Consider the following 144,179-nt stretch of genomic DNA (forward strand, 5'->3'; position numbering starts at 1 on the left):
ACTGCACTGAGGACAGGAAACACTGTCACCACCGATAAATCTACGATAATCGAGAATTTCAATAAGCATTTTTATATGGCTGGCCATGCTTTCCACCTGGCTACCGCTACCCCGGTCAACAGCTCTGCAGAACAATTCCAGGCAGCTGATTGTTCTGAAAGAGCTGCAAAATCTGGATCCCTACAAATCAGCTGGGCTAGACAATCTGGACTCTCTCTTTCTAAAATTACCCGCCAAAATTTTGCAACCCCTATTACTAGCCTGTTCAACCTCTTTCGTATATCCATCTTTCGTATATCCATCCTGCCCTGCCTTTATAAAATCTTCGAAAGCCAAGTTAACAAACAAATCACCGACCATTTCGAATCCCACCGTACCATCTCCACTGTGCAATCTGGTTTCTGAGCTGATCATGGGTGCACCTCAGCCACGCTCAAGGTCCTAAACAATATCAGAACCGGCATTGATAAAAAAACAGTACAGTGCACCCGTCTTCATCGACCTGGCCAAGGCTTTCGACTCTGTCAATCAACGCATTCTTATCGGCAGACTCAATAGCCTTGGTTTCTCAAATGACTGCCTCGCCTGGTTCACCAACTACTTCTCAGATAGAGTTCAGTGTGTAAAATCGGAGGGCCTGTTGTCCGAACCTCTGCCAGTCTCTATGGGAGTGCCACAAGGTTCAATCCTCGGCTGACTCTTTTCTCTGTATACATCAATGATGTCACTCTTGCTGCTGGTGATTCTCTGATCTACCTCTACGCAGACGACACTTCTTTGGACACTGTGTTAACAAACCTCCAGATGAGCTTCAATGCCATATAACACTCCTTCCGTGGCCTCCAACTGCTTTTACATGCTAGTAAAACTAAATGCATGCTCTTCAACCGATTGCTGCCCACACCCGCCCGACTGGCATCACTACTCTGGGTGGTTCTGACTTAGAATATGTGGACAACTACACTCTCCTCAGCAAATTAGATGTAGTCATCCGTTTTATCACCAAAGCCCCATATACTACCCACCACTACAACCTGTATGCTCACGTTGGCTGGCCCTCGCTTCAAGTTCGTCGCCAAACCCACTGGCTCCAGGTCATCTATAAGTCTTTGCTAGGTAAAGCTCCGCCTTATCTCAGCTCACTGGTCACCATATCAACACCCATTCGTAGCACGCGCTCCAGCAGGTATATTTCACTGGTGATCCCCAAAGACAACACCCACTTTGGCTGCCTTTCCTTCCGTTTCTCTGCTGCCAATGATTGGAACAAATTTAAAAAATCACTGAAGCTGGAGACTTATTTCTCCCTCTCTAACTTTAAGCATCAGCTGTCAGAGCAGCTTACCAGTCACTGTACCTGTACACAGCCCATCTGTAAATAGCACACCCAACTACCTCATCCCCATATTGTTATTTTTTTGTCGCTCTTTTGCACCCCAGTATCTCTATTTGCACATTATCAGCACATCTATCACTCCAGTGTCTATGGCCTATTTATTGCCTTACCTCCGTAATCTTACTGCATTTGCACACACTGTACATAGAAGTTTTCTATTGTGTTATTGATTGTACGTTTGTTTATTACATGTGTAACTCTGTGTTGTTTCTGTCGCAATGCTTTGCTTTTTCTTGGCCAGGTCGCAGTTGTAAATGACAACTTGTTCTCAACTGGTGAAATAAGGTGAATAAGGTGAAATAAAAAAAATAAACATAGACCCTCAGGTATGTGATAAAACATGTTGCCTTCAGCTAGGGATTTCCCTGTGTGATTGAGCAAAAGAGGCCCAGCCAAAGTCATTAGTACAACCAAATGTGGTTGGTGATTCTGATGAGTCATTTGTAGTATAATACCCTCTAGACATATTTTAGAGAGTAGAGGAAGTGAGGGGGTGAGGAGGTGAAGTGTGGCAACACTGAGCTGATATGAAATCAGGTAGACAGGTAGAGGTAGACGGGTAGAGGTAGACGGGTAGAGGTAGACGGGTAGAGGTGGACGGGTAGAGGCGGACGTGTAGGGGCGGACTGGTAGAGGCGGGCTGTTAGAGGCGGGCGGGTAGGGGCAGACGGGTAGAGGCGGGCGGGTAGAGGCAGACGGGTAGGGGCAGACGGGTAGAGGCGGGCGGGTAGAGGCAGACAGGTAGAGGCAGACGGGTAGAGGCGGGCGGGTAGAGGCGGGCGGGTAGAGGCAGACAGGTAGAGGCAGACAGGTAGAGGCAGACGGGTAGAGGTGGGCGGGTAGAGGCGGGCGGGTAGAGGCAGACAGGTAGAGGCGGGCGGGTAGAGGCAGACGGGTAGGGGCAGACGGGTACAATCAACCATTTACCTTTACTTACAAATACAGTATATCAATAATTACTTTAAATTCTTTACAAATGTGACTTTTTTCCAGTCAATATCAGCTGAAAATAATAATATAAGAAAAAGGTAATGTTGGCGTCTTTGCTCCTCAATCCTCTGTGGAGGATTCTGAAATGTGGGTTTGTTGTTATGCATCTCGGTTGCTAAGTGATGAAAAGATAACCGGAGGGCAACAGTCAGGTGTTTCTCAATCCCTCCCTCCGTCACTCCCTCCCTCCCTCCGTCACTCAGAAGCTGTCACCTAGGTCCACTCATACAGTACCGGCATATCCCAACATGCCCCTTTGGTCTCGCCCCTTCCCCAGGAAACAAGCCAAATATGGGCATATCAGGGGAGAACAGGTGAAGGGCCAGACAGGTAAGGTAGATTCCTCTCTAACTGCTACTCTCAACTACCATGTGGTTGAGACTGAGGAACTGGAACAGGATCTCTCCAGTTAGATCCTGTATCCAGAGGCAGGTAGCAAAACATGAACACAGCAGCAAGACATAATCACATTGTAATAAAACAGACGACGTGAAAACAGAACAGACATTCACTTTCTTGCCATGGCTGATTCCTACATGACTCCAGACACTGTAGAGGAAAAGGTTTCTGCTAAAGTAATGTCTCCTTGATTTACTACTACGTAATAACGTCTGGTATGGACCAGTGTTACCTAATGCCCTGGTTTACTCCCTGTGGTAGAAAAATAACCCAAAGACACACAGACTGACGGACTGACTTGCACACAGACACGTTCTTCCTGTTTTCCTCCGAGTCTGGTACTTGGTAGTCAACCCTGGTGTATAGGAGGTCACGTCTACAGACTGGTCTACATAACCACCTGTCTGTCTCCTGTCTGTCAGTATCCTCTCATCCACATTACAAATCAAATCAAATTGTATTTGTCACATGCGCGGAATGCAACAGGGGTGTGCTTACACTTACAGTGAAATGCTTACTGCAAGCCCTTTAACCAACAATGCAGTTTTAAGAAAATACAAGAAGAAAAAGTAAGAGAAAAGAATATCAAATGATTAAAGAAAAGCTGTAAATAACAATAGCGGGGCTATATACAGGGGGTACCGGTACAGAGTCAATGTGAGGAGGCTATATACAGGGGGTACCGGTACAGAGTCAATGTGAGGAGGCTATATACAGGGGGTACCGGTACAGAGTCAATGTGAGGAGGCTATATACAGGGGGTACCGGTACAGAGTCAATGTGAGGAGGCTATATACAGGGGGTACCGGTACAGAGTCAATGTGAGGAGGCTATATACAGGGGGTACCGGTACAGAGTCAATGTGAGGAGGCTATATACAGGGGGTACCGGTACAGAGTCAATGTGTGGAGGCTATATACAGGGGGTACCGGTACAGAGTCAATGTGAGGAGGCTATATACAGGGGGTATCGGTACAGAGTCAATGTGAGGAGGCTATATACAGGGGGTACCGGTACAGAGTCAATGTGAGGAGGCTATATACAGGGGGTACCGGTACAGAGTCAATGTGAGGAGGCTATATACAGGGGGTACCGGTACAGAGTCAATGTGAGGAGGCTATATACAGGGGGTACCGGTACAGAGTCAATGTGAGGAGGCTATATACAGGGGGTACCGGTACAGAGTCAATGTGAGGAGGAATATATAGGGGGTACCGGTACAGAGTCAATGTGAGGAGGCTATATACAGGGGGTACCGGTACAGAGTCAATGTGGAGGCTATATACAGGGGTACCGGTACAGAGTCAATGCAAATAGTCTGGGTAGCCATATGATTAGCTGTTCAGGAGTCTTATGGCTTGGGGGTAGAAGCTATTTAGAAGCCTCTTGGCCCTAGACTTCGCGCTCCGGTACCGCTTGCCGTGCGGTAGCAGAGTGAACAGTCTATGACTAGGGTGGCTGGAGTCTTTGACAATTTTTAGGGCCTTCCTCTGACACCGCCTGGTACAGGAAGCTTGGCCAGTGATGTACTCTGCCGTAGGTGATGTACTCTGCCGTACACACTACCCTCTGTAGTGCCTTGCGGTCAGATGCCGAGCAGTAGCCATACTAGGCAGTGATGCAATCCGTCAGGATGCTCTCGATGGTGCAGCTGTAAAACGTTTTGAGGATCTGAGGACCCATGCCAAATCTTTTTAGTCTCCTGAGGGGGAATAGGTTTTGTCGTGCCCTCTTCACGACTGTCTTGGTGTGCTTGGACCATGTTAGTTTGTTGGTGATGTGGACGCCAAGGAACTTGAAGCTCTCAACCTGCTCCACTACAGCCCTGTCGATGAGAATGGGGGCGTGCTCGGTCCTCCTTTTCCTGTAGTCCACAATCATCTCTTATGCCTTGATCACGTTGAGGGAGAGGTTGTTGTCCTTGCACCACATGGTCAGGTCTCTAACCTCCTCTCTGTAGGCTATCTCATCGTTGTCGGTGATCAGGCCTACCACTGTTGTGTCATCAGCAAATGTCATGATGGTGTTGGAGTCGTGCCTGTCCGTGCAGAGGGAGGTGTTTGTCCCAGTGTCCTTAGCTTAGTGATGAGCTTTGAGGGCACTATGGTGTTTAACACTGAGCTGTAGTCAATTAATAGCATTCTCACATAGGTGTTTCTTTTGTCCAGGTGTGAAAGGGCAGTGTGGAGTGCAATAGAGATTGCATCATCTGTGGATCTGTTGTTGTGGTATGCAAATTGGAGTGGGTCTAGTGTTTCTGGGATAATGGTGTTGATGTGAGACATGATCAGCCTTTCAAAGCACTTTATGGCTATAGACGTGCTACGGGTCGGTGCTACGGGTCGGTAGTAATTTAGGCATGTTACCTTAGCGTTCTTGGGCACAGGCACTATGGTGGTCTGCTTAAAACATGTAGGTATTACAGACTGTGTCAGGGAGATGTTGAAAATGTCAGTGAAGAGACTTGCCAGCTGGTCAGCGCAGGCTCTGAGTACACGTCCTGGTAATCCATCTGGCCCTGTGGCCTTGTGAATGTTAACATGTTTAAAGGTCTTACTCACATCGGCCGCGGAGAACGTGATCACACAGTCGTCCGGAACAGCTGATGCTCTCATGCATGTTTCAGTGTTACCTGTCTCGAAGCGAGCACAGATGTTATTTAGCTCGTCTGGCAGGCTCGTGTCACTGGGCAGCTCTCGGCTGTGCTTCCCTTCATAGTCTGTAAAGGTTTGCAAGCCCTGCCACATCCGACGAGCATTGGAGCAGGTGTAGTATGATTCGATCTTTGTCCTGTATTGATGCTTTGCCCGTTTGATGGTTCATCAGAGGGCATAGCGGGATTTCTTATAAGCTTCCAGGTTAGAGTCCAACACCTTGAAAGCGACAGCTCTACCCCTTAGCTCAGTGTGAATGTTGTCTGTTATCCATTGCTTCTGGTTGGGGTATGTATGTACAGTTACTGTGAGGACAACGTCTTAGATGCACTTATTGATAAAGCCAGTGACTGATGTGGTGTACTCCTCAATGCCATCGGAAGAATCCCGGAACATATTCCAGTCTGTGATAGCAAAACAGTCCTGTGGTTTAGCATCTGACCACTCTTTTTATAGACCGAGTCACTGGTGCTTCTTGCTTTAATTTTTGCTTGTAAACAGGAATTAGGAGGATAGAATTATGGTCAGATTTGCCAAATGGAGGGCGAGGGAGAGTTTTGTACACGTCTCTGTGTGTGGAGTAGAGGTGATCTAGAATTTATTTCCCTCTGCTTGCACATTGGGGTGGCAGGGTAGCCTAGTGGTTAGAGCGCTGGACTCCTAACCGGAAGGTTGCAAGTTCAAATCCCTGAGCTGTCGTTCTGCCCCTGAACAGGCTGTTAACCTGCTGTTTCCAGGCCGTCATTGAAAATAACAATTTGTTCTTAACTGACTTAGATAAATAAAGGTAAAATAAATATTTTCCAGCGATTCAGCGTTACCTCACAGGACGTAAGGCATGGGCAGATTAACCTTCACCAGCGAATAACGGGGGCCTGGTGGGTGTCTGTATTATATCCCTCCCGTCCGACTCATTGAAGAAGAGCTCTTCGTCCAGTTTGAGGTGAGAAATCGCAGTTCTGATGTCCAGAAACTATTTTTCTTCATAAGAGAATGTAGCATTATGTACAGCATTATGTACAAAACAAGCAACGAACAACGCAAAAAAACAGAGAAAATAGCGTGGTTGAGCCGATAAGACCCCTCCGGCACCATCACCGTGTGTGAATCTTCTCTTCCGGCGCCATCACCGTGTGTGAACCTTCTCCTCCGGCACCATCACCGTGTGTGAACCTTCTCCGCCCGCGCCATCACCGTGTGTGAACCTTCTCCTCCGGCACCATCACCGTGTGTGAACCTTCTCCTCCGGCGCCATCACCGTGTGTGAACCTTCTCCTCCGGCACCATCACCGTGTGTGAACCTTCTCCTCCGGCACCATCACCGTGTGTGAACCTTCTCCTCCGGCGCCATCACCGTGTGTGAACCTTCTCCTCCGGCACCATCACCGTGTGTGAACCTTCTCCTCCGGCGCCATCACCGTGTGTGAACCTTCTCCTCCGGCGCCATCACCGTGTGTGAACCTTCTCCTCCGGCGCCATCACCGTGTGTGAACCTTCTCCTCCGGCGCCATCACCGTGTGTGAACCTTCTCCTCCGGCGCCATCACCATGTGTAAACATGACCATCAATGTACAGAACATGACCACCCATCCCTGTCTGTCTCCTGTCTGTCAGTATCCTCTCATCCACATTACAACAATCACACACACTGGAAAATACAGTCCAGCATATTGCTCACATTTGACTCCAAATAACTTCATTGTTTTTTCCTCTATGGTTTTATCGTGCCCTATCAGATGGGCCAGCCCATTCCACCCACACAGGGGGGATCCCCTCTCTGCTGTTTTCCTGCTGTCATTTAGACAATACAGGGTGGGCTTTTCCATCAGCCCGTCACCCACGTTGGCCCACACCAGACACAGGGTCAGGATGTCAAACAGGGCTAGCTTTTTCCCACAGCTAAGTCACCTTCTAAAAGAATCGGACAATATCACAGCATTAGACAATAACAATCTGTATTAAAATCACCTCTGTCTGTCCTGATGTCCCTGGTGTACCTCCAGAGACACGGGCTGACAGGGCATATCTCTGTCTGTCCTGATGTCCCTGGGGTACCTCCAGAGACACGGGCTGACAGGGCATATCTCTGTCTGTCCTGATGTCCCCGGGGTACCTCCAGAGACACGGGCTGACAGGGCATATCTCTTTCTGTCCTGATGTCCCTGGGGTACCTCCAGAGACACGGGCTGACAGGGCATATCTCTGTCTGTCCTGATGTCCCCGGGGTACCTCCAGAGACACGGGCTGACAGGGCATATCTCTGTCTGTCCTGATGTCCCTGGGGTACCTCCAGAGACACGGGCTGACAGGGTGTGTCTCTGTCTGTGTTGACTGACTGAGGGAGCTCCTGTCTGGGTCTGATGTTGAGCAATGTCCTGGATGTTCAACACTACCACCACAGTCAGCCAGTCAGTGTGTTAGTGAGGTGTGTCTAGTGGTTTATTACGCATGTGTGTGTATTCAAGGCGCGTGTGTGTGTTTGTGTATTCAAGGCGTGTGTGTGTGTGTGTCTTGCAGCATTTCTAATCCTACCCACTTCCGAACATACTACGGTAAACTTTCACCCAGTCTGTCTAACAGAGTCTTAGAACTGTGCATCGTTTTCTTTCTCAAAATAGCCTACAGACTCCTACAATACCTAATATTCCTACAGACACCAACAATACATAATATTCCTACAGACTCCTACAATACCTAATATTCCTACAGACACCAACAATACATAATATTCCTACAGACACCTACAATACATAATATTCCTACAGACTCCTACAATACCTAATATTCCTACAGACACCAACAATACATAATATTCCTACAGACACCTACAATACATAATATTCCTACAGACTCCTACAATACATAATATTCCTACAGACTCCTACAATACATAATATTCCTACAGACACCTACAATGCTATGTGTGTCTGGGTCCCTATATCTCCCATGCGAGAGGGAATGACCTTTAACTATCCACGCCAACCAGTCACCATGACTACAAGAAAAGTATTTGATCGTGACACAACTCCATCCAGGGAACCAAAGTAAAATCATCATCTTTTAATCACCGGAAGATCTGAGTCTGACACATTCCATTTACATCCTAGTCAGACCAGACCAACACACATCTGGAGAAGGTCTTCCACCAGACCAGACCAACACACATCTGGAGAAGGTCTTTCACGAGACCAGACCAACACACATCTGGAGAAGGTCTTTCACGAGACCAGACCAACACACATCTGGAGAAGGTCTTCCACCAGACCAGACCAACACACACCTGGAGAAGGTCTTCCACCAGACCAGACCAACACACATCTGGAGAAGGTCTTCCACCAGACCAGACCAACACACATCTGGAGAAGGTCTTCCACCAGACCAGACCAACACACATCTGGAGAAGGTCTTTCACGAGACCAGACCAACACACATCTGGAGAAGGTCTTTCATCAGGTGTCTTTACCACTAATGCATGTGTGTGTGTGTGTGTGTGTCTTACCCTCTGCGTGTATCTGTCAGGTGTTCACACACACACACACACACACACACACACACACACACACACACACACACACACACACACACACACACACACACACACACACACACATATAATATGTAATACAAATGCAACTGTTGGCTATAATATGTCTGTAACAGCAGTTTTACTATGTGTCATTACTACACTGAGTCAACTGAAGAAGAAAAAAAGAATCAAAACATGATAACTGAGAACATATTTACTGCATGAGTAGGACTGTGTTTTGTCACAAAAGGCTGACACCAAGGCAAATCTCAATAGCATTTATTTGACTTCTGTCATCCTCTCTCTTCGCCTCCTTGTCAAAACCCATTGGGTGAGAAAGTCAGTCCCCTCTGACCTTGTCCTGCAATGGGTTTTGAGAAGGAGGTGAGGAGAGAGGACACAAAGAGTTAAGAAAATGCTATTTGTACTGAACAAAATTGTAAACGCAACATGCAACAATTTCAAAGATTTTACTGAGTTACTGTTCATATAAGGAAATCAGTCAATTGAAATAAATGAATTAGGCCCTAATCTATGGATTTCACATGACTGGGCAGGGGTGCAGCCACTGGGTAGCCAGAAGGAGTTTTCCCCACAATCGAGCTTTATTAAATTCTCTAAAATTAAGTTGGAGGCAGTTTATGGTACAGAAATTAACATGAAATGATCTGGGAACAGCTCTGGTGGACATTCCTGCAGTCAGCATGCCGATGACATGCACTCATTAAACTTGAGACATTGTGTGATGTTACAAAACTGCACATTTGAAAGTGGCCTTTTATTGTCCACAAGGTGCACCTGTGTAATGATCATGCTATTTAATCAGCTTCTTGATATGCCACACCTGTCCCATTGATAGATTACACCTGGCAAAGGAGAAGTGCTCCCTAACAGGGATGTAAACAAATTTGTGTACAAAATATGAGAGAAATGAGCTTTTAGTGCATATGGAACATTTCTGGGATTTTTTATTTCATCTTATGAAACATGGGAGCAACACTTTACATGTTGCGTTTATATTTTTGTTCCCTGTAGATTCTCCCCGAGATAGACTACTTCAGAAGCTATCCTGTGCTGCAGTTTATGTTGCCCCCAAGTGGGCGAAATTGGGAAGCACAAAATAAGTCCCGATCAGCATACTAATATTGTGTTTGTTCTGGGAGAATCTAGAGGGCAGGTACATAAAGCTGATGATTTAGTCAGATCACAGAAGATCCACCTCAATGCGTGATTGAAATGTAAAGGCAATGTTCCCGCTTTCGCAGAATTGCATTTATGTAGCGCTATAACATATATCTGCTATGGTCCAAATTGAATCTAGTCCTATCAGATGGAGCCTGGTATTCAGGGAAAAGGGTAACACAGGAGCCTGGTATTCAGGGAAAAGGGTAACACAGGACCCTGGTATTCAGGGAAAAGGGTAACACAGGAGCCTGGTATTCAGGGAAAATGTCACGAATCCCGTTTCCTGAGTCTGATATTTGCCAGTGTTCTGTCCTGGAGTGTTTTTCCGGCGTCCTGGAACGCACCCTGTCTGGTTGCCGGGCAATGTAGCCAGTTGGGAGTTCTGATTACCCGCACCTGTATCCCATCAGCTATCTGCACACCTGGTCCTGATCATCTCTCCTCTTCATAAGCCCGGACCTGACAACCATTCCCTGCCGGATCGTTAGCCATGAACAGTATGTTGTGCCATAGTATCAGCCACAAGTTGGATAGAATTTGTTTTGTTGTTTTGTACGTCTTGCTTGCCTTAAACTTACCTCCGTTTGTTCTGTCTTCAGTTACTCACCCGGATCATTTACCCCATTCCCGCCTGGTCGTCGGAGGATTCCGCTTCCCCATTGGATCCACCTATTTACTCCCATCAACTCACCACCGCTGCCCGCTACGCCACCTGGATATATCTACCCATTCACATTCACTTGTAAATAAATACTCACCTTCTTCCTACTCTCCTTGTCCTGGTCTGCTTCTGGGTTCAATTTTGAAGAAACGTGACAGAAAAGGGTAACACAGGAGCCTGGTATTCAGGGAAAAGGGTAACACAGGAGCCTGGTATTCAGGGCTGATGCAACATTCCCAGAGGAGAATGAAAACAGCTACAGTATGATGTCATCTCTGTACAGTAGTATTCTGTCATCCTCTTAATAACTTCTTCCGTGGCTGCATTCCCTCTCCTCACCACTAGATGGCAGTCTGAGCACAGACAGATGGACCGCAGGTCATGTTTGACCTCATCCTGAGAGGTGTGTGTGTGTTCATGAATACCAATTTATTTAGATTTTTTTTACTTTTTACCCCTTTTTTCTCCCCAGTTGGTAGTTACAGTCTTGTCCCATCGCTGCAACTCCCCTACGGACTCGGGAGAGGCGAAGGTCAAGAGTGTCCTCCGAAACACGACCCCACCAAGCCTCACTGCTTCTTGACACACTGCTCACTTAACCCGGTAGCCCGCCACACCAATGTGCATGCGCCCGGCCAGCCAAAAGGAGGCACTAGAGCACGATGGGACAAGGACGTACCTGCCGGCCAACCCTCCCCTAACCCGGACAATTGTGCGCTGCCTCATGGGTCTCTCGATAGCGGCCGGTTGCAACACATCCTGGGATCGAACCCGGATCTGTAGTGATGCAGTGTCTTAGACTGCGGCGCCACTCAGGAGGCATAGTTTATGAGTACCTTTGAGTAGGTGGATTATTAAAAAAAGTCCCTCCCGAAGCTTATTGGTGCAGTAGGGCCAGGAGTTCCTCTTGATCAAGTCACATGGCCATTAGGGATTAGAGTTTCAAATCAAATCATCAAATCAAATCAAATTTTATTTGTCACATACACATGGTTAGCAGATGTTAATGCGAGTGTAGCGAAATGCTTGTGCTTCTAGTTCCGACAATGCAGTAATAACCAACAAGTAATCTAACTAACAATTCAAAAAAAAAAACTACTGTCTTATACACAGTGTAAGGGGATAAAGAATATGTACATAAAGATATATGAATGAGTGATGGTACAGAGCGGCATAGGCAAGACACAGTAGATGGTATCGAGTACAGTATATACATATGAGATGAGTATGTAAACAAAGTGGCATAGTTAAAGTGGCTAGTGATACATGTATTACATAAGGATGCAGTAGATGATATAGAGTACAGTATATACGTATACATATGAGATTAATAATGTAGGGTATGTAAACATTATATTAGGTAGCATTGTTTAAAGTGGCTAGTGATATATTTTACATCATTTCCCATCAATTCTCATTATTAAAATACATTTGGGCACGTTCCTCTGTCCAGGCTTTGCTGATTCATGATCTTACAAAGCCAGGAGAGGTATTTTACATCATTATCTTCTAGCAATCTTGAGGTCAACAGCTGTCATGATGTAGCACGCCACCATTGGTTGATGCATGCAGCGTCTTAGCAGGGGAAGGCGACACTTATTTTGGTCAGGCCACATGGTCTGGAAAAACTCCATCTGTCAGGTGTTGGATTGAAGTATCAGTATCTATTCAGAAGTATCAAGACAGAACAGACCAGTGCATTCTACAGTAGTTTTATTACATTCAATATCTTACACATTTTTATTAGTGTCATTGCAGCTTCTTTGTGAACAAAACCTATTCATTCATTAATAAACAGAGAAAAACATCACATCCATGAGATCTTCCCAAATAGCAGTTTCAAGTCTTTAGGAGATATTGGTTTTAATACAAGGTGAATTTATTTAAATATTAGACGTATGCATTGAAACATGTATCTAAACGTAATGTAAATGCAAACAGTAAGTGTTTGTTTAGATAGAATGGATAAGGCACACCTGATGGCTTTTAGGTAACCAGTAGAACATTTAGATTTTTTTGTTTTTGTCGAAGAAAAATATCATTAGAAATCCCAGAAATATCCTCACGGACCTTCAAACACAATAATAGTTTTTTTCTCTTACCAAATCAATGCATAAAAAGCGAACATAATCAGGCAACCAGGCAAATAAAAAGCAGCGAAGAACATAAACAACAAAACATTTCAAAAACAACAAACAACCACAACTAAAGAATCATTCACTCCAGTCCAGTTGCCAGGGAAACAAAGCTAACATCAAGGCCTGAGGCTTACATTAGAGCACCTCATATACACCCTGGCATGGCTGTATTCTGAGACCCTACAGGCACCAGGAAGACAACTATTTCAGGCCCTCTTCCCCCCCGCGTTGGGCAGACTGGAGGCTTGTTTGTGGTAGCAGTCCGGGGGGCTAGTGTTCATGCCTGTAGGGACGTAGTACATGCTATCCAGGTAGCTCTGGTCCAGAGGTGCATGACTCTGGGGCTCCGGCTTGGACCCCTGGCTCCCGGGGCTCCCGTAGCAGACCTGAGCGCCATTCTGGTGCATCGTCCCTGGGACTGGAGCCTCTGGGTGGCGGGGTGGCTGGGGCTGGGACTGGGGATGAGGTGCAGGAGGAGGGGGGCCATAGGGGAGGTACTGGGGGGCTGGGGCATATATATTGGGGTTGTGGATGGAGGAGTAGGCGGCCGCTGAGGCAGTGGAGTAGGGGGCGGCCAAGGGAGGGTAAAGGCCTGAGTGAGACATGGTACTCTGAGGGATGAGCACCTCCACGTACTGGCCAGTCTCTGGATCAAACAGCATCTTCCTCAGTGGCTGCACAGGCACCTCAATATAGAAATACTTCCCCGTGTCAGGATCCATGAGGACCCTGCGAGGGGTTTGCCCGTACCCCAGACCACCTGTACTGTCTGGGTAGTCAGACCCAGACAGACTCCCATAATCAGATCCATAGGATGGCCCTAGGCTCTGTGAGCTGCATAAGTACTGAGGGTCCATAGGGGGCAGGTTGGGAGAGTGGCTGTGGTCACTGTAGGGGCCCCCGGAGACAGATGGCTGGCCCTGGGGGGAGCGGTGGAGAGTGGGGGCCCGGCGGGGTTCCATGTGTTGGGGGTGCTGGAGAGGGCGGTCAGCCAGGCAGGGCTGGAGTATGGAGGGGTGGGGTTGGTGGAGGGACTGGTACATGCCTGGAGGGGGCTGGGTGGGGCTGGGGAGGGTGGATGATTTGGGAGAGCTGGGCTGGTAGCCGATTAATCTCAGAGAATGGGGATCCGCTCTGCACTGGTGTAGGCGGAGAGGAGGTTGACCAGGGGAGTGGGAGGGGGAGGGGAAGGGAGGGGTGTGGGGGGAGTGGTGGTGGTGAGGGGGTGTAAGGCCGTGGGAGGGGCAGCCAGAGGTGCAGGAGCAGGGAGGGGGACGGGAGGAGGCAGAGGAGAAGGGAGAGGAGGGGTGGTAGCGGTTCAGCTTCCTCTGGGGCAGGTCAGGTAGGTGGAGGGGGCTGAACCTCTCTCTCTCGTCATAACTAGGGGGGTCATCTGATGCGTAGAAACGCAGGTCATCTGCCCTCTGCGAGTGGTCGCTAGACAAGGATCTGTGTATGGGCTGCTGCGTGTGTATGTGGTGTGTGTTAACGGGAGCCTGTGTGTTTGTGGATACCGTGGCAGGTTGGTTTGTATTGTTGAAGGTAACCGGCATAGTTTGCTCCTGAGGGTATGCTGTTTTTGTTTTTGGATGCTGCAGGTGGTTGGTTATATCCACATCAGCTGACTGGCTTGAGTGTATGGCAGTGGAATTGGTAGGGACTTGGGCAGGATCTGGGGCAGCAGGGGCTTGGTTCGGAGCTGTGGCTGGAGCTGGGGCTGAGACTGTGAGGGTTGTGGGTCTCTGTGTGTAGCTGGGGGCCTCTCCTTGTCCCTGGGTTGAGGCCTCTGGTTGCTTTGGCCTTTCATTGGATGTCTCTGCGTCTACTGTTGTTGATGGTGGTTTGTGAGAGAAACTAGCGATGATTGTTGTTTTGGTAGGTGAAGGCCTGTAGCTAGACACTGTAGAAACGGATAACTTTTTATTGTAGTTAGACGCTGGGGTCGAATCATTCGATAGATGTCTGTGGATAGTCGTAGCTGAAGTTGATGGTTTATCATTGTTCACAGGTCTCTCCTCTTCTGTGTTCTGTTTGAAGGTTGATGTTGCTGCCTCCACTGATTTCTGCTGTGTTTCATTGGACGGTGAATTTGCATCTGTCGGTTTGAACTTTGGTTTCAGTGCCAGTGGCGGACCGTTGGCTATTGAGTGAACCTCTATAGTTTGCGGTCTGGTGTTTGACGTGATGTTCTTCTCTTGTTTATCTTGTTTATGTATTTCTTTGGACAATGACCTCACCTCGATCACTTGTGGTCGGTATCTTCTCATCAGTGCTGGTGAGCCTGGTAGCGAGCCTGGTAACTTAGGTGAGTAGGTTGATTTCTTCACCGTCTCTTTTTCAGCAGTGTCTTCCTGTGTTTTCTTCTGTGAGGGTGGTGGTGATGATGTTGTGTGTTGCTCTATGTCTCTGACCGTGGCTCTGACACTAACCCTCTCCTGATTCGAAGGGGTCCTAACACTGTCTTCCTTTTGAGCAGAGTCTCTTCGAAGCCTGGGAGAATTTGGGGCCGAATGGGTATGAGAGGAAGAGGCTGATGCATTGACGGAAGATGAGGAAAAGGACGAGGCTGAAGTTGACGCATTGACAGAGGTCGAGGAGAAGGATGAGGTTTCTTTCACAGTGCTTGAGGATGATACGGATGAGGCTGCTTTCACATAGGATGAAGAAGAGGACGAGTAAGTTCTCTGTCTGTGTGAGTCACTCGTACCCCCATCTGAGGATCCACGGGTCTGAAGAGGGATCTCTATTTGGTTGATATGTTTCCCTGGGACGCCTCCAACTCCACCCCCACCTTCACCCCCACCTCCACCCCCACCTTCACGCCCACCTCCACCCCCACCTCCACCCCCACCTCCACCCCCACCTTCACGCCCACTTCCACCCCCACCTTCACGCCCACCTCCACCCCCACCTCCACCCCCACCTTCACGCCCACTCCTTGTTATGGCCTCTGACACAGCCTCAGAGACCAAAGACCCAATATCTGCCTGGTAGCCCTTCTCCTTGACCAGTATGGACACAGAGTGGCTGGGGGTAGGGGTCTTGATGGGGACAGTGGAAGGTGGAGTGCCTAGAACTGGGGATGAAGCTGGTGCTGGAGGAGAAGCTGGGGCTGGCGAAGCTTTGGGACCAAGTGAGGGTGAGGAGGCCAGGGTTGGAGCTGGGGCTGGGAATGCTGGAGCTGGACCTGGGGAACAGGCAGGAACTAAGGCTGAGAATGACTTGGGCTTATTAGATCCATCCTGTAACACCAGAGAAGCACAAGACACTCTTCTGTCTTTACTGGGGAGTTTAGGGCTGCTGCCCAGCATAGGTGGCTTGGTATCTCTTCTCACCACTTCAGGTTTGTCACTAGCCTCTGATATACTTCGGTGTCTCCTGGTTACTCTCAGTGACTCTGTTTCACTGGGTTTCACCTTGGTGTTGCCTGGTTCTGTTTTGACAGTGTCCTTTACAGGGGTCTTGTGTTGGTTTGACTCTGTCTCTGTCACAGCTACTTCCTCTGTTGCGCAACTCTTAGGTGCTACATCAGAGAGGTTCCGGGGTCCTTTGGACACCTGCTGTAAAAAATCAGGCTTAGGTTCGCCTCTAGACGTTTCTCTGTCTGTTTTGTTGGACGTTGTTGTTGTTTTGTTTTTGTTTTCTCTCCAGCTGATAGCTTTGAATTCCATCTGCATCGGCTTTTCTTCTTCCTGGAGAGATATTGGGTCAGGTGGTAGCTTTTCTTCTTCCTGGAGAGATATTGGGTGAGGTGGTAGCTTTTCCTCTTCCTGGAGAGATATTGAGTGAGGTGGTAGCTTTTCCTCTTCCTGGAGAGATATTGGGTGAGGTGGTAGCTTTTCTTCTTTCTGGAGAGATATTGGGTGAGGTGGTAGCTTTTCTTCTTCCTGGAGAGATATTGGGTGAGGTGGTAGCTTTTCTTCTTCCTGGAGAGATATTGGGTCAGGTGGTAGTTTTTCCTCTTCCTGGAGAGATATTGGGTGAGGTGGTAGCTTTTCTTCTTTCTTCTCTTCTCTCCTTACTATTATCTCTTCATACCTCCCCTCTTTCCTTTCCACTCTGTCATCTTTCTTCTCTTCCCTCCTTTCCTCCTTCCTTTCTTCTTTTCTCTCCTCCCTCCTTTCCTGTCTCGGTTCCTCTCCCCTCTCCTCACTCCTCTCCTCCTTCTCTGGTGCTGGCATGGCCTTGAACGACAGGTTGTATGTGTTTTTCACCAGCCTTCTCACATCTCTCACTTTGTGCATGGGAGCTTTGGCTTTACTGTTCCTATTGGCATCCATATTCACTGTCTGTTCATTCATCTTGTTCAAGGTATTCACCCCCTTCTCTTCTTCTCTTGTTTCTCTATGTGAAGTCCCTATTCTCCTGTCTTCATCTCTGGTTTCTGTATGTGAAGTCTCCACTGTCCTGTCTTCTTCTGTTGTTTCTCTCTGACAAGTCTTCCCAGGGGAGGCAGTCTCGTGGTTACCCTCAGGTTTAGTTTCTATCTCGGGCAACAGTGAGATGTTGAGAGAAGAGGTTTTCTTTATCTCTGTAACAGGGCTGGGTTTCAGAGTGATCTCTGGTGTTTTGGACATGTAGGTGCTCTTGACGCTCGGATGTTTATGGTTTAAAGAGTCAGAGGGGTATTCCAGCTTTGTGTTTGTCATTCCTGCCTGCGTGCTGCTGGCTCGGGTGGCAGTGAGAACGCTGGTGTTCTGGGCATCTGCTGAGTCACCTGCCTGTCTGTAATCCCTCTCATCCCTCCATTTACTGTCATCCCTCTCATCCCTCCATTTACTGTCATGTGTCTGCTTACCCCCCATATTGGCATTCTTCTCTGTGGGTTTTTTACTCTCAAACGGGAACACCAGTTCAGACCTCATCTCTGGTTTGACCGGGTCAGTTCTCCAAGAGTTTGGGTTTCTGGCAGGAGACTCAGTTCTGTCGCTGTTTCTCTGAGGACAATTAGTAGTAGGGGGCTCAGATCTCATCCAAGGGCTAACATGGTTAGGGCTTCTGTTGCTGTGAGATTCAATTCTCTCGTTGCTTCTCCGAGGAAAGGTAACAGGAGCAAAATGTGCGTTGGGACTCATCTCAGGGGTTGTGCTGGTAGGTTCAGGCCTCTCGTTGCTTCTCTGAGGAAAGGTGACAGGAGCAAAATGTGCGTTGGGACTCATCTCAGGGGTTGTGCTGGTAGGTTCAGGCCTCTTGTTGCTTCGCTGTAGAGAAGTGGAGTCAGTATTAATAGTATGGTTCATTCGTCTAACACTGGATTTCACCCCGAAACTTCCATGTTGTCTGTTTACGTCAGTGTTTGGACTGGTCTCTCTTCTCACAGCCAGGTGCTCAGAATAAAAACTGTTTTGTGAGTTTATGCTGGAACTCAGATTCCGTGTCTCTGGTTTTGTGGGCTCTTTAAGGGTTGACGCCTCACTATCAGGGGGATGAGGGGTTTTGTCCTCAGAGGGGCTGAGGTCACCTCCTTCTCCTTCCTGGTCAGTTTGTTTACCAACATTCTGCATCTTCTTGGAGAGGATGTTGTTGATCAGGCAGGTTGCCATCTTGGTTTTGGTACATGTCTCGTCCAGGGACAAAGACTTCTGGAGCTTGCCATTCCTCTTGGTCTGCTCAGTCCTCTCGGTGGCAGGTTCAGGGCTGGGTTCCGGGCAGTAGGCTTCCTGCAAGGCCGGAGGAGTGCTGTGTTGTCTCTGCAACGTCTCTCTGCTGTGTCTCTTTAGAGAGGTACTGTCCATCGGAACAATAGAAGCCACAGGAGCCACAGGAACCATTACAGGACTAGGAACCATGATAGGACTACCATTGCTGTTCTCACCCATCTTCAGCTCGGCCGTATTCCTTCTCTTCAGCTGGATCTGTCTCTTGGGCACTCCTCTCCTCACCTTCTTGGGCTCCTCTCTCTCCACAGCCACGTCCACACACTCAAAGCTGCCCATCTCATATTTTTTGGATGAGTCCAGGTCGTCATGGGGTAGATAATAAGCCCCAGAGGAGGGCTGCTGCTGCTGGCGTGGGACTGGGAAGTCTTCATTGTCCAGCTGTGGAGCAGACCCTCTGAGGTCAGCATAGGCCAGCCAGGCTGCATTAGCCCCCGCTGGGCTGTCCTGGGTGGAGGGCTGGGAGGCTCCGGTGGAGGAGCGGTGGCTGGAGTTGTACATGTCCAGGTAGTCCACCTGAGGGGACCCAGAGGACAGGCTGCGGAAGGCCACGTCACTGAACCACTTCACCTCGTTGTCCTCCTCATCCAGCTTGCTGCCCATGCTGGAGCTGGAGCCGTTAACTGAGACGCATCCAGGAACGGAGCTCCCGAGCTGGGGTATCGCAGGCTTGTACTTGGGCTGGGGCTGAATCTTCTTGGTGGATCCCGATCCACCTCCTCTGGCTGTCTCTGGCTGGGAGCTTTGTGCAGCTCTGTGCAGTATACCGTGTTGTTGCTGTTGTAGCTGTTGTATCTGCTGTAGTCTGGTGGTGAGCAACCTCTCTGAATAGGAGCAAGCGGCTGGCATTCCCTGTCGACTCTCTCTGCTTGTGGGAGCTGCGTTGCGGCTTGCAGGCCCTTTTCTATTCCTGACACTGAATGACAGGTCAACCTGTTCCCCCTTGTAACTGGCCTCCTCCTGCCTTCCCTCCCCCTTTCCAGGCACCTGCTCCTCCCCCTGTCTCTGCGCTTGCCACTCCCTCTCCATTGCCCTCTCCTTTTCTTCCTCCCTGTGTCTCTGCCTTTTCTCTCTCTCCCTCTCTCTTTCCCTCTCTTCCTCCCTTTGCCACTCCCTCTCTCTTTCACCCTCCTCCTCCCTCTGCCTCTCCATCTTTCTTTCCCTCTCCTCCTTCTCCCTTATCTCCATCTCTCTGTTCCTTTCTCTTTCCCTCTGCGTCTCTCTATCCCTCTCTTGCATCTCCCACAACATCTCCCTCTCCTCCTCCTCATCTCTCTCCCTCTCCTCCTCCTCCTCCTCCTCCTCATCTCTCTCCCTCTCCCTTTCCAGGTGTGATTGGCTGTCATTGGCCCGGGTGTTACTGTCAACAGATGAAAAAGTGGGGCTTCCCCTGGATGTCACAGCCTCTGTGACAGACTCCATCATGTTCTCAGACTCCATTATGACCTCAATGGCCTGGGTCTCAGGGGGTCTGTGATTCCTGTTTCCCCAGTGGCCATGTGGCCTCCCAGGGACCGGGGATAGGATGTGTACTGGAGTGAACCTGGTGAGGGGAGGAGAAGGGGTGTCTTCCTTACCCATAAGATGAGCCATGTCTGCTTCAGTTTGCCTCTCTATGGTTTTATTCCTAGAGTTGGGTGAGGTTTCTCTACATGGGTGCTCAGGTGTAGGAGACTTGTGTGAGGGGTTGCTGCTGTCACTAAGGTCAGGGGTTAGAGATGAGACTAGATGTTTAGGCTCCAGATCTTCCAGTCTCTGGACAGGTGAGTTGCCTGTAACCCCGTGGTCAGGTGAAAGGGAGGGGCTCCTTCCTCTAGAAGAAACAGTGGTATCAGGTGAGATGGGTCTGATTTCAGGTGTGAAGTTTCTGATTTCAGGTGTGATGTTTATGATCTCAGGTGAGTGGGCAGGGAACTTGTAGGGGACTGGGATTTCTCCTAGTACAGGTGAAGAGGTGGTCTCTCTACTCTCTTCAGTAGGTGATGCTTCCCTGAAGTCGTGAGAAAGGTGATTACCCAAGGGGTTTGAGGTGCCGTTAGTAATGAGTCTGTCTGATAGGCCACCAACACGCCTCTCACGTATGCCAGGTGAAGCCCTGCGTTCAGGTGTGTGGCCAGGACTCTTTACTCCAGGTGAAGCCCTGCGTTCAGGTGAGGGGCCAGGACTCTTTACTCCAGGTGAGCCAGGTGAAGCCCTGCGTTCAGGTGAGGGGCCAGGACTCTTTATTCCAGGTGAGCCAGGTGAAGCCCTGCGTTCAGGTGAGGGGCCAGGACTCTTTATTCCAGGTGAGCCAGGTGAAGCCCTGTATTCAGGTGAGGGGCCAGGACTCTTTACTCCAGGTGAGCCAGGTGAAGCCCTGCGTTCAGGTGAGTGGGCAGGATTCTTTACTCCAGGTGAAGCCCTGCATTCAGGTGAGGGGCCAGGATTCTTTACTCCAGGTGAAGCCCTGCATTCAGGTGAGGGACCAGGACTCTTTACTCCAGGTGAGTCGGCTGAAGTGTTTAGCGCAGATGAGGAGCGAGCAGCTTCCACTCCAGTTGAGGGGGCTGTGTACCCGGGCAGAGGTGAAGGGGTTTTATATGTTGGATAAGGTGAGACAGTTTGACTCTTCGGGGGTGAAGGGGTTTTATACTCAGGTGAGAGGTTTTTATATCTGGGTGGCTGTGGTGATGCAGCTATTTCTCTAGTCTCAGGAGGATGTAGGATAGAGCTGTATATCCCTGTAATCTCAGGTGAGGAGTTGGTACCTCTGCTTCCAGGTGAGGAACCTCTACCTATGGAGTCAGGTGAGAGACGGTTCCATCTGTTCTCTTCGGTAGGGGTGGTGCTCTTCCTCTCAGGTGACAGGTGTGTTCTGCCTTGTGGCTCAGCTGAGCGGAGGAGACCATTGATCTCAGGTGTTGACACCAAGACCCTGGCTTCTGGGGAGAGGATGGAGTAGGTGATACCTGAGACCTGAGTGGAGGAGGAGTTGAACCGAGGGTCCAGGGACTTGGCCTTTACCTGTCCAGATACCTCAGGTGTGAGGTCTCTTCTCTCGATCTCAGGTGTGGAGGATGTGATTCTGATCACAGGTGACTGCGCTGAGCTCCTGGGTTTTATAGGGGGGCTGGCATACCTTACTTCAGGTGAGGGGGTTCTTGATAGGGTCCTATCATAGCGTGTTTCAGGTGAGGGGGTTCTTGATGGGGTTCTATAGTACCTTGTTTCAGGTGAGGGGGTTCTTGATAGGGTTCTATAGTACCTTGTTTCAGGTGAGGGGGTTCTTGATAGGGTTCTATAGTACCTTGTTTCAGGTGAGGGGGTTCTTGAGGACGTTTTTGTCCAGGTGTCTGAGGATGAGGAGGAACCTGAGTGGTATGAGCTAGTTGAGGAGGATAGATCTGATTTCAAATCAGGTGTGAGACTCGTTGACCTGAGTAGTTCAGAACTAGATGTGATACTAGCTAAACTGACTTCAGTTGTGACACTGGCTGACCTGAGTTCAGTTGGGACACTGAGCAGACTGAGTTCAGGTGTTACACTGGTTGATCTCAATTCAAGTGTGATTCTGGCTGATCTGAGTTCAGGTGTGGTACTGGTAGACCTGAGCTCAGGTGAGGAGGTGACAGGTGTAGGAGGGGTGTACCTGGGGGCAGGTGTTGAGATGGTGCTCTGGGCTTCCTCTGAGGAGCTCAGGTCTCTCTCTGCAGGGGACAGGTGAGGTATCAGCACAGGTGTACTGATGGAATCCACTAACTCAGGTGTACTGATGGAGTCCACTAACTCAGGTGTACTGATGGAGTCCACTAACTCAGGTGTACTGATGGAGTCCACTAACTCAGGTGTACTGATGGAGTCCTCGAACTCAGGTGTACTGATGGAGTCCTCTAATTCAGGTGTACTGATGGAGTCCACTAACTCAGGTGTACTGATGGAGTCCACTAATTCAGGTGTACTGATGGAGTCCTCTAACTCAGGTGTACTGATGGAGTCCACTAACTCAGGTGTACTGATGGAGTCCACTAATTCAGGTGTACTGATGCAGTCCACTAACTCAAGTGTACTGATGGAGTCCACTAATTCAGGTGTACTGATGGAGTCCACTAATTCAGGTGTACTGATGGAGTCCACTAACTCAGGTGTACTGATGGAGTCCACTAATTCAGGTGTACTGATGGAGTCCACTAATTCAGGTGTACTGATGGAGTCCACTAACTCAGGTGTACTGATGGTGTCCACTAACTCAGGTGTACTGATGGAGTCCACTAACTCAGGTGTACTGATGGTGTCCACTAACTCAGGTGTACTGATGGAGTCCACTAACTCAGGTGTACTGACGGAATCCTTTAACTCAGATGTACTAACAGAGTCCTCTAATTTAGCTGAACTGACAGTGTCCTCTATGTCAGGTGTACTGATGGAGTCCACTAACTCAGGTGTACTGACAGAGTCTTCTAACTTAGGTGTTATGGCTCTAACCCTAGGTTCAAATGACACTATGTAATCAGGTGAAAAAGGGTTGGCAATTAACTCAGGCGAGGGGCTGATGTTCCTTGGTTCAGGTAAGCACTGAGCTACTCTGGTCTCAGGTAAAGACCGATCTGTATCGTCAGGTGAAGAGGCTGTACCTCTGACCCCATGTGAGACAGCTCTGTCTCTGGCCTCAAAGGAATGCACAGGGACCACGGATTCAGATGAAGGGCTGGAGTACCTATTCTGTGGTTTAGGTGACAAGTGGGTTTCTCTACACTGTGGTGAGGGGGCAGGTAAACGCTGGACCACTGATGAAGCTGAACCTCTACCTTCAGGGATAGGTGTTGTGGTGTTACTGTAGCCAGGTGAAGGTGTTGTGGTGTTACTGTAACCAGGTGAAGGTGTTGTGGTGTTACTGTAGCCAGGTGAATGTGTTGTAGTGTTACTGTAGCCAGGTGAAGGTGTTGTTGTGTTACTATAGCCAGGTGAAGATGTTGTATTGTGACTGTAGCCAGGTGAAGGTGTTGTAGTGTTACTGTAGCCAGGTGAAGGTGTTGTGGTGTTACTGTAGCCAGGTGAAGGTGTTGTAGTGTTACTGTAGCCAGGTGAAGGTGTTGTAGTGTTACTGTAGCCAGGTGAAGGTGTTGTAGTGTTACTGTAGCCAGGTGAAGGTGTTGTAGTATTACTGTAGCCAGGTGAAGGTGTTGTGGTGTTACTGTAGCCAGGTGAAGGTGTTGTGGTGTTACTGTAGCCAGGTGAAGGTGTTGTGGTGTTACTGTAGCCAGGTGAAGGTGTTGTGGTGTTACTGTAGCCAGGTGAAGGTGTTGTGGTGTTACTGTAGCCAGGTGAAGGTGTTGTAGTATTACTGTAGCCAGGTGAAGGTGTTGTAGTATTACTGTAGCCAGGTGAAGGTGTTGTAGTATTACTGTAGCCAGGTGAAGGTGTTGTAGTATTACTGTAGCCAGGTGAAGGTGTTGTAGTATTACTGTAGCCAGGTGAAGATGTTGTAGTGTTACTGTAGCCAGGTGAAGGTGGTGTAGTGTTACTGTAGCCAGGTGAAGGTGTTGTAGTATTAAAGGTAAGGCTAGGCACGTCAGGTGAGGAGTCATCTGTCCTCCATCCAGGTGTTGGTGCTGTGTTTCCTTGTTCTAGTGTTGGACTGATGTTCTTAGATGATGCTGAGTTGTTTAGTGCAGTAGCTAATGCTCCTGACTCCCAGCCTTCAGATAAATTATAATTATTCTCCCTCTGCGTTGGAGGACTGAGCTTCTCTGTAGAATCCTCAAATCTCTCTGGTGCTGTGTGGTAAGAACTTGTCGAGTCGTTCAGCTCATCCACCACGCAGGGCAACACTGGGGGCAACTCTGAGTTCTGCCCTGGCTCTGCCGCCTCCCTCCTGGGTGGGGGGATGGGAGGGTGGACGAAGGCCCCTGTAGCTGGGCTACTGGAGAGTGACTCACAGTCGTCCCCAAAGATGTCACAGAGGCAGGTGGTCTCAGAGATGGCTGAGCGTTGGCTGGGGATGTTGGTGATGTCGAAGATCTCCACGTGGTTCGGGGTTCCGTCACGGTGGCGCAGAGAGAAGACGCGAGGAGCGCTGCTGCGGAGGAAGGAGTAGCTGTCCCCCCGTAGGGTCCAGCTGTCCATCTCTACACCACTCAGGACTCACAGGGGACCAGCCAATTTCTCCTGTGGTGTGTGTGTGTGTGTGTGTGTGTGTGTGTATGTTTGTGTGTGTGTATGCAAGGGAAGGGGGGGGGGGGGCAGAGATACACAGTTTTGTTTTGTTTTCAAAGTAGCATTACCAACGTACTCACATACACTAGTAATTATCATACAAGTTACAAGTTATTCTGGTGAATGTGTAATTGAGAGGATACACATACAAACATTCATAGCATAATTTGAACTCATTTTGCCATCTTAATCATTCCATGAGGCCAATGAGGCCCTAATCATTCAAATGTCACACTAACTTACCGGCTAACCAGTAAGTTAACTTAGTCATGTGTCTCAGAGAAACAGGCATGCACACATAGGTGTCTGGTTGAACATATGTATAGATATATGGGTATCTGTATAATTTGAAATAGCCTACACATTTTAAAGTAATAACTAACTTTAGTAGAAAATAGCAATGAATGATTGATTCATCAAAGCGTAATAACATTGTCATTCAGTATTTTTAGCATTAGGACTTAGCAATTAGCATTGTTCAACCATAGAAGTTCATTCAGGCATGTGCTCTGCTAACAGCTAGCATAGATCTCTGTCGCACATGCTTCTTTTACAATAAAATGAAAATGAACTTCTTTCTGCAAGCATGTTGTAAAGTAATCAAGAGATACAGGCAATGAAGAGTAATAATAGGCTACATCCTAAAAAGGTAGCGGTACATAAACATTTTAGCTCTGTTTCATACATACCTTGTATCTAGTTGTATCTAGTTGTATCTAGTCTCCTCATTGCCATGCCTTGTGGCTGCACTCAGCTAGCTCACTCCCTCTCAGTATGTGTGTCACAGAGATACTTCAGAGAAAGCCAGAGGGATCGCTACTGTACCTTTGGCTGGAGATGTCTGGGGTTCTCCCTTCTTCTGTGTAACTCCCCTCATTCATTCCACTGCCTCTATTCCACCGTCTAGTCAGTCCAGTCAGTCCAGCAATACTGCTATATAACTACTGCCTCCACCTTCAACATTATAGAGCTTCTGTTTCTGCTGCTGCAATACTGTGCTCTACCTTAACCCAGTACAGCCCAGTACAGTCTAGTACAGCCCAGTACAGCCCAGTAAAGTATAGCCCAGTACTGCCCAGTAAAGTACAGCCCAGTACAGTGCAGCTCAGCCTGAGCTGGTCTGAGCACAGACACTTCATAGACTCATAGACTCCAGCTGAATTATAAAGAGACACTTATGAAAAGAGCAACAGGAGAGCCACCACTCTCTCTGCCCCTCTCTCTGCCCCTCTCTCAGCCCCCTCTCTCTGCCCCTCTCTCGGCCACTCTCTCCGCCCCTCCCCTCCGAAACAACTCAAGGATAAGGAATTGATGAGTCCAACCTTGATTTCTTAAATTGTTCCCCTCTCTCTAACAGGCTGGGGCTGGGGGTTTTGGTTTGGCAGCAGCTACCCTGTCTGATTCCGGTAGAGGGGAGGGGAGTAATAGTTAGCAGCAGGTGCTGTTCCAGCCAGGATGGATGCCTCTGGAATCTGACAGCTCAGTCACAGGGTCCTGGGTTATATATAGACCCACACTACCAGGAGGAGATGGTAGGGTACGTTTAGCTGCCTGGGGCCCAAAGTGACGGGACAGAGGGGATAGAGAGTAGAGAGGAAATGGAAGAGATGGGAGAGGAATAGAGAAAGGAAAGAGAGGGGAGAAGAAGAGGGAATGGGAAGAGGGGAGAAGAAGAGGGAATGGGAAGAGAGGGGAGAAGAAGAGGGAATGGGAAGAGAGGGGAGAAGAAGAGGGAATGGGAAGAGAGGGGAGAAGAAGAGGGAATGGAAAGAGAGGGGAGAAGAAGAGGGAATGGGAAGAGGGGAGAAGAAGAGGGAATGGGAAGAGGGGAGAAGAAGAGGGAATGGAAAGAGAGGGGAGAAGAAGAGGGAATGGGAAGTGAGGGGAGAAGTAGAGGGAATGGGAAGAGAGGGGAGAAGAAGAGGGAAAGGGAAGAGAGGGGAGAAGAAGAGAGAATGGGAAGAGAGGGGAGAAGAAGAGGGAATGGGAAGAGAGGGGAGAAGAAGAGGGAATGAAAGAGAGGGGAGAAGAAGAGGGAATGGGAAGAGAGGGGAGAAGAAGAGGGAATGGGAAGAGAGGGGAGAAGTAGAGAGAATGGGAAGAGAGGGGAGAAGTAGAGAGAATGGGAAGAGAGGGAAGGAGAAGAGGGAAAGGGAGGGGGGGAAGGAGAAGAGGGAATGGGAAGAGGGGGGAGAAGTAGAGGGAATGGGAAGAGAGGGATGGAGAAGAGAGAATGGGAAGAGAGGGGAGAGGAATGGGAAGAGAGGGAAGAGGAATGGGAAGAGAGGGGAGAAAAATGGGAAGAGAGGGGAGAGGAATGTTTGGCCCTGTCCGGGGGTGTCCTCGGATGGGGCCACAGTGTCTCCTGACCCCTCCTGTCTCAGCCTCCAGTATTTATGCTGCAGTAGTTTGTGTCGGGGGGCTGGGGTCAGTTTGTTATATCTGGAGTACTTCTCCTGTCCTATTCGGTGTCCTGTGTGAATCTAAGTGTGCGTTCTCTAATTCTCTCCTTCTCTCTTTCTTTCTCTCTCTCGGAGGACCTGAGCCCTAGGACCATGCCCCAGGACTACCTGACATGATGACTCCTTGCTGTCCCCAGTCCACCTGGCCATGCTGCTGTTCCAGTTTCAACTGACCTGAGCCCTAGGACCATGCCCCAGGACTACCTGACATGATGACTCCTTGCTGTCCCCAGTCTACCTGGCCATGCTGCTGCTCCAGTTTCAACTTCCACCTGACTGTGCTGCTGCTCTAGTTTCAACTGTTCTGCCTTATTATTATTCGACCATGCTGGTCATTTATGAACATTGAACATCTTGACCATGTTCTGTTATAATCTCCACCCGGCACAGCCAGAAGAGGACTGGCCACCCCACATAGCCTGGTTCCTCTCTAGGTTTCTTCCTAGGTATTGGCCTTTCTAGGGAGTTTTTCCTAGCCACTGTGCTTCTCCACCTGCATTGCTTGCTGTTTGGGGTTTTAGGCTGGGTTTCTGTACAGCACTTTGAGATATCAGCTGATGTACGAAGGGCTATATAAATAAATTTGATTTGATTTGATTTGAATGGGAAGAGAGGGGGGAGGAATGGGAAGAGAGGGGGATACAAAATGGCTACCTGGCCTACTAGACTCTTTGGTGTTTCAGGATGTTGGGAGTGAGTGGTGTGTGTGTGTGTGTGTGTGTGTGTGTGTGTGTGTGTGTGTGTGTGTGTGTGTGTGTGTGTGTGTGTGTGTGTGTGTGTGTGTGTGTGTGTGTGTGTGTGTGTGTGTGTATGTGTGTGTGTGTGTGTGTGTGTGTGTGTGTGTGTGTGCGCGCGCATGTGGGATGTGCGAGAGAGAGGTGAGAGGAAGTTTGTAGCCTCAAATGACTGGTTGGGTGTCAGCCAGCCAGGTCAAGGGTTAAAATTGCAGACCACCCAATGGCCGCTGTGTCACAGGCAGGCATCTTATGCACTGTGTTTGTGTGTTAGTGAGACCGTTTGGTTAACATTAACTACAGTACGTTCACATGGTGTGTTTAGGTTCACATGTTACACTACATGTTCAGCTGTCTGTTGCTGCTTTGCTTGGAAACCCAAGTCAATAACACCCCTCATGAGGTATTTCAGTTTTGAGGTTTAAGTTGTGGCCAGTGAGAGTTTTTACTTGGGAAGGTTCTACTCGTAGCTAGAGAGAATGTATAACAAGGTGTGTGTGAGTGTGTGGTCTGCCTGTTCTGTCATGTTGGGGACAATCAGTGGTCCCTCTGGGACTCACCCAATAAAGCACTGTCCTCTTATTGATTCAGCACAGCCAGTAGAAACTCCTTGATCGCTGGTCTCATTCAAGACAACATAATGACAGTGGGCTTTAGTATGAAAAGGCACCCTAGTCCTTATATAGTGTACTACTTTTGACCAGAGCCTTTTCCAAAGTAGTGCACATATTTTGACCACAGCCTGTTCCATAGTAGTGCACTAATTTTGATCAGAGCCTGTTCCAAAGTACATAGTGACTGAGGGAGCATTATAGCAGTATAGCAGTAACATTATGTCAGGGGGCAGAGAGATCTCATTCCCCTGGACATCTGGGCAGACTCAGTCTCTAACCACAGGCCTATGATCAGTTTACTCTTCATCAGCTATGGACTTAAACATTAGGATGCAAGTGCAACTGATCCTAGATCATCACTTAAGTATAAGCGGCGATGTCATCCTACACCCCTAGCTATCCTCTCCAGCTATAATTTTATTCTGGACCAGCGACCTCAGCAGACAGACAGCCAGGAGACAGCAGTTGGTTTGGTTGCCATGGTTTGTCAGATTCTCCTACAGTAAACTGGCCTACATTATTTTATGACACGTTATAAATACACGTAGATATCACCAGGCAGAAGTTACACATAGTGTTAGAGAACAGTGAACTCCTGTCACTATCCGACACAACATGGGAGGAACAGTGAGCTCCTGTCACTATCAGACACAACATGGGAGGAACAGTGAGCTCCTGTCACTATCCGACACAACATGGGAGGAACAGTGAACCACTGTCACTATCAGACACAACATGGGAGGAACAGTGAACCACTGTCACTATCAGACACAACATGGGAGGAACAGTGAACCACTGTCACTATCAGACACAACATGGGAGGAACAGTGAACCACTGTCACTATCAGACACAACATGGGAGGAACAGTGAACCACTGTCACTATCAGACACAACATGGGAGAAACAGTGAACTCCTGTCACTATCAGACACAACATGGGAGGAACAGTGAACCACTGTCACTATCAGACACAACATGGGAGGAACAGTGAACTCCTGTCACTATCAGACACAACATGGGAGGAACGGTGAACCACTGTCACTATCCGTCACAACATGGGAGGAACAGTGAACCACTGTCACTATCAGACACAACATGGGAGGAACAGTGAGCCACTGTCACTATCAGACACAACATGGGAGGAACAGTGAGCTCCTGTCACTATCAGACACAACATGGGAGGAACAGTGAGCTCCTGTCACTATCAGACACAACATGGGAGGAACAGTGAACCACTGTCACTATGAGACACAACATGGGAGGAACAGTGAACCACTGTCACTATCAGACACAACATGGGAGGAACAGTGAACCACTGTCACTATCAGACACAACATGGGAGGAACAGTGAACCACTGTCACTATCAGACACAACATGGGAGGAACAGTGAACCACTGTCACTATCCGACACAACATGGGAGGAACAGTGAACCACTGTCACTATCAGACACAACATGGGAGGAACAGTGAGCTCCTGTCACTATCAGACACAACATGGGAGGAACAGTGAGCTCCTGTCACTATCAGACACAACATGGGAGGATCAGTGAACCACTGTCACTATCAGACACAACATGGGAGGAACAGTGTACCACTGTCACTATCAGACACAACATGGGAGGGAAATTGTGAGCCAGATAACTGTTTCCCCCTCAGACAGTAAACTCATATGGCTGTGTTTATTTCCTGTGCTCCTATCTTTGGGTTGTGATGCTAAACCAAGGCCAAGTCTCATGAGAGGGTATTTTAGAACCAACCAACCCCTTAGTGTTCATGACAAACAGGACTGAATAGAGGGTATTTAAGGACAAACCAACCCCTTAGTGTTCATGACAAACAGGACTGAATAGAGGGTATTTAAGGACAAACCAACCCCTTAGTGTTCATGACAAACAGGACTGAATAGAGGGTATTTAAGGACAAACCAACCCCTTAGTGTTCATGACAAACAGGACTGAATAGAGGGTATTTTAGAACCAACCAACCCCTTAGTGTTCATGACAAACAGGACTGAATAGAGGGTATTTAAGGACAAACCAACCCCTTAGTGTTCATGACAAACAGGACTGAATAGAAACCAGAAGGGTTACATTTCAAATCTGTCTTTTTTCCAACTGCCCTAATTTGTTGTCCTTTTTGGGGTGTAATTGTGGTTTGTGAATCTGTCACCTAACTTGAAGCAATCCAAGTGTGTGTAAGGATTTATGTGCATGACTGTAATCTAGCCTATTGGGGGTTTCATTGCGCCTTCTAGAAAGATCCCATGCAAAAATCCCTCCAATCGTCTGTTGTGAAGTGTGACTATGCATGTTTAGATCATAAGGAGTGAAAGACGAGATCAATTGGAGTTAATTTGACTTGTACAGATATCCTAATGTAATAATAACATATGCCATTTAGCAGACACTCTTATCCAAAGCCATTTACAGTCAAGCTTGCATCAATGTTTACGTATGGGTGGTTCAGGGAATCGAACTCACTGTAATGGCGTTGCAAGAGCCGTACTCGACCAACTGAGCTGCAGAGAACAACACTTATCTTACTTACTAGTGCTTCTCTAATCGGTGGTACACCCCTTGCTTGTATGACCACCATGCACCTACAGAAAAGTAGCCTCATTATTGTCTTAATCAAAATGACGGATTGCCTCTTATCCGCTCGTCCCCTTATGCCATAGTTTGTACATCTCAATTGTCAGTAGAAACCACATTTGTTTAAGCAAGTCAGCCATATCAGCTATGTTTTTTTTAAAGGCAGTAAATGAGGCTGAATTAACTGTTTCGCTGCCAGAGAAGACTCCGCTGATAGCCAGGTGTAGCAGTGGTAAGATGTTGGCTTTATGTAGGCACCGTTTGTCACTGTTATAGTGCCTTAATGTATTGTTTAGTGTTGTGTAGTGGCTTTGCTGGCATGCATCTACAAACTATTTGGGGAGTTTGCCCCACCAAGATTTACATGCTAAAATCGTCACTGATTAGCTTGATCACAGAATCCCTAGTGCAAGATTTTTCTTTACTTTCATACACTCAGTATGTGGTAATGCAAGTTATTGAAGTAACGGAATTGAGACCTTGAATTTATTGATTACATGAATAATTGAGACATGTCTTTTGAGTGACTTTCAGTGTGTGTGTGTGTGTTTTACATCAATGCCGGTCTGGGGTCATTACCAGATAGTTATATCACAGGTGGGAAATCCCCTGGGCAGCTCCAAGCCACACACCTGTCTTCACCATAGGTCTGCAATCTGGCCATAGATCTCCATGCATAACCGTCCATACAGCACCACCTGGGGTTCGCAATGAAGTTGGAGGCTATTGTGAGACAATTTAATATTGGAATCAAATGCTATCACTTTGAAACCTACATTTGACTTGTTTTATAGGCATACATGAATATGTATCAGAGGATGGAACTCTGAAAATATAGTATCTTTACACTCTGTAAAAACTGAAACATTGAGTCAAGTCTAAGAACCTTACATTCATGGGTAAAGTAACTCCAGTACTTTTATTATGAAAATCCGAGACATGCTACACAGGAAGTTCCGCAGATCGAAGGACGACTGGTGGAGAATAGCTGTCACGACAGGCAAGTGGTGTTTATGTTGACGTTTTATGTTGTTATTTTAATTTATTTTGATATTTTCTGACATGTCGTTGATAGATTTGAGAATTGAAAAAAGTATTTGGTCAATCTGGCTATCTTTCTAACTATACAATCAATTAAAATACACCATTATAGACAAGTCAAACAAACAGCTTCGGTCCATGCTAGGTTTACATTACCGTTAGCTAGCTGTTTGTTTACGTTATGCGACAAACGTAGCAAGCTAACTTACTCACCAACATGTCTCAGTTGCCATTAGGATTTCTCGCTGTATGATAATCGCCATTGTAACCAAGTGGTGTTTGATACGACGTCTTATACAGCTAGATAACCAGCTACGCTAGCTGGCTTGGTACTGTTAATATTGTTGTGGATATAGCTAGCGTAGCTAACTTGCTATTTGCTACCATAGCTGTTATCAGAGATTTGTTGTCAGTTTAGTAAGTAACAAGAACATAGCTGGCTATATTGTTAGTCTTTAGCTAGCTACTTGACTCAAACAAAGTGTCAGCAAACGGTTTGACTAGTTAGCATACCGTTCAAACTCTGTTTTGCAGTCGAATGTCATTGTTTGAGGGCTTGAGGCTATGGACAGGGCCTATTAGCTTCAGCGAGCAAAGCAGTTCCAAAAGTAGCCACTGGTTTACAGTAGGTTTAGCTTCGTACTATAGCTATTTTTATATTTGTCAGATGAAAAATTCAAAAGAGAAGTTTTTATATTTTAGGAAGAGAAGAGGAAAGTTGCTAAGCAATGTTTTTCAAATGTATACAGCAGGAATGCCTAATTTGTCAATGAGACCAAAACATCCAGGCCTAACAACTGTTCTGCACTTGTTGATCTAGAATAGACTGTTCTTTCATATTTTCTGTTGCCTGTCAATGATTATGAATACTGTGCCATTGCACACTTTAGGCTCTAGCAAATCTGATTCAACTAATAAAGGATTTTGTTGACCAGTTTGGCTAAATCAGTTATACCAGTAGTGAAACAAAACTGTAGGGGTTATGGGAGGATTGCAAAATGTTGAGCTATTGTCTGTGACCTTGTTGAGTGGTTCTCAAACCTCTACTCGGGGACCCCTAGTTGTTCTATGTATTTGCTATATTCCAGAGCTAGCACACCTGATTCAACCTGTCAACGAAACATCAAGCCCTTGACTAGGTGATTCAGGTGAGCTGGTTCAGGGCTACAACAATATTGTGAAATGTCTGGTGGTCCCCGGGGAGAGGTTTGAGGACCAGTGATCTAGGCCTAGTTCCATATGTCTTGTCTCTCCCAGGTGGTAGTGAATGCGGTAGAGTCCCAGTCTAGGTATGGAGCAGTGTGCGTGTGTGGAGCGGGAGCTGGAGAAGGTGCTCCATAGGTTCGTCATGTACGGACACCAGTCAGAGGAACGTCTGGACGAACTACTACGCAGCGTCTGTGAGCTACGGGGACAGCTGGTTACATTCGGTACGGCAGAGCCAGCTCCACGCTCTAGTTTAGAAGTAGTGTCCACTCAAGTCATCAAGTCATTTGCAGGTGCATGGTACTAAATGGAAGAATGATAGATCCCTGCACACACTGTTACAGGCCCCATATTTGAGGAATTCGATGCAGGAGTACAACCTAAGCACTTCAACAATATGCAATTGAAGTTATTTAAACAATTTGGCCCTAGAGAAATGAAATATTGTTTTGCTTCGGTTGCGTGCCTTGACTCGCGAGGGTTCCGGCACAGAATTGATTCATAGGTTTCTTTATGTGCATTCAACAGGACTGCTTTTAGCCTTGTTTTATAACCTTTTAATGTTCTGATTTGTTTGAACCTGATTGCTGTCTCCTTCAGAGCAGAGACATCACTTGAGTATCGTTCTAATTCTAGACATTCTGTTACATAGCATTGTTAAAATGTTCCCATGTAATGGGGTCGATAACCATAGAAATTTTTAAGGGATAATCAACGAGGGTCTATGCATTCAAAAGCAGCTCAAACATAGAACATGTAAGAATGAACTATAGCCGTTGAATTCCACCGTGCAAATATACCGTGCGTTGTAGGGAAATAATGCACGCTCTAGAATGCCCTTCGTGCCAATCAGAAACGAGTATTCAACAATGGCATGGTGTAAGTCATTATATTTCTACGGCGCCAACATGGCTGCCATAGAGTTTTGTGTCATGTCAATCACAATGCAGAAACCTCAATGTACCAGCTCTCTAAATATATAGCTCTCCTTCAGGGGTACAAGATGCAGATCTTTCGGTGCTGTCGCAGACCATGGCCCAGTGTTGTAAGAACATTAAAGAAACAGTACAGCTGCTGGCCTCCAGACACAAGGACATCCACGGCAGTGTCTCCAAAGTCGGCAAAGCTATCGACAGGGTAACATTTTCCCAATAAATACTTTATAGAATCTTTACATTTTTAGAAAAGATGAATGATGACACAACTCCCTTGCGGTTTATAAAATGTACCTTAAGCACACAAGGGAGAAATTTCAGCAGATTCTGTGTGTTTTATTTCCGGTTATCCTTTGGTTGTTTCCTGGTTGTGTTTCTGTAGAACTTTGATGCAGAGGTGAGTGCAGTGGTAGCAGAGACCGTGTGGGACTCACCTGAGAGACAGAAGTACCTGAGTGAGACCATTGTGGAACACCTGTACAGACAAGGCATGCTGAGTGTGGCAGAGGACCTATGTCAGGTAAACAGCTGAGATGAAACAAAAGCCTGCACACCCTGTTGGTCCCCAGAACCAGAATTGAAGACATTTGGTGTATTTCATATGCATTAAAACTGCCTGGCTTCTCTGTTGTTTGTGTGTCTCACAGGAGTCTGGAGTAGTGATTGACATGAGCATGAAGCAGCCGTTCTTGGAACTCAACAGGATCCTGGAGGCCTTGAGGATGCAGGACCTCAGACCAGCACTAGAGTATGTCCTGTACCTCCTCTCTGTTATATACTGACCTCAGACCAGCACTAGAGTATGTCCTGTACCTCCTCTCTGTTATATACTGACCTCAGACCAGCACTAGAGTATGTCCTGTACCTCCTCTCTGTTATATACTGACCTCAGACCAGCACTAGAGTATGTCCTGTACCTCCTCTCTGTTATATACTGACCTCAGACCAGCACTAGAGTATGTCCTGTACCTCCTCTCTGTTATATACTGACCTCAGACCAGCACTAGAGTATGTACTGTATCTCCTCTCTGTTATATACTGACCTCAGACCAGCACTAGAGTATGTACTGTACCTCCTCTGTGTGCAGTTGAATGTGAATCAAACCCCTCTTTGATCATTTTCAGCCATTCAGTAACTGATTAACTTTAGAGTAGTGAACACAATTGAGATCTGAAATGCCAGGGTTGAAGGTCAATTAGAATTTCAGTTGACTTCCTGAATTGATTGAATTGGGGTCTATTCACTAGGAACCAAACAGAACCAAACAGAAGGAAACGGGGAGGGACCTACCTGAATTTGTCCAATAGAAATGATTGTTTTCAATTTACAACTGTTTGCTACGGTGTGCACTAATGATTACAATCCAGGTGGGCAGTAACAAACCGGCAGCGCCTTCTGGACCTGAACAGTACCCTGGAGTTCAAGCTGCACCGCCTCTACTTCATCAGCCTGTTAAACGGAGGCATCACCAACCAGCTGGAGGCGCTACAGTACGCCAGGCACTTCCAGCCCTTCGCCTCACAGCACCAGAGAGGTAGGAACACAGACAGCCTGGGCCCTGTTCAGGTCAGAAGGGTGGGACAGATAGAAATTTAGGCAGCAGATATATGATGGTCTGAACGTAGGCACTAACAGTCCTTCACCTCATAGCACCAGAGGTAGGGACAGACATACCCTGGCTGGGGCCTCCTTGTGGTCCTCCCTCCTTCATGACCACTGTCTCCTCTCCCCCAGACACCCTGAATAACACTGTCTCCTCTCCCCCAGACACCCTGAATAACACGGTCTCCTCTCCCCCAGACACCCTGAATAACACGGTCTCCTCTCCCCCAGACACCCTGAATAACACGGTCTCCTCTCCCCCAGACACCCTGAATAACACGGTCTCCTCTCCCCCAGACACCCTGAATAACACGGTCTCCTCTCCCCCAGACACCCTGAATAACACGGTCTCCTCTCCCCCAGACACCCTGAATAACACGGTCTCCTCTCCCCCAGACACCCTGAATAACACGGTCTCCTCTCCCCCAGACACCCTGAATAACACGGTCTCCTCTCCCCCAGACACCCTGAATAACACGGTCTCCTCTCCCCCAGACACCCTGAATAACACGGTCTCCTCTCCCCCAGACACCCTGAATAACACGGTCTCCTCTCCCCCAGACACCCTGAATAACACGGTCTCCTCTCCCCCAGACACCCTGAATAACACGGTCTCCTCTCCCCCAGACACCCTGAATAACACGGTCTCCTCTCCCCCAGACACCCTGAATAACACGGTCTCCTCTCCCCCAGACACCCTGAATAACACGGTCTCCTCTCCCCCAGACACCCTGAATAACACGGTCTCCTCTCCCCCAGACACCCTGAATAACACGGTCTCCTCTCCCCCAGACACCCTGAATAACACGGTCTCCTCTCCCCCAGACACCCTGAATAACACGGTCTCCTCTCCCCCAGACACCCTGAATAACACGGTCTCCTCTCCCCCAGACACCCTGAATAACACGGTCTCCTCTCCCCCAGACACCCTGAATAACACGGTCTCCTCTCCCCCAGACATCCAGATCCTCATGGGTAGTCTGGTGTACCTGCGGCACGGCATAGAGAACTCTCCCTACCGCTCTCTGCTAGAGACCAACCAATGGGCTGACATCTGTAACAGCTTCACCAGGGACGCCTGCGCTCTGCTGGGGCTATCTGTAGAGTCACCTCTCAGTGTCAGGTTAGACACACACACACACACACAGCAGTATAACGCTGATGGTAAGATTCCTTGTCATTGTTTTTCACTGCAGTATGTACAGTTGAAGTCGGAAGTTTACATACATTTAGGTTGGAGTCATTAAAACTTGTTTTTCAACCACTTCACAAATGTCTTGTTAACAAACTATAGTTTTGGCAGGTCGGTTAGGACATCTACTTTGTGCATGTCACAAGTCATTTTTCCAACAATTGTTTACAGACAGATTATTTCACTGTATCACAATTTGAGTGGGTCAGAAGTTTACATACACTAAGATGACTGTGCCTTTAATCAGCGTGGAAAATTCCAGGAAATTATGTCATGGCTTTAGAAGCTTTTGATTAACTGAAAGATGTCAATTAACCTATTGGAGGTGTACCTGTGGATGTATTTTAAGTCCTACCTTCAAACTCAGTGCCTCAGTGCTTGACATCATCGGAAAATCAAAAGAAATCAGCCAAGACCTCAGAAAAAAACCTCCATAAGTCTGGTTCATCCTTGGCAACAATTTCCAAATGCCTGAAGGTACCACGTTCATCTGTACAAACAATAGTATGCAAGTATAAACACCATGGGACCACGCAGCTGTCATACCGCTCAGGAAGGAGACGCGTTCTGTCTCCTAGAGATGAACGTACTTTGGTGCGAAAAGTACAAATCAATCCCAGAACAACAGCAAAGGACCTTGTGAAGATGCTGGAGGAAACCGGTACAAAAGTATCTATATCCACAGTAAAACAAGTCCTATATCGACATAACCTGAAAGGCAACTCAGCAAGGAAGAAGCCACTGCTCCAAAACCGCCATAAAAAAGCCAGATTACAGTTCGCAACTGCACATGGGGACAAAGATTGTACTTTTTGGAGATATGTCCTCTGGTCTGATGAAACAAAAATAGAACTGTTTGGCCATAATGACCATCGTTATGGTTGGAGGAAAAAGGGGGAGGCTTGCAAGCCAAAGAACACCATCCCAACCATGAAGCACGGGGGTTGCAGCATCATGTTGTGGGGGTGTTTTGCTGCAGGAGGGACTGTGCTCTTCACAAAATAGATGTCATCATGAGGTAGGAAAATTAGGTGGATATATTGAAGCCACATCTCAAGACATCAGTCAGGAAGTTATAGCTTGGTCGCAAATGGGTCTTCTAAATGGACAATGACCACAAGCATGTTTCCAAAGTTGTGGCAAAATGGCTTAAGGACAACAAAGTCAAGGTATTGGAGTGGCCATCACAAAACCCTGACCTCAATTCTATAGAAAACCTATGGGCAGAACTGAAAAAGCATGTTCGAGTAAGGAGGCCTACAAACCTGACCCAGTTACACCAGCTCTGTCAGGAGGAATGTGCCAAAATTCACCCAACTTATTGTGGGAAGCTTGTGGAAGGCTACCAGAAACAGTTTGACCCAAGTTAAACAATTTAAAGGCAATGCTACCAAATACTAATTGAGTGTATGTAAACTTCTGACCCACTGGGAATGTGATGAAATAAATAAAAGCTGAAATAAATCATTCTCTCTTTAATTACTCTGACATTTCACATTCTTAAAACAAAGTGGTGATCCTAACTGACCTAAGACAGGGAATTTTTACTAGGATTAAATGTCAGGAATTGTGAAAAACTGAGTTTAAATGTATTTGGCTAAGCTGTATGTAAACCTCTGACTTCAACGATATCTGTGATTTCCATGTGTGTCTCTCTGTGTTGAATGTCAGTTTTGCGTCAGGCTGCATGGCTCTGCCCGTCCTGATGAACATCAAACAGGTGATTGAACAGAGACAGTGTAGTGGAGTCTGGACACACAAGGACGAGCTGCCTGTAAGTCTCCCTCTCTAAGCTCTCTGCTTTTCTCTCATGACTTTCTCTGGGTGACTTTCTCTGGGTGGTGAATCCTCAGAGTATTTATTAGCATTTAAAAGCAAGAATTATAATTCATAACTATTTTTAACTATTCATGAAATAGAAAATATATCAAAAATAACATGTATAATATTACTCTGCTCAAAAAAATTAAGGGAACACTTATACAACACAATCTAACTCCAAGTCAATCACACTTCTGTGAAATCAAACTGTCCACTTAGGAAGCAACACTGATCGACAATACATTTCACATGCTGTTGTGCAAATGGAATAGACAACAGGTGGAAATTATAGGCAATTAGCAAGATTCCCCCAATAAAGGACTGGTTCTGCAGGTGGGGACCACAGACCACTTCCAGTTCCTATGCTTCCTGGCTGATGTTTTGGTCACTTTTGAATGCTGGCGGTGCTTTCACTCTAGTGGTAGCATGAGACGGAGTCTACAACCCACACAAGTGGCCCAGGTAGTGCAGCTCATCCAGGATAGCACATCAATGCGAGCTGTGGCAAGAAGGTTTGCTGTGTCTGTCAGCGTAGTGTCCAGAGCATGGAGGCGCTACCAGGAGACAGGCCAGTACATCAGGAGATGTGGAGGAGGCCGTAGGAGGGCAACAACCCAGCAGCAGCAGGACCGCTACCTCCGCCTTTGTGCAAAGAGGAGCAGGAGGAGCACTGCAAGAGCCCTGCAAAATGACCTCCAGCAGGCCACAAATGTGCATGTGTCTGCTCAAACGGTCAGAAACGGACTCCATGAGGGTGGTATGAGGGCCCGACGTCCACAGGTGGGGGTCGTGCTTACAGCCCAACCCCGTTCAGGACGTTTGGCATTTGCCAGAGAACACCAAGATTGGCAAATTCGCCACTGGCGCCCTGTGCTCTTCACAGATGAAAGCAGGTTCACACTGAGCACATGTGACAGACGTGACAGTCTGGAGACGCCGTGGAGAACGTTCTGCTGCCTGCAACATCCTCCAGCATGACCGGTTTGGCGGTGGGTCAGTCATGGTGTGGGGTGGCATTTCCATGTGCTCTCCAGAGGTAGCCTGACTGCCATTAGGTACCAAGATGAGATCCTCAGACCTCTTGTGAGACCATATGCTGGTGCGATTGGCCCTGGGTTCCTCCTAATGCAAGACAATGCTAGACCTCATGTGGCTGGAGTGTGTCAGCAGTCCCTGCAAGAGGAAGGCATTGATGCTATGGACTGGCCCGTCCATTCCCCAGACCTGAATCCAATTGAGCACATCTGGGACATCATGTCTCGCTCCATCCACCAACGCCACGTTGCTCCGCAGACTGTCCAGGAGTTGGCGGATGCTTTAGTCCAGGTCTGGGAGGAGATCCCTCAGGAGACCATCCGCCACCTCATCAGGAGCATGCCCAGGCGTTGTAGGGAGGTCATACAGGCACGTGAAGGCCACACACACATACTGAGCCTCATTTTGATCAGCCTGTAGTGTGGTTTTCCACTTAAATTTTGAGTGTGACTCCAAATCCAGACCTCCATGGGTTGATAAATTTGATTTCCATTGATCATTTTTGTGTGATTTTGTTGTCAGCACATTCAACTATGTAAAGAAAAAAGTATTTAATAAGAATATTTCATTCATTCAGATCTAGGATGTGATATTTTAGTGTTCCCTTTATTTTTTTGAGCAGTGTATAACCATTTCTAATGGATTATTAATGAAGGTTGTCATAGAAGGGTAACGGAGCGTTCCTGTCTCCCCTCCCTCCAGATTGAGATAGATCTGGGGAAGAAGTGCTGGTACCACTCTGTGTTCGCCTGTCCCATCCTCCGACAGCAGACGTCAGAGAGCAACCCTCCCATGAAGCTCATCTGTGGACACGTCATCTCCAGAGACGCCCTCAACAAACTCACCAACGCTGGAAAGTGAGTCTGATCCAGGTTGACAGACAGACAGGCAGACAAACAGGCACTCAACCATTGACAGTCAGACCTGTGGAACTCTGTGGTTAAACTCTCCTGCCGGTCTGTATATGTCTAACTCTGTCCTCCATCTCCTCAGACTGAAATGTCCCTACTGTCCCATGGAGCAGAACCCGTCAGATGCCAAGCAGATCTTCTTTTGATCCCCCATCCTGTTTCCTGAAACCCCCTGGAAACCCCCAGGCAAAGTGGAGCTCCTTTGAGCTACAGTAGCGACCTGCTACCCCAGGACCCCTGTAAATCCCCCATCCTACCTCCTGAGAGAGGGATCTCAAAAGGATCATTCATTCATTGACACTCATTTGCAGCTGCCCGCAGAACTTATAGGCTAATAGGCTAATTCTTGTTAAGGATGTGATGATGCGTTATCATGGGGTATCAAGTTGAGTTGTAGAGTTTTTGGACGACTGCTCTGTTCCTTGTTTCTTTCCTCTATATATCCATCTGTAGGCTTTCCTCAGAACACAGAATCCTCTATATCCATCTGTAGGCTTTCCTCAGAACACAGAATCCTCTATATATCCATCTGTAGGCTTTCCTCAGAACACAGAATCCTCTATATATCCATCTGTAGGCTTTCCTCTAGAACACAGAATCCTCTATATATCCATCTGTAGGCTTTCCTCAGAACACAGAATCCTCTATATATCCATCTGTAGGCTTTCCTCAGAACACAGAATCCTCTATATATCCATCTGTAGGCTTTCCTCAGAACACAGAATGGTCGGTTGAATGGATGTTAGGTGATGTGACATTATGGTTTTTAGGAAGTTGTCTGATTTCAGGAGAGTATTTAAACTTCTATATTACAGAGGTAAAGCTAAGTGGCCTCTGAGAAAGTATATTCACATATATATTGTATTGAGAGGTTGTGATTGGCTGATAGGTTGAGGTGACCGTGGTTACAGTTTGTGAATGGAACACTGATTGTAAAAAAAGTAAAATCTTGCCTATTGGCTATGATGTAATAAAGGCCCTGATTGGTTGAAAGTCACTATGGGTTACAGTACATGTATGTGTGATGATCAGCAGTTGTGATCATGGAGAGGTCGAGGGTCAAATGGCTGATTGATTTTGCAACTGCCTCCAATAACAATAATTTTCCTGTTTCTCGTTCTGTGTAGGCCGACGTATTTAACAAAAACAAATGATACTACTGTGAAGTCTGCTTTAGTTTTTATTTATCATCGCTAGAATCAAGTCTCCTGTAAAATAGTGAAACCTTATGTAACTTTATACCTTTTTATGAAATATCATTCTGACACAAAATAGCAACATCAGTATTGGATCCATGATCAAATCCTTCTCCTTGGACCAAATGGATAGCTCCCAGTCCATGACATGGTGATGTCATACCAGTCCATGAAATGGTGATGTCATACCAGCCCATGAAATGGTGATGTCATACCAGCCCATGAAATGGTGATGTCATACCAGCCCATGAAATGGTGATGTCAGCAAGGTCTGCACCAGCATATCTTTAACAGCTGACACATGGTAGCAGTCAGCCATTATATCAACTCTGCACTGATCTCCAGTCAGAATGAATGATGGTAACAGGTCTTTATTTGTGCGTACACGTTTATTTTGTGTTTAGTTGATTTGACATTTTATTTCCTGCTTTTGGTTGACAATCATTCACCTCCTTTCCCAGAATACATTATGATCTGTTATGGCTTCTTCTTTGGGTTCTTTTTCTTTTCCAGCAGTCAGAGTTCTTGAGTTCTTGTCTGATAGGTTTGCCTTTTACCTGCTTCTTTAAGGTTCATTGTACATATTTATTCTCTAACATGTTTCATATTATACTTGCATCTTGAAATGGAATAAAAACTTTATACTCCAACTCTGTTTTTATGTTTGTGAAATGTTTCAGAGTTTGGTTGTTTTTCTGTTTGGTTAGCTGCAGAAAGATGTACCGGGTAGTTATTTTTTGGTGACAGCCAATACAAGCTACTATTATTGACTCACATGCTCTACCTGCAGATGCCACCAGATGGCGGCCTTACCATACCAGATGACTCCATACTAAACAACATGCCTCAGCCTGAGATTTTAGTTGCAGAAACATCTCCACCTGGGTTAGCTGTATTCACTTCACGCAAACAACTATCCTCCTGTTGACTTTAACTAGTGTGTGGTATAGTTGTAAGTAATACTGTAAGCTGCCTAACATTGAATGCTTGAAATCCGAGTAGTGTGGGTTGCATGTGTAGAGTCCCTCCTACATACAGAGCAGCAACACAGAATCATGAGTTAATATCGTTCATCAACCCACACTCAGAAGACAATCGCCCTCTCACAGTCACCTATGTGAGTTGTGGAGTTATATTAAGCCCTGGTTTATATAATGTTAGATGGAGGTTGGTGAGTCAGAGGGAGAGATGGTGTTTGGCTTGACCCCCCCCCCCCCCCCCCCCCCCCGGGAACATACACGTCAAGTCTAAAACAGGGCTGTTTGCTAACTGCTCAAACCATGAACCTGGCAACTACACAAGTCAAATATGCTTGAGAGTGGGTGGTAGGAGGGGTCAATAATGGCTGGGATGGAGTGAATGGAAACCAGGTGTTTAATGAGTTGGATGCCATTCCATATATTCCGTTCATGCCATTACTACGAGTCCGTCCTCCCCAATTAAAGTTGCACCAACCTCCTGTGGTACATACACAGATATTTTTCCATCAGGGTTCTAAAAGAACACTGGGTGTTTGTGTGTCCAGCACTCAACTTCACAAAACCACACAGGGCAGCCACTCCCCTTCTCTCCAGCTTACCTTGGCTGGCTCCCATGGAAAGACCTGTTCCTTACAAAGATCCTCCTCTGTTCAGATCTAGGCTGACCTCTGCCCTCTAATGTCCAAACTCAGGGAGGAGGTATGTAAGGGCCAGGTTTGTACAGGGGAGTGACAGGGTGTGTGGTGATAAGGATCCAAGGCCGAGACATTCTAAAGGGGACTTTCCTAGCAGATTCCTCCAATCTGTAGTTCAGAGGGGCCACAAAAACTAATCTCTCAGTTAATAGTCTCCTTCACTACAGATATTGGGAGAATCTCAGTTGCATACTCGTGTCCTCTCCACCTTCTCAAAACTTTGAGAAGAAGGCGAACAGTAGGCAATTGAGAGATTCTCCCATTGTCCAGTCCTGCACACAACAAATAGGTATTTCAAGTCCCAGGAGGATGGGGGAAAGGTAACCGAGTCGGAGATGAATGTAGACAGGTAATAAGAGGGTGTAAAAATGACAGTGTTGACATAACCCAGGATGAGTACTAACAACAAGGGGACTTTTTGGCTTGTAAAATTATGCAGTAATTGCAGTGTAAATTCAACTCAATTCAGTGGAATAAAAAAAATATTATTATACGTGTGTGAATTGTAACATCATTTTGAGTCAAATTGACTCTGAAAATGTGACACTACTTGTAGAGTAACTTTAACACTATGTAGAATGGGACCAAATGTTATCTGAAACAGTGTTGAATTCAACTCTATAGGAGTTAAATGAACACTGTTATTTTGACTGTGTAGTACAAGACTCTAGGGTTTATGTATGTTACCCAGGTTCAGTGTAGTATAGCATAGTACATTATAGTATAGTGTAGTATACCCTACCAGTGAATTACTACAAGGTGTAGATACAGGTTGTGATTTTGTTTTTATTACTTAGGCAACTGCTAACTTAAAAGAAATAGCCCTCAAAGAAACTCTCCCACCACTTGATAAATGTTTATTATAGAAATTCAGAACCAACACATATATATATATATTTAACTCCAGTGGTTTAACACAAGTCACAGTACAGTATTTATTCTTCCCTAAACAAAACGTTGCTGTCGGATGAAAAACTATTTTTGCCATATATATATATCTATCTATGTTCACATGTATTGAAAGCAGTAACTCCCGTCAATGAACTCTGAATATTTAATGAATCTAGGACCAATAAAATGTATTGAAAATAACTTGAGAGAAGTTATGTAATTGTATGTTTGTTAATGGGAAAATATGGCACTTTTCTTCCATTTCCTGAGAAGTATCCGTTTTAGGAGATGAGTTTTTCTCTCCGACAGCAACAATAGATGATCAGTAATTAGTCCAATGGGATTCAGAATAACGGCCAGCGCTGTAATATCAGGCTATTCAGGCTATTTCCTCAAAGAGTACATGCTTCTGCAGCATTAGTATATCTAGCTAACAACTATATACAGATCACAATATAGTGATTTGGGGACAGAAAATAGAATCACATGACAATAAATATAAATTCCATTAAATGTCCTGAATACAGTATTGTTACAGTATCACAGGTTTCTTAAAGGGTCATTTTCCAACAACAAAAACAAGACTAAAATTCCCCTTGTTGTTAATGGCAGAGCAACAGCATCCATGTGTTGGCCTCTGATGGTCTAGTGATGTTATGTTTCTCCTCTGAGCCCAGCTCCCTGGACGCTCCTTGAATGAAGAGAACTTTTAATGTCATTTACATTCGGCCTAATCTACACACTACAGACTTATTATCCAGTGACAATGACCGTACCTCACCTCACTGGGACAAAACCCAAATCCCTTTAGATCCTTTGGACAAGGTTCTAGGTTGCATCTGAAACGGCTCCCTATTTCCTATGTAGTGCACTACTTTTGACAAGAGCCCCATTGGTCAAAAGAAGTGCACTATACAGGGTATAGGGTGCCATTTGGGACGCATACCTACCCTTACTTTCCCCCAGTCAGTGTTTGAACTTCAAGCCCACAGAGGGGCTGTGAGGATCAGAACTATCAAACACACCACTGGTTTGATTATATACACACAGAACAAAATTTGAATAAGTAACATTTACAAATAGGTTTATTATTATTATTATTATTATTATCCTTTGTACATACAAGCAGCCCTCTAAAGTGAGGTTTGGTCAGTGTCGTGCTTGAAGGATTGTAAAGTGTTCTCGACTCTAATACGCTGTCATTGATTGGTGGACTGAAACAGGAAGTTGTAATTTATTGGTCGATTGAAACAGGAAGTAGGAAGTGGAACTTCCAAAAAACAGTACCAGAGAGGGTATCATTGTATTGCTGATTATATATGCACACTATTCAGTCTAGTTCACACAGGTATAGGAGTGCAGTGTTGTTTTGGAATTGGAACTGGGCCCTCCACAAGGAAATAAAGATAAGGGGTGAGGATTTGGTTTGGAATGGGGCCCTCCTGTCCTTTAAAGTCTGTAAGAAGCCTGAGTATTCAACAAGGAGATAGGAAGAGGGGTTGAGTGTTTGGTTTGGAATGGGCCCCCCATCTAGTGTCCACTCAGTCAAATCTCAGACGACTCTATCCTCTCTATCCAGGGAAGACCAGGAGGATTATAGCTGTCTTCCTCTCCTCTTTCTCTCTCTCCTCCTCCTCTTCCTCTCCTCACCTCCTGCACTTCCCTCTCCAGTGACTCGTTACTGTAGTCTCCCATCTCTCGCCCTCCTCCTTCTCCTCCCCTCACATCTTGCAGTTCCCTCTCCAGTGTTCCTCCTCCTCCTCTTCCTCTGAGCAGGTATAGTTCTCTCTCCAGTGTTCCTCCTCCTCCTCTTCCTCTGAGCAGGTATAGTTCTCTCTCCAGTGTTCCTCCGACTCCTTCTCCTCTGAGCAGGTATAGTTCTCTCTCCAGTAGTTGGTTGTGGTGGTACATGTCCAGGTAGCTGGCCTGCAGCTCTCTCTGGTAGCAGATGACTTTCTCCTTCTCTGTCTGCCACGTCTGTCTCTCCTGCTCGAAGGCCGTAGCCTGGGCCTCGCTCTGACAACGCTCTAACAACAGCTCTGCTCGCAGACGCTCCTCTGTAGGACCTGCAGTTAAAGAGAGAAAGGGAAGGAGAGAGAGGAGGAAGATAAAGAGAGGGAGAGAGAGGAGGAAGATAAAAGAGGGAGGGAGAGAGAGGGAAAGAGGAGGAAGAGAAAGAGAGGGAGGGAGAGAGGGAAGATAAAGAGAGGGAGGGAGAGAGAGGGAAAGAGGAGGAAGAGAAAGAGGGAGGGAGAGGGAAGATAAAGAGAGGGAGGGAGAGAGAGGGAAAGAGGAGGAAGAGAAAGAGGGAGGGAGAGGGAAGATAAAGAGAGGGAGAGAGAGAGGGAAGAGAAAGAGAGGGAGGGAGAGAGAGAGGGGAAGAGGAGGAAGAGAAAGAGAGGGGAGCAGAGAGAGAGCGAGAGATAAAGACAATTTTATGATCACCAATTAGCTTATTGGTCAACACAGTAACATTAGTCAACATGACAATCAAACATAATGTAACATAACATATCAAACATAATATAACATTACAATGAAACATAACATAACAAACATAACATAACAAACATAACATATCAAACATAACATATCAAACATAATATAACATTACAATGAAACATAACATAACAAACATAACATAACAAACATAACATAACAAACATAATATAACATATCAAACATAACATAACAAACATAACATAACATATCAAACATAACATAACAAACATAACATAACATAACAAACATAACATATCAAACATAACATAACAAACATAACATAACATAACATATCAAACATAACATTACAATGAAACATAACATATCAAACATAACATAACAAACATAACATATCAAACATAACATATCAAACATAACATAACAAACATAACATAACAAACATAACATAACAAACATAACATAACATATCAAACATAACATAACAAACATAACATATCAAACATAACATATCAAACATAACATAACAAACATAACATAACAAACATAACATAACAAACATAACATAACATATCAAACATAACATATCAAACATAACATACAAACATAACAAACATAACATAACATAACATAACATACAAACATAACATATCAAACATAACATATCAAACATAACATATCAAACATAACATATCAAACATAACATAACAAACATAACATATCAAACATAACATAACATATCAAACATAACATATCAAACATAACATAACAACATAACATAACAAACATAACATAACAAACATAACATAACAAACATAACATAACAAACATAACATATCAAACATAACATAACAAACATAACATAACAAACATAACATAACAAACATAACATAACAAACATAACATAACAAACATAACAATAAATTATCTTTAACAGACAATTTTTATCAAAAGTACTACATTTTAGGTATATGTGGCCCCAGGAATCAAACCCACAACCCTGGTGCAAGCGCCATGCACGACCAACTGAGCTACAGAGGACCATATCTATACCTGACGCCCCTCCTGATCCTCGAGACTCTAGTGTTCTACTCTCCTCTGCTCCACCTTTCTCCAGTCGTCGTGGTTGCGCCCCCTGTAGGGCTGTCTGCAGCGTGTCTATCTGTCCATCACGGCTCTGCAGCTCTCCTCTGGTCTCTCTCAGCTGGGTCTTCAGCTGGAACAGCTCTGACAGCTTGCTGGTCACCTCCGCCTGGGAATCACGCAGCTGTTGCTTCAACAACGAGATCTCACCCGACTTCTGACACACCTGAAAGGTAAGGAGGGAGGGGTGGTGAAAGAGGATGTTAAATAAACCCTGCTCTTCACCAGCATCCCTCAGTCAAATCCTCCTCTCAATTCAATTCAATTCAAGGAGCTTTATTGGCATGGGAAACATGTGTTAACATTGCCAAAGCAAGTGAGGTAGATAATATACAAAAGTGAAATAAACAATAAAAATTAACCTATGCCTGTCCTCCGTCCTCTTAGTTCACGGACCCATCTCTATGTTTTACCTTCACTTACCTACAACTCTCCATCCTTCTACCCCCTCACCTTCCCCACTCCATATTTCTACCCCCTCACCTTCCCCACTCCATCCCCCCACCCCCTCACCTTCCCCACTCCATTCCCCCACCCCCTCACCTTCCCCACTCCATTCCCCCACCCCCTCACCTTCCCCACTCCATCCCCCCACCCCCTCACCTTCCCCACTCCATTCCCCCACCCCCTCACCTTCCCCACTCCATTCCCCCCACCCCCTCACCTTCCCCACTCCATCCCCCCACCCCCTCACCTTCTCCACTTCATCCCCCACCCCCACACCTTCCCCACTCCATCCCCCACCCCCTCACCTGCCACTGAGTCTCCTCCAGAGTAGGGCTGGTTCCCTTCAGACTGCCCTGACCCTCTCTCTGTCTCCCCCCTTCCAGAGCTTCCAGTTCGTCCTGCAGTCTGTTCTTCTCCTGCTGGGCCTTGTGCAGCTGCAGCTGCAGTGCATGCTGGGAATGCTGAGCATGCTGGGAAACCTGACGCAGCTTGGCGGCGTACAGATGCTTCAACTCCTCCAACTCCTTCTCCCACAGATGCTGTTTACCTTCAAACACCTACAGGGAGGGAGGGAAGGGGAGAAGGGGGAGGGTGAGAGATAAAGGGGGGGAGAGAGATAGAGTGAGGGTGAGATAGAGGGGGAGGGTGAGATAGAGAGGGTGGGTGAGAGATAGAGGGGGAGGGTGAGATAGAGTGAGGGTGAGATAGAGGGGGGGGAGAGAAAAAAAGAAAGACAGTTATTGACGCACAACCACATGCCCGCCCACACGCACAACCACATGCCCGCCCACACGCACAACCACATGCCCACCCACACGCACAACCACATGCCCGCCCACACGCACAACCACATGCCCGCCCACACGCACAACCACATGCCCGCCCACACGCACAACCACATGCCCGCCCACACGCACAACCACATGCCCGCCCACACGCACAACCACATGCCCGCCCACACGCACAACCACATGCCCGCCCACACGCACAACCACATGCCCGCCCACACGCACACGCGCATGCACACACACGCATATATGCAAACAAACGCGCACACACACACACACACACACACACACACACACACACACACACACACACACACACACACACACAAGCTGGTCTACTCATAACCTGTGCAATGGCTCCTTCACTCTCATCCAGGTTCCTCCTCATCTGTTTCAGCTCGTGTTCCTTCTCCACCAGCCTCTCCTCCAGATCACGCACCTGGACAGTCAACCAACCAATCAGTCATTCAACTAATGAAATCAACCAACTGATCCATCCATCCATCCAACACTCACCACCTCCTCTACGGAGAACGACAGTTCGTAAGGGGGCGGAGCCTCCCCTCCGTATGGCGCCAGGCGGCTGAGCGTTGCCATGCTACGACACGACATGGCCATCTCCGTCATAGCAACCCCCGACGACCCCGCAACCTTTGATGCTCGGTCCAGAGAGCCAATGGTGTTGATGTGGCTCATGGAGGCACTGAGGGTGGTAACATACATCTTCATCATCATCATTACCATTATCATCGTCATATCTATCCACTGTTTCATCATCACTGATCTACAGAGAAACACACAGACAGAGAGAGAGACACAGAGAGACACAGCGAGAGAGACACAGAGAGAGACACACAGGCACAGAGAGAGACACACAGGCACAGAGAGAGACACACAGACACAGAGAGAGACACAGAGACACAGGCACAGAGAGAGACACACAGACACAGAGACACACAGACACAGAGAGAGACACACAGACACAGAGAGAAACACACAGACACAGAGAGAAACACACAGACACAGAGAGAGACACACAGACACAGAGAGAGACACACAGACACAGAGAGAGACACACAGACACAGAGAGAGACACACAGACACAGAGAGAAACACACAGACACAGAGAGAGACACACAGACACAGAGAGAGACACACAGACACAGAGAGAGACACACAGAGAGACACACAGACACAGAGAGAGACACACAGACACAGAGAGAGACACACAGACACAGAGAGAGACACAGAGACACAGAGAGAGACACACAGACACAGAGAGAAACACACAGACACAGAGAGAGACACACAGACACAGAGAGAGACACACAGACACAGAGAGAGACACACAGACACAGAGAGAGACAGATACACACAAAGAGAGAGACACACACACAGACACACAGAGACACAAAAAGACAGACACAAACACACAGAGAAAGACACACAGACACAGAGAGAGACACACAGACACAAAGAGACACACAGAGAGAGACACAGAGAGAGACACACAGTCACAGAAAGAGACATCCTTGCTGTCCCCAGTCTACCTGGCCATGCTGCTGCTCCAGTTTCAACTTCCACCTGACTGTGCTGCTGCTCTAGTTTCAACTGTTCTGCCTTATTACTATTCGACCATGCTGGTCATTTATGAACATTTGAACATCTTGACCATGTTCTGTTATAATCTCCACCCGGCACAGCCAGAAGAGGACTGGCCACCCCACATAGCCTGGTTCCTCTCTAGGTTTCTTCCTAGGTATTGGCCTTTCTAGGGAGTTTTTCCTAGCCACCGTGCTTCTCCACCTGCATTGCTTGCTGTTTGGGGTTTTAGGCTGGGTTTCTGTACAGCACTTTGAGATATCAGCTGATGTACGAAGGGCTATATAAATAAATTTGATTTGATTTGATTTGACATACACACACAGACACAGAGAGACACAGACACAAAGAGAGACACACAGACACACAGAGAGACACACAGACACAGAGAGAGACACACAGAGACACACAGACACAGAGAGACACAGAGACACAGCGAGAGAGACACAGAGAGACACAGAGAGAGACACACAGAGAGACACATAGAGAGACACACAGAGAGACACATAGAGAGACACACAGACACACAGAGAGACACACAGACACAGAGAGAGACATACAGACACACACACAGACACACAGAGACACACAGACACAGACAGGCACAGAGAGAGAGATACACAGACACAGAGAGAGACACACATAGACACAGAGAGAGCCAAACAGACACAGAGACACACACAGACACAGAGAGAGACACACAGACACAGAGAGAGACACACAGACACAGAGAGAGACACACAAACACAGAGAGAGACACACAGACACACACAGACACAGAGAGAGACACACAGACACACAGAGCGAGAGAGACACAGTCACAGAGAAAGACACACAGACACAGAGCGAGACACATAGACACAGAGAGAGACACACAGACACAGAGAGAGACACACAGAGAGAGACACACAGCCACAGAGAGAGACACAGAGAGAGACACACAGACACAGAGAGAGACACACAGTCACAGAGAGAGACAGACACAGAGAAACAGGAGTTGACCTGATGTGAGCCAGCTGTGGTCTGAAGGGAGGTCTGTATGGAGGAAGACTGTTCATGGAGTTATGACCAGAGTCTGACAGGTTCTCATCCTCCTGACTCAGACCACGCACTGACGCCACCACCTGTATCACAACATTAATACCAACTGTTATCATCATCCTTCCCAGCATCATCATCATCATCACCAGCATCATCATCACTATCATGATTACCAGCATCATCATCACCAGCATCATCATCACTATCATGATTACCAGCATTATCACTATCATCATCACCAGCATCATCATCACCGGTATCATAATCACCATCAATATGAAGTATCATCACCACCATAATAATCCGGGTACATTGGACAGTATTGATAAAGTCCCTTCCTGACGTTTTTAAAGAACACTAGTAACAGACACTGTACATTTTTCAGGACCAGACAGAAATCACCAGACTAAAACGGGCACCTTGGTTCCGCTGGAGGTGGGTCCTCCATGGCGGGAGGGTGAGGAGGAGGAAGAGGAGGTGGAGACAGCTCTAGGTGTGTGCGCGTAGGCCCGGTGGAGCCCGTTGGACAGGCCCTGGTCTGAGTCCTCTATCTTGGCAGGGTAGAGGTTCTGCATGGAACTGAAGTTCTTGGGTGTGACCAGCTTGAAGGCAGACGGCCTGGGAAGAGACTGGAGGGAGAGAGGAAGACTAGAAGAGTTAGTAGGTGAAACTGTCAGGTAAGAGAGAGAGAGATGCAAGGTAGAGTCAGACAGGGAGAGAGGTATAGAGAGACAGACAGGTAGAGAGGTATAGAGAGACAGACAGGTAGAGATGTATAGAGAAACAGACAGGTAGAGAGACAGACAGGTAGAGATGTATAGAGAGACAGACAGGTAGACATGTATAGAGAGACAGACAGGTAGAGAGGTATAGAGAGACAGACAGGTAGAGAGGTATAGAGAGACAGACAGGTAGAGAGGTATAGAGAGACAGACAGGTAGAGATGTATAGAGAGACAGACAGGTATAGATGTATAGAGACACAGACAGGTAGAGAGGTATAGAGAGACAGACAGGTAAAGAGGTATAGAGAGACAGACAGGTAGAGAGGTATAGAGAGACAGACAGGTAGAGATGTATATAGAGAGACAGGTAGAGAGGGGAGATGGTATGCTAGAGGTATAGAGAGACAGACAGGTAGAAAGGTATAGAGAGACAGACAGGGAGAGAGGTATAGAACCAGACAGGTAGAGAGGGGAGATGGTATGCTAGAGGTAGAGAGACAGACAGGCAGAGAGGTTTAGAGAGACAGACAGGTAGAAAGGTATAGAGAGACAGACAGGTAGAAAGGTACAGAGAGACAGGTAGAGAGGGGAGATGGTATGCTAGAGGTATAGAGAGATAGACAGGTAGAGAGGTATAGAGAGACAGACAGGTAAAGAAGTATAGAGAGACAGACAGGTAGAGAGGTTTAGAGAGACAGACAGGTAGAGAGGTTTAGAGAGACAGACAGGTAAAGAGGTTTAGAGAGACAGATAGGTAGAGAGGTATAGAGAGACAGACAGGTAGAGAGGTATAGAGAGAGACGGGTAGAGGGGATATGGCATGCTGGAGGTATAGAGAGACAGACAGGTAGAGAGGGGAGATGGCATGCTGGAGGTATAGAGAGACAGGCAGGTAGAGGGGGGAGATGGCATGCTGGAGGTATAGAGAGACAGACAGGTAGAGGGGAGATGGCATGCTGGAGGTATAGAGAGACAGACAGGTAGAGGGGGGAGATGGCATGCTGGAGGTATAGAGAGAGAGACAGGTAGAGAGGTATAGAGAGACAGACAGGTAGAGGGGGGAGATGGCATGCTGGAGGTATAGAGAGAGACGGGTAGAGGGGATATGGCATGCTGGAGGTAAAGAGAGACAGACAGGTAGAGGGGGGATATGGCATGCTGGAGGTATAGAGAGACAGGCAGGTAGAGGGGGGAGACGGCATGCTGGAGGTAGAGAGACAGACAGGTAGAGTGGTATAGAGAGACAGACAGGTAGAGGGGGGAGATGGCATGCTGGATGTATAGAGAGAGACGGGTAGAGGGGAGATGGCATGCTGGAGGTATAGAGAGAAAGACAGGTAGAGGGGGGAGATGGCATGCTGGAGGTATAGAGAGACAGACAGGTGGAGAGGAGAGATGGCATGCTGGAGGTATAGAGAGACAGACAGGTAGAGAGGGGAGATGGCATGCTGGAGGTAGAGAGACAGACAGGTAGAGAGGTATAGAGAGAGACGGGTAGAGGGGATATGGCATGCTGGAGGTATAGAGAGACAGACAGGTAGAGGGGGGAGATGGCATGCTGGAGGTATAGAGAGACAGACAGGTAGAGAGGGGAGATGGCATGCTGGAGGTAGAGAGACAGACAGGTAGAGAGGGGAGATGGCATGCTGGAGGTATAGAGAGACAGACATGTAGAGGGGGGAGATGGCATGCTGGAGGTAGAGAGACAGACAGGTAGAGAGGTATAGAGAGACAGACAGGTAGAGGGGGGAGATGGCATGCTGGAGGTATAGAGAGAGACGGGTAGAGGGGATATGGCCTGCTGGAGGTATAGAGAGACAGACAGGTAGAGGGGGGAGATGGCATGCTATAGGTATAGAGAGAGAGACAGGTAGAGAGGGGAGATGGCATGCTGGAGGTAGAGAGACAGACAGGTAGAGGGGGGAGATGGCATGCTGGAGGTATAGAGAGACAGACAGGTAGAGGGGGGAGATGGCATGCTGGAGGTATAGAGAGACAGACAGGTAGAGGGGAGATGGCATGCTGGAGGTATAGAGAGACAGACAGGTAGAGGGGGGAGATGGCATGCTGGAGGTAGAGAGACAGACAGGTAGAGAGGTATAGAGAGACAGACAGGTAGAGGGGGGAGATGGCATGCTGGAGGTATAGAGAGACAAACAGGTAGAGGGGGGAGATGGCATGCTGGAGGTATAGAGAGACAGGCAGGTAGATGGGAGATGGCATGCTGGAGGTATAGAGAGACAGACAGGTAGAGGGGAGATGGCATGCTGGAGGTATAGAGAGACAGACAGGTAGAGAGGGGAGATGGCATGCTGGAGGTATAGAGAGACAGGCAGGTAGATGGGAGATGGCATGCTGGAGGTATAGAGAGACAGACAGGTAGAGGGGAGATGGCATGCTGGAGGTATAGAGAGACAGACAGGTAGAGAGGGGAGATGGCATGCTGGAGGTATAGAGAGACAGACAGGTAGAGAGGTATAGAGAGACAGACAGATAGAGGGGGGAGATGGCATGCTGGAGGTATAAAGAGACAGACAGGTAGAGAGGTATAGAGAGACAGACAGGTAGAGGGGGGAGATGGCAGGCTGGAGGTATAACGAGACAGACAGGGAGAGAGGGGAGATGGCATGCTGGAGGTATGGAGAGACAGACAGGTAGAGAGGGAAGATGGCATGCTGGAGCATTAGAGAGACAGACAGGTAGAGAGGTAGAGAGAGACAGACAGGGAGAGAGGGGAGATGGCATGCTGGAGGTATAGAGAGACAGACAGTTAGAGAGAGACAGCTTTTTTTAAGAAGAGTCTAATGTTAAAATGTGTTATTGTTGCTAAAATAATGGATAAAAAAGATAACTGTTCATTCCTATACAGTATGTTGTCCCAGTGATATCACACCTATACAGTATGTTGTCCCAGTGATATCACACCTATACAGTATGTTGTCCCAGTGATATCATACCTATACAGTATGTTGTCCCAGTGATACCATTCCTATACAGTAAGTTGTCCCAGTGATATCACACCTATACAGTATGTTGTCCCAGTGATATCACACCTATACAGTATGTTGTCCCAGTGATATCACACCTATACAGTATGTTGTCCCAGTGATATCATTCCTATACAGTATGTTGTCCCAGTGATATCACACCTATACAGTATGTTGTCCCAGAGATATCACACCTATACAGTATGTTGTCCCAGAGATATCACACCTATACAGTATGTTGTCCCAGTGATATCATACCTATACAGTATGTTGTCCCAGTGATATCATACCTATACAGTATGTTGTCCCAGTGATATCACACCTATACAGTATGTTGTCCCAGTGATATCACACCTATGCAGTATGTTGTCCCAGTGATATCATACCTATACAGTATGTTGTCCCAGTGATATCACACCTATACAGTATGTTGTCCCAGTGATATCATACCTATACAGTATGTTGTCCCAGTGATATCACACCTATACAGTATGTTGTCCCAGTGATATCATACCTATATGTTGTCCCAGAGATATCACACCTATACAGTATGTTGTCCCAGTGATATCATACCTATATGTTGTCCCAGTGATATCATACCTATATGTTGTCCCAGTGATATCATACCTATATGTTGTCCCAGTGATATCATACCTATACAGTATGTTGTCCCAGAGATATCATACCTATATGTTGTCCCAGTGATATCATACCTATATGTTGTCCCAGTGATATCATACCTATACAGTATGTTGTCCCAGGGATATCATCCCTATATGTTGTCCCAGGGATATCATACCTATATGTTGTCCCAGTGATATCATACCTATATGTTGTCCCAGTGATATCATACCTATACAGTATGTTGTCCCAGGGATATCATCCCTATATGTTGTCCCAGGGATATCATACCTATATGTTGTCCCAGTGATATCATACCTATATGTTGTCCCAGTGATATCATACCTATATGTTGTTCCAGGGATATCATACCTATATGTTGTCCCAGTGATATCATAACTATAAAGTATGTTGTCCCAGGGATATCATCTCTATATGTTGTCCCTGGGATATCATACCTATATGTTGTCCCAGGGATATCATACCTATACAGTATGTTGTCCCAGTGATATCATAACTATAAAGTATGTTGTCCCAGGGATATCAACCCTATATGTTGTCCTAGTGATATCATACCTATAAAGTATGTTGTCCCAGGGATATCAACCCTATATGTTGTCCCAGGGATATCATACCTATAAAGTATGTTGTCCCAGGGATATCATCGTCCCAGGGATATCATCCCTATATGTAGTCCCAGGGATATCATACCTATACAGTATGTTGTCCCAGGGATATCAACCCTATATGTTGTCCCAGGGATATCATACCTATAAAGTATGTTGTCCCAGGGATATCATCGTCCCAGGGATATCATCCCTATATGTAGTCCCAGGGATATCATACCTATACAGTATGTTGTCCCAGGGATATCATCGTCCCAGGGATATCATCCCTATATGTAGTCCCAGGGATATCATACCTATACATTATGTTGTCCCAGGGATATCATCCCTATATGTTGTCCCAGGGATATCATACCTATAAAGTATGTTGTCCCAGGGATATCATCGTCCCAGGGATATCATCCCTATATGTAGTCCCAGGGATATCATACCTATACAGTATGTTGTCCCAGGGATATCATCGTCCCAGGGATATCATCCCTATATGTTGTCCCAGGGATATCATACCTATACATTATGTTGTCCCAGGGATATCATCCCTATATGTTGTCCCAGGGATATCATACCTATACATTATGTTGTCCCAGGGATATCAACCCTATATGTTGTCCCAGGGATATCATACCTATAAAGTATGTTGTCCCAGGGATATCATCGTCCCAGGGATATCATCCCTATATGTTGTCCCAGGGATATCATACCTATAAAGTATGTTGTCCCAGGGATATCATCGTCCCAGGGATATCATCCCTATATGTTGTCCCAGGGATATCATACCTATAAAGTATGTTGTCCCAGGGATATCATACCTATATGTTGTCCCAGGGATATCATACCTATAAAGTATGTTGTCCCAGGGATATCATCCCTATATGTTGTCCCAGGGATATCACACCTATATGTTGTCCCAGGGATATCATCCCTATATGTTGTCCCAGGGATATCACACCTATATGTTGTCCCAGGGATATCATACCTATATGTTGTCCCAGGGATATCATACCTATAAAGTATGTTGTCCCAGTGATATCAACCCTATATGTTGTCCCAGGGATATCATACCTATAAAGTATGTTGTCCCAGGGATATCATCGTCCCAGGGATATCATCCCTATATGTAGTCCCAGGGATATCATACCTATACAGTATGTTGTCCCAGGGATATCATCGTCCCAGGGATATCATCCCTATATGTTGTCCCAGGGATATCATACCTATACATTATGTTGTCCCAGGGATATCAACCCTATATGTTGTCCCAGGGATATCATACCTATAAAGTATGTTGTCCCAGGGATATCATCGTCCCAGGGATATCATCCCTATATGTTGTCCCAGGGATATCATCCCTATATGTTGTCCCAGGGATATCATACCTATACATTATGTTGTCCCAGGGATATCATCGTCCCAGGGATATCATCCCTATATGTTGTCCCAGGGATATCATACCTATACATTATGTTGTCCCAGGGATATCAACCCTATATGTTGTCCCAGGGATATCATCCCTATATGTTGTCCCAGGGATATCATCCCTATATGTTGTCCCAGGGATATCATACCTATACATTATGTTGTCCCAGGGATATCATCCCTATATGTTGTCCCAGGGATATCAACCCTATATGTTGTCCCAGGGATATCATCCCTATATGTTGTCCCAGGGATATCATCCCTATATGTTGTCCCAGGGATATCATACCTATACATTATGTTGTCCCAGGGATATCATCCCTATATGTTGTCCCAGGGATATCAACCCTATATGTTGTCCCAGGGATATCATCCCTATATGTTGTCCCAGGGATATCATCCCTATACATTATGTTGTCCCAGGGATATCAACCCTATATGTTGTCCCAGGGATATCATTATTCTTCTTACCTTCTCATATTTCTCTCTAATGGGCAGTGAGTTCTTTGACACGCCCACCTCAGTTCTGTCTTTGTGGTAGATCTTGATGTGTTCCTCCTCATGTCCGTGCTCTCTCTTCATGGACTGCATGCTGGAGAAGATGTCCTTCCTACTGCTGCCTGGGCCGCTACCCCGCTTTGGCCTCTTTCCTGGTGGGGATCATTATAAAGGTTTTCATTCAGGTTTCAAGTCATTTGATAACCAATCAAGTCAATTGATAACCTGTTCTCCTGAGCGATAACAGCTTGTTATGAAAATGATTTATATTTGAGTGTGCAAGAAAGGTTCTTCACTGTACTGAGGCATGTGATATTAAAACTTGAAACAAATGAAAATGATTTTGATTTCATCAAGCTACAACTATATTGTAATAGCCTACTTCCCAAATATAGTCAAAACCTCCTACCAGCTCACTGTGTGTGGCAGTAGCACTACCACCACTATAGAATCACAGGTGATGTTATTACCCAAGAGCATCATTAATGCCTCCTATTTGAAACAGACAACTCTGTACTGCTTTGTCTGCACTTTATGGAATACATAGACTCTCTACTATAAAACCCATCTGGGTGATGAAACACGGCAGCCATCTTTTGCCTATCAGAGTGTTCACTAACCTGGTGATGTTGATAAAACACAGCAGCCATTTTGTGCCTATCAGAGAGTTCACTAACCTTGTGATGTTGATGAAACACAGCAGCCATTTTGTGCCTATCAGAGAGTTCACTAACCTGGTGATGTTGATGAAACACGGCAGCCATTTTAAGAGCATCAGAGAGCTCACTAACCTGGTAATGTTGAGGTAGTTGAGCAACTCTCTCTGGTTGAAACCTTTCTTTAATATCCTGTTGGTCTGCCTGGGTCCCACCTGGGGCACGGCCCGGCTGCCTTTAGCTGGGGACGCGTCTGGGCGCTCCACTAGGCTGCCTACACTACCCATACTGAACCGGTCCAATAGGGCTGTGGACCGGGTAGGGGTCGGGATGGGATCACGGAATGTCTTGCTGGGGTTGCGGGTCAGAGGAAGGGTTTGGACCGATGTTGCCATTGGTTACAGGACAGGGTGGCCCCGCAGGGAACTCTTGAGGTAGAGGAGAGAAGAGGAAGAACGAGGTTGAAAAACAGAGAATGGATATAAACCAACTGTCATCTGATTCAGAACCCTGTAAAATATCATAAACCATTATCACCATGACAACTTCCTATTCACCTTCTAACTGTACTCTGTAATATCTTATCTCTGTAATATCTTATGTCTGTAATATCTTATCTCTTTGACAATAAACCATCTTATCCAAGACCAAGTTGTTTACAGTATGTCTTCAGCTGTCTGTCTGTCTGTCTGTCTGTCTGTCTGTCTGTCTGTCTGTCTGTCTGTCTGTCGGTCCCATTCCCTCTGTCTTCCTCAGTATTTCCCCGTAGCCTTTCCCCTAGTTACCAGTCTGTTGTTGATGTGCATTCCAGTCATACTCCTCCTGTATTTTTCCCTGTCTGGCTTCATATCTCCTCTCTCAGAGCGTGACTTGACATGTGGCTCCTCTGTGATCAGCTGTGTGTGTGTGTCCCGAGGCAGTTTTGTGCAGTCAGTGACCCACCTAAAACCTTTAGAATAAACCCACCTAAGCTGTGATCTAGTCTTAATAAATGAGTCCCATAGTGCAAAGCCACACAGCAACACAACCGTATGGTTCAACCACGCTCAACTACTAGCTTCTCAAAGAACCAAAACACTTTCCTAGTTATTAACACTTCAAAATCCCAAATAATGCATCAACCTCCTGCCAGAGACATCTCATGCATTTTTTTAATTATAAAAATGAGAAGTAAGCTAAAAGAGAAGATCACAGATGTAGAGTGTAGTATGTATGTGTAGTGTGTGGGTAGAGTGTCTGTGTGTGTGTGTGTGAGAGCCTCTTGGGGAAGAGGAGCAGATAACATATGCACCACCAGAAGCCTGTTATGTAACTGTGTGTGTGTGTGTGTGTGTGTGTGTGTGTGTGTGTGTGTGTGTGTGTGTGGACTGAGGGAGGGAGAGAGAGAAGCGAGGACGGAAGGAGGGAGAGAGAGAGAGAGAAGTGTGGACGGAGGGAGGGAGAAAGAAGTGTGAACGGAAGGAGGGAGAGAGAGAGAGAAGCATGAACAGAGGGAGGGAGAAAGGGAGAGAGAAGTGTGAACAGAGGGAGGGAGAGAGAGAGAAGTGTGGACGGAGAGAGGGAGAGAGAGAGAGAGAAGTGTGGACGGAAGGCGGGAGAGAGAGAGAAGTGTGGACGGAGGGAGGGAGAGAGAGAGACGCGTGAACAGAGGGAGGGAGAGAGAGAGAGAAGTGTGGATGGAAGGAGGGAGAGAGAGAGAAGCGTGGACGGAGGGAGGGAGAGAGAGAGAGAGAGAGAGAGAGAGAGAGAGAGAGAGAGAGAGAGAGAGAGAAGTGTGGACGGAAGGAGGGAGAAAGAGAGAGAGAGAAGTGTGAACGGAAGGAGGGAGAGAGAGAGAGAGAGAAGTGTGAACGGAGGGAGGGAGAGAGAGAGAGAGAGAGAAGTGTGGACGGAAGGAGGGAGAGAGAGAGAAGTATGGACGGAAGGAGGGAGGGAGAGAGAGAGAGAAGTGTGGACAGAGGGAGGGAGAAAGAGAGAGAGAGAAGTGTGAACCGAGGGAGGGAGAGAGAGAGAGAGAGAGAAGTGTGGACGGAAGGAGGGAGAGAGAGAGAGAGAAGTGTGGACGGAGGGAGGGAGGGAGAGAGAGAAGTGTGGACGGAGGGAGGGAGAGAGAGAAGTGTGAACAGAGGGAGGGAGAGAGAGAAGTGTGGACGGAGGCAGGGAGAGAGAGAGAGAAGTGTGGATGGAGGGAGGGAGGGAGAGAGAGAGAGAAGTGTGGACGGAGGGAGGGAGAGAGAGAGAGAGAAGTGTGGACGGAGGGAGGGAGAGAGAGAAGTGTGGACGGAGGGAGGGAGAGAGAGAAGTGTGGACGGAGGGAGGGAGAGAGAGAAGTGTGAACAGAGGGAGGGAGAGAGAGAAGTGTGGACAGAGGGAGGGAGAGAGAGGTGTGAACCGAGGGAGAGAGAGAGAGAGAGAGAGAGAGAGAGAGAGAAGCGTGGACGGAAGGAGGGAGAGAGAGAGAAGCATGGATGGAGGGAGGGTGAGAGAGATAGAGAAGCGTGGACAGAGGGAGAGAAGTGTGAACGGAAAGAGAGAGAGAGAGAAGTGTGGACAGAGGGAGAGAAGTGTGAACGGAAAGAGAGAGAGAGAGAAGCGTGGACGGAGGGAGAGAAGTGTGAACGGAAAGAGAGAGAGAGAGAAGCGTGGACGGAGGGAGGGAGAAGCTGTGAGATCTCCTATTGGAAAAGCTACCAGGTTTAGAATGTCAATACCAAAGTAAGTAATGATCCAAGCCCTGTGCTCGTTGATGGAGTGTGTGTGTGTGTGTGTGTGTGTGTGTGTTACTGATGTCTACTGATGCAATAACTTGAGGGGGTAGGTGGTAGGGTAAAAAATCATTTTAGGCCTTGGCCACAAATCTTGTGTGGACTGGATAAATGTTCCGTCCAGTTGTTTTCAGTAATTGGCCTCTACTGGGCAAGCCAGGAGGCAAACACAGATTTACACCCATCGGCTTCCCAAGGCAGGGTCCTTGACACACACAGACACACTCATATTCTCTCTCTCTACAACCTGTAGGCTCGTCTGTGTCTGGCCCGAAAAACCAGCTTGTACTGTAACAGAACAGTCCCCTGTCCTCTACTACCGCTATAACATGTTTCCTTAGAACTAGTGGACTATCATTTTCTCTCACACACACACACACACACACACACACACACACACACACACACACACACACACACACACACACACACACACACACACACACACACACACACACACAAACACAAACACACACACACACAGCTTCTAATTAACTTGGAAGGTTAATTGAAAGCTACAACATTGATTTATGTTCGTAACAAACTGTGTTATTTTCGTTTCAAAGGTGTCAACTTTGGCAAACATGAACAGAACATCAAAGTTCAGTTGGTGGGGAGCTATAGGTAGAAGTAAAAACGGATTATTAGGTTGAGGTTAGGCTATGTTCTCTACCAAACGGTGACGCACTGCAGTCTGTTGTCTCATTTGTTTGTTACTAGAGGAGAAGACGTTTCAAAGCTGAAAGATTGAAATTGAGTCAGCAGCATACCACCCTACTACATACCACTACTGGCTTGCCTCTGAAGCTAAGCAGGGTGGATCCTGGTTGGTCCTGGATGGGAGGCGGGCCAGTAGGAGGCCAATTAGAATTTCTCACATGGAATAGCCTTCATTTCTCAGAACAAGAATAGAATGACTAGTTTCAGAAGAAAGGTCTTTCTGGCAAATGTTGAGCCTGTAATCAAACCCACAAATGCTGATGCTCCAGATACTCAACTAGTCTGAAGAAGGCCAGTTGTATTGCTTCTTTAATTAGACAACAGTTTTCAGCAGTGCTAACATAATTGCAAAATGGTTGTCTAATGATCAATTAGCCTTTTAAAATGATAAACTTGTATTAACTAGCACAATGTGCCATTGGAACACAGGAGTGATGATTGTTGATAATGGGCCTCTGTACGCCTATGTAGATATTCCATAAAACATTAACCGTTTCCAGATACAATAGTCATTTACTACATTAATAATGTCTACACTTTATTTCTGATCAATTTGATGTTATTTTAATGGACATTTGTTTTTGCTTTTCTTTCAAAAACAAGGACATTTCTAAGTGACCACAAACTTTTGAACGGTAGTGTATATATATCCCAAAGCCCCAGGGCAGTGATTGGGGACATTGCCCAGTGTAGGGTGCTGTCTTTCGGATGGTATGTTAAACAGGTTTCCTGACTCTCTGTGGTCACTAAAGATCCCATGGCACTTATTATAAGAGTAGGGGTGTTAACCCTGGTGTCCTGGTTAAATTCCCAATATGGCCTTCATACCATTATGGTCACCTATTCATCCACAGCTAACAATTGGCTCATTCATCCCTGTAACTATTCCTCAAGTCATTGCTGTAAATGAGAAAGTGTTCAGTTAAATAAATGAAACGCATTGAAGAACGTTTCATTGCTGTTGGACGTCCACTATGATATAATAAACACCTGACTGACCCTCCTAAGTGTCTGTCTGTGAAAATAACACCCAGGTTAAACACTTATACATCCACTTGAACTGGGGAAAGTCAACCACTACTAGCCAGGTCACTACTGCTGTCTGAGACAGACTGAAGCAGAGAGAGGAGATCGGACAAATTCCAGAGATGCTTTACACAACACCAGCTCAGACACGTCCATTACCCACGTACACAGACTCAAAGCCTGGCTTATACACAGACTCAAAGCCTGGCTTATACACAGATTCAAAGCCTGGCTTATACACAGATTCAAAGCCTGGCTTATACACAGACTCAACGCCTGGCTTATTCACAGACTCATTATACGCAGACTCAAAGCCTGGCTTATACACAGACTCAATGCCTGGCTTATTCACAGACTCAATGCCTAGCTTATACACAGACTCAACGCCTAGTTTATACACAGACTCAACGCCTGGTTTATACACAGACTCAAAGCCTGGCTTATTCACAGACTCATTATACACAGACTCAAAGCCTGGCTTATACACAGACTCAAAGCCTGGCTTATACACAGACTCAAAGCCTGGCTTATACACAGACTCAACGCCTGGCTTATACACAGACTCAACGCCTGGCTTATACACAGACTCAACGCCTGGTTTATACACAGACTCAAAGCCTGTTCACATTAGTGGGAAAACTGTAGCATAGCCTGCTTTCTGGGTCACATTTAAACCAGCCCCACACACACTGATATGTTTTCCCTCTCACACACGCACAGGCACACGCTGCCAGCCAGCCTGCTGTGAGATGCTGAGGGTCCACAGGGGTTTGACTCAGCAAGGCACTCCTCTTTGCCAGCTGTCACTCACAACCTGAGGAAATTACATACTGGAGCTGTAATTAATGACAGTGGATGTCACATTAGAGGTGTACATGGAAAACTTCAGCTCTATAAAAATGAGATTTTCCTCTTTGTATATTTGGAAGTATAACTGTTTCTATTGTGGTAAAAAGTGATGTCAGAGAACCTTGTTAGGCATCAGAGTAACATACATATCTACTAGAGGTCGACCGATTAATCGGAATGGCTGATTAATTAGGGGCGAGTTCAAGTTTTCATAACAATCGGAAATTGGTATTTTTGGGCGCCGATTTGCGAAAAAAATTAAATAAATTGTACATTTTTTAAAATACCTTTATTTAACGAGGCAAGTCAGTTAAGAACACATTCTTATTTTCAATGAAGGCCAAGGAACAGTGGGTTAACTGCCTTGTTCAGGGGCAGAACGACAGATTTTTACCATGTCAGCTCGGGGGATTAAAATTTACAGTTAACTAGTCCAACGCAATAACGACCTGCCTCTCTCTCGTTGCACTCCCGGAGGAGAGTGCCTGTAAGCCAAGGTAAGTTGCTAGCTAGCATTAAACTTATCTTATAAAAAACAATCAATCATAATCACTAGTTAACTAACTACACATGGTTGATGATATTACTATCAGTGTAGTGTGTCCTACGTTGCATATAATCTGACTGAGCATACAAGCATACAAGTATCTGACTGAGCGGTGGTAGGCAGAAGCAGGTGTGGAAACATACACTTTCGTGCGTTTTGCCAGCAGCTCTTCGTTGTGTGTCAAGCATTGCGCTGTTTATGACTTCAAACCTATCAACTCCCGAGATGTGGCTGGTGTAACCGAAGTGAAATGGCTAGCTAGTTAGCACGCGCTAATAGCGTTTCAAACTTCACTCGCTGTGAGCCTGTGGTTGTTTCCCTTGCTCTGCATGGGTAACGCTGCTTCGAGGGTGGCTGTTGTCGTTGTGTGGCTGGTTCGAGCCCAGGGAGGAGCGAGGAGAGGGACGGAACCTATACTGTTACACTGGCAATACTAAATTGCCTATAAGAACATCCAATAGTCAAAGGTTAATGAAATACAAATGGTATTGAGGGAAATAGTCCTATAATTCCTATAATAACTACAATCTAAAACTTCTTACCTGGGAATATTGAAGACTCATGTTAAAAGGAACTACCAGCTTTCATATGTTCTGAGCAAGGAACTGGAACGTTAGCTTTCTTACACAGCACATATTCCACTTTTACTTTCTTCTCCAACACTTGTTCTCTTCTTGTTTTTGCATTATTTAAACCAAATTGAACATGTTTCATTATTTACTTGAGGCTAAAATGATTTTATTGATGTATTATATTAAGTTAAAATAAGTGTTCATTGAGTATTATTGTAATTGTCATTATTATTATTAACCGGTATCGGCTTTTTTGGTCCTCCAATAATCGGCATCGACGTTGAAAAATCATGATCGGTCAACCTCTAATATCTACCCTGTATCAGAGTAACACACATATCTACTCTGCATCATAGTTAAATACACATCTACCCTGCATCAGAGTAACATACACATCTACCCTGCATCAGAGTAACATACATATCTACCCTGCATCAGAGTAACATACATATCTACCCTTCATCAGAGTAACATACATATCTACCCTGCATCAGAGTAACATACACATCTACCCTGCAGAGTAACATACATATCTACCCTGCATCAGAGTAACATACATATCTACCCTGCATCAGAGTAACATACATATCTACCCTGCATCAGAGTAACATACATATCTACCCTGCATCAGAGTAACATACATATCTACCCTGCATCAGAGTAACATACATATCTACCCTGCATCAGAGTAACACACATATCTACCCTGCATCAGAGTAACATACATATCTACCCTTCATCAGAGTAACATACATATCTACCCTGCATCAGAGTAACACACATATCTACCCTGCATCAGAGTTAGTCCGCTCAGATGTAATATGGCCGACAGATGGTTGAGCAGTGTCTAATGGTGTAATGACTGAGTCTGTATACTGACTGTGTAGTGCTGCAGGGCACAGCAGGAGAGATCAGAACACAGCACTAACCCTCTAATCAGCAGGTTAGTCATTATAGAGTAGATGGGAGACATAGACTGCATCCCAAATGGCACCCTATTCACCAATAGGGCTCTAGTCAAAACTAGTGCACTATATAGGGAATAGGGTGCCATTTGGGACACAAAACAGACATACGTACATACTGTCATAAATCCTTTTTCCATTTACTGAATGTGAAGGATGACATGACAGCCTGGTATGTGTCTGTATCCTACTTGGTCATGTAATAAATTGCCTCTATTGTGTAAAATAGGACCCATCATTCTTAATGTGTAATATTATATTGTCAAAAATATGTAAAATAGAACCCATAATTATTAATGTGTAATATCAGGGTCAGAACAGCCTACTATGTCTTATAGCTGATAATTACAACACAGCAGTCTTTCTATACAGACTCCCCACGGAACTGTCTGCTTCAATATAGCTGAGGCTCAATGGGCCCGATTCTCCAGATACAGGCTCTATTGCAAGGCTTGTTCAAGTCCACACTGGGACTATTCTGCTGGAGAGATGAGGTGGTACTGGAACTATTCTGATGGAGAGATGAGGTGGTACTGAAACTATTCTGATGGAGAGATGAGGTGGTACTGAAACTATTCTGATGGAGAGATGAGGTGGCACTGAAACTATTCTGATGGAGAGATGAGGTGGTACTGGAGAGATGAGGTGGTACTGAAACTATTCTGATGGAGAGATGAGGTGGTACTGGAACTAGTCTGATGGAGAGATGGGGTGGTACTGGAACTATTCTGATGGAGAGATGAGGTGGTACTGGAACTATTCTGATGGAGTGATGAGGTGGTACTGGAACTATTCAGCTGGAGAGATGAGGTGGTACTGGAACTATTCAGCTGGAGAGATGAGGTGGTACTGGAACTATTCTGATGGAGAGATGAGGTGGTACTGAAACTATTCTGATGGAGAGATGGGATGGTACTGGAGAGATGAGGTGGTACTGGAACTATTCTGATGGAGAGATGGGATGGTACTGGAGAGATGAGGTGGTACTGAAACTATTCTGCTGGAGAGATGAGGTGGTACTGGAACTATTCTGATGGAGAGATGAGGTGGTACTGGAGAGATGAGGTGGTACTGGAACTATTCTGCTGGAGAGATGAGGTGGTACTGGAGAGATGAGGTGGTACTGAAACTATTCTGCTGGAGAGATGAGGTGGTACTGGAACTATTCTGATGGAGAGATGAGGTGGTACTGGAGAGATGAGGTGGTACTGGAACTATTCTGCTGGAGAGATGAGGTGGTACTGGAACTATTCTGATGGAGAGATGAGGTGGTACTGAAGAGATGAGGTGGTACTGGATAATTTGGAGAGAACTTACAAGTAAACACAGACTAGACGAGAGGCACACTGCTGCATGGAGACAGAAGCGCACACACACACACACACACACACACACACACACACACACACACACACACACACACACACACACACACACACACACACACACACACACACACACACACACACACACACACACACACACACACACACACACACACACACACACACACACACACACCAGCTATACCCATTTGCTTTGTTAATGTCAACATATGTTTCCCAAGCCAATAAAGAACATTCAATTGATACTCTTTCTCAGACACACTGACACATATTCAAATTATATTGTTGGAATTATTGATGGATCCTTGCAGTGTTTGACCATTGTGGTCCAGGCTGAGCATGATCTCTGTGGAATCCAACTGAATTATTGGATGCCAGAGAACAGTACTAACGAGACAGGGGTTAACCAGGGAGAAGGGCTCCATGACCAGGCTGGAATCATCTATTGATTACTATCTGACGGCGCAAACACACACCGTACGGACACACACACACACACACACACACACACACACACACACACACACACATTGATTGATGGCATTTGACTGATGTTTTACTTAATAATGTTTTACAGAGATACAGAGAAAGAGAGAGAGAGAGAGAGAGAGAGAGAGAGAGAGAGAGAGAGAAAATCCTCCGCATTATCATTAACAGCAGACTCGTACATTTCCTCAATGAAAACAATGTACTGAGCAAATGTCAAATTGGCTTTTTGCACACCCTAATTGACAACCAAACAAACCAAAACAAAGGCTAAATCTTCTCATGCTTTGTTGATTTAAAAAAGCCTTCGACTCAATTTGGCATGAGGTTCTGCTATACAAACTGATGGAAAGTGGTGTTGGGGGTAAAACATACAACATTATAAAATCCATGTACACAAACAACAAGTGTGAGGTTAAAATGGGCAAAAACACACACATTTCATCCCACAGGGCCGTGGGGTGAGACAGCGATGCAGCTTAAGCTCCACCCTCTTCAACATATGGGGCGGCAGGGTAGCCTAGTGGTTAGAGCGTTGGACTAGTAACCGGAAGGTTGCAAGTTCAAACCCTGAGCTGACAAGGTACAAAATCTGTCGTTCTGCCCCTGAACAGGCAGTTAACCCACTGTTCCTAGGCCGTCCTTGAAAATAAGAATTTGTTCTTAACTGACTTGCCTAGTTAAATAAAGGTAAAAAATATATATATATATATATCAACGAATTGGCGCGGGCACTAGAAAAGTCTGCAGCACCCGGCCTCATCCTATAAGAATATGAAGTCAAACATCTACTGTTTGCTGATGATCTGGTGCTTCTGTCCCCAACAAAGGAGGGTCTACAGCAGCACCTAGATATTCTGCACAGATTCTGCCAGACCGGGGCCCTGACAGAAAATCTCAGTATGACCAAAATAATGGTGTTCCAAAAAAGGTCCCGAGAGCACACAAAAAACTATACATACCTTGGCCTAAACATCAGCGCCACAGGTAACTTCCACAAAGCTGTGAACGATCTGAGATACAAGGCAATAAATTCAACATACCGATTAGGATCTGGCTAAAAATACTTGAATCAGTCATAGAGCCCATTGCCCTTTATGGTTGTGAGGTCTGGGGTCCGCTCACCAACCAAGACTTCACAAAATGGGACAAACACCAAATTGAGACTCTGCATGCAGAACAAAGCCATCACATTGAGAGAGATGAACCTGGAGAAGAGTCCCCTAAGCAAGCTGGTCCTGGGGCTCTGTTCACAAACAAACACACCCCACAGAGCCCCAGGACAGCAGCACAATTAGACCCAACCAAATCATGAGAAAACATAAAGATAATTACTTGACACATTGGAAAGAATTAACAAAAAAACAGAGCAAACTAGAATGCTATTTGGCCCTAAACAGAGAGTACACAGCGGCAGAGTACCTGACCACTGTGACTGACCCAAAATTAAGGAAGCTTTGACTATGTACAGACTCAGTGAGCATAGCCATGCTATTGAGAAAGGCCGCCGTAGGCAGACATGGCTCTCAAGAGAAGACAGGCTATGTGCACACTGCCCACAAAATGAGGTGGAAACTGAGCTGCACTTCCTAACCTCCTGTCCAATGTATGACCATATTAGAGACACATATTTCCCTCAGATTACACAGATCCACAAAGAACTGTGTAAGAGAGAGAGGGCGATACAGAGAGAGAGAGAGAGAGAGAGAGAGAGAGAGAGAGAGAGAGAGAGAGAGAGAGAGGGGGATACAGAGAGAGAGAGAGAGAGAGAGAGAGAGAGAGAGAGAGAGAGAGAGAGAGAGAGAGAGAGGGGATACAGAGAGAGAGAGAGAGAGAGGGGGGGGATACAGAGAGAGAGAGAGAGAGAGCGAGAGAGACAGAGAGAGAGGGGGGATACACACACAGAGAGAGAGGGGGGGATACAGAGAGAGAGAGAGAGAGAGATAGAGAGAGAAAGAGAGAGAGAACAGAACTCAGGGGAATCGTCCACTAGTTCTAGGGAAACATTTCTGCTGTCTCATGTCTCAGTTTAGGGGTATTATGCTTCCAACACTCTGACAGCATCATCTGGATATGTATGTAACAAAAGATCAACATTCCCCTTCTGCTACCATTTCTGTCAAGCCGTCTACACATACAGTTTGATGCATACGTTCGATAAGTCCTAAGTATCCACCACACCGAATGCAAAGTAACTGCCTCTGCAACGCTGCAAGGCCTTACATTGGAAATGAATGTAATTCTGGTGTACCAAAATGCAATGACACTGTCAGTGTGTTGGAAACCCTAGAGGACAGGAAACTATTCTGTTACAGTACAAACCGGTTTTAGGGCCAGACTCACAGACGAGCCTACGGGTTGTAGGACCTGTGTACAATGACTAGATTTCTCGTTAACACTACTTTACCACTCAGAAATGTAGGGAATGTGACTTCACCCCTTCACCTATCACACCACACCTATCACACCACACTACACCACACTACACAAACAAGATAGGTCTACCTCTGAACTCCTGGGTGGGTTGAACATGGCTTTACTGAGGTCTGCATATATCGAAATAGTTTACAAACACAATGATATGGTGCTGCTGTTAATGTGACTACAGGACTAACACAATGATATGGTGCTGCTGTTAATGTGACTACAGGACTAACACAATGATATGCTGCTGCTGTTAATGTGACTACAGGACTAACACAATGATATGGTGCTGCTGTTAATGTGACTACAGGACTAACACAATGATATGGTGCTGCTGTTAATGTGACTACAGGACTAACACAATGATATGGTGCTGCTGTTAATGTGACTACAGGACTAACACAATGATATGGTGCTGCTGTTAATGTGACTACAGGACTAACACAATGATATGCTGCAGTTAATGTGACTACAGGACTAACACAATGATATGGTGCTGCTGTTCATGTGACTACAGGACTAACACAATGATATGCTGCTGTTAATGTGACTACAGGACTAACACAATGATATGCTGCTGTTAATGTGACTACAGGACTAACACAATGATATGCTGCTGCTGTTAATGTGACTACAGGACTAACACAATGATATGCTGCTGTTAATGTGACTACAGGACTAACACAATGATATGCTGCTGTTAATGTGACTACAGGACTAACACAATGATATGCTGCTGTTAATGTGACTACAGGACTAACACAATGATATGCAGCTGTTAATGTGACTACAGGACTAACACAATGATATGCTGCTGTTAATGTGACTACAGGACTAACACAATGATATGCTGCTGTTGTTAATGTGACTACAGGACTAACACAATGATATGCTGCTGTTAATGTGACTACAGGACTAACACAATGATATGCTGCTGCTGTTAATGTGACTACAGGACTAACACAATGATATGCTGCTGTTAATGTGATGACAGGACTAACACAATGATATGCTGCTGCTGTTAATGTGACTACAGGACTAACACAATGATATGCCGCTGCTGTTAATGTGACTACAGGACTAACACAATGATATGCCGCTGCTGTTCATGTGACTACAGGACTAACACAATGATATGCTGCTGTTGTTAATGTGACTACAGGACTAACACAATGATATGCTGCTGTTAATGTGACTACAGGACTAACACAATGATATGCTGCTTCTGTTCATGTGACTACAGTACTAACACAATGATATGCTGCTGCTGTTAATGTGACTACAGGACTAAAACAATGATATGCTGCTGCTGTTAATGTGACTACAGGACTAACACAATGATATGCTGCTGCTGTTAATGTGACTACAGGACTAACACAATGATATGGTGCTGCTGTTAATGTGACTACAGGACTAACACAATGATATGGTGCTGCTGTTAATGTGACTACAGGACTAACACAATGATATGGTGCTGCTGTTAATGTGACTACAGGACTAACACAATGATATGCTGCTGTTGTTAATGTGACTACAGGACTAACACAATGATATGCTGCTGTTAATGTGACTACAGGACTAACACAATGATATGCTGCTGTTAATGTGACTACAGGACTAACACAATGATATGGTGCTGCTGTTAATGTGACTACAGGACTAACACAATGATATGGTGCTGCTGTTAATGTGACTACAGGACTAACACAATGATATGGTGCTGCTGTTAATGTGACTACAGGACTAACACAATGATATGGTGCTGCTGTTAATGTGACTACAGGACTAACACAATGATATGCTGCAGTTAATGTGACTACAGGACTAACACAATGATATGGTGCTGCTGTTCATGTGACTACAGGACTAACACAATGATATGCTGCTGTTAATGTGACTACAGGACTAACACAATGATATGCTGCTGTTAATGTGACTACAGGACTAACACAATGATATGCTGCTGCTGTTAATGTGACTACAGGACTAACACAATGATATGCTGCTGTTAATGTGACTACAGGACTAACACAATGATATGCTGCTGTTAATGTGACTACAGGACTAACACAATGATATGCAGCTGTTAATGTGACTACAGGACTAACACAATGATATGCTGCTGTTGTTAATGTGACTACAGGACTAACACAATGATATGCTGCTGTTAATGTGACTACAGGACTAACACAATGATATGCTGCTGCTGTTAATGTGACTACAGGACTAACACAATGATATGCTGCTGTTAATGTGATGACAGGACTAACACAATGATATGCTGCTGCTGTTAATGTGACTACAGGACTAACACAATGATATGCTGCTGCTGTTAATGTGACTACAGGACTAACACAATGATATGCCGCTGCTGTTCATGTGACTACAGGACTAACACAATGATATGCTGCTGTTGTTAATGTGACTACAGGACTAACACAATGATATGCTGCTGTTAATGTGACTACAGGACTAACACAATGATATGCTGCTTCTGTTCATGTGACTACAGTACTAACACAATGATATGCTGCTGCTGTTAATGTGACTACAGGACTAACACAATGATATGGTGCTGCTGTTAATGTGACTACAGGACTAACACAATGATATGGTGCTGCTGTTAATGTGACTACAGGACTAACACAATGATATGGTGCTGCTGTTAATGTGACTACAGGACTAACACAATGATATGGTGCTGCTGTTAATGTGACTACAGGACTAACACAATGATATGGTGCTGCTGTTAATGTGACTACAGGACTAACACAATGATATGCTGCAGTTAATGTGACTACAGGACTAACACAATGATATGGTGCTGCTGTTCATGTGACTACAGGACTAACACAATGATATGCTGCTGTTAATGTGACTACAGGACTAACACAATGATATGCTGCTGTTAATGTGACTACAGGACTAACACAATGATATGCTGCTGCTGTTAATGTGACTACAGGACTAACACAATGATATGCTGCTGTTAATGTGACTACAGGACTAACACAATGATATGCTGCTGTTAATGTGACTACAGGACTAACACAATGATATGCTGCTGTTAATGTGACTACAGGACTAACACAATGATATGCAGCTGTTAATGTGACTACAGGACTAACACAATGATATGCTGCTGTTAATGTGACTACAGGACTAACACAATGATATGCTGCTGTTGTTAATGTGACTACAGGACTAACACAATGATATGCTGCTGTTAATGTGACTACAGGACTAACACAATGATATGCTGCTGCTGTTAATGTGACTACAGGACTAACACAATGATATGCTGCTGTTAATGTGATGACAGGACTAACACAATGATATGCTGCTGCTGTTAATGTGACTACAGGACTAACACAATGATATGCCGCTGCTGTTAATGTGACTACAGGACTAACACAATGATATGCCGCTGCTGTTCATGTGACTACAGGACTAACACAATGATATGCTGCTGTTGTTAATGTGACTACAGGACTAACACAATGATATGCTGCTGTTAATGTGACTACAGGACTAACACAATGATATGCTGCTTCTGTTCATGTGACTACAGTACTAACACAATGATATGCTGCTGCTGTTAATGTGACTACAGGACTAAAACAATGATATGCTGCTGCTGTTAATGTGACTACAGGACTAACACAATGATATGCTGCTGCTGTTAATGTGACTACAGGACTAACACAATGATATGGTGCTGCTGTTAATGTGACTACAGGACTAACACAATGATATGGTGCTGCTGTTAATGTGACTACAGGACTAACACAATGATATGGTGCTGCTGTTAATGTGACTACAGGACTAACACAATGATATGCTGCTGTTGTTAATGTGACTACAGGACTAACACAATGATATGCTGCTGTTAATGTGACTACAGGACTAACACAATGATATGCTGCTGTTAATGTGACTACAGGACTAACACAATGATATGGTGCTGCTGTTAATGTGACTACAGGACTAACACAATGATATGATGCTGCTGTTAATGTGACTACAGGACTAACACAATGATATGGTGCTGCTGTTAATGTGACTACAGGACTAACACAATGATATGGTGCTGCTGTTAATGTGACTACAGGACTAACACAATGATATGCTGCAGTTAATGTGACTACAGGACTAACACAATGATATGGTGCTGCTGTTCATGTGACTACAGGACTAACACAATGATATGCTGCTGTTAATGTGACTACAGGACTAACACAATGATATGCTGCTGTTAATGTGACTACAGGACTAACACAATGATATGCTGCTGCTGTTAATGTGACTACAGGACTAACACAATGATATGCTGCTGTTAATGTGACTACAGGACTAACACAATGATATGCTGCTGTTAATGTGACTACAGGACTAACACAATGATATGCAGCTGTTAATGTGACTACAGGACTAACACAATGATATGCTGCTGTTGTTAATGTGACTACAGGACTAACACAATGATATGCTGCTGTTAATGTGACTACAGGACTAACACAATGATATGCTGCTGCTGTTAATGTGACTACAGGACTAACACAATGATATGCTGCTGTTAATGTGATGACAGGACTAACACAATGATATGCTGCTGCTGTTAATGTGACTACAGGACTAACACAATGATATGCTGCTGCTGTTAATGTGACTACAGGACTAACACAATGATATGCCGCTGCTGTTCATGTGACTACAGGACTAACACAATGATATGCTGCTGTTGTTAATGTGACTACAGGACTAACACAATGATATGCTGCTGCTGTTAATGTGACTACAGGACTAACACAATGATATGGTGCTGCTGTTAATGTGACTACAGGACTAACACAATGATATGGTGCTGCTGTTAATGTGACTACAGGACTAACACAATGATATGGTGCTGCTGTTAATGTGACTACAGGACTAACACAATGATATGCTGCTGTTGTTAATGTGACTACAGGACTAACACAATGATATGCTGCTGTTAATGTGACTACAGGACTAACACAATGATATGCTGCTGTTAATGTGACTACAGGACTAACACAATGATATGGTGCTGCTGTTAATGTGACTACAGGACTAACACAATGATATGGTGCTGCTGTTAATGTGACTACAGGACTAACACAATGATATGGTGCTGCTGTTAATGTGACTACAGGACTAACACAATGATATGCTGCTGTTAATGTGACTACAGGACTAACACAATGATATGCTGCTGTTAATGTGACTACAGGACTAACACAACGATATGCTGCTGTTAATGTGACTACAGGACTAACACAACGATATGCTGCTGTTAATGTGACTACAGGACTAACACAATGATATGCTGCTGTCAATGTGACTACAGGACTAACACAATGATATGCTGCTGCTGTTAATGTGACTACAGGACTAACACAATGATATGGTGCTGCTGTTAATGTGACTACAGGACTAACACAATGATATGCTGCTGCTGTTAATGTGACTACAGGACTAACACAATGATATGGTGCTGCTGTTAATGTGACTACAGGTCTAATCAATAAGAAACTAACAGACATGTTATTTGCCTTCCCATTATTCTGGCCAGTAGGGAGAATGGAGGGGGGGGGGGGGAGTTTGTCCCTTTCAGTTAAAACACACACACACACACACACACACACACACACACACACACACACACAGTGGTTGGTTGTGTGTATCAATGGACAAGGAGAAAGTGTGTGGCGAGTGAGAGGCAGATGGATGGGTCCTGTTAAAAAAAAATGTACGTACACCTCTAGGTTATACAGGGTTCTGTGGCTTTAGGGCTCGGCCTAATCACAGCTAAATAGGACAGATGTGTAGCAGCAACACGCAGGGTGAACTCAACACACACATACACAGCATCTTTGGTTCTCAGGGAAACAGGATGGTGATTGTCCTGGCTAGCAGACATATAATGAGCCATAATTCCCCCAACAGAATCAAGACTGTGAGCAGGAAATCACATCCCAGTCCCAGTAACAGGCTAAGTTAATAAAGGAAGGAACAGAACAGAAAGGACAAACATCTCATTAACTTAGAGAGTGTGAACATGAACCTGAACAGAGAGAGAGACAGACAGATAGATGAGAGAGAGAGAGAAAGAGAGAGAGATTGAATTGAGAGTAGAGAGAGAGAGATTGAATTGAGAGAGGAGAGAGTAGAGAGAGAGAGAGAGAGAGAGAGATTGAATTGAGAGAGGAGGAGAGAGTAGAGAGAAGGGGTGTTGTGTCTGAAAAGGACTCCATTGTTTCCTGCTGCAGGGGAACAGGTTCACATAGGAGTCAGTGTTCTGTGATTACAGCATTAGACACTGATCTGATAGAGTGGAGTGTTTCCCACGTCAACCGGCTACACTAAGGCCCATACCTGAACTAGCAAACCTTAGCCTCTATCACCTCACACTGTCAGAAGTATTAGAGAGAAATGGAGGGGGGGTGAAAGAGAGAGAGAGGAAACATGAGGATCTGTGTTGTAAACATTGATACTGATCTGTGTTGACCTTGCTGTACTGGTCTTGTTGTATGAATCACAGAGAGCAGAGGATGAGACCGGTGGGAACAGAATGGTTGCAGACGCCACAGGAGAGAGAACCGCCTTCCAGATGGTAGACACAGGGCCTGACTTCTAATCTCACTTGTCATCCCGCTTCAGTGAATAAATGGGTGAACAATCACTGGGGGAATTCCTAACGTAACACGAGCCTGCTGACGTAACCCTATAAAACGCCAATGTAGCCCAAATGAACGGAGGACTATTGGCAGGCAACAGCGAGACTTGTGACAGTGTATAAAATACATTAAGATGCACAGTGGTTATACCAACAGAGGCAACAGTGGTTATACCAACAGAGGCAAAAGCAGTTATACCAACAGAGGCAACAGTGGTTATACCAACAGAGGCAACAGTGGTTATACCAACAGAGGCAACAGTGGTTATACCAACAGAGGCAACAGTGGTTATACCAACAGAGGCAACAGTGGTTATACCAACAGAGGCAACAACAGTAACAACAGTAATACCAACAGAGGCAACAGCAGTAACAACAGTAATACCAACAGAGGCAACAGCAGTTATACCAACAGAGGCAACAGTGGTTATACCAACAGAGGCAACAGTGGTTATACCAACAGAGGCAACAACAGTAACAACAGTAATACCAACAGAGGCAACAACAGTAACAACAGTAATACCAACAGAGGCAACAGCAGTAACAACAGTAATACCAACAGAGGCAACAGCAGTTATACCAACAGGGGCAACAGTGGTTATACCAACAGAGGCAACAGTGGTTATACCAACAGAGGCAACAGGGGTTATACCAACAGAGGCAACAGTGGTTATACCAACAGAGGCAACAGTGGTTATACCAACAGAGGCAACAGTGGTTATACCAACAGAGACAACAGTGGTTATACCAACAGAGGCAACAGTGGTTATACCAACAGAGGCAACAGGGTTTATACCAACAGAGGCAACAGTGGTTATACCAACAGAGGCAACAGTGGTTATACCAACAGAGGCAACAGTGGTTATACCAACAGAGGCAACAGTGGTTATACCAACAGAGGCAACAGTGGTTATACCAACAGCGGCAATAGGGTTTATACCAACAGAGGCAACAACAGTAACAACAGTAATACCAACAGAGGCAACAGTGGTTATACCAACAGAAGCAAAAGCAGTTATACCAACAGAGGCAACAGGGGTTATACCAACAGAGGCCATAGGGTTTATACCAACAGAGGCCACAGTGGTTATACCAACAGAGGCAACAGTGGTTATACCAACAGGGGCAACAGCGGTTATACCAACAGGGGCAACAGCAGTTATACCAACAGAGGCAACAGTGCTTATACCAACAGAGGCAACAGTGGTTATACCAACAGAGGCAACTGGGTTTATACCTACAGTGGCCATAGGGTTTATACCAACAGAGGCCATAGGGTTTATACCAACAGAGGCCATAGGGTTTATACCAACAGAGGCCACAGTGGTTATACCAACAGAGGCCACAGTGGTTATACCAACAGAGGCAACAGTGGTTATACCAACAGAGGCAACAGTGGTTATACCAACAGAGGCAACAGTGGTTATACCAACAGAGGCAACAGTGGTTATACCAACAGAGGCAACAGTGCTTATACCAACAGAGGCAACAGTGCTTATACCAACAGAGGCAACAGTGGTTATACCAACAGAGGCAACAGTGGTTATACCAACAGAGGCAACAGTGGTTATACCAACAGAGGCAACAGTGGTTATACCAACAGAGGCAACAGTGGTTATACCAACAGAGGCAACAGTGGTTATACCAACAGAGGCAACAGTGGTTATACCAACAGAGGCAACAGTGGTTATACCAACAGCGGCAATAGGGTTTATACCAACAGAGGCAATAGGGTTTATACCAACAGAGGCAACAGGGGTTATACCAACAGAGGCCATAGGGTTTATACCAACAGAGGCCACAGTGGTTATACCAACAGAGGCAACAGTGGTTATACCAACAGGGGCAACAGTGGTTATACCAAGAGGGGCAACAGTGGTTATACCAACAGGGGCAACAGCGGTTATACCAACAGAGGCAACAGTGGTTATACCAACAGAGGCAACAGTGGTTATACCAACAGAGGCAACAGTGGTTATACCAACAGAGGCAACAGTGGTTATACCAACAGAGGCAACAGTGGTTATACCAACAGAGACAACAGTGGTTATACCAACAGAGGCAACAGGGTTTATACCAACAGAGGCAACAGCGGTTATACCAACAGAGGCAACAGTGGTTATACCAACAGAGGCAACAGTGGTTATACCAACAGAGGCAACAGTGGTTATACCAACAGAGGCAACAGTGGTTATACCAACAGAGGCAACAGTGGTTATAACAACAGAGACAACAGTGGTTATACCAACAGAGGCAACAGGGTTTATACCAACAGAGGCAACAGCGGTTATACCAACAGAGGCAACAGTGGTTATACCAACAGAGGCAACAGTGCTTATACCAACAGAGGCAACAGTGGTTATACCAACAGAGGCAACAGTGGTTATACCAACAGAGGCAACAGTGGTTATACCAACAGAGGCAACAGTGGTTATACCAACAGAGGCAACAGTGGTTATACCAACAGAGGCAACAGTGGTTATACCAACAGAGGCAACAGTGGTTATACCAACAGCGGCAATAGGGTTTATACCAACAGAGGCAATAGGGTTTATACCAACAGAGGCAACAACAGTAACAACAGTAATACCAACAGAGGCAACAGTGGTTATACCAACAGAAGCAAAAGGAGTTATACCAACAGAGGCAACAGGGGTTATACCAACAGAGGCCATAGGGTTTATACCAACAGAGGCCACAGTGGTTATACCAACAGAGGCAACAGTGGTTATACCAACAGGGGCAACAGTGGTTATACCAACAGGGGCAACAGCAGTTATACCAACAGAGGCAACAGTGCTTATACCAACAGAGGCAACAGTGGTTATACCAACAGAGGCAACTGGGTTTATACCTACAGTGGCCATAGGGTTTATACCAACAGAGGCCATAGGGTTTATACCAACAGAGGCCATAGGGTTTATACCAACAGAGGCCACAGTGGTTATACCAACAGAGGCCACAGTGGTTATACCAACAGAGGCAACAGTGGTTATACCAACAGGGGCAACAGTGGTTATACCAACAGGGGCAACAGTGGTTATACCAACAGGGGCAACAGCGGTTATACCAACAGAGGCAACAGTGGTTATACCAACAGAGGCAACAGTGGTTATACCAACAGAGGCAACAGTGGTTATACCAACAGAGGCAACAGTGGTTATACCAACAGAGGCAACAGTGGTTATACCAACAGAGACAACAGTGGTTATACCAACAGAGGCAACAGCGGTTATACCAACAGAGGCAACAGTGGTTATACCAACAGAGGCAACAGTGGTTATACCAACAGAGGCAACAGTGGTTATACCAACAGAGGCAACAGTGGTTATACCAACAGAGACAACAGTGGTTATACCAACAGAGGCAACAGGGTTTATACCAACAGAGGCAACAGCGGTTATACCAACAGAGGCAACAGTGGTTATACCAACAGAGGCAACAGTGCTTATACCAACAGAGGCAACAGTGGTTATACCAAGAGGCAACAGTGGTTATACCAACAGAGGCAACAGTGGTTATACCAACAGAGGCAACAGTGGTTATACCAACAGAGGCAACAGTGGTTATACCAACAGAGGCAACAGTGGTTATACCAACAGAGGCAACAGTGGTTATACCAACAGCGGCAATAGGGTTTATACCAACAGAGGCAATAGGGTTTATACCAACAGAGGCAACAACAGTAACAACAGTAATACCAACAGAGGCAACAGTGGTTATACCAACAGAAGCAAAAGCAGTTATACCAACAGAGGCAACAGGGGTTATACCAACAGAGGCCATAGGGTTTATACCAACAGAGGCCACAGTGGTTATACCAACAGAGGCAACAGTGGTTATACCAACAGGGGCAACAGTGGTTATACCAACAGGGGCAACAGCAGTTATACCAACAGAGGCAACAGTGCTTATACCAACAGAGGCAACAGTGGTTATACCAACAGAGGCAACTGGGTTTATACCTACAGTGGCCATAGGGTTTATACCAACAGAGGCCATAGGGTTTATACCAACAGAGGCCATAGGGTTTATACCAACAGAGGCCACAGTGGTTATACCAACAGAGGCCACAGTGGTTATACCAACAGAGGCAACAGTGGTTATACCAACAGAGGCAACAGTGGTTATACCAACAGAGGCAACAGTGGTTATACCAACAGAGGCAACAGTGGTTATACCAACAGAGGCAACAGTGGTTATACCAACAGAGGCAACAGTGCTTATACCAACAGAGGCAACAGTGGTTATATCAACAGAGGCAACAGTGGTTATACCAACAGAGGCAACAGTGGTTATACCAACAGAGGCAACAGTGGTTATACCAACAGAGGCAACAGTGGTTATACCAACAGAGGCAACAGTGGTTATACCAACAGAGGCAATAGGGTTTATACCAACAGAGGCAATAGGGTTTATACCAACAGAGGCAACAACAGTAACAACAGTAATACCAACAGAGGCAACAGTGGTTATACCAACAGAAGCAAAAGCAGTTATACCAACAGAGGCAACAGGGGTTATACCAACAGAGGCCATAGGGTTTATACCAACAGAGGCCACAGTGGTTATACCAACAGAGGCAACAGTGGTTATACCAACAGGGGCAACAGTGGTTATACCAACAGGGGCAACAGCAGTTATACCAACAGAGGCAACAGTGCTTATACCAACAGAGGCAACAGTGGTTATACCAACAGAGGCAACTGGGTTTATACCTACAGTGGCCATAGGGTTTATACCAACAGAGGCCATAGGGTTTATACCAACAGAGGCCATAGGGTTTATACCAACAGAGGCCACAGTGGTTATACCAACAGAGGCCACAGTGGTTATACCAACAGAGGCAACAGTGGTTATACCAACAGAGGCCACAGTGGTTATACCAACAGAGGCAACAGTGGTTATACCAACAGAGGCAACAGTGGTTATACCAACAGAGGCAACAGGGTTTATACCAACAGAGGCCATAGGGTTTATACCAACAGAGGCAACAGCAGTTATAGCAACAGAGGCAACAGTGGTTATACCAACAGAGGCAACAGGGTTTATACCTACAGAGGCCATAGGGTTTATACCAACAGAGGCAACAGCAGTTATACCAACAGAGGCAACAGGGGTTATACCAACAGAGGCAACAGTGGTTATACCAACAGAGGCAACAGGGTTTATACCAACAGAGGCAACAGGGTTTATACCAACAGAGGCAATAGGGTTTATACCAACAGAGGCAACAGCAGTTATACCAACAGCGGCAATAGGGTTTATACCAACAGAGGCAATAGGGTTTATACCAACAGAGGCAACAGTGGCTATACCAACAGCGGCAATAGGGTTTATACCAACAGAGGCAATAGGGTTTATACCAACAGAGGCAACAACAGTAACAACAGTAATACCAACAGAGGCAACAGTGGTTATACCAACAGAGGCAACAGTGGTTATACCAACAGAGGCAAAAGCAGTTATACCAACAGAGGCAACAGGGGTTATACCAACAGAGGCCATAGGGTTTATACCAACAGAGGCCACAGTGGTTATACCAACAGAGGCAACAGTGGTTATACCAACAGGGGCAACAGCGGTTATACCAACAGGGGCAACAGCAGTTATACCAACAGAGGCAACAGTGCTTATACCAACAGAGGCAACAGTGGTTATACCAACAGAGGCAACTGGGTTTATACCTACAGTGGCCATAGGGTTTATACCAACAGAGGCCATAGGGTTTATACCAACAGAGGCCATAGGGTTTATACCAACAGAGGCCACAGTGGTTATACCAACAGAGGCCACAGTGGTTATACCAACAGAGGCAACAGTGGTTATACCAACAGAGGCAACAGTGGTTATACCAACAGAGGCAACAGTGGTTATACCAACAGAGGCAACAGTGGTTATACCAACAGAGGCAACAGTGGTTATACCAACAGAGGCAACAGTGGTTATACCAACAGAGGCAACAGTGGTTATACCAACAGAGGCAACAGTGGTTATACCAACAGAGGCAACAGTGGTTATACCAACAGAGGCAATAGGGTTTATACCAACAGAGGCAATAGGGTTTATACCAACAGAGGCAACAACAGTAACAACAGTAATACCAACAGAGGCAACAGTGGTTATACCAACAGAAGCAAAAGCAGTTATACCAACAGAGGCAACAGGGGTTATACCAACAGAGGCCATAGGGTTTATACCAACAGAGGCCACAGTGGTTATACCAACAGAGGCAACAGTGGTTATACCAACAGGGGCAACAGTGGTTATACCAACAGGGGCAACAGCAGTTATACCAACAGAGGCAACAGTGCTTATACCAACAGAGGCAACAGTGGTTATACCAACAGAGGCAACTGGGTTTATACCTACAGTGGCCATAGGGTTTATACCAACAGAGGCCATAGGGTTTATACCAACAGAGGCCATAGGGTTTATACCAACAGAGGCCACAGTGGTTATACCAACAGAGGCCACAGTGGTTATACCAACAGAGGCAACAGTGGTTATACCAACAGAGGCCACAGTGGTTATACCAACAGAGGCAACAGTGGTTATACCAACAGAGGCAACAGTGGTTATACCAACAGAGGCAACAGGGTTTATACCAACAGAGGCCATAGGGTTTATACCAACAGAGGCAACAGCAGTTATAGCAACAGAGGCAACAGTGGTTATACCAACAGAGGCAACAGGGTTTATACCTACAGAGGCCATAGGGTTTATACCAACAGAGGCAACAGCAGTTATACCAACAGAGGCAACAGGGGTTATACCAACAGAGGCAACAGTGGTTATACCAACAGAGGCAACAGGGTTTATACCAACAGAGGCAACAGGGTTTATACCAACAGAGGCAATAGGGTTTATACCAACAGAGGCAACAGCAGTTATACCAACAGCGGCAATAGGGTTTATACCAACAGAGGCAATAGGGTTTATACCAACAGAGGCAACAGTGGCTATACCAACAGCGGCAATAGGGTTTATACCAACAGAGGCAATAGGGTTTATACCAACAGAGGCAACAACAGTAACAACAGTAATACCAACAGAGGCAACAGTGGTTATACCAACAGAGGCAACAGTGGTTATACCAACAGAGGCAACAGTGGTTATACCAACAGAGGCAAAAGCAGTTATACCAACAGCGGCAACAGCAGTTATACCAACAGAGGCAACAGCAGTTATACCAACAGAGGCAACAGCAGTTATACCAACAGAGGCAACAGTGCTTATACCAACAGAGGCAACAGGGTTTATACCAACAGAGGCAACAATGGTTATACCAACAGAGGCAACAGCAGTTATACCAACAGAGGCAACAGTGGTTATACCAACAGAGGCAACAGGGTTTATACCTACAGAGGCCATAGGGTTTATACCAACAGAGGCCACAGTGGTTATACCAACAGAGGCAACAGTGGTTATACCAACAGAGGCAACAGTGGTTATACCAACAGAGGCAACAGCAGTTATAGCAACAGAGGCAACAGTGGTTATACCAACAGAGGCAACAGGGTTTATACCTAGAGAGGCCATATGGTTTATACCAAAAGAGGCAACAGCAGTTATACCAACAGAGGCAACAGGGGTTATACCAACAGAGGCAACAGGGGTTATACCAACAGAGGCAACAGCAGTTATACCAACAGAGGCAACAGGGGTTATACCAACAGAGGCAACAGGGTTTATACCAACAGAGGCAACAGGGTTTATACCAACAGAGGCAACAGTGGTTATACCAACAGAGGCAACAGCAGTTATACCAACAGAGGCAACAGGGGTTATACCAACAGAGGCAACAGGGGTTATACCAACAGAGGCAACAGGGTTTATACCAACAGAGGCAACAGGGTTTATACCAACAGAGGCAACAGGGTTTATACCAACAGAGGCAACAGTGGTTATACCAACAGAGGCAACAGCAGTTATACCAACAGGGCAACAGTGGTTATACCAACAGAGGCAACAGGGTTTATACCAACAGAGGGAATTTGCATATGTTCTTTCCTGCTAGTCAGTGAATGAGGATGTTGTTGTGATAAATACAAACTACTGCCTCAGTAATGGCGTCACCCACTCAGCTCGGGATCAAAGATTAAGTGAAAATTGCCCATTCATTTCATTCACAAATGAGCTTCCTGGACTAAAAGTTATTTCCAATGACTCCCCATTACCCTCACAGCTTTAAAAGTCTTGTTTACTAAAGCCACAACATGAAACACAACAACATAAACATGTCTGCAGGATCTTTACTGGTCTCTTCTAAACTCAACTCTGTGATGTGTATTATTAGTTTAACTGTACAGATCCATATTTTCATTTCTAACTTGATTTTTTATTCACTGTCAACTGTACAGTGAAGTGTCTTAAAACACATTGAAATAACACACTATGAACTCTATTCTACTACAACTCGTGCCTGCGACACTACAGTACTGCTTCCATAATGGTACCTTGTCAATCTGACTTTATATAACTAAATAAAAAAATAACATTGTTCACCTGTCAGTGAATTCAGCTGTGACTTCAGTTCTTTCCTCCTGGTCCCACACACAGCCTCTCTCTCTCTTCTCACTGTCTCTCTCTCCCGTAAACACACACACACACAGCCTCTCTCTCTCTTCTCACTGTCTCTCTCTCCCGTAAACACACACACACACACACAGCCTCTCTCTCTCTTCTCACTGTCTCTCTCTCCCGTAAACACACACACACACACAGCCTCTCTCTCTCTTCTCACTGTCTCTCTCTCCCGTAAACACACACACACACACACACACACAGCCTCTCTCTCTCTTCTCACTGTCTCTCTCTCCCGTAAACACACACAGCCTCTCTCTCTCTTCTCACTGTCTCTCTCTCCCGTAAACACACACACACACACAGCCTCTCTCTCTCTTCTCACTGTCTCTCTCTCCCGTAAACACACACACACACACAGCCTCTCTCTCTTCTAACTGTCTCTCTCTCCCGTAAACACACACACACACAGCCTCTCTCTCTCTCTTTCCCTCTGTCTCTCTCTCCTATAAACACACACACAACTTTGCTCTCGCTAATTCCGGCTCTACCACCTGACTTCCTCTCTCTAGTGCTCTGTGATGGGACGGAGGGGCTGACCTATAGGCCAGACACGACTACTAATCCTCTTCTCCTCTTGTCTTCTCCCCTGTCCTCTCGTCTTCTTTAGGGGACAGTAAAGTCAGATCTGTTCTTTGGTACCTTTACATCTCTCTCCTCTTCTCCTCATCTGGGGTGGCAGGGTAACCTAGTGGTTAGAGCGTTGGACTAGTAACCAGAAGGTTGCAAGTTCAAACCCCCGAGCTGACAAGGTACAAATCTGTCGTTCTGCCCCTGAACAGGCAGTTAACCCACTGTTCCTAAGCCGTCATTGAAAATAAGAATTTGTTCTTAACTGACTGTCCCCTCTCTAAACTCCTTTCCAACTCTCCTCTTCCCTCCTCTCATCTCCTTTCCACCTCTCCTCCACTCATCTCATCTCCTTTCCACCTCTGCTCCTCTCATCTCCTTTCCACCGCTCCTCTTCCTTTCCACCTCTCCTCCTCCCTCCACTCATCTCCTTTCCACCTTTCCTCCTCCCTCCACTCCTCTCATTCCCTTTCCACCTCCCCCCCCCTCTCCACTCCTCTCCACCTCTCCTCTTCCCTCCCTCCTCTCTCCTCCTCCCTCCACTCCTCTCATCTCCTTTCGACCTCTCCTCCCTCCACTCTAGAGGTCGACCGATTATGATTTTTCAACGCTGATACCGATACCGATTATTGAAGGACTAAAAAAAGCCGATACTGATTAATCGGCCAATTATTATTATTATTTTTTTTAAATAATGACAATTACAACAATACTGAATGAACACTTATTTCAACTTAATATAATACATCAATAAAATAAATTTAGCCTCAAATGTAACGCACTTCTATGAGTAGTGGGTGCGGAGTCAGGCGCAGGGAACAGAGGGTAAAGGACAATTGTTTTTTATTCCGGCACAGGAAAGCGGTCACGCCAAAACACCAGGCGCATAACAAAGACCGGCCCAAAAACAGGACCCAACCAGTCCGGAGAAAAACAAGAAAATCACACAAACACAAACACGAACAGAGGAAAATAAGCCTGCACAAAAGCAGGCATCACCGGCTTAAATAGCCCAACTAAAACCTAAACAAGAAATAGGTCAAACCAATAAGACAAAACCAACAGAAAAGGGAAAAGGGATCGGTGGCAGCTAGTAGACCGGTGACGACGACCGCCGAGCGCCACCTGAACAGGAAGAGGAGCCACCTTCGATGGGAGTCGTGACATCAAATAAATAATGAAACATGTTCAATTTGGTTTAAATAATGTAAAAAGCAAGTGTTGGAGAAGAAAGTAAAAGTGCAGTATGTGCTATGTAAGAAAGCTAACGTTTAAGTTCCTTGCTCAGAAAATGAGAACATATGAAAGCTGGTGGTTCCTTTTAACATGAGTCTTCAATATTCCCAGGTAATAAGTTTTAGGTTGTAGTTATTATAGGAATTATAGGACTATTTCTCGCTCTACCATTTGTATTTCATATAACTTTGACTATTGAATGTTCTTATAGGCACTTCACTATTGCCAGTGTAACAGTATAACTTCTGTCCCTTTCCTCGCCCCTACCTGGGCTCGAACCAGGAACACATCGACAACAGCTACCCTCGAAGCATCATTACCCATCGCTCCACAACAACTACTCCAAGTCTCAGAGCGAGTGATGTTTGAAACACTATTAGCGCGTACCCCGCTAACTAGCTAGCCATTTCCCATCGGTTACACCAGCCTAATCTTGGCAGTTGATAGGCTTGAAGTCTTAAAACGGCGCAATGCTTGAAGCATTGCGAAGAGCAGCTGGCAAACGCACGAAAGTGCTGTTTGAATGAATGCTTACAAGCCTGCTGCTGCCTACCACCGCTCAGTCAGACTGCTCTATCAAATATCTGTTGCATATACCCTGACTCTGCATGCAATGAACGCAAGAGAAGTGACACAATTTCCCTAGTTAATATTGCCTGGATTTCTTTTAACTAAATATGCAGGTTAAAAATATATACTTCTGTATATTTCTTTGGCTGGATTGGGCTCAGAGCACCGTTCTCAGATTATGCTTTTTCCGCAAAGTTTTTGGGAAATCTGACACAGCGGTTGCATTAAGGAGAAGTCTTTAATTCTGTGAATAACACTTGTATCTTTTATCAATGTTTATTATGAGTATTTCTGCAAAATCACTGGATGTTTTGGAATCAAAACATTACTGCACGTAACGCGCCAATGTAAACTGAGATTTTTGGATATAAATATGCACATTATAGAACAAAACATACATGTTTTGTGTAACATGATGTCCGATGAGTGTCATCTGAGGAAGATCATCAAATGTTAGTGATTCATTTGATCTGTATTTCTGCTTTTTGTGACTCCTATCTTTGGCTGGGAAAATGGCTGTGTTTTTCTGACTTAGCTATTACCTAACATAATCATATGTTGTGCTTTCGCTGTAAAGCATTTTTTAAATCGGACACGATGGGTAGATTCATTTGCTGTATTGGACTTGTTAATGTGTGAAAGTTCCGTATTTCAGAAAAATATTTTTGAATTTTGCGCGCTGCCTTTTCACCGGAATGTTGTCGAGGGGTTCCGCTAGCGGCCTGCCCTAGAAAGGTTAAAGTCTTCTTCTCCAGAACCGCTGGATCGATTGGCACCATATATTCCATGACTCCAGCTCAAACAATATGGCCGCTATGAGCCATTGAGATTGAATTAACGTTTTTTCCTGTTCAACAGCGCCACCATGCGGCCAAACTGAACCATACTTTACAGGTTAGTTAGTATATCCCTGAGCATGTGTGCCAAATGGCATCACTCTGAGTCAAACAGATCAAGCGATATAAACATGTGCCCGTTATAGCGCCACCGTGTGGTCGATATGAATGTGCTTGCATATGTTGAGTCTTGACAGTGTTTGGAGCATGTGTAACAAGTTTTGTTACAATACAAATATCTGTGTCTGATATATATGCCTTTATGAGCCTGACCACACGCATGTGAATGTTTATTGGTCAGTAGTGGCCATGTTGTTTGACATACTAATCTGGAAAATATTGCGTTGTGAAACCTTGGCCCATAGATGTGATATATTAAGTTTTGTGCAGACTGGTCATTCAGTGCCAGAGGATTAGCGATTTAAGTGCGGAATTTACAGGTCCTTAAGCAAATGTATTCCTTGTGAGGAGAGGGACCTAAGTACTGAATTTCATAACTCTATGCTACACGGGGTGAGGGGCCTGAGTTGTTAAAGTTTGTATTTTCAATCGCTTGTGATAGCGTCACAATGTGGCCAGTTGGCATGGTATTGCATGACAGGGTGTGGCCCTTGGCCCTTTACCATCATGCCAGGTTGCATGATGGTAAAGGATTTACCTAGGCCTTACCATGTCATGAGAATGTTCATCTTTTCACCAATATTTGGTGGAACCAGAATAATAATACTAATAATATACGCCAACAAATACAATAGGGTTTCACCCAGCCTTGCTGCTTGAACCCCTAATTACAACGACCTAATATTAGAAACCTCATGAAGCAGTTTTTAAGTAGGGGTGTAATGGGCATTCAAACAACAACAGGTGCCTTGTGCAGCTGCAACTGAGCAGCACCGCAATGATTAACCTGGGTGTGTCTGTGCCCTGTATCAGAGAGTCAAACGAGAGAGAGAAAACAGCTCAACTCAAGTTTGTTTTCCAAGTCACTTCCAAGAAGTGGTACATTCAGTATTAACACCAGTAGGCAGGTCTTTAATCACAGCGACAGACGGGTTTCTCAGCGGGATAAAGGCAGGGCGTCAGAGGAGCACAGCAGTAGAGGATGGCACTCTAGTGAAAGCAGTTTAATCTCCTCACAGTCTCCAAGCAGCACAATACTTTCCCTGGGACTAACACACACACACACGCACACACACACACACACGCACACGCGCACACGTACACGCAAACAAGAACACTATTTAGCGCTAAACAGAGAGTACACAGTGGCAGAATACCTGACCACTGTGACTGCTCAAAAATTAAGGAAATCTTTGACTATGTACAGACTTAGTGAGCATAGCCTTGCTATTGAGAAAGGTCGCCATAGGCAGACCTGGCTCTCAAGAAAAGACAGGCTATGTGCACACTTCCCACAAAATTAGATGGAAACTGTTTATTCCAACAGGTCCCAAACGTGCTCAATGGAATTGAGATCCGGGCTCTTCACTGACCACGGCAATCTGTTTATTTGGTTAATTATTTCACTTGCTTTGGCAATGTTAACATAAGTTTCTCATGCCAATAAAGCCCTTTGAATTGAATTGAAATTGAGAGCGAGACAAAGACAGAGAGAGAGAGAGAGGTTCTCCAATTACATTGAATGAACTACAGGACAAAATACAAACCCTCAAACCCAAAAAGGCCTGTGGTGTTGATGATATCCTCAATGAAATTATAAAGCATACAGACCACGAATTCCAATTGGCTATACTTAAACACTTGAACCTTTTGTGGCTGCAGGGGCAGTATTGAGTAGCTTGGATGAAAAGGTGCCCATTGTAAACGGCCAGCTCCTCAGTCTCAGTTGCTAATATATGCATATTATTATTAGTATTGGATAGAAAACACTCTAAAGTTTCCAAAACTGTCAAAATATTGTCTGTGAGTATAACAGAACTGATATTGCAGGCAAAACCCTGAGGAAAATCAAAGCAGGAAGTGGCTTCTATTTTGAAAACTCCATGTTCCATAGCCTCCCTTTGCTCCATTTAAAGGGATATGAACCAGATTCATTTTCCTATCGCTTCCTCAAGGTGTCCACAGTCTTCAGACATAGTTCCAGGCTTTTATTTTGAAAAAATGAGCCAGAACGATAACATCGCGTCAAGTGGTCACATGAGTTTTGCTCGCGCAACAGAGTTTGGATAGGTATTGCTTTTCCCTCTCCTACTGTGAAAGACATTTGCTGTTGATATATTATCGATTATATATTTTAAAAACAACCTGAGGATTGATTATAAAAAACGTTTGACATGTTTCTGTGGACATTATGGAAACTATTTGGAATTTGTCTGCGTTGTCGTGACCGCTCTTTCCTGTGAATTTCTGAACATAACGCGACAAACAAACGGAGGTATTTTGGATCTAAAATAATCTTTATGGAACAAAAGGAACATTTGTTGTGTAACTGGGAGTCTCGTGAGTGAAAACATCCAAAGATCATCAAAGGTAAACAATTAATTTGATTGATTTTCTGATTTTCGTGACCGAGCTACCTGATGCTAAGTCTACTTAATGTTTTGTCGTGCGATCGATTAATTTATACAAATGCTTGGATTGCTTTCACTGTAAAGCATAATTTCAAAATCTGACATGACAGGTGGATTAACAAAAGGATAAGCTGTATTTTCCTATATTGCACTTGTGATTTCATGAATATAAATATTTATAGTCATATTTATTGTATGTAGCGCTATGCTATTCAGCGGTTGTTGATGACACTTATCTCGATATCGGGATTGCAGCCATAACAAGTTAACATCATCCTTAGCTCTGGCATCTTCCCCAATATTTGGAACCAAGGACTGATCACCCCAATCCACAAAAGTGGAGACTAATTTGACCCAATAACTATTGTGGGATATGCGTCAACAGCAACCTTGGGAAAATCCTCTGCATTAACATTAACAGCAGACTAGTTAATTTCCTCAGTGAAAACAATCTACTGAACAGATGTCAAATTGGCTTTTTACCAAATTACCACGTATTCACCCTGCTTGACACCCTAATTGACAAACAAACAAAACAAAACAAAAGCAAAGTCTTCTCATGCTTTGTTGATTTAAAAAATGATTTTGACTGAATATGGGATGAGGGTCTGCTATACAAAGTGATGAAAAGTGGTGTTGGGGGGTAAACATATGACATTATAAAATCCATGTAAACAAACAACAAGTGTGCGGTAAACTTGGCAAAAAAACACAAATTTCTTACCACAGGGATGTGGGGTGAGACAGGGATGCAGCTTAAAGCCCCACCCTCTTCAACATATATATCAACGAATTGGTGAGGGCACTAGAACAGCAGCACGGCCTCACCATACTAGAATCTGAAGTCAGATGTCTACTGTTTGCTGATTATCTGGCACTACTGTCACCAACCAAGGAGGAGGGCCTACAGCAGCACCTAGACCCTGACAGTAAATCTCAGTAAGACCAAAATAATGGTGTTCCAAAAAAGGCGCAGTTGCTAGGATCACAAATACAAATTCCATCTAGACACCGCTACTCTAAAGCCCACAAAAAAGTATGCATACCTCGGCCTAAACATCAGCGACACAGGTAACTTCCACAAAGCTATGAACGATCTGAGAGACAAGGCATCATCAAAACAAACATAAAAATCGACATACAAATTAGGATCTGGCTAATAATACTTTAATAAGTTATAGAACCCAATGCCATTTATGATTGTGAGGTCTGGGGTCCGCTCACCAACCAAGAAATCACAAAATGGAACAAACACCAAATTGAGACTATGCATGCAGAATTATGTACAATTATCCTCTGGCTACAACGTAAAACACCAAACAATGCATGCAGAGCAGAATTACGCCAATATACTGTCATGACAGGGCCCTCTTTGGATATAGCAAGCACCAACTCTCTCTTCCCCCTACACCCAGGCTCTGTTATCTCAGGTCGTACATTCCTGGAGGAGACTCTCTCCGTCATGCAGTATAGAGAGAGTTAGTTCAGTTCACAGTAGAGAATGAGAACTGAACAATGTCCATGTTTTGGAGAAGTCGTAAACGGTCGGTGGAGAATCTGAGGCTTGTATCTAATTATTGTATAAAATGAACGAGTAAAGATGAAACTATTTGTGAAATTGTGTAATGTGATTTTAAACCGTTAATGTGAGAAAATTGTATTTCTGCTTAAAGTTTCACTAAGTCATTGTGCCGCCCCCATGAGCACAGACATCGATCTGGCATCATGGGACAGCCGCCCCCATGAGCACAGACATTGATCTGGCATCATGGGACAGCCGCCCCCATGAGCACAGACATCGATCTGGCATCATGGGACAGCCGCCCCCATGAGCACAGACATCGATCTGGTATCATGGGACAGCCGCCCCCATGAGCACAGACATCGATCTGGCATCATGGGACAGCCGCCCCCATGAGCACAGACATTGATCTGGCATCATGGGACAGCCGCCCCCATGAGCACAGACATCGATCTGGCATCATGGGACAGCCGCCCCCATGAGCACAGACATCGATCTGGCATCATGGGACAGCCGCCCCATGAGCACAGACATCGATCTGGCATCATGGGACAGCCCTTTTCTGCTGTTCCGAATAAAAAACCCAACTAGAGAAGCCCACTACAGACCATGCATACCTTGATTACCGAGAGGGCTAAGGTTTGAGTAGAGACCATGCGTACCTTCAGTATAAGCTGTTGTAATGGTTGCTAAACTCTGAGACTATCGATACTGACAGAATAAGAGCAAATCTTCGATACCAAGTACTAGTCTGCAGCTAGAATTTATGTCGACTGAATGCGAAGACCGACAACCGCCGAAACATCGATTCTATAAGAACAGAAAACTTTCCAACAGAAAAGGACGATTCCAACAGAGATCACGATGACACACTGAGCGTAAATATATATATTGATTACAATTATTCCCGAATGAGTGAGCATTCATGTGCAAAGGATTACTATTTCAATTATTATAATTATCAACTGTGTAGTGACTTTTGTCTTTCGCGCCCTTCTCAGTCTCGTTGTCTACCAAGTCGCCATACCAGTTTGGCCCACTAGGGCACATCACCTATCATTTCTTTGTAACCATACCTACTATTTGTTTGTTACGCATTTCTGTGGTTATTTAGTTAGTTAGTAAATAAATGATTAAGATTGATGTATGTTTGATTCATAGCAAAGACTGGGTTCGTGCAGGTAACCAACAATTTACGACGCTTGGAATGAGACTAACGTGAGGTAAATAATAATTAATTAATTCGAAGACTGATCAGATATTAAAATATCTGAAAAGTTATATTAGGAAAATTATAACTTTGTAATCTGAAGATTTTACTGAAGACTTCCTAGTTAATTACATTTACATGATTAGTTTAATCACGTAATAATAATTACAGAGGATTGATTTGATAAAATAACAGTCTTCACTTTAATGATGCCAAAGACACGACAACACACTAATTATCAAAATCCAGAAAAGAGCTGTTAGATTGTACAACATTGCAATGTATTGCCCTGGTCACATCCGCAGTCCTCATGCCTCCTATACAACATTGCAATGTATTGCCCCGGTCACATCCGCAGTCCTCATGCCTCCTATACAACATTACAATGTATTGCCCTGCCACATCCGCAGTCCTCATGCCTCCTATACAACATTGCAATGTATTGCCCCGCCCACATCCGCAGTCCTCATGCCTCCTATACAACATTACAATGTATTGCCCTGCCACATCCGCAGTCCTCATGCCTCCTATACAACATTACAATGTATTGCCCCGGTCACATCCGCAGTCCTCATGCCTCCTATACAACATTACAATGTATTGCCCCGGTCACATCTGCAGTCCTCATGCCTCCTATACAACATTACAATGTATTGCCCCGGTCACATCCGCAGTCCTCATGCCTCCTATACAACATTACAATGTATTGCCCCGGTCACATCCGCAGTCCTCATGCCTCCTATACAACATTACAATGTATTGCCCCGGTCACATCCGCAGTCCTCATGCCTCCTATACAACATTACAATGTATTGCCCCGGTCACATCCGCAGTCCTCATGCCTCCTATACAACATTACAATGTATTGCCCCGGTCACATCCGCAGTCCTCATGCCTCCTATACAACATTACAATGTATTGCCCTGCCACATCCGCAGTCCTCATGCCTCCTATACAACATTACAATGTATTGCCCTGCCACATCCGCAGTCCTCATGCCTCCTATACAACATTACAATGTATTGCCCCGGTCACATCCGCAGTCCTCATGCCTCCTATACAACATTGCAATGTATTGCCCCGCCCACATCCGCAGTCCTCATGCCTCCTATACAACATTACAATGTATTGCCCTGCCACATCCGCAGTCCTCATGCCTCCTATACAACATTACAATGTATTGCCCTGCCACATCCGCAGTCCTCATGCCTCCTATACAACATTACAATGTATTGCCCTGGTCACATCCGCAGTCCTCATGCCTCCTATACAACATTGCAATGTATTGCCCTGCCACATCCGCAGTCCTCATGCCTCCTATACAACATTACAATGTATTGCCCCGGTCACATCCGCAGTCCTCATGCCTCCTATACAACATTGCAATGTATTGCCCTGCCACATCCGCAGTCCTCATGCCTCCTATACAACATTGCAATGTATTTCCCTGCCACATCCGCAGTCCTCATGCCTCCTATACAACATTGCAATGTATTTCCCTGCCACATCCGCAGTCCTCATGCCTCCTATACAACATTGCAATGTATTGCCCTGCCACATCCGCAGTCCTCATGCCTCCTATACAACATTGCAATGTATTTCCCTGCCACATCCGCAGTCCTCATGCCTCCTATACAACATTGCAATGTATTGCCCTGTCACATCCGCAGTCCTCATGCCTCCTATACAACATTGCAATGTATTGCCCTGTCACATCCGCAGTCCTCATGCCTCCTTGCAGCATGCCTAAGGCACATTCACGCAGATGAGCAGGGACTTGGGCATCTTTCTTTTGGTGCAGAGTCAGTAGAAAGGCCTCTTTAGTGTCCTACGTTTTCATAACTGTGACTTTAATTGCCTACCGCCTGTAAGCTGTTAGTGTCTTAATGATCATTCCAGAGGTGCATGTTCAATAATAGTTTATGGTTCATTGAACAAGCATGTGACACTGTGTTTAAACACTTTACCATGAAGATCTGTGAAGTTATTTGGATTTGTATGTATTATCTTTGAAAGACAGGGTCCTGAAAAAGGGAAGTTCATTTTTTTGCTGAGTTTATATTTTAAAATACCCTCCTTCCAAATGTATGGCCATATTAGAGACATATTTCGCTCAGATTACACAGACTAACAAAGAACTTGAAAACAAATTCAATTTTGATGAACTCCCATATCTATTGGGTGAAATACCACGAGAAAAAGGAAACCAGTGAGGAACAACACCATTCTAAATACAACTAATATTTATGTTGATTTATTTTCCATTTTCTACTTTAACTATTTGCACATCAATACAACAACACTGTATATATACATAATATGACATTTTAAATGTCTCTATTCCTTTACTGTTTATTTCACTTTATTTTATTGCTTTGGCAATGAAAACATATGTTTCTCATGCCAATAAAGTCCATGGAATTGAATTGAGAGCAGCAGTGTTCTGACAGGGTGGTTAGTGTGTTGATTAACAGGCTGTGTGTACAGACATACACTGTGTACACACACACACACACACACACACACACACACACACACACACACACACACACACACACACACACACACACACACACACACAACAGTCAGCTAGTGGTACTGCTGCTGTGCTGAGAGGAGAGGGACAGCTAGTGGTACTGCTGCTGTGCTGAGAGGAGAGGGACAGCTAGTGGTACTGCTGCTGTGCTGAGAGGAGAGGGACAGCTAGTGGTACTGCTGCTGTGCTGAGAGGAGAGGGACAGCTAGTGGTACTGCTGTTGTGCTGAGAGGAGAGGGACAGCTAGTGGTACTGCTGTTGTGCTGAGAGGAGAGGGACAGCTAGTGGTACTGCTGCTGTGCTGAGAGGAGAGGGACAGCTAGTGGTACTGCTGTTGTGCTGTGCTGAGAGGAGAGGGACAGCTAGTGGTACTGCTGTTGTGCTGAGAGGAGAGGGACAGCTAGTGGTACTGCTGCTGTGCTGAGAGGAGAGGGACAGCTAGTGGTACTGCTGTTGTGCTGAGAGGAGAGGGACAGCTAGTGGTACTGCTGTTGTGCTGAGAGGAGAGGGACAGCTAGTGGTACTGCTGTTGTGCTGAGAGGAGAGGGACAGCTAGTGGTACTGCTGTTGTGCTGAGAGGAGAGGGACAGCTAGTGGTACTGCTGTTGTGCTGAGAGGAGAGGGACAGCTAGTGGTACTGCTGTTGTGCTGAGAGGAGAGGGACAGCTAGTGGTACTGCTGTTGTGCTGAGAGGAGAGGGACAGCTAGTGGTACTGCTGTTGTGCTGAGAGGAGAGGGACAGCTAGTGGTACTGCTGTTGTGCTGAGAGGAGAGGGACAGCTAGTGGTACTGCTGTTGTGCTGAGAGGAGAGGGACAGCTAGTGGTACTGCTGTTGTGCTGAGAGGAGAGGGACAGCTAGTGGTACTGCTGTTGTGCTGAGAGGAGAGGGACAGCTAGTGGTACTGCTGTTGTGCTGAGAGGAGAGGGACAGCTAGTGGTACTGCTGTTGTGCTGAGAGGAGAGGGACAGCTAGTGGTACTGCTGCTGTGCTGAGAGGAGAGGGACAGCTAGTGGTACTGCTGTTGTGCTGAGAGGAGAGGGACAGCTAGTGGTACTGCTGTTGTGCTGAGAGGAGAGGGACAGCTAGTGGTACTGCTGTTGTGCTGAGAGGAGAGGGACAGCTAGTGGTACTGCTGTTGTGCTGAGAGGAGAGGGACAGCTAGTGGTACTGCTGTTGTGCTGAGAGGAGAGGGACAGCTAGTGGTACTGATGCTGTGCTGAGAGGAGAGGAACAGCTAGTGGTACTGCTGCTGTGCTGAGAGGAGAGGGACAGCTAGTGGTATTGATGCTGTGCTGAGAGGAGAGGGACAGCTAGTGGTACTGCTGCTGTGCTGAGAGGAGAGGGACAGCTAGTGGTACTGCTGTTGTGCTGTGCTGAGAGGAGAGGGACAGCTAGTGGTACTGCTGTTGTGCTGAGAGGAGAGGGACAGCTAGTGGTACTGCTGCTGTGCTGAGAGGAGAGGGACAGCTAGTGGTACTGCTGTTGTGCTGAGAGGAGAGGGACAGCTAGTGGTACTGCTGTTGTGCTGAGAGGAGAGGGACAGCTAGTGGTACTGCTGTTGTGCTGAGAGGAGAGGGACAGCTAGTGGTATTGATGCTGTGCTGAGAGGAGAGGGACAGCTAGTGGTACTGCTGTTGTGCTGAGAGGAGAGGGACAGCTAGTGGTACTGCTGCTGTGCTGAGAGGAGAGGGACAGCTAGTGGTATTGATGCTGTGCTGTGCTGAGAGGAGAGGGACAGCTAGTGGTACTGCTGTTGTGCTGAGAGGAGAGGGACAGCTAGTGGTACTGCTGTTGTGCTGAGAGGAGAGGGACAGCTAGTGGTACTGCTGCTGTGCTGAGAGGAGAGGGACAGCTAGTGGTACTGCTGTTGTGCTGAGAGCTTGTAGCGTCATACCCAAGAAGAATCAAGGCTGTAATCGCTGCCAAAGGTGCTTCAACAAAGCACTTAGTCTAGGGTATTGTGTGTAAATTGATGAGGGGGTAAAACTAATACTAAATAATAAAACTAAAGCCTAAATATTAATACTAAAGCCCCTTCCCTCAGCTGTTTATCTTTATGGGGCGGCAGGGTAGCCTAGTGGTTAGAGTGTTGGGCTAGTAACCGGAAGGTTGCAAGTTCAAATCCCCGAGCTGACAAGGTACAAATCTGTCGTTCTGCCCCTGAACAGGAAGTTAACCCACTGTTCCTAGGCCGTCATTGAAAATAAGAATTTGTTCTTAACGGACTTGCCTAGTTAAATAAAGGTAAATAAATAAAAAACAAACAAGTTGTTTTTTTCTGTTCTTTTCTACCCCGAATCCCGGATTGTCCCTTTAATTTCAAGACTAAAGTAACAGTGTATTGAAATTACAAGCTGTGCCTTTAATAAGCTACCTTGCTGGTTAACTTTTTTCCTTCTCATCAAAAGATTTGCAAGAGCAAATAGCTGTCTGAGAGACAGGGAGATATCAACCATGGTCTCTCCTAGCTGTCTCTCCTTAAATCTTCAGGGGAGGCATTTCTGGAGAGAGTGAGGAGTCCAACCAGAGACAGCACGTAGTTCATCACTTGTCACCTGACAGTGTGTGTGTGTGTGTGTGTGTGTGTGTGTTCCATCAATCAGCAGTACTCTCTCAGCCCTCTACTCCCAAAGCTCATTACCTCACCATGACCAGGCTTGTTGTCAGTGAGAACCCCTTCAGCTAGCTATCTATCCAGCCGAGCTACAGGTCAATATATTCAGGTTCTGTCAATCAATAGAAAACATAGCTGTTGTGTGCCTTTTGAGATAGAGAGCGTGCGTGTGCGCGCAAGAGAGAGATAGAGTGCGAAAGAGAGATACAGAGAGCGAGAGAGAGTATTCTGTGAGTGCAGTGTACACATTGTACCCAAACATTAACAGCAGACCACATCACAGTCTGACTCTGAACACTGCAGGGGCACAACAGACCACCTACAGCTGCCAGAGGAGATGGATGGAGCCAAAAACACTAAGGCTGACACACACACACACATACACACACTTCACCAGAGAGTTGTGTTGTTGTAGAGGTCAGGCTCAAATAAACTGCTTTTTTGGACCATCAAAAATACATTAAATGGAACCTATCTGGCAGAAATGCAACGTGTCTACTTTTCTAGCATGATACGCGGACCATTAATATTCTAATGTATAAATGGCCATTTTCCAAGTGCCAATAATGTCAACAGGGCTTCAGGTGATTCGAGTCCACAAAGCTGGAGGGACGTGGGCTGCACTTCGCTTCCTTCATCTATTTGCTCAATAAAACCGGTCGGGAATCCTGTAAAATTGGCAGGTTGACTGAGTACGCCACAAATGAAGTAGGGGATCAGACACATTCCAGGCCCCGGCAGTGAGTTGTGAATATGAGTTAAACAAAGAGAACGGAGTAATCATGTAACTAACTGGTTATAAATTGCAGGTTTAATTTGGCGATATTTTCTGTACACTGGCGATTAGCCTCGGTTGCGATCTATTTCACATTTTATTAACTAGGCTAGATTAATCGGCCCCGTGCATGTTCGACAGGGACGTCGGTATGCGGGTAAAGTTAACTGCAAACACTTCTGAATAGTATGTCAATTAGCCAGTGATCTAACCGGTGTAAAACGTTTTAACGTTTTAAGAAGAACGTAGGTCAAACCTTACGAAAAAAAGATTGCAATCCGAATGCTGCAAATACTGCGTCCAAAATAACAGTTGTGTTTACTTCAGTCATTTTGCAGTGTAACTGCAGTGACAGTGCTGTATAACTGCACTTAAACAAGCTAATTCTGCAATTACTGCGTCCAAAATACCACAGTCGACTGCAGTTACTGCACTTTTACTTCAGTTTCAAAACGGCAATCTTTTTTTGTTAGGGAAAACTAGTAAACATTTGTGGTTGTGGGAGCAGCGTGTATTCTAGCTGCTGCAAGTGCAAGACAAGAAAATACAAATTGGCGCTTACCATATTCTGCATGCAGATTCTTTCTCAGGCAATAGATGTTTCGTGTGGTAGCCAATCAACTGAATAGCTATCAAGTCTGTTGTTTCAAGTTGGCATCTCTCGGGACTTTGCAGAGAAGGCAGATTTTCGCTATGGCCACTGCAGAATGAACCACTGCCGCCTGCTCGTTGTCTCTTTCCCTCTCTGTGATTTGAACTGACTGCGTAGAGGTTAGCGAAGGGGGAGGCATAGAGAGAAGGGAGAGAATCGAACCCGGCCTGTCCTGTGCTGGTGCTACGAGTATAAACTGGAACACTGGCGCCACTTAGTGGCAGAATCAATTCAATTCAAGGGGCTTTATTGGCATGGGAAACATGTGTTAACATTGCCAAAGCAAGTGAGGTAGATAATATACAAAAGTGAAATAAACAATAAAAATTAACAGTAAACATTACACATACAGAAGTTTCAAAACAATAAAGACATTACAAATGTCATATTATATATATACAGTGTTTTAACAATGTACAAATGGTTAAAGGACACAATATAAAATAAATAAGCATAAATATGGGTTGTATTTGCAATGGTGTTTGTTGAATCATTAATTGACAGGCATTTGGGAAAGGATCATCTCTACATACTGTAGCATAGAGCAGGGGTTCCCTAATTCGGTCCCGAATCGCGGCAAAGGTAAGAATCTCTGGATTAAATATCTAATGTTAGCTAAATTTAGTCATTAATAAATTGGCTAAATTTCTTTACATTTACATTTCTGTGAGCTGTCTTGTGTAAGTTTTAAATTGACACAATTCCTGTTAGCAAAGATGTCAGCTAGAGGTGACGTGCAGAAGCTGGCAAGGATTTGTAGTCTTGCATGATGTCTACTTTGATGCTAATTCGCGTTTTCGATTCTGAGAGTAAATAGAGCCAAATATATTGATAAAAGTCACCTTGTCCGAGAGAGTCTACACAAGACACAGCCAGTATTTCTAAAATTCCCGATGGGAAAAATGAATGGTGGAAAAAAACGGTTGGAAGCATTTCCCTGTTTGACCACTAGGGGGTCCACACAATACACAACCTATGGAGATCCTATAGTTCACTATTCTATATGCTTTCTATGTAGTTCTATTACAAAACCTACCAACACACCCAAATAAAGTGGGATAAAGTTCCTAAGATTCTTAACAGTGTTGTTCCCTGGTGTGTGTGTGTGTGTGTGTGTGTGTGTGTGTGTGTGTGTGTGTGTGTGTGTGTGTGTGTGTGTGTGTGTGTGTGTGTGTGTGTGTGTGTGCAGGGCATAGGCTTGGACACTGGGTGGTTCGGAAGACTGGTGACCAGAGGCGAGTAAACAAGGTCAGGAACCCCCCTCCCCTGGTGTTCCTCACTGACACACAAACATACGCACACGCACACACCAGACTAGGCTGGTGGGAGGAACTATAAGAGGACAGGCTCGTTTTAATGAATGGAACAGAGTTAAACATTTGGTTTCCATATGTTTGATGTAGGACCATTCCAGTCCAGTCTTAACAATGAGCCCCTCCTTCTGTAGCTCTTCCCACCAGCCTGCTCTGACACACACACACACACACACACACACACACACACACACACACACACACACACACACACACACACACACACACACACACACACACAGAGTGTAGCTGTGTGTGTTTCATAATGGAGTGTTTCTGGTGAGGGTCAGTTCCAAGTCTGTTCTGAGCAGTCCTACACCCTCATGGTGCTGAACCAAGGCAAGGTCTACAACATTCAGATACGTCACCAAGGCAACATATAACACCTGGACACGTCGCGTGCGTCACAAAATACATTTAGAAATCCACGTTAGTCAATTATTATTCCGTGTTAGCATACACATGCAATTAAACATTGGTCTATCTTTCAGGCACTTTTATCTAAAGGAGATTAGACTTTACAAACAGATCTGGGTGGAGGCTGTAGGGTTTAGTGGCTGTGCAAGGAGAAACCCCACCCACTTGTTGACTTGATGCTTTAACACATCATAAACTAACCAATGGGCCTTTCCATTCTATGCTGCAGCAGTTTCCCAGGAGTGAAGGAGATGATAGACCATACCACACACACACCTCTGCTGCTCATAAACATGGAGAGGACCTGGAGCACAGAGCCAGTGCTGCCTGCTGCACCCTGCACCTCTCTGACCAGAACCAGCAGTGCAGGAGACACAGTGTGTGTGTGTGGTAGGGAGATGCACAATATGACATATGACATAAAGTAGCTTTTATTGTGTAGTATTCAATTCACAGTTGAAGGTTTATTTTTATGTTATAAGGTTAATGTTTGAAGTTGCACATCAAGTTAAATGTAGTGAAGTTGTATACTTTACACTGATCTTGATCTATCATTTTTCAGTTTTGATCATTCAACTCAGAGAATAAAGGTAAAATAAAATAAATGTATGTTTGGACTATTTCCTGTTGAGCCTATCCAGTTTTATAACCCACCCACCCACCCACCCACCCACTAATGCCACTGTTCTCTTCTCTTAATCTTCTCCTTCTTCACATTTCCATTTTCTCCTTCTTCCTCCTCCTTTTCCTCCCACTCCTCTTCTACCTCCCCCTCTTCTTCCTCATCCTCCTCTTCTACCCCCCTTTTTCCTCCTCCTCTTCCTCCCCCTCCTCTTTGACTTCCCCCTCTTCTTCCTCCCCCTCTTCCTACTCCTCATCTACCTCCTCCTCTTTCTCCCCTCCACTTCTACCTCCCCCCCTCATATACCTCCTCCTCTTTCTCCCCCTCCTCTTCTACCTCTTCCTCTACCTCCCCCTCCTCATCTACCTCCTCTTCTACTTGTACCTCCCCCTCTTCTTCCTCCTCCTATTGTTCCTCCTCCTCTTCTTCTTCTACCTCCTCCTCTTCTTCCTCCTCTATATATTATTTTCCTTTACTTCGCCTTGTTCATCCTCTACTCCTCCTCTCCTCCCTCACTCCTCAGCCTGAGGTCCAGGCTTGGGCCAGGTCACCCCCTGGTCCATTCTGTTCAGAGAGGCCATCTTTTCTGGGTGTCTAAAGCACACGATCAGGTCACACTGTCTCAGCTGGGTCCGACCTGAGATACACAACAGAAGAACATTTAATATATCCCTGTTCAAACTAAATCCAATCCAATACAAAAGGAGAGCTCAATGATTTTCTTCTTATAGGAAACAAACAAGAAACCCCATAAGAGAATCAAGAGGGGAAATGTCTACCAGTTCATTATGTATAATAAGATACAGATGATAATCTCTGAGATTAAGATGTCATATTATTGATGTGTCCCAAATGGTACACTATTCCCTATACACTGCCCTACTTTTGATCAGGCTCCATATGTCTCTGGTCAAAACTAGTGCACTATGTAGGGAATAGGGTGCCTTTTTGGGACATAGTCTCACTGTTGTAGTGATGAACGCTTGTTTGCCAACTATCCGTCTCCCTTGGCAGAGACACAGCTTCATGTCTTCACATCAAATCATCTCATAATCAGTCTGCCTGTCATAGCCTAGACACATCTCCCCATATCTAACACATCAACTGGGGACCCATCCTATCCAAAGGCCATCGATAAGCCACATGCCAAATTCTGAGACGTTGAACATCTGAACATCATGGTTGAATTGCACAGCGGTTCGTTGGATAGCGGGTCGAAATTCTACTTTGGACGCGCAGGAGGACGCATTTCAGAGTTAACACAACAGTTTCAAATGTGCTACCACATTTTACTGCGTGCAATCACATTTTACTGGGTGCTATCACATTTTACTGGGTGCTATCACATTTTACTGGGTGCTATCACATTTTACTGGGTGCTATCACATTTTACTGGGTGCTATCACATTTTACTGGGTGCTATCACATTTTACTGGGTGCTACCACATTTTACTGGGTGCTATCACATTTTACTGGGTGCTATCACATTTTACTGGGTGCTATCACATTTTACTGGGTGCTACCACATTTTACTGGGTGCTACCACATTTTACTGGGTGCTACCACATTTTACTGGGTGCTATCACATTTTACTGGGTGCTATCATATTTTACTGGGTGCTATCACATTTTACTGGGTGCTATCACATTTTACTGGGTGCTATCACATTTTACTGGGTGCTACCACATTTTACTGGGTGCTATCACATTTTACTGGGTGCTATCACATTTTACTGGGTGCTATCACATTTTACTGGGTGCTATCACATTTTACTGGGTGCTATCACATTTTACTGGGTGCTATCACATTTTACTGGGTGCTATCACATTTTACTGGGTGCTATCACATTTTACTGGGTGCTATCACATTTTACTGGGTGCTACCACATTTTACTGGGTGCTACCACATTTTACTGGGTGCTATCACATTTTACTGGGTGCTATCACATTTTACTGGGTGCTATCACATTTTACTGGGTGCTATCACATTTTACTGGGTGCTATCACATTTTACTGGGTGCTATCACATTTTACTGGGTGCTATCACATTTTACTGGGTGCTATCACATTTTACTGGGTGCTATCACATTTCTTTCCCCACACGGAGGCGCCAGGTTCTAACAAAGCAACAAAGATACAGCTGAACCCTTTCATGTGACTGAGATGCCAAAAATACACTTTACAAAGTTATGGCAACAACAGACACATTTGAGGGAGAGAAGAAAGACATATTTATAATGTTCCCCATCAACGCGGGCTCTAGAATTCAATAGCAATCTAGCCAACTATTTAGGTTCAGTGAACAGGCATTTGGAAATTGTATAGGCCGATTATCATCAATCATACACGTTTCAAGAAATGTATATTTAATTAGATTTTTTATTTTCTTCACAACACAAAAATGGAATAAAACGCTTACTAAGAGTATGGGTGTATATTCCTTTGGAGAGAGGGAGCCTGAAGAAACTGGTTGACAGACACTCCTGTCAGAATCCTTACCTGGCTAAACAACCAATCAGGAGAAATGGGTGTTGCAAGGGAAACAGATAAAACCTGTGCAACAGTTGACAGTGCTGACAGAGCGAGGGCAAAGAGTAAACAGGTAGAGGTAGATGTGTAAAGAGAGAGAGAGAGAGAGAGACACACACACACACACAAAGAGAGTGTACGACAGATGAGAGCGAAAGAGAGAGAGACCCCGTGGGCACAACTCAGACACTGAAACAATCATCTTCCAAGGACCAGAACAACACAGGTGAGAGAGAGACAAGAGATTCTGACCATGGCGTCGTTCGAACCTCAGGGCCAGTCTCCTCCTTGCTGTGGCCCCCAGTTCCCCAGCTTGGGCCAGGAACCTCCAGAACTCAGCATGTACAGTGACTGCTACTACCCTCCTCCATCGCTCCCCAGCCCCCAGCGCACCTCCGACACCTCCTACGACTACAGCACCTCCTCCCCCAACCCTTACCTGTGGTTCAACGGATCCGGCATCAACGCTCCCCCTTACTTGGCCACCGCCGGGCCTCCAGGTAACCCCGGGCCCCCCTTCGTCCCCCAGCACTATGGAATGCAGAGGCCCTACCTGGGGTCCAGCGGGGCGGGGGTCCCTGGGGGGGAGCTGAGCTGGTTCTCTCTGCCCTCACAGGAAGACCTGATGAAGCTGGTACGCCCGCCCTACTCCTACTCTGCCCTCATCGCCATGGCGATCCACGGTGCCCCGGAGCGGCGGCTGACCCTGAGTCAGATCTACCAGTACGTGGCCGATAACTTCCCCTTCTACAACAAGAGCAAGGCTGGCTGGCAGAACTCGATCAGGCACAACCTGTCACTTAACGACTGCTTTAAGAAGGTCCCCAGAGACGAGGACGATCCTGGTAAGACTAACTACATTATGTGTTTGTTTTACAAAAAGCCCACAAAATAAAATAACCAATCAATCTAAGGTATGACAGTACTTGATGGTTGAATTATTCATTTTGAATCTAACCTTGGCACCCAGAACCAAATCTGTCATGACAGACAAATGTGAATCTGCTGTTAATATTTCGTCATGTCAAAATTCTACTTTAGTTGTGATGTGTCTTTACTTTAAGTAGCCATTGTGACTTGTCTTTAGAGTGTGTAACAGTCTAGTGCTAGAACAGCTTTAGAGTGTGTAACAGTCTAGTGATTGAACAGCTTGTCTTTAGAGTGTGTAACAGTCTAGTGATAGAACAGCTTTAGTGTGTAACAGTCTAGTGATTGAACAGCTTGTCTTTAGAGTGTGTAACAGTCTAGTGACAGAACAGCTTTAGTGTGTAACAGTCTAGTGATTGAACAGCTTGTCTTTAGAGTGTGTAACAGTCTAGTGATTGAACAGCTTGTCTTTAGAGTGTGTAACAGTCTAGTGATTGAACAGCTTGTCTTTAGAGTGTGTAACAGTCTAGTGATTGAACAGCTTGTCTTTAGAGTGTGTAACAGTCTAGTGATTGAACAGCTTGTCTTTAGAGTGTGTAACAGTCTAGTGATTGAACAGCTTGTCTTTAGAGTGTGTAACAGTCTAGTGATTGAACAGCTTGTCTTTAGTGTGTGTAACAGTCTAGTGATTGAACAGCTTTAGTGTGTGTAACAGTCTAGTGATTGAACAGCTTGTCTTTAGTGTGTGTAACAGTCTAGTGATTGAACAGCTTGTCTTTAGAGTGTGTAACAGTCTAGTGATTGAACAGCTTGTCTTTAGAGTGTGTAACAGTCTAGTGATTGAACAGCTTGTCTTTAGTGTGTGTAACAGTCTAGTGATTGAACAGCTTTAGTGTGTAACAGTCTAGTGATTGAACAGCTTTAGTGTGTAACAGTCTAGTGATTGAACAGCTTTAGTGTGTAACAGTCTAGTGATTGAACAGCTTTAGTGTGTAACAGTCTAGTGATTGAACAGCTTGTCTTTAGAGTGTAACAGTCTAGTGATTGAACAGCTTGTCTTTAGTGTGTGTAACAGTCTAGTGATTGAACAGCTTGTCTTTAGAGTGTGTAACAGTCTAGTGATTGAACAGCTTGTCTTTAGAGTGTGTAACAGTCTAGTGATTGAACAGCTTGTCTTTAGAGTGTGTAACAGTCTAGTGATTGAACAGCTTGTCTTTAGAGTGTGTAACAGTCTAGTGATTGAACAGCTTGTCTTTAGTGTGTGTAACAGTCTAGTGATTGAACAGCTTTAGTGTGTAACAGTCTAGTGATTGAACAGCTTGTCTTTAGAGTGTGTAACAGTCTAGTGATTGAACAGCTTGTCTTTAGTGTGTGTAACAGTCTAGTGATTGAACAGCTTGTCTTTAGAGTGTGTAACAGTCTAGTGATTGAACAGCTTGTCTTTAGTGTGTGTAACAGTCTAGTGATTGAACAGCTTGTCTTTAGTGTGTGTAACAGTCTAGTGATTGAACAGCTTTAGTGTGTAACAGTCTAGTGATTGAACAGCTTGTCTTTAGAGTGTAACAGTCTAGTGATAGAACAGCTTGTCTTTAGAGTGTGTAACAGTCTAGTGATAGAACAGCTTGTCTTTAGAGTGTGTAACAGTCTAGTGATAGAACAGCTTGTCTTTAGAGTGTAACAGTCTAGTGATTGAACAGCTTGTCTTTAGTGTGTGTAACAGTCTAGTGATTGAACAGCTTTAGAGTGTAACAGTCTAGTGATTGAACAGCTTTAGAGTGTAACAGTCTAGTGATTGAACAGCTTTAGAGTGTAACAGTCTAGTGATTGAACAGCTTTAGTGTGTAACAGTCTAGTGATTGAACAGCTTTAGAGTGTAACAGTCTAGTGATTGAACAGCTTTAGAGTGTAACAGTCTAGTGATTGAACAGCTTTAGAGTGTAACAGTCTAGTGATTGAACAGCTTTAGAGTGTAACAGTCTAGTGATTGAACAGCTTTAGTGTGTAACAGTCTAGTGATTGAACAGCTTTAGAGTGTAACAGTCTAGTGATTGAACAGCTTTAGAGTGTAACAGTCTAGTGATTGAACAGCTTTAGAGTGTAACAGTCTAGTGATTGAACAGCTTTAGAGTGTAACAGTCTAGTGATTGAACAGCTTGTCTTTAGTGTGTGTAACAGTCTAGTGATTGAACAGCTTTAGAGTGTAACAGTCTAGTGATTGAACAGCTTTAGAGTGTAACAGTCTAGTGATTGAACAGCTTTAGAGTGTAACAGTCTAGTGATTGAACAGCTTTAGAGTGTAACAGTCTAGTGATTGAACAGCTTTAGAGTGTAACAGTCTAGTGATTGAACAGCTTTAGAGTGTAACAGTCTAGTGATTGAACAGCTTTAGTGTGTAACAGTCTAGTGATTGAACAGCTTTAGAGTGTAACAGTCTAGTGATTGAACAGCTTTAGAGTGTAACAGTCTAGTGATTGAACAGCTTTAGAGTGTAACAGTCTAGTGATTGAACAGCTTTAGAGTGTAACAGTCTAGTGATTGAACAGCTTGTCTTTAGTGTGTGTAACAGTCTAGTGATTGAACAGCTTTAGAGTGTAACAGTCTAGTGATTGAACAGCTTTAGAGTGTAACAGTCTAGTGATTGAACAGCTTTAGAGTGTAACAGTCTAGTGATTGAACAGCTTTAGAGTGTAACAGTCTAGTGATTGAACAGCTTTAGAGTGTAACAGTCTAGTGATTGAACAGCTTTAGAGTGTAACAGTCTAGTGATTGAACAGCTTTAGAGTGTAACAGTCTAGTGATTGAACAGCTTTAGAGTGTAACAGTCTAGTGATTGAACAGCTTTAGAGTGTAACAGTCTAGTGATTGAACAGCTTGTCTTTAGAGTGTGTAACAGTCTAGTGATTGAACAGCTTGTCTTTAGAGTGTGTAACAGTCTAGTGATTGAACAGCTTGTCTTTAGAGTGTAACAGTCTAGTGATTGAACAGCTTGTCTTTAGAGTGTGTAACAGTCTAGTGATTGAACAGCTTGTCTTTAGAGTGTAAAAGTCATTTGATAAAATGATAGATTAACTGTGTTTAGTAATGATAGTAGATGATGCAGTCAGTAGTCCATGTGTCAACCCCAAACACATTCTAATCTATCCCTCCCTCTCTTTCCCTCACTCTCTCTCTCTTCCAGGTAAGGGTAACTACTGGACACTAGACCCAAACTGTGAGAAGATGTTTGACAATGGAAACTTCCGTCGTAAGAGGAAGAGGAAGTCTGATTCGCTGTCTGGAGGAGAGGGGGAGTCAGTAGGGCTGGAGTCAGGTGATCCCAATGACCGGGGGAGTCCCCCACCCCCCAGCAACCATGGGATCAACATGTCCCCCACGACAGAGAGAATCTCGTCCCCTTCCTCCTCAGGTACCGCCCCTTGCCTGAGCAGCTTCCTGTCTGAGATGTCTGGAGTGGCATCTGGGGGAGCCAATGTAATCGGAGGAGATTCGCTGAACCATGCCCTGCCCATAACCCTTACCCTGGATGGGACCCAGAGGCCTACACAGCCTGGGGGTTTTGGTAGTTACTGCCCTAGCTCAGGTGCTTCGGAGTGGGCTTCCCAGCTACCGCCTCCTCCTGGCCTCTCCTCCTCGCCCACCCACTCCTCCCTGGGTTACAGCAGCCCCATCCTCAGCCAGTTCAATGGGCATTTCTACCCTGGCTTGGGCTCAGCAAGCATCCTATACCCACGGGAAGGCACAGAGGTCTGAAGAGACTGATAGAGAGGGAGACAAGGATGGGCAGAAGACAACTAGAGGTCTGAAGAGACTGATAGAGGGGGAGACAGGGATGGGCAGAGACTGATAGAGGGGGAGACAGGGATGGGCAGAGACTGATAGAGGGGGAGACAGGGATGGGCAGAAGACAACTAGAGGTCTGAAGAGACTGATAGAGAGGGAGACAAGGATGGGCAGAAGACAACTAGAGGTCTGAAGAGACTGATAGAGGGGGAGACAGGGATGGGCAGAAGACAACTAGAGGTCTGAAGAGACTGATAGAGAGGGAGACAGGGATGGGCAGAAGACAACTAGAGGTCTGAAGAGACTGATAGAGAGGGAGACAGGGATGGACAGAAGACAACTAGAGGTCTGAAGAGACTGATAGAGAGGGAGACAGGGATGGACAGAAGACAACTAGAGGTCTGAAGAGACTGATAGAGAGGGAGACAGGGATGGGCAGAAGACAACTAGAGGTCTGAAGAGACTGATAGAGGGGGAGACAGGGATGGGCAGAAGACAACTAGAGGTCTGAAGAGACTGATAGAGGGGGAGACAGGGATGGACAGAAGACAACTAGAGGTCTGAAGAGACTGATAGAGAGGGAGACAGGGATGAGCAGAGACTGATAGAGGGGGAGACAGGGATGGGCAGAAGACAACTAGAGGTCTGAAGAGACTAAAGAAAGAAGGAGAGTGAGAAAGAGACTTCTACCTGAGACTGAACTGTCTGCACACACACACACACACACACACACACACACACACACACACACACACACACACACTAGTCCGTTAGCGCTGACAGGGCAGGGCTTAGTTGCATGTGACAGCAGGATGAGCAGGGCCTGGTTCCCAAGGAAACAGCAGAGTCAGCCATGACACACAAATCTATGATTGCTGACTGTCATGACATTTTGTATATATTTGTATTTGTATTTAAGGTGTGTATTTTATTGGTTATGTATGTGTTTTTATCTCTGAGTACTTGCGTCTAAAACATTTGTTCAACATGTGCCATTGTTAGAATAGTGATTTTCGATGGATGGCGCAGACCTGGGTTCAGATACATGTGTATTGAGTATTTGTTATTCAAATATTTTGTTCTGTGTATTTAAGTATTTTCAAATAAACAGCTCAAAACAAGTCCTTTTAATTGAGCATTTGAATGGTTATTTGTGAAAAAAACAAATAGTCAACCAAATTGAATCTGAAAGTATTTTCAAATATTTATTTCATATACTCGTATTTGAGTCAGTGTATTTGAGTATTTCCTACTACTTTCTAAGTGTATTTACAAATACATTTCAATATTCAGCTACTTGTTTTTTTTTCTTCAAATAAATTTGATCTGAATACTTGTTTTGAATTGTATTGAAAAGTAATTGAAATACCTTAAATAGCATTTTAACCCAGGTCTGGTATGGCTTTATACCAACATTGCTCTGTTTGCTTTTGATAAGAATAATAAAATACAGAAAAACCTTCTCTGATGTGTCATCGTCTTACTCTTTCTAACTCAGAAATAAAAAACAGAATGGCTGGCTAGTGTTGTAAGGGAGTTATCTGTCTCAACAAATCTTTGTAAAAGATGGTTAACGGCATCAAGCCTCCAGTGAAAATGACCCTCCTAAAACACACAGGTAGGACAGAAACAGCCCTGTCAGTGAAACGATGAACGGCCAACTAGGGAAAGCTGCTTCTCAGGGTAACTTAATCCTACGGTATGATAAGGATATACTGATGGGTAGATGAATAGAGGGCTAACTGAATGTTGTAAAATCGTGAGAATCACCATACCTCACCCCTTTCTCTTCTCTCACACAATAACTCACCCCTCTCTCTGCTCTCACACAATAACTCACCCCTCTCTCTGCTCTCACACAATAACTCACCACCTCTCTCTTCTCTCTGCTCTCACACAATAACTCACCCCCTCTCTCTTCTCTCTGCTCTCACACAATACTCACCCTCTCTCTTCTCTCACACCATACCTCACCCCCTCTCTCTGCCTCTCACACCATACCTCACCCCTCTCTCTGCTCTCACACATACCCAACCCCCTCTCTCTGCCCTCACACCATACCTCACCCTCTCTCTGCTCTCACTACCATACCTCACCCTCTCTCTTCTCTCATCACCATACCTCACACCTCTCTCTTCTCTCACACCATAAACTCACCCCTCACCCAACTCTCTTGCTCTCACACCACACCTCACACCTCTCTCTTCTCTCTGTTCTACACACCATAACCTCACCCCCTCTCTCTGCTCTCACACCATACCTAACCCCTCTCTCTGCTCTCACACCATAACCTCAGCCCTCTCTCTGCTCTCACACCATCCTCACCCCTCTCTCTGCTCTCACACAATACCTCAGCCCTCTCTCTGCTCTCACACCATACATCACCCCTCTCTCTGCTCATCCACACAATACCTCACCACTCTCTCTTCTCTCTGCTCTCACACAATACCTCACCCTCTCTCTTCTCTCTGTTCTCACACCATACCTCACCCCTCTCTCTGCTCTCAAACCATACCTCATCACCTGCCTCTCTCTGCTCTCACAACCATACCCTCACCCCTCTCTCTGCTCTCATACAATACCTCACCCCTCTCTCTTCTCTCTGCTCTCACACATACCTCACCCCTCTCTCTGCTCTCACACCATACCTCACCCTCTCTCTTCTCTCACCACCATACCTCACCCCTCTCTCTGCTCTCACACCATACCTCACCCCATCTCTCTGCTCTCACACCATACCTCACCCTCTCTCTGCTCTCACACAATACCTACACCCCTCTCTCTTATCTCTGCTCTCACACCATACCTCCACCCCTCTCTCTGCTCTCAACCGTACCTCACCCCTCTCTCTTCTCTCACACATACCTCAACCCTCTCTCTGCTCTCACAACATACCTCACCCTTTCTCTTCTCTCACACATACCTCACCCCCTTGCTCTGCTCTCACACTATACCTCACCCTTCTCTCTGCTCTCACACCATACCTCACCCCTCTCTCTGCTCTCACACCATACCTCACCCCTCGCTCTGCTCTCACACCATACCTCACCCCCTCTCTTCTCTCTGCTCTCACACCATACCTCACACCTCGCTCTTCTCTCTGCTCTCACACCATACCTTACCTCCTCTCTCTGCTCTCTGCTCTCACACGATACCTCACCCCTCTCTCTGCTCTCACACCACACCTCACACCTCTCTCTTCTCTCTGCTCTCACACCATACCTCACCCCTCTCTCTGCTCTCTGCTCTCACACCACACCTCACACCTCTCTCTGCTCTCACACCATACCTCACCCCTCTCTCGTTCTCAACACATACCTCACCCCCTCTCTGCTCTCACACAATACCTCACCCCTCTCTCTTCTCTCTGCTCTCACACCATACCTCACCCCCTCTCTCTGCTCTCTGCTCTCACACCATACCTCACCCCTCTCTCTGCTCTCATACCATACCTCACCCCTATCTCTGCTCTCACACAATACCTCACCCCCTCTCTCTCTCTCTCGGCTCTCACACCATACTCACCCCCTCTCTCTGCTCGCACACCATACCACCACCTCTCTCTGCTCCACACCTACCTCACCCCTCTCTCTGCTCTCACACCATACCTCACCCCTCTCTCTGCTCTCACACACATACCGCACCCCTCTCCTCTTCTCTCTGCTCTCACACAATACCTCACCCTCTCTCTTCTCTCTGCTCTCACACCATACCTCACCCCCTCTCTCTGCTCTCACACCATACCTCACCCTCTCCCGGCTCTCACACCATACCTCACCCCTCTCTTGCTCTCACACAATACCTCACCCCTCTCTCTGATCTCTGCTCGTCCCACCATACCTCACCCCCCTCTCTCTGCTCTCACACATGCCTCACCCCTCTCTCTTCTCTCTCTCTCACACCATACCTCACCCCTCTCTCTGCTCTCACACCATACCTCACCCCTCTCTCTGCTCTCACACAATACCTCACCCCTCTCTCTTCTCTCTGCTCTCACACCATACCTCACCCCCTCTCTCTGCTCTCACACCATACCTCACCCCTCTCTCTGCTCTCACACCATACCTCACCCCTCTCTCTGCTCTCACACAATACTCACCCTCACCTCACCCCTCTCTCTGCTCTCACACCATACCTCACCCATCTCTCTGCTCTCACACCATACCTCACCCCTCTCTCTTGCTCTCACACAATACCTCACCCCTCTCTCTTCTTATGCTCACACCATACCTCACCCCTCTCTCTGCTCTCACACAATACCTCACCCCTCTCTCTGCTCTCACACATACCTCACCCCTCTCTCTGCTCTCACACCATACCTCACCCCTCTCTCTGCTCTTCACACAATACCTCACCCCTCTCTCTTCTCTCTGCTCTCACACAATACCTCACCCCTCTCTCTGTCTCTGCTCTCACACCATACCTCACCCTCTCTCTGCTCTCACACCATACCTCACACCTTCTCTATCTCTTCTCACACCATACCTCACCCCCCCTCTCTGCTCATGCTCTCTGCTCTCCACACCATACCTCACCCCTCTCTCTTCTCTCACACACATACCTCACCCTCTCTCTGGCCCTCACACCATACCTCACCCCTCTCTCTGCTCTCACACAATACCTCACCCCTCTCTCTCTCTCTGCTCTCACACCATACCTCACCCTCTCTCTGCTCTCACACATACCTCACCCCCTCTCTCTGCTCTCACACCATACCTCACCCCTCTCTCTGCTCTCACACCATANCACACCATACCTCACCCTCTCTCTGCTCTCACACCATACCTCACCCCTCTCTCTGCTCTCACACCATACCTCACCCCTCTCTCTGCTCTCACACAATACTCACCCTTCTCTTCTCTTCTTCTCTCACACCATACCTCACCCTTCTCTCTGCTCTCACACCATACCTCACCCTCTCTCTGCTCTCACCACCATACCTCACACCTCTCTCTTCTCTCTTCTCCACACCATACCTCACCCCCTCTCTCTCTCTCTGCTCTTGCTCTACACCATACCTCACCCTCTCTCTGCTCTCACACCATACCTCACCCCTCTCTCTGCCCTCACACCATACCTCACCCCTCTCTCTCTTCTCACACAATACCATCACCTCTCTCTCTTCTCTCTACTCTCACACCATACCTCACCCCCTCTCTCTGCTCTCACACCATACCTCACCCTCTCTCTGCTCTCACACCATACCTCACCCTCTCTCTGCTCTCACACCATACCTCACCCCTCTCTCTGCTCTCACACAATACCTCACCCTCTCTCTTCTCTCTGCTCTCACACAATACCTCACCCCTCTCTCTTCTCTCTGTTCTCACACCATACCTCACCCCTCTCTCTGCTCTCACGCCATACCCCACCCCTCTCTCATGCTCTCACACTAACCTCACCCCTCTCTCTGCTCTCACACCATACCTCACCCTCTCTCTTCTCTTGCTCCACCCATACCTCACCCCCTCTCTCTGCTCTCTGCTCTCCTGCTCTCACACCATACCTCACCCCTCTCCCTGCTCTCACACCTACCTCACCCCTCTCTCGCTCTCACACAATACCTCACCCCCTCTCTCTTCTTCTCTCTCTTCCCACCATACCTCACCCCTCTCTCTGCTCTCACACCTGCCTCACCCCTCCTCTTCTCTCCTCTCTCACAACCATACCTCACCCCTCTCTCTGCTCTCACACCATACCTCACCCCTCTCTCTGTCTCACACAATACCTCACCCTCTCTCTTCTCTCTGCTCTCACACCATACCTCACCCCTCTCTCTGCTCTCACACCATACCTCACCCCTCTCTCTGCTCTCACACCATACCTCACCCTCTCTCTGCTCTCACACAATACCTCACCCCTCACCTCACCCCTCTCTCTGCTCTCACACCATACCTCACCCATCTCTCTGCTCTCACACCATACCTCACCCCTCTCTCTGCTCTCATACAATACCTCACCCCTCTCTCTTCTCTATGCTCTCACACCATACCTCACCACCTCTCTCTGCTCTCACACAATACCTCACCCCTCTCTCTGCTCTCACACCATACCTCACCCCTCTCTCTGCTCTCACACCATACCTCACCCCTCTCTCTGCTCTCACACAATACCTCACCCCTCTCTCTTCTCTCTGCTCTCACACAATACCTCACCCCTCTCTCTGCTCTCTGCTCTCACACCATACCTCACCCCTCTCTCTGCTCTCACCATCCTCACACCTCTCTCTTCTCTCTTCTCTCACACCATACCACACCCCTCTCTCTGCTCTCTGCTCTCTCTCTCACACCATACCTCACCCCCCTTCTTCTCTCACACCATACCCTCACCCCCTCTCTCTGCCTCACACCATACCTCACCCCCTCTCTCTGCTCTCACACCATACCTCACCCCTCTCTCTGCTCTCACACATACCTCACCCCTCTCTCTGCTCTCACACAATACCTCACCCCTCTCTCTTCTCTCTATGCTCTCACACATTACCTCACCCCTCTCTCGCTCTCACACAATACCTCACCCTCTTCTCTTTTCTCTGCTCTCACACCATACCTCACCCCCTCTCTCTGCTGTCACACCATACCTCACCCCTCTCTCTGCTCTTTGCTCTCACACCATACCTCACGCCTCTCTCTGCTCTCACACCATACCTCACACCTCTCTCTTCTCTCTGCTCTCACACCATACCTCACCCCCTCTCTCTGCTCTCTGCTCTCTGCTCTTCACACCATAACCTCACCCCCCTCTCTTCTCTCACACCATACCTCACCCCTCTCTCTGCTCTCACACAATACCTCACCCCTCTCTCTTCTCTCTTCTCTCCCACCATACCTCACCCCCTCTCTCTGCTCTCACACCATACCTCACCCCTCTCTCTTCTCTCCTCTCTCACACCATACCTCACCCCCTCTCTCTGCTCTCACACCATACCTCACCCCTCTCTCTGCTCTCACACCATACCTCACCCCTCTCTCTGCTCTCACACCATACCTCACCCCTCTCTCTGCTATCACACAATACCTCACCCCTCTCTCTTCTCACACCATACCTCACCCCTCTCTCTGCTCTCACACCATACCTCACCCCTCTCTCTGCTCTCACACAAATACCTCACCCCTCTCTCTTCTCTCTTCTCTCACACCATACCTCACCCCCTCTCTCTGCTCTCACACCATACCTCACCCTCCTCTCTGCTCTCACACCATACCTCACCCTCTCTCTGCTCTCACACCATACCTCACCCTCTACCTTCTCTCACAACCATACCTCACCCCCTCTCTCTGCTCTAACACCATACCCTCACCCCTCTCTCTCTGCTCTCACCACCATACCTCACCCATCTCTCTGCTTCTCACACCATACCTCACCCCTCTCTCTGCTCTCACACAATACTCACCCCTCTCTCTTCTCTCTGCTCTCACACCATACCTCACCCCCCTCTCTCTGCTCTCACACCATACCTCACCCCTCTCTCTGCTCTCACACCATACCTCACCCCTCTCCTCTGCTCTCACACCATACCTCACCCCTCTCTCTGCTCTCACACAATACCTCACCCCTCTCTCTCTCTCTCTGCTCTCACACAATACCTCACCCCTCTCTCTGCTCTCTGCTCTCACACCATACCTCACCCCTCTCTCTGCTCTCACACCATACCTCACACCTCTCTCTTCTCTCCACTCTCACACCATACCTCACCCCCTCTCTCTGCTCTCTGCTCTCTGCTCTCACACCATACCTCACCCCTCTCTCTGCTCTCACACCATACCTCACCCCTCTCTCTGCCCTCACACCATACCTCACCCCTCTCTCTGCTCTCACACAATACCATCACCTCTCTCTCTTCTCTCTACTCTCACACCATACCTCACCCCCCTCTCTCTGCTCTCACAACCATACCTCACCCCTCTCTCTGCTCTCACACCATACCTCACCCCTCTCTCTGCTCTCACACCATAACCTCACGCCTCTCTCTTGCTCTCACACCATACCTCACACCTCTCTCTTCTCTCTGCTCTCACACCATACCTCACCCCCTCTCTCTGCTCTCTGCTCTCTGCTCTCACACCATACCTCACCCCCCTCTCTTCTCTCACACCATACCTCACCCCTCTCTCTGCTCTCACACATACCTCACCCCTCTCTCTTCTCTCTTCTCTCCCACCATACCTCACCCCCTCTCTCTGCTCTCACACCATACCTCACCCCTCTCTCTTCTCTCCTCTCTCACACCATACCTCACCCCCTCTCTCTGCTCTCACACCATACCTCACCCCTCTCTCTGCTCTCACACCATACCTCACCCCGCTCTCTGCTCTCACACCATACCTCACCCCTCTCTCTGCTCTCACACAATACCTCACCCCTCTCTCTTCTCTCTGCTCTCACACAATACCTCACCCCTCTCTCTTCTCACACCATACCTCACCCCTCTCTCTGCTCTCACACCATACCTCACCCCTCTCTCTGCTCTCACACAATACCTCACCCCTCTCTCTTCTCTCTTCTCTCACACCATACCTCACCCCTTCTCTCTGCTCTCACACCATACCTCACCCCTCTCTCTTCTCTCACACCATACCTCACCCCTTCTCTCTGCTCTCACACCATACCTCACCCCTCTCTCTGCTCTCACACAATACCTCACCCCTCTCTCTTCTCTCTGCTCTCACACCATACCTCACCCCCTCTCTCTGCTCTCACACCATACCTCACCCCTCTCTCTGCTCTCACACCATACCTCACCCCTCTCTCTGCTCTCACACCATACCTCACCCCTCTCTCTGCTCTCACACAATACCTCACCCCCTCTCTCTTCTCTCTGCTCTCACACAATACCTCACCCCTCTCTCTGCTCTCTTGCTCTCACACCATACCTCACCCCCTCTCTCTGCTCTCACACCATAACTCACACCTCTCTCTTCTCTCTTCTCTCACACCATACCTCACCCCCTCTCTCTGCTCTCTGCTCTCTGCTCTCACACCATACCTCACCCCTCTCTCTGCTCTCACACCATACCTCACCCCTCTCTCTGCCCTCACACCATACCTCACCCCTCTCTCTGCTCTCACACAATACCATCACCTCTCTCTCTTCTCTCTACTCTCACACCATACCTCACCCCCTCTCTCTGCTCTCACACCATACCTCACCCCTCTCTCTGCTCTCACACCATACCTCACCCCTCTCTCTGCTCTCACACCATACCTCACCCCTCTCTCTGCTCTCACACAATACCTCACCCCTCTCTCTTCTCTCTGCTCTCACACAATACCTCACCCCTCTCTCTTCTCTCTGTTCTCACACCATACCTCACCCCTCTCTCTGCTCTCACGCCATACCCCACCCCTCTCTCTGCTCTCACACTATACCTCACCCTCTCTCTGCTCTCACACCATACCTCACCCCTCTCTCTTCTCTCTGCTCTCACACCATACCTCACCCCCTCTCTCTGCTCTCTGCTCTCTGCTCTCACACCATACCTCCACCCCTCTCCCTGCTCTCACACCATACCTCACCCCTCTCTCTGCTCTCACACAATACCTCACCCCTCTCTCTTCTCTCTGCTCTCCCACCATACCTCACCCCCTCTCTCTGCTCTCACACCATGCCTCACCCCTCTCTCTTCTCTCCTCTCTCACACCATACCTCACCCCTCTCTCTGCCTCTCACACCCATACCTCACCCCTCTCTCTGCTCTCACACATAACCTCACCCCTCTCTCTTCTCTCTGCTCTCACACCATACCTCAACCCCTCTCTCTGCTCTCACACCATACCTCACCCCTCTCTCTGCTCTCACACCATACCTCACCCCTCTCTCTGCTCTCACACAATACCTCACCCCTCACCTCACCCCTCTCTCTGCTCTCACACCATAACCTCACCCATCTCTCTGCTCTCACACCATACCTCACCCCTCTCTCTGCTCTCATACAATACCTCACCCCTCTCTCTTCTCTATGCTCTCACACCATACCTCACCACCTCTCTCTGCTCTCACACAATACCTCACCCCTCTCTCTGCTCTCACACCATACATCACCCCTCTCTCTGCTCTCACACCATACCTCACCCCTCTCTCTGCTCTCACACAATACCTCACCCCTCTCTCTTCTCTCTGCTCTCACACAATACCTCACCCCTCTCTCTGCTCTCTGCTCTCACACCATACCTCACCCCTCTCTCTGCTCTCACACCATACCTCACACCTCTCTCTTCTCTCTTCTCTCACACCATACCTCACCCCCTCTCTCTGCTCTCTGCTCTCTGCTCTCACACCATACCTCACCCCCCTCTCTTCTCTCACACCATACCTCACCCCTCTCTCTGCCCTCACACCATACCTCACCCCTCTCTCTGCTCTCACACCATACCTCACCCCTCTCTCTGCTCTCACACCATACCTCACCCCTCTCTCTGCTCTCACACAATACCTCACCCCCTCTCTCTTCTCTCTGCTCTCACACATTACCTCACCCCTCTCTCTGCTCTCACACAATACCTCACCCCTCTCTCTTTTCTCTTCTCTCACACCATACCTCACCCCCTCTCTCTGCTGTCACACCATACCTCACCCCTCTCTCTGCTCTTTGCTCTCACACCATACCTCACCCCTCTCTCTGCTCTCACACCATACCTCACACCTCTCTCTTCTCTCTGCTCTCACACCATACCTCACCCCCCTCTCTCTGCTCTCTGCTCTCTGCTCTCACACCATACCTCACCCCCCTCTCTGCTCTCACACCATACCTCACCCCTCTCTCTGCTCTCACACAATACCTCACCCCTCTCTCTTCTCTCTTCTCTCCCACCATACCTCACCCCCTCTCTCTGCTCTCACACCATACCTCACCCCTCTCTCTTCTCTCCTCTCTCACACCATATCTCACCCCCTCTCTCTGCTCTCACACCATACCTCACCCCTCTCTCTGCTCTCACACCATACCTCACCCCTCTCTCTGCTCTCACACCATACCTCACCCCTCTCTCTGCTCTCACACAATACCTCACCCCTCTCTCTTCTCTCTGCTCTCACACCATACCTCACCCCTCTCTCTTCTCACACCATACCTCACCCCTCTCTCTGCTCTCCACACCATACCTCACCCCTCTCTCTGCTCTCACACAATACCTCACCCCTCTCTCTTCTCTCTTCTCTCACACCATACCTCACCCCCTCTCTCTGCTCTCACACCATACCTCACCCCTCTCTCTGCTCTCACACCATACCTCAATCCTCTCTCTGCTCTCACACCATACCCCACCCCTCTCTCTGCTCTCACACCATACCTCACCCCTCTCTCTGCTCTCACACAATACCTCACCCCTCTCTCTTCTCTCTGCTCTCACACCATACCTCACCCCCTCTCTCTGCTCTCACACCATACCTCACCCCTCTCTCTGCTCTCACACCATACCTCAACCCTTTCTCTGCTCTCACACCATACCTCACCCTCTCTCTCTTCTCTCACACCATACCTCACCCCCTCTCTCTGCTCTCACACCATACCTCACCCCTCTCTCTGCTCTCACACCATACCTCACCCCCTCTTTCTTCTCTCACACCATACCTCACCCTCTCTCTTCTCTCTGCTCTCACACAATACCTCACCCCTCTCTCTTCTCTCTGCTCTCACACCATACCTCACCCCTCTCTCTGCTCTCACACCATACCTCACCCCTCTCTCTGCTCTCACACCATACCTCACCCCTCTCTCTGCTCTCACACAATACCTCACCCCTGTCTCTTCTCTCTGCTCTCACACAATACCTCACCCCTCTCTCTTCTCTCTGCTCTCACACCATACCTCACCCCTCTCTCTGCTCTCACACCATACCTCACCCCTCTCTCTGCTCTCACACAATACCTCACCCCTCTCTCTGTCTCACACCATACCTCACCCCTCTCTCTGCTCTCACACAATAACTCACCCCTCTCTCTTCTCTCTGCTCTCACACCATACCTCACCCCTCTCTCTGTTCTCACACCATACCTCACCCCTCTCTCTGCTCTCACACCATACCTCACCCCCCCACTCTGCTCTCTTCTCTCTGCTCTCACACCATACCTCAACCCCTCTCTCTGCTCTCTTCTCTCTGCTCTCACACCATACCTCACCCTCTCTCTGCTCTCACACCATACCTCACCCCTCTCTCTGCTCTCACACCATACCTCACCCCTCTCTCTGCTCTCACACCAGCCCTCACCCCCTCTGTCTGCTCTCACACCATACCTCACCCCCTCTCTCTTCTCTCTGCTCTCACACCATACCTCACCCCTCTCTCTTCTCTCTGCTCTCACACCATACCTCACCCCCTCTCTCTTCTCTCTGCTCTCACACCATACCTCACCCCTCTCTCTGCTCTCACACCATACCTCACCCCTCTCTCTGCTCTCACACCATACCTCACCTCTCTCTCTGCTCTCACACCATACCTCACCCTCTATTTTCTCTCACACCCTACCTCACCCCTCTCTCTTATCTCTGCTCTCACACCATACCTCACCTCTCTCTCTTCTCTCTTCTCTCACACCATACCTCACCTCTCTCTCTTCTCTCTTCTCTCACACCATACCTCACCCTCTCTCTGCTCTCACACCATACCTCACCCTCTCTCTTCTCTCACACCATACCTCACCCCTCTCTCTGCTCTCACACCATACCTCACCCTCTCTCTTCTCTCACACCATACCTCACCCCTCACCCCTCTCTCTTCTCTCACACCATACATCACCCCCTCTCTCTGCTCTCACACCATACCTCACCCCTCTCTCTGCTCTCACACCATACCTCACCCCCTCTCTCTGCTCTCACACCATACCTCACCCTCTCTCTGCTCTCACACCATACCTCACCCTCGCTCTGCTCTCACACCATACCTCACCCTCTCTCTGCTTTCACACCATACCTCACCCCCTCTCTCTACTCTCACACCATACCTCACCCTCTCTCTGCTCTCACACCATACCTCACCCTCTCTCTGCTCTCACACAATACCTCACCCTCTCTCTGCTATTACACCATACCTCACCCTCTCTCTGCTCTCACACCATACCTCACCCTCTCTCTGCTATTCCACCATACCTCACCCCTCTCTCTCGCAGTCCTGCTGACTGGACAAGTCCTGGATTTAGGAAAGGAGATAAGGAGGGGGATGACTTTTGAGGTGAGAGAGGATTGAGGTACTTTTCCCAAGTGTAAGTTGTAGAATAAAGTAAGATATAGAGCTTGTTAGCCAGATAAAGTACAACTTGGAAACATCACCCACCAACCCCTCCCCCTCCCCTCCTCCACAGTGCTGACTGAAAGTTCAAATGAGCAATCTCAGCTAGATGAAATGATAATCCTTTATTGCTGCAAGGGAATTTGTCTTCCACACTAAAAACAAGTTTGCGTTGAGCCATCCCGGATCCGGGATCGTGAATACAGCCTCAAGCTCATTACCATAACGCAACGTTAACTATTCATGAAAATTGCAAAAGAAATTAAATTAATATGCTAGCTCTCAAGCTTAGCCTTTTGTTAACAACACTGTCCTCTCAGATTTTCAAAATATGCTTCTCAACCATTGCAAAATAAGCATTTGTGTAACAGCTAGCGCGGCTAGCGTAGCATTTAGCGTTAGCATCAGCAGACAACATTTTCACAAAAACCAGAAAATCATTCAAATAAAATCATTACCTTCAGATGTTTTCAATGAGGAGACTCTCAGTTAGATAGCAAATGCTCAGTTTTTCCTGAAAGAATATTTGTTTAGGAGAAATTGCTCCGTTTGGTGCGTCACGTTTGGCTACCAAAGAAACCTGAAAATTCAGTCTTCAAAACGCCGAACTTTTTTCCAAATTAACTCCATAATATCGACTGAAACATGGGAAACGTTGTTTAGAATCAATCCTCAAGGTGTTTTTCACATATCTCTTCATGATATATCGTTCGTTGAAAGCCTCCTCTCTCCTCTCAATCACTGCATGACTGCGTGCAGCTTGTAGATTATGCACCAATTTAGACAAAGGACACCGGGCGGACCCCTGGTAAATGTAGTCTCTTATGGCCAATCTTCCAATGATATGCCCACAAAACGTCACAATGCTGCAGACACCTTGGAGAAACGATAGAAAGGGCAGGCTCATTCCCGGCGCATTCACAGCCATATAAGGAGACAATGGAAAACAGAGCTTCAAAAATTCTGCCCATTTCCTGGTTGAAGTTTCATCTTGGTTTCGCCTGTAGCATGAGTTCTGTGGCACTCACAGATAATATCTTTGCAGTTTTGGAAACGTCAGAGTGTTTTCTTTCCAAAGCTGCCAATTATATGCAAAGTCGAGCATCTTTTCGTGACAAAATATTGCGCTTAAAACGGGCACGTTTTTTTATCCATAAATTAAAAGAGCGCCAAGAAGTTAATGTACTACATTGGCACATATTTTGTACATGACCATCTCCTTGGTATGAACAGGTTAAAGATGCTGTGGGCCTTTTTTCAATGCTAAAAGGACAAGACATTGACTACGAAAAAAGTAATAGCAGTTGATATTTGAGTAGATGTTTTATTACTTCTACTGAACCTAACACAAACTATACAAAGTAAATAGTTAGAATCTGTTGTACATTCAGGAGAAAATTAAATTATAGCTTTTTGTACGTATTAAGTGTGTGTAGTCTAGTCAAATATATTGTAGAGACATTTGTATCCAAATAACCACTTTTGATACATTTCCGTCTCTGGCACCGTAGGCCTTTATTTACCCAGAAACACTGGCAGCATGACTAATGTACGGTGTCCACACAGAGAGGAACATGACTGATGTACGGTGTCCACACAGAGAGGAACATGACTGATGTACGGTGTCCACACAGAGAGGAACAGAAACACTGGCAGCATGACTGATGTACGGTGTCCACACAGAGAGGAACATGACTGATGTACGGTGTCCACACAGAGAGGAACATGACTGATGTACGGTGTCCACACAGAGAGGAACATGACTGATGTACGGTGTCCACACAGAGAGGAACATGACTGATGTACGGTGTCCACACAGAGAGGGACATGACTGACTGGGTAAATCATTTATTTATTCTGCCATTAGTTTTTCGGTGTCTATTTCAAACCCAGTTTGGCCATGTGAGGATAATGTTGGCTGTATCCCAATGGTACCCTATTCCCTGTAAAGTACACCACTTTTGACCAGAGCCCGATGTGTCCTGGTCAAAAGTAGTGCACTATATAGGGCATAGGGTGTCATTTGTGACTAAGCAGTGTGTAGCCTAAAGTAGGGAAGTTGTATTTTTCCTGCCTAGTCTTGATCCTTTTAACTCTCTGTTTGTCTGTCTATCTGCGTGAGGGTGAGGTACATCTGCCAACCAACTGAAACACAACAGATACCACATTTGGGGTTCTGGAGTGTAATCTTTTAGCCGTCTTCAAATTGACACAGTTACGAAATAAATGCAAATACATTTCAAAGGCTAATCAAACCGCTGACAGGGGCGACAGGGGCGACAGGGGTCAGGGCTGAAGCAGTGTTTTTCTAAAGGAAATGTGAGCCCTGGTCAAAAGCAGTGCAATCTATAGGGAAATAGTGCCATTTAGGACTAGCCTAAATAATCTGTATGTTATGAGAGTATGCAGCCACACCCAATGATCACTGTATAGGTCATATGTTCCAGGATGGTACTGCTCAATGCTGCAGTAGGAGATATAGGTCATATGGCCTAGGATGGTACTGCTCAATGCTGCAGTAGGAGATATAGGTCATATGGCCTAGGATGGTACTGCTCAACGCTGCAGTAGGATATATAGGTCATATGGCCTAGGATGGTACTGCTCAATGCTGCAGTAGGAGATATAGGTCATATGGCCTAGGATGGTACTGCTCAATGCTGCAGTAGGAGGTATAGGTTATATGGCCCAGGATGGTACTGCTCAACACTGCAGTAGGATATATAGGTCATATGGCCTAGGATGGTACTGCTCAACACTGCAGTAGGAGATATAGGTCATATGGCCTAGGATGGTACTGCTCAATGCTGCAGTAGGAGATATAGGTCATATGTTCCAGGATGGTACTGCTCAACGCTGCAGTAGGAGATATAGGTCATATGGCCTAGGATGGTACAGCTCAATGCTGCAGTAGGAGATATAGGTCATATGGCCTAGGATGGTACTGCTCAACGCTGCAGTAGGATATATAGGTCATATGGCCTAGGATGGTACTGCTCAACACTGCAGTAGGAGATATAGGTCATATGGCCTAGGATGGTACTGCTCAATGCTGCAGTAGGAGATATAGGTCATATGGCCTAGGATGGTACTGCTCAATGCTGCAGTAGGAGATATAGGTCATATGGGTCAGTATGGTACTGCTCAATGCTGCAGTAGGAGATATAGGTCATATGGGTCAGTATGGTACTGCTCAATGCTGCAGTAGGAGATATAGGTCATATGGCCTAGGATGGTACTGCTCAACACTGCAGTAGGATTAAAATCTATACATCCTCAGATAAACCTGCTGCCTGGATTGTGGCTGTCACCCCCACACATCACAATAGCACCTGTTTAACTAATAGAACACACACACCTGTTTCAGCATTACAGTGTCTCATAGAAAAATGGGAGTGGATACTGGTTTCCCTTGTATCACAAGGCCATCAGACTGCTAAACAGCCATCACTAGAACATCAGAGGCGGTTGCCAATAGACATAGATTGGGAATCACTGGCCACTTTCAGAAATGATCACTAGCCACTTGAATGTTTCCGTATCTGGCATTACTCATCTCATATCTACAAACTGCACTCCACACTATTCTACGGTATCTGTCACTTTTAAATTGTGTTTACATATTGCATCACCTGTCTCATATGTATATACTGTTGTCATGACGTTGGCCTGGGGGTAGGTTTATGACAGTCATAAATACTTCTTCCCCCCTTTTTCCTCTCTCTACCCTACTGATGTTACATTTGCAAACTCCTTTGGGTAACATAGAGATTCTGGGAACATCAGAAGGTGGGGGGAATTAACTGTATTCTGGTAATCCGACCAATTGAACATATGCAGTGGTACTTAATGAATATGATGTCAGTTCGATTGTCATCCGAGACATTCTCATCAATGATAAGATGACATAAACTCTACAGTGTAAAGTCTATACATCAGAGTTATCAGATTCACATGGAATTGTTGTTCAATTTAAATGTTTGAATATGAAATTATTTGTGATGGGAATAAATGTGATTTTAGCTTCTAAAATGCGAGAATTGGGTTTTCATGAGTGGATTAGGCCAGACTCAGTGGCCCGCCCACGTGAAGAGACATAGGTTGTAAACTATGAAACACACCCCTTTTCTCCCTTCCTATATAAAGCCTTGACGACAATATAACCTTCTGTTCCGAGGATGTGAGGGCGACGGTCCGATGTCAGAATGGTTCAGATAATAACTACAGAACGAAGCCACATCAGCATGAGCTTTGGTTGTGAATGGTATGAACTTTGAACTCTTATTCACTACAGAGTGATATCTCCTATCCGTTGAGTTAGTAAAAGCAGCTGTAAACGAGGGTTAGGAAGGAACAGACAGAGTATCCCGTCTATCAGACAACGATGTTACTACAACGTATCCAATTGACAACCAGAGGCATTCTTCAAAGGACAAAGGACTCGGGTTGGCAAAACGGCCTTCCATCTACCACCAACCTACTGAAGCGCAGCTCAGAATAAATATTTATTGCATTTTCCTTTTCCAAATGGGTGGTCATTTAGAATACATAAGATACTGTATTTACGATGGCACAGCTTCGCACTTTGTTCCTCAGTCTTCCCGCTCTTTCACTCAAACCCAGCCCCTTTTCTTTTGTGTAACCAGCTGTCATATCTGTTCCGCCCACTAGGGAAGATTTCCTTTATAATGTAATTTGTAATCAAGTTATGATTAATTATGTGTAATTCTGTGTGATTAGTTAGGTATTTAGTAAATAAATAATCAAACCCAATTTTGTATTGCTGATTCAGATTTTCAACTTTCAGACGAGACTGAATTAAGGTGACGATTAATATTGACTGCTATTGATTGGTCGGTCGGTCGGTCTGTGTGTGTGTGTGTCACTATTAAAAAATGTGAGAGGATTGAGAGAAAGACAGCAGCACTTTCAATGTCTTCAGCCCAAACAGACGGCATTCCGCCCTCCTTCCGAAACAAAACAACACGCACATACACCACGCATGCACACACACACACACACACACACACACACACACACACACACACACACACACACACACACACACACACACACACACACACACACACACACACACACACACACACACACACACACACACACATCTGTGTTTATTAAAACAGTCATGACCTATCTGTGCTGTTTAGTAAACTCAGAAAGGACATCAGGCTTGAAGGATTGTCCCACTCATCCTGTATTTTAGTTAGGAGAGGACACACATTCTCCCAATCCAATGTTGTGTGTAAACTCACACACACACACTCCACACACACTCCTGACACACGCACAGAACATGAGGGGATTGCTTAAATGTCCTTGTAAATATATAATCTCCTTGTAGTTGCATACACACTACTCTCCCTCCCTCCCTCTCTCTCTCTCTCTCTCTCCCCCCCCCCCCCCTCTCTCTCTCTCTCTCCCTCTCCCTCTCTTTCTCTCTCTCTCTCTCTCCCTCTCTATTGTCTTCTGTCTTCTTTTGATCGATCAATTGTGAGTAATGTATTGACAGCATAATTCAACTTTTGTAAATCAGATATTTAGCCATAACTGCCTGTCGGGAAGATAGAATCCTCAAGAGGATTCTGAGTGTCAATAATAAATACTATTGAAACAGAAACACAATTCTATCTAGACAATGTCTGGAACATAGAATGACTAAAACATAAAGAAAAGCTTGTTCTTAATTAAAACACAATTGCACTTTTTCGATTCAAAGCTGCTGCTATAAAATTCAGACCCGTATCCGGCCTATGTTTTCTGGTAAAAAACGAAGGTCAGAGCCATATTCCCATTCCAGCTCCATCTCTGGATTGCTATACTCCAAGTCAAATCAAATCAAATTGATTTATATAAAGCCCCAAACAGCAAGCAATGCAGGTGGAGAAGCACGGTGGATAGGAAAAACTCCCTAGAAAGGCAGGAACCTAGGGAGAAACCTAGAGAGGAACCAGACTATGAGGGGTGGCCAGTCCTCTTCTGGCTGTGCCGGGTGGAGATTATAACAGAACATGGCCAAGATGTTCAAATGTTCATAAATGACCAGCATGGTCAAATAATAATAATCACAGTAGTTGTCGAGGGTGCAACAAGTCAGCACCTCAGGAGTAAATTTCAGTTGGCTTTTCATAGCCAATCATTGAGAGTATCTCTACCGCTCCTGCTGTCTCTAGAGAGTTGAAAATAGCAGGTCTGGGACAGGTAGCACATCCGGCGAACAGGTCAGGGTTCCATAGCCGCAGGCAGAACAGTTGAACTGGAGCAGCAGCACGGCCAGGTGGACTGGGGACAGCAAGGAGTCATTATGCCAGGTAGTCCTGAGGCATGGTCCTAGGGCTCAGGTCCTCTGAGAGAGAGAATTAAAGAAAGAGAGAATTGGAGAGAGCATACTTAAATTCACACAGGACACCGGATAAGACAGGAGAAGTACTCCAGATATAACAGACTGACCCTAGCCCCCCGACACATAAACTACTGCAGCATAAATACTGGAGGCTGAGACAGGAAGGGTCAGGAGACACTGTGGCCCCTTCCGATGATACCCCCGGACAGGGCCAAACAGGCAGGATATAACCCCACCCACTTTGCCAAAGCACAGCCCCCACACCAGTAGAGGGATATCTTCAACCACCAACTTACCATCCTGAGACAAGGCCAAGTATAGCCCACAAAGATCTCCGCTACGGCACAACCCAAATCACAATATTCCATGTCCAAATTCCCACATCCTTCTGAATAAACTAGATCCCTTTACAGAAACCAAAACAATCCTCAGGAATATCTGCTAACCATCTCCTATCCTGGGATTCAGTCTGCTGTGAATGATCTGACCCACCATTCTCTCTCCCTGGGCTTCAGTCTGCTGTGATTGACCGTTCTCTCTCCCTGCTATATACAACATTTAGGAGAAAATACAGTTTAAAGACAACAAACACACTGTGAGCGTGTGTGTGTATGTGTGTGTGTGAATCACCTTTTTCCCCCTAAAATATTTGACATGTGGGGTAAACATAGGGCTGAGAGCAGGGCCTGCTGGATAGAGTGAGAGAGGAGAGGGAGGTATGGAGAGAGTTAGAGATGGAAACAGAGGCTGTTATGTTGGCTGCTGGTTCAGCTTAGACTGGTGAGAACTGCTGGCGAGCACATACGCTTGTGAAAGGTTTCATCAATACGTCTACGGATGAGACTTCAAAGTAGAAACTGACCACAAACCATTGGTGTCAATCATGTCTAAGCCACTGAATGATTGTCCAATGAGAATCCAAAGAATGTTGACCAGACTGCAAAAGTATGATGTAAAGAGGATCTATACCCCGGGAAAGTTCCTGTTCGCCGCTGATACTCTTTCTCGAGCCGTCGACAAGAAGGAGAGCTACGACACACAGAGAAATACTGAGATTCAGGCCTACGTCGACATGATCGTAGCATCACTTCCTGTGTCTTCTGAGAGAATAGAGCAGATCAAAAGAGAGACCGCAGCTGACCAAACAATGACAGAGTTGAAAGAAACAACATTGATAGGATGGCCCGCACAGAAAAACAACTGTCCAATGAGAATACAGGATTACTGGATGTGCAGAGCAGAGCTCACCGTTGTGGATGACACCCAGAGGTGCTCACAAAGTCAAACTCGCAAAGGAAAAACAGGACAGACAAAAACAGCGACACGACAAAAGTGCAAGACACTTACCTGAACTGAAGCCTGGAGATCGTGTACGACTCCGAGACATCACTACAGGAACCTGGATGCAGCAAGGGTGTGTGCAGAGAGAAGTTGCACCGCGATCCTATGAGATCCAAACGGAGCATGGATCACAACTGAGACGAAACAGAGTGGATCTAAGGCTTCAGCCATTCACTCAAGGGACTGAGGATCATCAGGAGGATACTGCTGAAGCGTCAAATGCCTTTAGAAATGAACAATTCAGTCAGAACACTGTCCAACTGTTTCAGGAAGCACTTCAGCAGAACCACCAAAAATGACTGTCAGAGCCCCTGAAAGGCTTATTGAGAATTGCTAAATAAAATAATACAAAAAAGGGGTACCTGGACTGAATGTTTTGTTAATGTGAAAAGAAATAGAGCCACAATAGAGTGTTGTTGGACAGATTATATTTAGTTGAAAAAATAATATCAAAAAAATTGGGGGAAAGAAATGTGTGTTAATGAAAATTGCATGTTATGCAGGTTGAGTAAACAAATGTGATGTGACATGTGTAGTTACATAGACAAGTAGTTTTCTTTTAATGGAAAGAAGATGTGTTGTTATGTGTTAATAACATTTAGACTACGTTACCCAGCAGGCTAGGTGGGTGGTTGAAGAATGCCTTGCATGGCTAAGCATGGAGTTTTCTAGCTGAAGTACATGTTCATTAAAAGTAGTTTGGTTTGTCATTATATAAGGAACAAACATAACATGTGCGTGTGTGTGTGCGTGTGTGTGCACGTGTGCGTGTGTATGTGTGCGTGTGTGTATGTGTGTGTGCGCGTGCAGGTGCGTGCACAGTCGTGGCCAAACGTTTTAAGAATGACACAAATATTAATTTTCACAAAGTCTGCTGACTCAGTTTGTATGATGGCAATTTGCATATACTCCAGAATGATATGAAGAGTAATCAGATGAGTCCCTATTTGCCATGGAAATGAACTGAATCCCCCAAAAACATTTCCACTGCATTTCAGCCCTGCCACAAAAGGACCAGCTGACATCATGTCAGTGATTCTCTTGTTAACACAGGTGTGAGTGTTGACAAGGACAAGGCTGGAGATCACTCTGCCACGCTGATTGAGTTCGAATAACAGACTGGAAGCTTCAAAAGGAGGGTGGTGCATGGAATCATTGTTCTTCCTCTGTCAACCATGGTTACCTGCAAGGAAATACATGCCGTCATCATTGCTTTGCACAAAAGGGCTTCACAGGCAAGGATATTGCTGCCAGTAAGATTGCACCTAAATCAACCATTTATTGGATCATCAAGAACTTCAAGGAGAGTGGTTCAATTGTTGTGAAGAAGGCTTCAGGGTGTCCAAGAAGGCCAGCAAGCGCCAGGACCGTCTCCTAAAGTTGATTTAGCTGCGGGATCGGGGCACCACCAGTACAGAGCTTGCTCAGGAATGGCAGCAGGCAGGTGTGAGTGCAACTGCACACACTGTGAGTCGAAGACTTTTGGAGGATGGCCTGGTGTCAAGAAGGGCAGCAAAGAAGCCACATCTCTCCAGTAAAAACATCAGGGACTGACTGATATTCTGCAACAGGTACAGGGATGGAATAGTGGAGAGATGGAATAGTGGAGGAGTGGAGGGATAGAATAGTGAAGGAGTGGAGGGATAGAATAGTGGAGGAGTGGAGGGATGGAATAGTGGAGGAGTGGAGGGATGATAAGTGGAGGGATTGAATAGTGGAGGGATGGAATAGTGGAGGGGTTGAGGGATGGAAGAGTGGAGGGGTGGAGGGATGGAATAGTGTAGGAGTGGAGGGATGGAAGAGTGGAGGGGTGGAGGGATGGAATAGTGGAGGGGTGGAGGGGTGGAATAGTGGAGGGATGGAATAGTGTAGGAGTGGAGAGATGGAAGAGTGGAGGGGTGGAGGGATGGAATAGTGGAGGGGTGGAGGGGTGGAATAGTGGAGGGATGGAAGAGTGGCGGAGTGGAGGGATGGAAGAGTGGAGGAGTGGAGGGATGGAATAGTGTAGGGGTTGAATAGTGGAGGGATGGAATAGTGGAGGAGTGGAGAGATGGAATAGTGGAGGAGTGGAGAGATGAAATAGTGGAGGGGTGGAGGGATAGAATAGTGGAGGAGTGGAGGGATGTAAGAGAGGAGGAGTGGAGGGATGGAATAGTGGAGGGGTGGAGAGGTGGAAGAGTGGAAGGATGGAATAGTGGTGGAGTGGAGGGATGGAAGAGTGGAGGAGTGAAGGGATGGAATAGTGGAGGGGTTGAATAGTGGAGGGATGGAATAGTGGGGGAGTGGAATAGTGGAGGAGTGGAGGGATGGAAGAGTGGAGGGGTAGAGGGATGGAATAGTGGAGGAGTGGATGGAATAGTGGAGGAGTGGAGGGATAGAATACTGGAGGAGTGGAGGGAAGGAATAGTGGAGGAGTGGAGGGATGGAATAGTAGAGGGGTAGAGGGATGGAATAGTGGAGGAGTGGAGAGATGGAATAGTGGAGGAGTGGAAGAGTGGGGAGTGGAGGGATGGAATAGTAGAGGGGTGGAGGGATGGAATAGTGGAGGAGTGGAGGGATGGAATAGTGGAGGAGTGGAAGAGTGGGGGGTGGAGGAGTGGAGGGATGGATAAGTGGAGGGATTGAATAGTGGAGGGATGGAATAGTGGAGGGGTTGAGGGATGGAAGAGTGGAGGGGTGGAGGGATGGAATAGTGGAGGAGTGGAGGGATGGAAGAGTGGAGGGGTGGAGGGATGGAATAGTGGAGGGATGGAATAGTGGAGGAGTGGTGGGATGGAAGAGTGGGGGAGTGGAGGGATGGAATAGTGGAGGAGTGGAGGGATGGAAGAGTGGAGGGATGGAAGAGTGGAGGATGAAGTGGAGGGATGGAAGTGAGAGTGGAGGGATGGAATAGTGGAGGAGTGGAGGGATGGAATAGTGGGAGGAGTGGAGGGATGGAATAGTGGAGGGTGGNCATACCATTAGATCTACTGTCTCATAATATTATGACAGACCAGCTAGATCTACTGTCTCTATTATATTATGACAGACCAGCTAGATCTACTGTCTCTATTATATTATGACAGACCAGCTAGATCTACTGTCTCATTTATATATGACAGACCAGCTAGATCTACTGTCTCTATTATATTATGACAGACCAGCTAGATCTACTGTCTCTATTATATTATGACAGACCAGCTAGATACTGTCTCTATTATATTATGACAGACCAGCTAGATCTACTGTCTCTATTATATTATGACAGACCAGCTAGATCTACTGTCTCTATAATATTATGACAGACCAGCTAGATCTACTGTCTCTATTATATTATGACAGACCAGCTAGATCTACTGTCTCTATTATATTATGACAGACCAGCTAGATCTACTGTCTCTATTATATTATGACAGACCAGCTAGATTTACTGTCTCTAGTCTATTATGACAGACCAGCTAGATCTACTGTCTCTATTATATTATGACAGACCAGCTAGATCTACTGTCTCTATTATATTATGACAGACCAGCTAGATCTACTGTCTCTTTTATTATGACAGACCAGCTAGATCTACTGTCTCTATTATATTATGACAGACCAGCTAGATCTACTGTCTCTATTATATTTTGACAGACCAGCTAGATCTACTGTCTCTTTTATATTATGACAGACCAGCTAGATCTACTGTCTCTATTATATTATGACAGACCAGCTAGATCTACTGTCTCTATTATATTCTGACAGACCAGCTAGATTACTGTCTCTATTATATTTTGACAGACCAGCTAGATCTACTGTCTCTATTATATTATGACAGACCAGCTAGATCTACTGTCTCTATTGTATTATGACAGACCAGCTAGATCTACTGTCTCTATTATATTATGACAGACCAGCTAGATCTACTGTCTCTATTATATTATAGCAGACCAGCTAGATCTACTGTCTCTATTATATTATGACAGACCAGCTAGATCTACTGTCTCCATTATATTATGACAGACCAGCTAGATCTACTGTCTCTATTATATTATGACAGACCAGCTAGATCTACTGTCTCTATTATATTATGACAGACCAGCTAGATCTACTGTCTCTATATTATGACAGACAGCTAGATCTACTGTCTCTATTATATTATGACAGACCAGCTAGATCTACTGTCTCTATTAATTATGACAGACCAGCTAGATCTACTGTCTCTATTATATTATGACAGACCAGCTAGATCTACTGTCTCTATTATATTATGACAGACCAGCTAGATCTACTGTCTCTATTATATTATGACAGACCAGCTAGATCTACTGTCTCTATTATATTATGACAGACCAGCTAGATCTACTGTCTCTATTATATTATGACAGACCAGCTAGATCTACTGTCTCTATTATATTATGACAGACCAGCTAGATCTACTGTCTCTATTATATTATGACAGACCAGCTAGATCTACTGTCTCTATTATATTATGACAGACCAGCTAGATCTACTGTCTCTATTATATATGACAGACCAGCTAGATCTACTGTCTCTATTATATTATGACAGACCAGCTAGATCTACTGTCTCTATTATTATGACAGACCAGCTAGATCTACTGTCTCTATTATATTATGACAGACCAGCTAGATCTACTGTCTCTATTATATTATGACAGACCAGCTAGATCTACTGTCTCTATTATATTATGACAGACCAGCTAGATCTACTGTCTCTATTATTTTGACAGACCAGCTAGATCTACTGTCTCTATTATATTATGACAGACCAGCTAGATCTACTGTCTCTATTATATTATGACAGACCAGCTAGATCTACTGTCTCTATTATATTATGACAGACCAGCTAGATCTACTGTCTCTATTATATTATGACAGACCAGCTAGATCTACTGTCTCTATTATATTATGACAGACCAGCTAGATCTACTGTCTCTTTATATTATGACAGACCAGCTAGATCTACTGTCTCTATTATATTATGACAGACCAGCTAGATCTACTGTCTCTATTATATTATGACAGACCAGCTAGATCTACTCTCTCTATTATATTATGACAGACCAGCTAGATCTACTGTCTCTATTATATTATGACAGACCAGCTAGATCTACTGTCTCTTTATATTATGACAGACCAGCTAGATCTACTGTCTCTATTATATTATGACAGACCAGCTAGATCTACTGTCTCTATTAAATTATGACAGACCAGCTAGATCTACTGTCTCTATTTATTATGACAGACCAGCTAGATCTACTGTCTCTATTATATTATGACAGACCAGCTAGATCTACTGTCTCTATTATATTATGACAGACCAGCTAGATCTACTGTCTCTATTATATTATGACAGACCAGCTAGATCTACTGTCTCTATTATATTATGACAGACCAGCTAGATCTACTGTCTCTATTATATTATGACAGACCAGCTAGATCTACTGTCTCTATTATATTATGACAGACCAGCTAGATCTACTGTCTCTATTATATTATGACAGACCAGCTAGATCTACTGTCTATTTTATATTATGACAGACCAGCTAGATCTACTGTCTCTAAATTAGTATGACAGACCAGCTAGATCTACTGTCTCTATTATATTATGACAGACCAGCTAGATCTACTGTCTCTATTATATTATGACAGACCAGCTAGATCTACTGTCTCTATTATTTTGACAGACCAGCTAGATCTACTGTCTCTATTAAATTATGACAGACCAGCTAGATCTACTGTCTCTTTTATATTATGACAGACCAGCTAGATCTACTGTCTCTATTATATTATGACAGACCAGCTAGATCTACTGTCTCTATTATATTATGACAGACCAGCTAGATCTACTGTCTCTATTATATTTTGACAGACCAGCTAGATCTACTGTCTCTATTATATTATGACAGACCAGCTAGATCTACTGTCTCTATTATATTATGACAGACCAGCTAGATCTACTGTCTCTATTATATTATGACAGACCAGCTAGATCTACTGTCTCTTGTATATTATGACAGACCAGCTAGATCTACTGTCTCTATTATATTATGACAGACCAGCTAGATCTACTGTCTCTATTATATTATGACAGGGACTTACTGTCTCTATTAGGTTTGAAGAAGTTATCTTCTGCCTCAATTATATTATGACTGATTCTAGATCTACTGCCTCTTTTATATTAATGACTGACCAGCTAGAATACTGTCTCTATTTACATTTGACAGACCAGCTAGATCTACTACCTCTTTTATATTATGACAGACCAGCTAGATCTATGTCTCTATTATCATTATTACCAGACCAGCTAGAACTACTTTTCCTCTTGTTAAAATTATGGACAGACTAAACTGAATCTACTCTCGTCATTATATTATAGCAGACCAGCTAGATCTACTGTCTCTATTATATGTATAGCAGACCAGCTAGATCTTACTGCCTCTTTTATAATTTGGGACAGACGGAGCTAGAACTACTGCCTTCTTTGTAAACTTGACAGGACCAGCTAGATCTACTGTCTCTATTATATTATGACAGACCAGTTGGAAACTACTGTATCCATTATACTATGACAGAACCAGTTGGAACTACTGTATCCATTATACTATGACAGACTTGCTAGATCTACTGTCTCTATTATATTATGACAGACCAGTTGGAACTACTGTATCCATTATACTATGACAGACTAGCTAGATCTACTGTCTCTATTATATTATGACAGACTAGCTAGATCTACTGTCTCTATTATATTATGACAGACCAGCTTTATCTGCTCCCTCAATTATATTATGACAGACCAGCTAGATCTGCTGTCTCTATAATATATTGCCAGAACAGCTAGCACCACTGTCTCTATTATATTATGACAGACCAGCTAGAACTACTCTCTCTAGTATATTTTGACAGACCAGCTAGATTTACTGTCTCTATTATATTATGACAGACCAGCTAGATTTACTGTCTCTATTATATTATGACAGACCAGCTAGAACTACTGTCTCTATTAAATTATGACAGACCAGCTAGATGTACTTCTTCTAGCCTATTTTGACAGACCTGTCACACCCTGACCATAGTTTGCTTTGTATGTTTCTATGTTTTGGTTGGTCAGGGTGTGACCTGAGTGGGCATTCATTGTTACATGTCTAGTTTGTCTATTTCTATGTCTGGCCTGATATGGTTCTCAATCAGAGGCAGGTGTTAGTCATTGTCTCTGATTGGGGACCATATTTAGGTAGCCTGGGTTTCACTATGTGTTTGTGGGTGATTGTTCCTGTCTTTGTGTTTGCACCAGATAGGGCTGTTTTGAGTTCTCACGTTTATTGTTTTCGTTAGTTTATTCATGTATAGTTTTTCTTCATTAAACAAACATGAATCATCATCACGCCACATTTTGGTCCGCCTTTCCTTCAACTGAAGAGAACCGTTACAAGACCAGCTAGATTTACTGTCTCTACTAAATAATGACAGACCAGCTACATCTTCTGCCTCAATTAAATTATGACTGATCAGCTAGATCTACTGTCTCTATTATATAATGACAGACCAGCTAGATCTACTGTCTCTATTATATAATGACAGACCAGCTAGATCTACTGTCTCTATTATATTATGACAGACCAGCTAGAACTACTGTCTCTATTAAATTCTGACAGACCAACTAGATCTACTGTCTCTATTATATTATGACAGACCAGCTAGATTTACTGTCTCTAGTCTATTTTGACAGACCAGCTAGATTTACTGTCTTTACTATATAATGACAGACCAGCTACATCTTCTGCCTCAATTAAATTATGACAGACCAACTAGATTTACTGTCTCTAGTCTATTTTGACAGACCAGCTAGATTTACTATCTCTACTATGTAATGACAGACCTGCTACATCTTCTGCCTCAATTAAATTATGACTGACCAGCTAGATCTACTGCCTCTTTTATATTATGACAGACCAGCTAGAACTACTGTCTCTATTAAATTCTGACAGACCAGCTAGATCTACTGTCTCTATTATATTATGACAGACCAGCTAGATCTACTGACTCTTTTATATTATGACAGACCAGCTAGATCTACTGTCTCTATTATATTGTGACACACCAGTTACATCTACTGTTTTCAATTATATTATGACAGATCAGCTTTATCTGCTCCCTCAATTATATTATGACAGACCAGCTAGATCTACGGTCTCTATTATATTATGACAGAACAGCTAGCACTACTGTCTCTATTAAATTCTGACAGACCAGCTAGATCTACTGTCTCTATTATATTATGACAGACCAGCAAGATTTACTCTCTCTACTATATAATGACAGACCAGCTACATCTTCTGCCTCAATTAAATTATGACTGACCAGCTAGATCTTTTTTTAACCTTTATTTTACTAGGCAAGTCAGTTAAGAACAAATTCTTATTTTCAATGACGGCCTAGGAACAGTGGGTTAACTGCCTGTTCAGGGGCAGAACGACAGATCTGTACCTTGTCAGCTCGGGGATTCGAACTTGCAACCTTTCGGTTACTAGTCCAACACTCTAACCACTAGGCTACCCTGCCGCCCCATCTACTGTCTCAATTATATTATGGCAGACCAGCTAGAACTACTGTCTATACTATATTATGACACACCAGCTAGATATACTGTCTCTATTGTATTATGACAGAACAGCTAGAACTACTGTCTCTATTATATTATGACACACCAGCTAGATCTACTGTCTCTATTATATTATGACAGACCAGCTAGATCTACTGTCTCTATTATATTATGCAGGCAGCGAACGGTTGATAAGCATGCATTTGGATTTACTAGCGTTTAAGAGCAGTTGGAGGCCACGGAAGGCGTGTTGTATGTCATTGAAGCTCGTTTGGAGGTTAGATAGCACAGTGTCCAAGGACGGGCCGGAAGTATACAGATTGGTGTCATCTGCGTAGAGGTGGATCAGGGAATCGCCCGCAGCAAGAGCAACATCATTGATATATACAGAGAAAAGAGTCGGCCTGAGAATTGAACCCTGTGGCACCCCCATAGAGACTGCCAGAGGACCGGACAGCATGCCCTCCGATTTGACACACTAAACTTTGTCTGCAAAGTAGTTGGTGAACCAGGCAAGGCAGTCATCAGAAAAACCGAGGCTACTGAGTCTGCCGATAAGAATATGGTGATTGACAGAGTCGAAAGCCTTGGCAAGGTCGATGAAGACGGCTGCACAGTACTGTCTTTTATCGATGGCGGTTATGATATCGTTTAGTACCTTGAGCGTGGCTGAGGTGCACCCGTGACCGGCTCGGAAACCAGATTGCACAGCGGAGAAGGTACGGTGGGATTCGAGATGGTCAGTGACCTGTTTGTTGACTTGGTTTTCGAAGACCTTAGAAAGGCAGGGCAGGATGGATATAGGTCTGTAACAGTTTGGGTCCAGGGTGTCTCCCCCTTTGAAGAGGGGGATGACTGCGGCAGCTTTCCAATCCTTGGGGATCTCAGACGATATGAAAGAGAGGTTGAACAGGCTGGTAATAGGGGTTGCGACAATGGCGGCGGATAGTTTCAGAAATAGAGGGTCCAGATTGTCAAGCCCAGCTGATTTGTACGGGTCCAGGTTTTGCAGCTCTTTCAGAACATCTGCTATCTGGATTTGGGTAAAGGAGAACCTAGAGAGGCTTGGGCGAGTAGCTGCGGGGGGGGGGGTGGAGCTGTTGGCCGAGGTTGGAGTAGCCAGGAGGAAGGCATGGCCAGCCATTGAGAAATGCTTGTTGAAGTTTTCGATAATCATGGATTTATTGGTGGTGACCGTGTTACCGAGCCTCAGTGCAGTGGGCAGCTGGGAGGGGGTGCTCTTGTTCTCCATGGACTTCAGAGTGTCCCAGAACGTTTTGGAGTTAGAGCTACAGGATGCAAATTTCTGCCAGAAGAAGCTGGCCTTTGCTTTCCTGACTGTGTGTATTGGTTCCTGACTTCCCTGAACAGTTGCATATCGCGGGGACTATTCGATGCTATTGCAGTCCGCCATAGGATGTTTTTGTGCTGGTCGAGGACAGTCAGGTCTGGAGTGAACCAAGGGCTATAACTGTTCTTAGTTCTGCATTTTTTGAACGGAGCATGCTTATCTAAAATGGTGAGGAAGTTACTTTTAAAGAATGACCAGGCATCCTCAACTGACGGGATGAGGTCAATGTCCTTCCAGGATACCCGGGCCAGGTCGATTAGAAAGGCCTGCTCACAGAAGTGTTTTAGGGAGCGTTTGACAGTGATGAGGGGTGGTCGTTTGACTATGGATCCGTAGCGGATGCAGGCAATGAGGCAGTGATCGCTGGTTGAAGACAGCGGAGGTGTATATGGAGGGCCAGTTGGTCAGGATGACGTCTATGAGGGTGCCCTTGTTTTCAGATTTAGGGTTGTACCTGGTGGGTTCCTTGATGATTTGTGTGAGATTGAGGGCATCTAGCTTAGATTGTAGGACTGCCGGGGTGTTAAGCATATCCCAGTTTAGGTCACCTAACAGAACAAACTCTGAAGCTAGATGGGGGGAAATCAATTCACAAATGGTGTCCAGGGCACAGCTGGGAGCTGAGGGGGGTTGGTAGCAGGCGGCAACAGTGAGAGACTTATTTCTGGAGAGAGTAATTTTAAAAATTAGTAGTTCGAACTGTTTGGGTATGGACCTGGAAAGTATGACATTACTTTGCAGGCTATCTCTGCAGTAGACTGCAACTCCTCCCCCTTTGGCAGTTCTATCTTGACGGAAAATGTTATAGTTGGGTATGGAAATCTCAGAATTTTTGGTGGCCTTCCTGAGCCAGGATTCAGACACGGCAAGGACATCAGGGTTAGCAGAGTGTGCTAAAGCAGTGAGTAAAACAGACTTAGGGAGGAGGCTTCTGATGTTGACATGCATGAAACCAAGGCTTTTTCGATCACAGAAGTCAACAAATGAGGGTGTCTGGGGACATGCAGGGCCTGGGTTTACCTCCACATCACCCGCAGAACAGAGGAGGAGTAGTATGAGGGTGCGGCTAAAGGCTATCAAAACTGGTCGCCTAGAGCATTGGGGACAAAAAATAAAAGGAGCAGATTTCTGGGCATGGTAGAATATATTCAGGGCATAATGCGCAGACAGGGGTATGGTGGGGTGCGGGTACAGCGGAGGTAAGCCCAGGCACTGGGTGATGATAAGAGAGGTTGTATCTCTGGACATGCTGGTTGTAATGGGTGAGGTCACCGCATGTGTGGGAGGTGGGACAAAGGAGGTATCAGGTGTATGAAGAGTGGAACTAGGGGTTCCATTGTAAACTAAAACAATGATAACTAACCCGAACAACAGTATACAAGGCATATTGACATTTGAGAGAGACATACAGCGAGGCATACAGTAATCACAGGTGTTGATTGGGAGAGCTAGCTAAACCAGTAGGTGAGACAACAACAGCTAATCAGATAGCACAACAACAGCAGGTAAAATGGCGTTGACAAGGCAGAGAGGGTCGGATTAACTACACACAGAGCCTGAGTGCGGCTGGGGCCGACAGATAAAACATAAACAAACAGAATGGAGTACCGTGATTAATGGACAGTCCAGCAGGCATCAGCTATGTAGCCAAGTGATCACAGTGTCCAGGGGGCAGCGGTGGATGGGACAGGGAAGCTAGACTGGCGAGTATTATCCAGGCAAAAAAAAAATGGCTGGCTGTGCTGAAGGTAAAAGCCGCTAGCAGTGGCTAACAATGACTAAATAGCTTGTAGCTAGTTAGCTGGTTAGCTTCTGGAGGTTCTTTAATGTGTTCTAAAAATTTAAAATAATAATAGCGATTCCGTATCACATTGGGTGAGGCAGGTTACCGAATTAAAAATCGAAAAAAGATTGAAAGTAAATATGGGTCCAGTGAGTGGATGGGCTGGCTGGGGATGCGGCGATTCAGACAGTTAGCAGGCCTGTGCAAACAAGCTAACAGTTAGCAGGCCGAATTAGCAAGCAAGCTGATAG

The 144,179-nt window shown here is 45.8% G+C and overlaps 4 protein-coding genes and 1 long non-coding RNA gene across 9 annotated transcripts; 3 read left to right on the forward strand and 2 right to left on the reverse strand.

The window, feature by feature from the left end:
* Nucleotides 1–15,347: 15,347 nt before the first annotated feature.
* On the reverse strand, nucleotides 15,348–26,078 carry LOC116354978 (mucin-2). Its single transcript, XM_031797257.1, has 6 exons — nucleotides 25,488–26,078; nucleotides 19,823–24,750; nucleotides 18,268–19,411; nucleotides 17,103–18,150; nucleotides 15,837–16,136; nucleotides 15,348–15,439 (listed from the first exon to the last, which is right to left on the reverse strand). Exons 2-6 carry the CDS (start codon nucleotides 24,706–24,708, stop codon nucleotides 15,348–15,350), a joined length of 7,470 nt encoding a protein of 2,489 aa, XP_031653117.1. The 5' UTR covers nucleotides 24,709–24,750; nucleotides 25,488–26,078.
* Nucleotides 26,079–32,099: 6,021 nt separating this feature from the next.
* On the forward strand, nucleotides 32,100–42,582 carry LOC109910200 (E3 ubiquitin-protein transferase RMND5B-like). 2 transcript variants are annotated; one of them, XM_031797599.1, is made up of 10 exons: nucleotides 32,100–32,200; nucleotides 33,499–33,671; nucleotides 34,442–34,584; nucleotides 34,765–34,902; nucleotides 35,030–35,130; nucleotides 35,751–35,917; nucleotides 36,943–37,108; nucleotides 38,849–38,951; nucleotides 40,736–40,890; nucleotides 41,027–42,582. In XM_031797599.1, the coding sequence occupies exons 2-10, from the start codon at nucleotides 33,533–33,535 to the stop codon at nucleotides 41,088–41,090; spliced, it is 1,176 nt and encodes a 391-aa protein (XP_031653459.1). In that variant the 5' UTR covers nucleotides 32,100–32,200; nucleotides 33,499–33,532; the 3' UTR covers nucleotides 41,091–42,582. The 2 variants fall into 2 exon arrangements, with proteins under 2 accessions (XP_031653459.1, XP_031653460.1); XM_031797600.1 differs by having other exon boundaries at nucleotides 32,159–33,389.
* Nucleotides 42,583–44,655: 2,073 nt separating this feature from the next.
* Nucleotides 44,656–101,910, reverse strand: LOC109910201 (NEDD4-binding protein 3-A). 3 transcript variants are annotated; one of them, XM_031797630.1, is made up of 10 exons: nucleotides 101,663–101,910; nucleotides 59,851–60,143; nucleotides 59,033–59,211; nucleotides 52,607–52,816; nucleotides 52,149–52,270; nucleotides 50,061–50,247; nucleotides 49,891–49,983; nucleotides 49,062–49,313; nucleotides 48,220–48,475; nucleotides 44,656–46,772 (listed from the first exon to the last, which is right to left on the reverse strand). In XM_031797630.1, the coding sequence occupies exons 3-10, from the start codon at nucleotides 59,150–59,152 to the stop codon at nucleotides 46,252–46,254; spliced, it is 1,761 nt and encodes a 586-aa protein (XP_031653490.1). In that variant the 5' UTR covers nucleotides 59,153–59,211; nucleotides 59,851–60,143; nucleotides 101,663–101,910; the 3' UTR covers nucleotides 44,656–46,251. The 3 variants fall into 3 exon arrangements, with proteins under 3 accessions (XP_031653490.1, XP_031653492.1, XP_031653491.1); XM_031797632.1 differs by having other exon boundaries at nucleotides 59,081–59,211; nucleotides 101,663–101,909; XM_031797631.1 differs by lacking the exon at nucleotides 101,663–101,910 and adding an exon at nucleotides 86,621–86,721.
* Nucleotides 101,911–102,250: 340 nt separating this feature from the next.
* On the forward strand, nucleotides 102,251–104,050 carry LOC109910230 (uncharacterized). Its single transcript, XR_002257847.2, has 3 exons — nucleotides 102,251–102,334; nucleotides 102,942–103,000; nucleotides 103,712–104,050. It is a non-coding gene; the product is annotated as an uncharacterized LOC109910230 (long non-coding RNA).
* A 2,633-nt stretch (nucleotides 104,051–106,683) lies between these two features.
* LOC109910202 (forkhead box protein I1-ema-like) lies at nucleotides 106,684–112,742 on the forward strand. 2 transcript variants are annotated; one of them, XM_031797634.1, is made up of 3 exons: nucleotides 106,684–107,477; nucleotides 110,678–111,243; nucleotides 111,414–112,742. In XM_031797634.1, exons 1-3 carry the CDS (start codon nucleotides 106,886–106,888, stop codon nucleotides 111,417–111,419), a joined length of 1,164 nt encoding a protein of 387 aa, XP_031653494.1. In that variant the 5' UTR covers nucleotides 106,684–106,885; the 3' UTR covers nucleotides 111,420–112,742. The 2 variants fall into 2 exon arrangements, with proteins under 2 accessions (XP_031653494.1, XP_031653493.1); XM_031797633.1 differs by having other exon boundaries at nucleotides 110,678–112,742.
* The last annotated feature ends 31,437 nt before the right edge of the window (nucleotides 112,743–144,179 follow it).

Source organism: Oncorhynchus kisutch, linkage group LG19, assembly GCF_002021735.2.
Source record: "Oncorhynchus kisutch isolate 150728-3 linkage group LG19, Okis_V2, whole genome shotgun sequence".
NCBI lineage: Eukaryota > Metazoa > Chordata > Actinopteri > Salmoniformes > Salmonidae > Oncorhynchus > Oncorhynchus kisutch.

Bases quoted from the DNA above. Each gene is read 5' to 3' on its own strand.
- LOC109910201 (XM_031797630.1), bottom strand. From the start codon at position 59,152: ATGCAGTCCATGAAGAGAGAGCACGGACATGAGGAGGAACACATCAAG. The intron at 50,248-52,148 runs GTCAACTCCTGT...TACCACCCTCAG, and splicing joins CCACAGCTGGCTCACATCAG to TGCCTCCATGAGCCACATCA. The intron at 46,773-48,219 runs GTATAGATATGG...CTTTAACTGCAG, and splicing joins AGGATCAGGAGGGGCGTCAG to GTCCTACAGAGGAGCGTCTG.
- LOC109910200 (XM_031797599.1), top strand. From the start codon at position 33,533: ATGGAGCAGTGTGCGTGTGTGGAGCGGGAGCTGGAGAAGGTGCTCCAT. The intron at 33,672-34,441 runs GTACGGCAGAGC...GCTCTCCTTCAG, and splicing joins GGGACAGCTGGTTACATTCG to GGGTACAAGATGCAGATCTT. The intron at 35,131-35,750 runs GTATGTCCTGTA...ATTACAATCCAG, and splicing joins GACCTCAGACCAGCACTAGA to GTGGGCAGTAACAAACCGGC.
- LOC116354978 (XM_031797257.1), bottom strand. From the start codon at position 24,708: ATGGACAGCTGGACCCTACGGGGGGACAGCTACTCCTTCCTCCGCAGC. The intron at 19,412-19,822 runs GCAGAGGGAAAG...GCTCACCACCAG, and splicing joins CAAGAGAGGGATAGAGAGAC to ACTACAGCAGATACAACAGC. The intron at 18,151-18,267 runs GTGAGAAGAGAG...ACTTCTCTACAG, and splicing joins TTTATTCTGAGCACCTGGCT to CGAAGCAACAAGAGGCCTGA.
- LOC109910202 (XM_031797633.1), top strand. From the start codon at position 106,886: ATGGCGTCGTTCGAACCTCAGGGCCAGTCTCCTCCTTGCTGTGGCCCC. The intron at 107,478-110,677 runs GTAAGACTAACT...TCTCTCTTCCAG, and splicing joins CAGAGACGAGGACGATCCTG to GTAAGGGTAACTACTGGACA.